This window comes from Adelges cooleyi, unplaced genomic scaffold (genome assembly GCF_023614345.1).
Source record: "Adelges cooleyi isolate 19-005CV unplaced genomic scaffold, UGA_ACOO_1.1 ACOO_flye_CR_arks_rails_tigmint_CR_PRNA_14, whole genome shotgun sequence".
In the NCBI taxonomy this organism is placed as follows: domain Eukaryota; kingdom Metazoa; phylum Arthropoda; class Insecta; order Hemiptera; family Adelgidae; genus Adelges; species Adelges cooleyi.
In genome coordinates, this window is record NW_026095795.1 from 342,578 (window position 1) to 486,756 (window position 144,179).

A 144,179-nucleotide genomic window follows, 5' to 3' on the forward strand; every position below is an offset into this window, starting at 1 on the left:
AAAATTTAAGAAAATATTCCAAAAAGGTTTTTTTTCTTATTATGATCATCATATGACTCGGCTGAAAAATGGCTGATTTTTTCCGTTTCGCTTTTTCGGTTATGTGCCAGAGCTAAGACATGAAAATGTCAAAAATTAATTACATTTCTAATGTAAACCTTCTATATGATATATATTGAGTGTTTATATTTTTTTTTTTTATATTAGCTAAAAATAATTATAACACGGTCTCCTGGTAATTATAATTGTGTTTATTTTTGTCTTAAGCTTAACGATTAAGAATAACGCATTCGATAAACGAGTAAAGTTATGTAATGCACCCAACTTGAAGTTATGGCGGTAAGACCGCAGGCCGAATTGATAGGCGCGCTGAGCGTCGAGTCGGATCTGGTGAGCTTCGCCGTGTTCTCGACGACTACCGGCCAGGAAGTGGCCACTTCGTCGAAACGGCTGCCGATGCTCACGACGGGGTCGTCGTCGTCGGACTGTCGACAGCCGGCGGCCGCGTGGCAACCGGGCTGGGTGGAACAGGAGCCCGCCAAGGTGTGGGCGGCCGTCAACGAGGTCGTGGCCAACGTGTCCAACGAGATGTGCCGCAGCGGACTGCCGGTGACGTACATCAAAGCGTTGGGCGTCACCAACGAACCGGGCACCGTGCTGGCGTGGGACGCCGAAACGGGCGGCGTGCTGTGCAACGCCGTGCACCGGACGGACGCCAGAGCGGCCGACGGGCCGGACGCCGCGGTCGAGTGGCTGACGCGGCACTCGGAACCGGTGAAGCGCGCGGGCCACAAATGCCGGTTCGGCACGTGGGACACGTGGACGCTGTGGATGCTCACTTCCGGGCAGGTGTACACGACGGACGTGACAAACGCCTCGCAGACCCGTCTGATGGCCTTGCCCGGCCCCGAGTGGGACGAGTCCGTTTGCCGGGACCGCAACATCTGTGTGGCATCGTTGCCGCCAATTCGCGCGCCGTCGCCGTCCACGTTGTACGCCGTCGTCACCGTCGGCGAATTGATCGGCCTGTCCGTGTATTCGGTGATGAGCCGGCCGAACGCGGTGCTCTGCGGGCACGGCTGCGACTCGGCCGGCCAAGCGAGCGTCACCATGGACGAACGGGGCGTGACGGTGATGTGCGTCACGGGCCGCAGTCCGGTAACGTCGTCCGCCCTGACCGCGGTGGTGGCCTGCGTTACGGCGGACCACAAGGCCAACTCCGCCATGCTGTACGCGCTGCAAGCCACGTCTCAGGTCAACATGGCCGTGGCCAGTCTGGTGAGCAACTTGGCGTTGTTCAAGTCGACGGCCGAGTGCATGAACGTCTATTGTACGGCCGGCCCCAGCACGCCGGCGTACATGGCCACGGAAGAGGGCGTGTCGTCCGCTCCGTACGGCCGCGCAGACGCCGGCGGCATAATGTGCGGCATCACCGGCGACACGAGCAAAGAGCACTTGGCGCGCGCCGCCGTCGACTCCATGTGCTTCACCGTGGCCGACGCGTTCAACGCGTCCCAGAGCGACTCGCGCAAATCCGTCCACACGGCGTTCATGGACGGCTCGTATTCCGAGTACGACGACGTGTTGCAACAGCAGGCCGACGTGTGCGGCATTCGGGTGATCAAGAATCACCGCAGAGACATGGCCGTCTACGGCGTGGCCGTGGCCGCGGGCCTCGCGGTCAACATCAAGTTCGGCAATCACCGCTGCGACCCAGACGTGTACGACCCAAAGTCCAGCGCCGAGCAGCGGGCGCAATGGCAGAAGCAATGGGGCAAATGCGTGCAGCGGAGTTACGGCTGGAACAGGATTGGCGGCAGGCTGACCGACGATTTTAGTTAAAGTTAAGTCACAACAAGTACAACAAGTACTGGACATGTATTTGAATAGAACAGTGTACATACTATTATATTAAATGCTACACTATTTTTTTTTATTTGAAAAAAATCCAAGTACAGTCCAAAACCATCACAGTATAATTATTTTTATATTAAAACTTTTAGACTTAAAAATTTCACTGGAACGAGCAAAGTAATCTATAGAAAAAAATCACAATGTCTATACTTTTTGCATTTGTGCCACTCAGTAGACAACTGTTTTTGCATAAAATAACGCACATCGCAGCCATTGTTTGCTTAAAGCAAATGAAAATTGAATGTCTATAGTAATACAACCAATAGGTATTGAATCATCAATTTAAAATTTTACTAAATAGAAAATACGTCGTCAAAAATGAAATATAATACGATTTTTCTTAAACTATTTTTATTAGACAATTTATCATAAGGATTATCAAATCATTGTATAGAAACATGTTTTGTACAGCAAGGGTTTATTTACTTGACTATTCATCTGTGTTAATAATCTGACTATTTGACTCTTATACAAAAGATTAGGAAAAGTAAATAAGCCAGGGTTGATGAGTACCATTATATTTATTAAACCATTGAAATCATTAAATCCAATATTTATTTTTTTATAGTACATCATAAAACATTACACGACAAAAAATAACGAATTTTATTGAATTTGTAAAAATGATAATATTTATATAAAGGAAAAAAAAATCATTTGTAACTAATAAAATACACAATCCAGACGATTGCACGTCGAATTTAAATTTACCACGTTTGTTAGTCGTCCGGTATCTCAAGTTGGGTCAAATGGTTGTTGATGTAATTCATGTAAGTATGTAACCTCTCTACGTAAAACAAGTAGATACCGTTTGGATGGCGGTCAGCGACGAACTCGTTTCTTATTGCCGTTAGATCGAAAACTTGGAAGTTGGGTTGGCATGTCGACAGCAAAAACGCACTTAGGGCTCCGGCAAGTTCGTTGGCCAATTGGTGGATATTCTCACCTCCTAGGTTTGGATACCCGTAGAGTCCATTAGACGCTATGCGCATCAGTCCCATTAAAAATATGTCGACCGACGCGAGTTGTCGGTAAAATCGATTTTCAAAAATATCGTCATCGATTACGGAATCTACGTACGCCAACGCGTCCATCAGTGTTTCGATGACATTACTGCCATTTCCGACGGCTTCCCCGAGTCGGTCCAAACAATCGCCTGCGTATCGGTTATTGTTGCGATGCATTGTGTGACATTCGTCGGTCGCTACGAGCGCCATCGAAAGGAACCAATTCAATTTCACGCCGTAAGCGCATCCCATCATTGGCGAGACCATTCGCAGCCTATCCGCCGGACCGAGTGTAGAATCCATACACCATATTCTACATAGTGGCATCCGGTTGTTTACATTGCCGAACTCATTGAACCACATCCATTGCCAGTGTCGTGGTTGTTGAACGCGACCGAGCAAAAGTTCTAACGTGTCTGCGCACACGTCGGTATTGTCGCGTAAGCATGCCAAAAAAATGGAAATGCCAAACTTGATCGACGCAATACTCTTCATGTTAAAACTTTTGTACTATGTATGAAAAATCAAAATGTCTATATATTTTTGGTTTGTGCCACGAAGTAGACAAGTGTTTTCGGCGTAAACGGACTGACGCGAATTGCACGCATTGTTTGCTTAGAGCACCGTCAATTTTCATAATTACAAATCTGAATAAAAAAAGTGACGAGGACGTATTAAATTTAATTTTTTTCTTCCACAATTATTATTATTATAAACAAATTGTCTAGTAGTATTGGGTCGGTACAAAGTGTTGACAGAGCATTTAGAATCGGGTGGGTTACTGGCCTAATGGAATTTAACTGTAACTAAAAGTGTCAAACGCTATTTGAAATAAATATTTCAATGCCACTCTAAAAAAAAATTGTAGCGCCAAAATTTAGCGTTGAAAGTAGCACCATTGAGTATATATTGTATAATATTGTACAATGTATAAGAGTATATGTCGTTTATTAAATTTTAAGTCATTTCGTTTCTATATTATAATGTTATAAGAAACTCTCACTTCTTAGCACAAGCTTTTAGCTTTTTAGAAGTGAGTCAATATAATTTATTCGTATTTTGTACTATATTACTTTTTTGTTGTACCGAAAATTTTATATTGGCAAAATAAACTTATTATTATTATTTATACTCAACGGTAGCACTCTGCAGTTATAAGAAAATTAACTGAATAATTTTAATTGAAAAGTACCGGTAGCGTTACCGTACAACGAGAAAACTTATATTTAATCTATGGTACTCATCGAACGTGTCTTATTTACTTTTCCTAATACTTTTTATGAATAAAATGATTAAATCTTCATTGATATAACTCTTTTTTTGTTGCATTGAACATAGAAGAACATATGCCGTCGTTTTTTTTAACTTTCCTATTACAATTGTTTTTTACGAGTACTTCCCCCCCCCCCCCATTTATAACTAAACATTTCTACTTCAGTATTTGACTATTTGCCTTTTTATATAGTTTGATATAGTGAAAAACACGCTTTTCTAAAAAAAAAATAGTAAAAAGTGAATTAAAAAGTAAAAAATAATTTTTTCACAAGAACAATTTACCAATCAATTGCAGCATATTTTATTTAAAATGTCAATTAATTTGAAAACAACCGAAAATTAACTACAATTTTAAATAATGTTAAACATCTTTTGACTAAAAAGAAAAGTCTAAATTCGTTGAGTGACCCCCACATTTGACCCTGCGTAGGGCGACCTGGATGTCCGAGTCCCAATATGATTACAGGATATTGTACTGTCATCCACGATGAGTGTCTGTGCCAAGTTTTAGCCCTCTACGACATCGGGGAGTGGGTTAAATTAATTTTGCAAGATTTGAAAAATACCCGTAAAAACATACAACGAACGTGGCTAAGAGTCGAATAGTCAGATTATTAAAACAATCGAATAGACAATCAATTTTCACACGCACTAAGCAAACAATGGCTACGCTGTGAGTGAGTTGTTTTATGCGAAAACACTTGTCTACTGCGTGGCACGAACGCAAAGGACATTCCGATTTTCAATATAGACAACGTGTGTCGGTTCGAGTGAAATTTTGAACTCTAAAAGTTTCAGTATGCAAAAAATCGCATCGATTAAATTTGCTATTTAGTTTATTTTGCCAATATAAAATTTTCGGTACAACAAAAAAGTAATGTAGTACAAAATAAGAATAAATTATATTGACTCACTTCTAAAAAGCTAAAAGCTTGTGCTAAGAAGTGAGAGTTTCTTATAACAGTATAATATAGAAACGAAATGACTTAAAATTTAATAAACAACATATAGTCTTATACATTGTACAATATTATACAATATATACTCAATGGTGCTACTTTCAACGCTAAATTTTGGCGCTACAATTTTTTTTTAGAGTGGCATTGAAATATTTATTTAAAATAGCGTTTGACACTTTTAGTTGCAGTTAAATTCCATTAGGCCAGTAACCCACCCGATTCTAAATGCTCTGTTAACACTTTGTACCGACCCAATACTACTAGACAATTTGTTTATAATAATAATAATTGTGGAAGAAAAAAATTAAATTTAATACGTCCTCGTCACTTTTTTTATTCAGATTTGTAATTATGAAAATTGACGGCGCTCTAAGCAAACAATGCGTGCAATTCGCGTCGGTTAGTTTACGCCGAAAACACTTGTCTACTTCGTGGCACAAACCAAAAATATATAGACATTTCGATTTTTCATACATAGTACAAAAGTTTCAACATGAAGAGTATTGCATCGATTAAGTTTGAAGACGTCCACCAATTGGGCAACGAACTGGCTGGAATCTCAAGAGATTTTTTGCTCTCCACGTGTCGACCGGACTACCAGTTTTTCGATCAAACCGCCATAAGGAATCAGTTTGTCCAGGTACGCTATCAAAATGGTATCTACTTGTTCTACGCGGAGAGATTACATTCGTATATTAATTTCATCAACAATCACTTGACCCAACTTCATCTACCTCAAAACTAACAACGAGCTAATGCAGTCTGCCGGAAATATAGTCCATGAAAATCCATGTACAATTCGTATTCGTTGTGTAATTTAGTAACTACAAATGTTCATTGCCTTTATACAAATAGTATCATGTTTATAAATTCATTCATCTTTATCATGTTAATGTTCTATGAGATACTATAAAAAAATAAATTTTGCATTTAACGATATCAATGGTTTAATTATTGTAATACTAAAATAGGCAACATTCTGTATTTCTTTGTACACCAAACAAATCTTTCAAATTTCATACCAACATCAAACCTAACCGTATAACTTTAGATTCTTCACACAAAACCTATTTACTTATTGTGTAAAGAAACTGTGCAGACTGTAAATATTCTTTAATTTAATTGTGTTTACTGAAAACCTTTCATTACTAGGTTTACCGATTAATGGACAGTATGAAAAAATAATTAGCAAGGTTTGTTAAATAATAAATAATTTATATTAAAAAATAATTAAGAAGTAATACAAGTTGTCTCATTAGTCATTCACCAATCGTTATGATCATAGCGATTAGAGGTATATACATATTCTCTTGCCTGGACTATATTTTATAATTGCTGAATTTTGTATTTGTAAGCTACATAAGCCATTTAGGCTGTTTGCAACTTTAAACACTTTTACACCAATCCGGTTTCGACATCATCAGGTATTTTTTTATTCAGGGTTTATTCAAATTAAATAAATATTGACATAATACACAAGTAATATGATATTTTTAATATTTCAATGATTAATATTATTTTGATAATTATTATAACAAAGGCCAAATATAAATAATTAATAAGTAGGTACCTATATATTGATTTTATTAACTAACAGATAAACGATGATAAAAGCTTAATGAATTTATAGAAAATCTATTGACAGACTAGGCAACACCAACCAATGAACATAATTATATAACTTATTAGTTATAGTTAATATTTGAGTTAACCGAAACCGATGAAAAATAAAATAAAACGAACCCCTTTACCAATATGATTAGGTAATTATCCGAACAACCTTATCCATAATATATGTAAAGAACTATAACCCAGAATCCTGCTTCAATAATTGGTTATGTTCTCGCTTCTATTTTAACGTAGCACCCGTCGACAAATTTTTGTGTCATCCCTATGGTTAAACGAAGATTTTCAGGTTTGGGACATTTATCCGACGGAGAAAACCGATAAGATAAGACCTGACCAACGTTGAGATGATAGTTTTGATTTGAAGCATTGCATATTTGATACCAGGGCAATTTCTGTAACCAGCACTAAAAGGAAGAAACGAATACGGATGGCGACCGCGACATGTCTTCTGGCAAGAAATTGTCCGGATTGAACATTTTTGGTTCCGGATAGAATTCCGCATTCAAGTGTAACAGATGAGTGAAAACTACAAGCGTTGACCCTGTAGATATTTTGAAAAATTACTTAACTTAGTAATAGTTTTAGGCACCAAATGTGGCAATCTATCAAACGAATTTGTCTACTGCCGTACCTGCAGGGACTTAAATATCCTCCAATCATTGTTTCTTTTTCAACGCTTCTTGCATACACAGGAACAACCGTGTAAAGTCTCAGAGTTTCTTTGATTACACGTTCCAAGTAAACCATTTTTTGTAAATCCTCATAGGTAGGTGGTCTGTCCGGATCGCCAGAAGAAAATATTGTCAATAACTCTTCCAACACCTATTTATTGGCAAGAAATAAAAAATATATAACTTTTTCGTTACCACGAATATCTATAATATTTAATTTTTTATTTATAAAACCAAATACAAGTTATAGTTTACTTTATTTTGTACGTCCTGATGATGAGCCAACATAAATATTGTACATGCGTTCGTCAGAGATGTTGTGTCTTGACCCGCTAAAACCATATTTTTTGACCAATTATTATCAAATTTTATCCATACCATACAATCAATTTGACTAATCACAGATTTTATGATAAAAAAAAATGGTAACTTGTTATAAGTATATAATCTGAGTCTTAACATTTTAAAAGGTCCCCTATAATATACATGCCACCAATCCGTTCCAATTAAAATATTTAAAAAAACACGTACCGACTACAACAGTCATTATTTCATCCTGTATTTGCTTAAATGTCATCTGATTTCCATTTTCGAGTAGTATCTCAATTAAAGATTTAGATTTAAGACCAATACACTCTTTGTTATGTTCTCCTTGACTGTTTATATTATTTTTCAATTCTGTAATTATTTTCGTTCCTATATCTTCAATAAAATTATACATTTCACTTTGAATAATGTCCTGTTTGCGTTTAAACGTCGACAACTTGAACAGACTGTTGTTCATAAACCACGGGTGTGTTACACGGTATGTCCAAATCCAAAAATTTATATTTGTATTACAACACATACAAGCTCTAAAACACTATCGGCAAAGGATACTTTAGTTATAAAGTATGCCTTGGAACAGTGATAATTCGTTTACACTGCAGATCTAGATTAATGGGGATCAAAGGGGACCATGGCCCTAGCCTTAGTTTCAAGGGGCCCAAGAACTGCCAAAATAACATTTTTTTTTTGAAAAATTCTGAAAGAAAAATTCCTGAACATAACATCAATATTAGATTATAGTAAGTACAGCGAAGAGGAATGAAGAATTTCAAAAAAATGTTTCTTGGTGGTACTAATCATACTTTTATAAACGGCACCAGATATTCTCGAGATCAGCACACAATGTTGTCTAGAAGCTATGAATAATCTATTTGAGCCTCCCAAGAAGCAAATGCCCAAGAAATTACCTGGCTCCGGATTTACAAAATTTTTTTTCAGGCCGGGTTTAATGTAATGGCGTTAATAAACAATAAATGCACAGCTTATTTCACATTCATTTGAATTGATTTCCCTTTTCTCGTACAATAGTTCACCCAAGAATTTTGCTTCCTCGTAAAGTATTGGCACAAACGATTTAAGCATCGAATATTTTAACCCCGCAGTTACCAATTTCCTATAAGTATCAGCACAAATTAAAATTGTATTAGATATAATAATATATCATTAGGTAATTTTGAAGGTAAAATGATAATAATTGGCGAAAAATTGAATTCCTATTATTAAAAAGCCAAATTTTCATTATTGTTTTGAATGTGTTACACCTTGTTGATGCTATATTTCTTCTTTCCAAATATGATTTTTTGGTTTTTATATAGTTATAGATTACATATAAATATTATATAAAATTCACCTGTTCTTTTTCCATTCCTGAAAATTCCTGTTTGGAAATATTCCATTGCCCCCAACTGATTCGTTTATCACCTTATAATGTTTAGCTTTGTTAAACAGATCAGGATTGTTAAGAGCCACTTCTATATCTTCAGGGTTGTTAAGAAATATGTATAAGTCGTTTAAAATCCAAAATTTGATTAAGGTATTTTCGTATCTATACCACAAAGACAACAAACTAATTATTGTTGCTCTCAAATTACATGACATTCAGTACACCAAAAGAGCAATGAAATTTTATATTAGATATACGTGGATACAGCGTAATTACTTTCTACACAATTTCAAAACATTCGTCAATATTTTTTCAGCTCCTCCAAGTAAAACAGGTAACAAACCCACGAAAAAGGTTCCATCTGAACCTGGTATCCGCTTTGCCAATGATGTCTTTCTGCGGTTTACTATTTTATAATATAGAACTAATAAAAATAATGTTACCGCTATAAGTATAACAACAATGTTATTTAGGCTTGTATCGCCCATTGTGCCTGACATCTGAAAATATCGTGTCCATAAATTAGAATTATTATTTATCATGATTCCTGGTATTATTTTTGTTAAATGTAGTGCTATATTTAGTGCTATAAAAAAAAAATTATATATACACACAACTTTGTTAGCCTTAATATGCTATTTTTCTAATAAAATCTAATACGTGTTTGATTTTTTTTAATTTTGTCTTACCGTTTGGTAAGAACATACCAAACTTTTAAGACTTATTATTACTTTAAAATCAGTTTTTATCAATGGTTTAGTTTACTTTAGTTTAGTTTTTTTAATTTAACCAATACAAAGGGTTTTAAAAATGTACATGGTTTTTTTTTTTGCTTATACCTCTAGTCATAATAATTGAAATGTCGAGTTAAGAATTTGTTTACCTGCTGAAACGAAACCATTTCGTTTGATTGTATTTCCTATAAGACAAAAACTTAAAATACTCTTTGGAGATATACACAACGACTAATTCGAATTTTCGATTATTTTTAACATTAACATTTTTATGCCATAAACAATCCCACGATTTTTTAGAACAATCAATTAATGTTTTAACTTTGAATAGGTGTTATTTATATTTAAGTTCCCATACATTAGCTATGTAAAACTCACATTTTTTTATTTTAATTAAACAAAAACATTAGGTATATATTATTATAATATTAAAAATAATATTATCGCTACAAGTCAGCGGTTCCCAGTGATAACTTTAAATAATGTATTAATATATCTAATTATAACTAAAATCTACCGTTGCATATTCAACAAGGTCGTCAAACGTTTTCATTGAAAACAATACTTAATACAGAAATACAGAAATATACTATATAAATGACGATACTAGCTGAGTTTAAATCAACAATTTTTTTTTTATAGTTCCTGATAAAACTAGTTATTGATATAATAACAAAAAAACATTTGTAATTACACGGCCAGTACTACATTGGTTCTATTGTACAGGCATGCAAATATTGTAAACTTAATCAATGCAATCATTTTCAATTATGAATCTTTTATGCTTAACAATTTTACTCGATCGAACAACCGTAGTCTTCGTACAATATCCGACTAACTATATATTAATGATTTGTACCACAAAACAGACAAGTGTTCTCCACTTAAACTGGTTGACGCACGTTGCACGTATTGTGTTTGCATAGAGCATATTATGATATTTTAATGTCTGTGTTAATATAATAAAAAAAAATATTAAAACGTCAAGTCGTATGATTAATCTGAAGTAAATCTAACAAGTACGTCGTTCGCACATGTAATGTAATATGGTTTTTCTATATATATATATATATATGTATTTTGCAATCGCTATAGGAATCTTTTGAATATTCATCCAACAAAATATATGACATTTTTAATAAAGTTGAAGTATACAGATGACGTTTATGTGTACCAAAAGAAAAATGCACGCTGACAAAGGTTTTAAAACAAAAACCGCATAAGAAAAGCTAGTATAGTTGCGAAAGAGCTATATTGGGTCGGGAAAGTCATAGATGTAAATTTAACATTACATCTGAAAATGATCAAATCACTCTCAAATAAACACTTCGATACGAATGTGTAACGACACGAGTACAAAAATTCTTGAAAAAATTGTAATGAAAATAATGTGTTGAAAATGTATTTTTAGTATTACGTCCCTTTTCCGTTCAGTTTGATAAAAACCCAAAAAAGTACATATTTTTCAACTTATGGAGTATTCTTTAGACATACCGCATAATACTGCCGTCAGACTTTCACCAACCAACAAAAACAATTTAATAAAACCTTTCCACTAGAAGACCGTAATTCAGTGTTCGTTTTATGCCGGAGGGGATTTTCAGAAATTGTACTAGAGCTTAAGTGTAAAAAGTTGGGTTCAAATTTTGAATGGAATGTCTTCCAGCGCGTTATTGATTATTTTATACAGCTTCCAAATTAAAATTCTTTATGTAAAAAGTGATTTAAAACAAACCAATGAAAAGAGGTAATTTGGTGTAGGGAAATCAATTGGATTCTTTGAAAAGTTTTTATTTGGGTTGGCACAACCCCGTAATTGGTCATCATACGTCCCGATTGGTCCAAGCGTTGCTTTGTCAACAAGTTAAATAAAGTTTAGATTTAAGATCAGGTGTACTGTGTAGGTGTAAACTTGAATTTAATTAACTTTTAATAGATCCTAAGTGAATCTATTAAATCTATTAAGCGACAACTCTAAGAATAAGATATGTTGGTAAGAAAAACATTTTATCTTAATATTAATAATTTTAGATATGTTTCTGGGTTTAAACGAAAATAAGACATATGTGTTATATTTTCTTTATATGGCCAACAAATAATGATCGTGGATAGGATTTTTCAACACCTATGCACTGTTGTTCATAATTAAACCATTAACATTATGGAATTCAAACCATTATTGAGGCTATTAGTCATCGGTCCAATCCAAGTTCATCTTTTATTTTGGAAAACGTTTACCGTCGTTTCAAACCATACATTTTTAACATTGCAAAGTTCATGTTGGCTGTTGTTACTGTGTTGATTATTCGCACGGTGTGTTAATTAAACGCTAATAAAATTCAATGCGACAGCGTCTAGTTGTGTCGATACAGATAAAATGATTAAAATTTGAATAATTATTGGAGTTAAAAAACGTTTGTAGAAACACAGTAAATAATAGCACGTTTGATTTTTATCAAATTTATTAAACCGTTGAAAACATAACATCCAAAAATAATTTTTTATATTACCTCATAAGACATTAACATGACAAAAACGAACGATACCGAGTATACGAAGGAATTGAACATTTATAATTACCAAAATACAACAACCGAGAGTACGTTGTGCAAACATTGCCGTGGACTATGTGACTGCAAGACCGAGCGAGCCGTTCGTCAGTTACGCGGTAGCTGAAGTTGGGCCAAGTGATTTTCGATGTAGTCCATGTAATAATGCAATCTGCCCACATAAAACTGGTAGACGAGATCCGGATGACGGCGATGCGCATTCCTCGTTGCCGGCAGGTCGAAAAATTCGTAGTCGGGTCGACACGTCGAGAGCAGGAATTGTCTTGACCGTACGGCGAGATCGTTAACGGTTTGGGCAACGTGCTCGCCACTTGCCACATAAGGATACCCGCGAAACGAATCGTTCACCAGAGGGGCGATTTCCGCCAAAAAAAAGCCAAGCGGCACCAGTTGATTGTAAAACGGATTGTCCTCGACGTCGTCACCGATCACAGAATCGACGTACTGCAACGCGGTCTTCAGTTTCCGTACAACAACACCGCCGTGGCCGATGGCTCTGCCAAGTCTGTCCGCACAATCGGCCCCGAAGGCGGTCCGGCGCCACTGCATTGTGTGGCATTCCTCCATTGTGACAAACGTCAACAAGAGGAACCAATTGAATTTCACGCCGTAAGCGCATCCCATCATCGGAGACACCATCCGCAGCCTGTCTACAACACCGAGTCCGGAATCCACACCCCACATCGCACTTATATGCAACCGATTATGCACCCGGCCGAACTCGCTGAACCACATCCATCGCCAATTTTGTGCATGTTGAACGTGAACGAGCAAATCTTCCGGAGATTCCGGACGGTCGGGACAGACGACGTTGGGTCCGTTGTACAGGCATGTCAAAAAAATGACAATTATCATTCGACTCGATGCGATTTTTTTCATCTCGAGACTCGACGATTTCACTCGAACGAACAGAGGCGACCGCCTATGGAAAATCACAACGTCTAAATTATATATTTTGCATTTGAGCCACGCATTGCCACAACGGTTTTCCGTTTAAACTCAAACAGACGCACGCCGCACGCGTTGTTTGCTCGAAGCAAATGGAAATGTTTTGTCTACATTAATATATAGATACGATAAGTCATCACGTTATACGATTATTATTCCTCTCAAAGACAAATACAAAAAAATCCACTTTTGCTGGGTCGGCACAAAGACGGCGACGGAGAGCATACAGGATGTCCCACAAAGATAAGACAAATTGAATAACTTTTGTTCTAGTTAATATTTTTTAATTAATCTATACTCATTTACGCTGTAAGCACCACGATTTTTAATGCACTTGTCTATTTTGTCTCGTATGTCTTTTAACGACTTAGATCTATTTTAAACGAAAATCAAATTAAAACAGTATACAAGGCATTAGTAGAATCAATACGGACTTATGGCATAATTGCATGGGATGCAGAAAATAAAAGTAATCTAAATAAATTACAAATTTTACAAAATAATATCCTAAGAGTAATCTTAAAAAAAACCCGTGATTTTCATGTCAGTAACTTGTATGAGGAAATAGATGTACTAACAGTAAAAGAACTTTATTACAAAACAACAGTTACCTTCTTGGTAAAAAACAATCTAGTTAAACCTATTTCCCATTTCCCATCACCCCAAATGTACATAAATCCGCCTCTCAATCTTCTTTTCTATATACTGGTCCAACTATTCATAATAACCTACCTTACGAATTACGTGATTATGAAAATCATTATATATTTAAACTAAATTTAACAAATTGGCTATTACAACATGCTGCTGGTTATACTTTTTCTATATTGTAAATTTCATACATCAATTACTCTTTTCCGTTATAATGGTATGTGCTAATCATAGCACATATTTATACTTAAGATAAATATTTTTTTATCTTAATTTAAGAAATGTATTTAATAAAACTTGTAATTTGCTATAGTCAAGGCTCATGGGCCTCCACACGAGCTTGCTCAGTGAGGCCCATTATACAATTTATTATGTTATACCTATGTAATATTTTACTTTTTTAAATAATTTTTTTTTTAAGATGGCCATTTTATTTAAAATAATTTTTAAAAAATAAATTGGTGTAAACAATTTGTATTTTTATTCATCCATTTAAAAGTCATATGAATTTGAAAGTAATGAAAACTTGAAAATTTTAGTTTATACACAGCAACGTCGTCGAATGAAATGGCCATCTTGAAGAGAAAAAAATAGTTTTAAAAAAGTTAAATAGTTAAGTGCAATCACAATCGTGGTGCTTATAGCGCAAATAAGTATAAATTAAAAAAAAAACGAATCTTGAAAATATTCACTGTAACAAAAACTATTTAATTTGTCTTGTATTTGTGGGGCACCTTGAATAGATACTGCAGAGTTACTGGTGTGCAAGTATTAATATAATACTGTTGGTGTTAACTCTGTTTCTTTAATGATATGTTAATATAAACCATGTTTTAAACCAACACTCTCTCTCTCTCTCTCTCTCTCTCTCAGAGTTATTGCATGTCTCAAACTGGTCTTTTAGTGTGTTCCTTGGAAGTGTGGTAGTGTAGTCACCAACAATTTTAGTGTTTTTTTTAAAGAATATTTCTGAGTTATATTTATCATATAAATGGTCAACAAGAAATAAAAAATGTGGAGGCCTGTGACATATTTTGACGGTAGTGTAGTTATGGGAGAGACCAGAGACCTTGCCAATGGGTCAACATTGCACGTTTAACTGAGTATGGATTTTATTAGGTCGGCTTTTGTTGATTAAAAATACAACAAAGCAAGTGATACAATTATGACTTATTATGTATAATATGGCGAGTTGAATAAAACAATTATAATATAACATCCGTTTCCTACCACAGTTTTTACCATACATGGTAAACTAACTAATGTAAAAAAAATATATAAATTTGAACTTATAGTCTTATACAAAAAAATAATAAATAATAATTATTATTATTGATGTGCACATAATGTTATCGAGAGGCATGTACTACACATTATATATAAATATTTTTTTTAATGTAAAAAATTACCGTCTGCTGCGAGAGAAACATTTTTTTTCAATAAAATTGTTTTTCAAATAGTAATAATAATAAGAAAACAACAACAGCAATATAATATTTTTCACGTCTTATGTTTTTGTCCATATGTCTCTTTTGATTTTCAACAGCAAAAACGACACCAACGAAAACACGGCTATCCACGACAAAATGGATACGAATCCCAAGTATACCGAAGGGTGGTTCATGCTCAACCCTTTGCCTGTTAGTGACCTTAGTGATTCCGTGGACAGCGTCAAGGGCAAGTAGTAACTGACGTTCCGGAGAAAATAATGGATGCCCTCGGTTGGCCATATCAATCCTATGGTAAAATTAATATTAGCTCATTAGCGTTCATCACACAGTTATCATTAAAATATGTGAATTGTCATTAAAAATGGGTAGTTTTAAAGGATAGTGGTTTGTAAAAGTAGGCGATTTGGCTGGCCGACCAAATAGGGGTCATCAAACCCATAAAATAGGTATGGGTTTGACGGATAAAAAAAAAAAGAGTAACCAAAAATAAATTACATATTCCCTCAATAAGCAGTGCTGGACATTATCTAAACTGTTTCATCTGGAGAAGTTGTAGGAAATACAACTTAGCGAACGTTATCTTAACTCATTCGGATATAAAATTATGAACATGCATCTATTTAGGCGAAATAAATGTACATACATAAAGGAAAAAAACTTATTTAGATGTCTCATGCATGATACACATTTCACTGAATATTGTACCATGTTGGTAAGTGTATTGTTAGTTATAAACTTAGTAGGTGATCATACAATAGGGCTTTAATGTTTCCTCACAATATTTCTTTTTTTAATTCTAGACTACAATGTTGAGATTTGTTTTTTGGTCTACTTACTCATTATCAAATGTGTACTTACCGCATAAGAATTTCAACAAGAAATTTGTACCAATTCCCAAAAATGCCGCTTCCGTCATGGTTTTGCACAGAATAGCTTCGAAAAATCCTGTGATCAGTCAATGAAACGAATTAAAAGATAATCATTTTTTAAGCTTAAAGTTATATTACTATCGGTAGAGCGTTAGAATGAAATTCAGAATCAAGAGTCTCACAAAATGTATACTAAAACTTAAAATATGGACAAGCGAAGTTGACTTAAGTCGAAGAAATACAATTAAATTTGTAGAATGATAACCTAGGGTTTTATTTTTTTTAACTTATTTTGTTTTAATTTATACTTCAACCTAGTTAAATGCACACAGCGATGCGCATAAATGTAAGTCAATTGTATGTTAATTATGGAAAATGTTTTCTATCTGCCTCTAAAATTTAGGAATCTTTAAAATAACTCAAATTACATGATATCTATCAAATTGTGTGTGTTTATGGTGATTAATTGGTAAAAAAAAAAATAGTGAAAACTAGGTACATTAATAAAGTAGTAGCGATTGTATCATGTACAAGTTGTGGCTTGTTCAGTCATAAAGTTCGACTGGCACTAAATTGCTATTTTTTTTTAAACATTATAACTTTGAGGAAAATAGTTAGTTTTTTTTTTAAATTTTACCGAAACACATGCCGCCGGCCCCAATGAGCGTTAATAGTAAAAATGCTGGAAACAAATCTCCGACAAATGGATTTTGGAAGAACCAAAACATAACGATCATCACCAGTGAAGTTTGAATGATTATGAACACCACTTGAACGGTAACGTGAGCCAAAGCAATTTCAATAAAATTCATTCCTAAAAAAAGAAAAATGTTATTTATACCCAAAACAGTATTGCGATCAACCATCCAACTACAATTGATTATTTTAACTATATAGTGAGAATAATAATTAAAAACTCCCACTCGTTTTGCAGTACCTTTACCTATATGTTTTGTAAAAAAAAAAAGGTTTGATGTAACTTATTAAACGATAATTTAATAACTGAGAACTGAGATAGTGGTATAGTGTGAAGAAGATGGGATGGGATAAGGTATTAATGGGAGTATATGATAGTAACAATTGGGTATTCATAATTCCTGGACATCTATTCTGATGAGATACAGGAAATTAGCTGATTGGTAATAAGAGATAATCGAAAAGAGACTAGTGAACCTAAAGGACGTTAAAATGCTCAAGCCGATATTGCTTATGACACATTGGCCATTGGGTTTATAAAAAAATAAAAATTATAAGCTTATTAAAGACTAATATAAATGAAATATATATAGAACACTATATAAAACCAAAACAAGTATTGAAAAAAGTCTCTAAAAACCCCCAAAAAAAACATATTCAACTATTAGAATGGTCGGTGGAAAATTCACCATTTCAAACACTTTGAATCGTGCCTAATAAATTGTTGAGTTATAGGAAATTATTTTTGAAAAATTTTAGTTATACAAAACTTAAGTAATGGTCATACCAGCGAGAACGACTCGATCAATGACACCTCCCTCTTTTTCCGACAAAATCGAAGCTCCGGTATAAATTGCTGGCAAGTAAAAAGCGCATCTAAAACAAAATAATAGTTCATTTTAGACCAATTAAATAATTTGGATTTCATAGAAACCGTTACAACATATTATGTACTCACAGTGCTATAATGGCTGGTGCTGCATAGTGTATGAAACTTGGATTTTTCGTACCGTACACTGGATCTTGCATCTTTGAAATAAAAAAAAAAAAAATGGTAAACATAAATCTAGCTTATACCTAGTTAAATATGTTATTTTTTAACAAAAATCGTTTTGTTTCAATAAAAAATTCTCGTTACAAATTAAGCAAACGCTACTTCGTGGTCGATGAACATACCTGAATGGGCGAGTCACCGACTCTTTTGGAAATGCCACAATTCATCAATATGTTTTCAACGACATCGTCGTAGCTATTTAAAATGTCCCTCCGAATCATTTCAGCAATGTATTTGTCTGCAAAAAGTAAATTAAAAAACCTCAGTGACCAGTGTCTTCGCAGGAGCTGTTATAATAATACTTGGTTTGTTTTGAAATTTGCTTTGTATGCACATTTTTTTTTAATAACATGTAATTTATAGTTAGCCTATAGATAAGATGTTAGATTTCATACTAGCAGAGTCTATCCAAGCGTCGACAGTGGACGACATTAGAGTGTCGTTGGTAGCCTCCACTCCTGTATTGAATTTGGTTGCGAGACTGCCACTGAAATTTGACGAAAAGTGAATGAATCCCCACACCTTGTTCTCATTTACCGCTGCGTGGCCTTCTTCAATGTTAGAAAACTTGACCTAAACACACATCAAAGGTGAAAACGATGTAGACGAATTCATCGTTTTTCTCAAACTGTTTGATGTTGTCGATGACGGTTTACCAGTTGAAAAGTTTTTTCCTTGAGTTTGTCCAACACCAGACAACTGACGGCCATGCCGCCGTCCAAGAAGCAGTTGGTAGGCGTTCTCGTTATGTTCGCGCATTCCTCGAAGTCGTTGGAAACCTCTTCGTTTAAAACGCCCAAAGACAGTTCTTTGGGATCGTGTCCACAGGTGATGTTGAAAATGGCCGTCTGTATGATGGGCAGGCATATCAGGAACAACGCGAAACTAGACGATAATAATAAATACCGCGCATGTTAATAAAAGTATGAAGAAAAAAAAAATGGGCACAACCTCCGCAGGAACATGGATATGTCTTAATATAAAAGTATAGGACCCTGGTACTTTTTGGTACTCACTAATATCGAATGTTTCCATCTCTAATCTCTTACCTCACCTCTACCATCCGGTTACACCATCTAAGCGCCCGACTGGACCATCTCTTAACTCTAATCTCTTATCTATCCCACTACCCACCTCCAGCATCCAGCTTGACCATCCGATTGACCCCCAGCTCAATAACATATCCATGTTAACTATATTGAAAAAATAAATCCCAATCGATACTAACGGTATGTTTCGCCTCAGCAGGAAAACGTTTTTGAACAACTGCGCTTTGAAACGGCCGAAGGTAAACAGCTTGTTGTTGAACAGCGGCGGAGGAGGCAAATCTCTTGCATAGGAAAACCTTCTGGCCGGCTAAAAAATGCAACCGTAAATCGTCAGTAAAATTCACAAGTACAGTCAAGTGACATAGTATATTTGTATGAGTTTTAGGCAAAATAAGTCAATGGTTATGTTGGCACAGTAAAGTCAAATTAAATTTTCAAATAGGTTATTCAACTTAAAAGCTAAAGTATTAGCTTTACAGATTAAATCTAGGTAATTTAAAAAAAAAAAAAATTTGTAATTTATCATCTGTAATCTTTTAAAAATATATATATTTTGTTTATTATTATTATTATATATTTGAACATTTGACCACTGCATGGTAATTATCGTGAAAAAGTAATGTGTTCTGCAAAATTACCATTCATGTATTCTGTACTACTGATGCTAATGATCTATAGTCAATACCTATTTAAATAAGATGGGTAGATTTCACTTTACTACCGGCATACAAACTACAGCAGCTCACTTGAGTGGTAGCAGTCTATTTTGTACAGACCAAATGGCTTGGATACTACAGTTAAATAACTTACTTGTTTCACTGGAATTTTAAAACTGTTCGTCTTCTCCACGTGATTCTGGCAGATTTTCAAAAAAGCTTCTTCCAAGTACGAACAATTGCACGAAGTCAACAGCTCCGTAGGTGTCGCTTCGGACAGCAACGTTCCTTTTCTCATAAGACCTATCTGAAACCATATCACAAAACATAACACTGTAGAAAAATGTCTGGGCGGCGTTTTGGTGAAATATAATTTCAAATGTTATCGAAAATAAATAGTTATTCAAATACTGAACTGGTTTAACGAGAAAGCGATTTTTCTAAACCTTTTTTTTACCACCCAAGAAACGGGAATTTATTTATCAGGAAAAAGCAATTTAAAAATATTCCTTGACAAAGAGGAAGAAAGTTAAAGAGTATCCACACTTAATGCATCTATCAATACATGGATATGCCCGGCAATCTAGTCTCTCTAATATCTTATCTCTAATCTACTATCTTTATTAAGTCACCTCCATAATCCTCATCCGTAATTCCTTAATACTCCTCCATAATCCATAATGATGTCAGCACTGTGACACAAAACGTGACGGACAAATTATCAAAATGACCCCCAATCATTATAAGACATATCAAATGGATATTATCCGTGTCAAAAAGAAGAGGGGGAATTATTTTTTGGTATATATTATAGTAATAATAATATGCGCTCCATATTTGAACGAGAGTGAAATGTATTATTGATTTAAAAATCGCCAAAATATTAAATTTTTTTTTTTTAATTTAAAATAAAAAAAATTTGATACATTTTTAAAACAAACCGTCAATTTACACAATGTTTTTTTTAATGTGGAAGATTGGAGAAAATAATTGATGTTTTTCTTTAACGATCAAATTTTACAATATAAGGATATATAAGGATGTATAAGGATGTATAAGGATATAGAAGGATATAAGACTATAAAAGGATATATTTTCGTTTGCTTTTTTTGGTAACGCTGTAAAAACTGTCGATTTGTCCGGCTGTGTGCCAAAGTAAAGAAATAAAAATGTCAAAAATCTAGTAAATCTGTTGTAAAGATAAACATTATGACTTTAAAAAGTCATAATTTCCAAAATAAATTCCAACTTTACAAATACTGAAACGCTTCTAAAATAAAAAAAAAACAAATAATGCATTCAAATATATGTACATATGTTAATAGAAACATGGTAACAAGACACGAGAAGGGATATTTTAAACTATAAAAAATAAGTAATAAGGTAATTATTGTGAAAATAAATATATTATAAGACTAATGAAGTCATACACATATATACTACAGTAATTATATGCAATGATATACCCAACCACTAGTAAACACAAACGACGTGACGTGAACCGTTAACAAAGCTTGTAGTACAAAAAATTACACCTCGACTGTTTTTGCAGGTAAAGTGTACGATTAAGCAGGATGCATAACGATGACGAAGGTATTCTATTAAATTAGAGAGTTCAAAAACTAGTTAGAAAAAGTGGTTTTTTGGAAGTGATTGATAAAACAACATGTATAGCGAAAAAAAAAGTGTTGATGGACAAAAATTACTAATATTAATTGAAACGAAAATCGCTTGTTCATGTTTTACAATATCATTGTTTTGAACTTACCATGTTCGCTTGTTTAGCTTCTTCTATGTAATGCGTTGTGATTATCACAGTTTTCCCCTCTTTTGACGTCAACTCTAACAGCAATTCCCAGATACTTAAAAAAAAAAAAAAATTTCAAAAATAGTAAATACAAGTTTTGGCATCCCGTCGTGTGACCGCCAAGTCAACAGGTGTAATGCGGTTAACTGGTCATCGTAAAAGGCTTTTAGTTTTAAGCTTGGCAACGCTTTAATATTTTGAGTTAGTAAACTGAGTTAAATTGTTATAAAATATAAGTGTAACTTATAAAAGGTAAACATTTTTATCGTAAACCACTCAACATCTTATTGGGTCTAATTAATAACTGTTTTTTTCATAGTGATTTTTTGTAATGTAACCTTAATTTTTCACAATTTTTCCACCCCTCTGTCCAAACTAATTATTTTTATATCAACTTTCGAATCTTAAATTGGTAACGCATACATTAACTTTTTTAAATCGAGAATAATGCGCTGAAAATGTTGACTTTGAAGATGCATAAATAGGCATTTTAAACTCACTTAGCACTAACTAATGTTTCCAGTGGTACATAGGACAGTTCGAATGCTTACCTTTGACTAATTAAAGGGTCCAAACCGACCGTCGGTTCGTCCAAAATTAATAGTTTGGGGTCGTGCAACATGGCCACAGCTAACGATACTCTTCTCTGTTGTCCGCCGCTGCAAGATCACATTAAAACGATTGTTGTTAACTGATTGCGTTATACTTATCTCGGATGTCGGCCAACATGCGACACCTACCTCAGGTCGTTCAGGATGAGTTTGTAAGAAGGCAACTTCAAAAGGTTCTTGAGCTCTTGCGCTCTCTTCTCGATGACTTTGTTGGACAAATCGAATATATAACCGTAGTAGATGAACGTTTCCCTGACCGACAGTTCGCCGTGTAAGGCCAATTCCTAATCACAACCGCCATTGAAATAGTCAGTCGAATAGAATTTTTAGAAATTCCACGTCGGCGGTACTCACTTGGGGCATGTACCCGATGTCTCCGATGTGTTTGCCTTTGAGTTTGATTGTACCGGAATCCAAATGAATTCTTCCCACTATGCAACTCAACAATGTCGTTTTTCCACATCCGCTGGGCCCCAGTAAACCGTAACTGAATGAAAAACATATTATAATAAAAAATGTATTGATCTTTAAAGACGCACTGCCTCGTAGACGTGCCTCGTTAAGATATAAAATAATACAAACATTTTAAATAGTATTTTATGGTACACATGGAACAGGTATTAATCTTCAAAGTAGGTATACAATATTGTATAAGTATGTTTATTTGTATTAATTATGAAAAAATGTATTTAGGACATATTTTCTTAAAAGGAAAACAAGTTAAAAATATACATGCGTTTAAAATAACAAATACCTATTAAAATATATTATCTAATTATTTATTATTTTTATAAAATTTCAAGTATTTTATTATTAGGGCAATGTATCTATTAGGATACATGCGATTTTATACTTAAATAACTAAATAAGTGATTGACTTTATTTCAATATTAATCAAAAATTTAGACATGCATGATCTGATTCCAACAGCTGAATTAAATATATTTCGGGTTTAAACTGTAAATCAAATGTGTTGAAAATAAGTCAAATGATATGATAGCTGATGAAATGGTTTTTTTAAAACGATATAACAAAATAATATATATCAATAACCATAACGATCTCTCCAAAGAACATAACAAATAAAAACAGTCCATATAATATGTTTTATATTTTCACTGGAATATTTATTTAAATTTTGTGTATCTATAAAGATAAGTTAAGGGTTGTGATTGTAACCTAAATTTATCTATATGTAAATTAACTAAAATACTAAGAAAAAATGTGTTTTTTATGACTTCGAAGGTGGTTTAAAAAAAAAAAAACTACGCATGCCGGAGAAAGTATGAAGTGTAAAAACGATTGGAATTCAGCGAAAAAAATCCAATAAATTACAGATGTGTATTGGTTCTTGTTCTATAATAGTGTATACACAATATTGACGTTGCTATTAATAATATTTTTTTTGAAAACGTGTCAAAACGTTTAAAAGCATTCACATTTCTAACTAAACCAACTGGGAATTCGCTTCATATCTGTTCATAATAATTTAAAAACGTGCCAAAGAGTTATTTCATAATAGCTATTATTTTCATACAAACGTGAAATACTATTTATAAATTATTATTAATATGTTATGGTGCACAATATGTAATACTATAAATCATAGATAATAATATTTATACTTATTATGTAATTATTATGAGTTGCCGGCTTATTTTTCAAAACTATCAATACAGTGCAGTGTTTGGAAACCGTGTGCCAAACTATGAATTATTTCATAAGTTCGATATGACCTTCGTTCGCATGGTAAAATTATTATGTAAAACGCAGATGAGATGCAGTTGCATTCGTTTGATCTATCAAAAAATTATAAACCCGTGCAATTAATGCTGCTTCTGCAAAAAAAAAAATATAAAAACAACGACTACCGGTGTAGTTTTATCTGTTTAACAACGCAGCCTCGGTTAAAAATAGAATCTTTTGAAATTTTCTTTAAATTTGTCCTTAAACGATTCAAGGAAATGCATAGATAATTATCTCGCCATCAATGTTGTTTTTTTATGACAAATGGTCATAAAAAAAAAAATCCTAAACAACTTGTTGTTATGTGTTTTAATATGGTTTTGCCCACCAACATCAAGTTATTCAAATGAGCAAAGCCTAATGCCTAAAATGCTTGGTATGTTTGCTGTTGTTTGTTTGTGTCTCATAGAAAATGGATAATAGTCCAGCTTTTATAAAAACAAATAAAACATTGATGAAAATGAATAAATTACAATAAAACGCATATTATATTCCATGTATAATCTGGAAATGTAAAAATAAATAATATTGTTATTACTGTATCATTTTACGTTATTATGTTAGTCACATTATATTACATAACAACATATTCGTTTAGTTTTATTCTACCTTTTTTTTTTTCTATACAAATAACTATCATATTAGTTAAAAACGCTTTATAAGAGGATTAGAATGAGAGCTTAACATGTTTAAAATTAAAAAATATAATACTGAATTTGGAAAAAGAGATCCTGTTAATTTAAGTATAAATGTATGTATGCTATATGATATTTCTATAAATCATCTGGTCGGTATAAATATATTAATTTTAAGACAAACCGTCTATGTGATTAAAAATCTGACCGGTAGGCTGACATTATTATTATTGTATTAATTAAGTAAATTACTATTAATTAGATAATAAATTGTATTTCGTTAAATTAACATGTGAGTTTGTTAATATTTTAGTTTATGAATGTCACTAGATATTTTAATCACTTTTTTTTTTTTTTTGATAGCTTCTTTTGAAACTTGAACGGTAACGCATACATTTCATTAACATTTCAACCTAACCTAACTATTTAAATTGAGAATAATGTACCAAAAATGTCGATTAGTTGATAACCAATTTTGAACAACTACTATTTTTAAAGTTATAAGAGTTTAAATGTTAGGATGGGAGGTGAAGTGTGGTTGGGAAATGCGCACGGATAAAAATAATACTACACTCTACCTTTCCTACTGCCCTAAACTTGAAACTTCCATAACTTCAAAAATGGTTACTCAAAACTCGTTATCGACTAGTCGAAATTTTTAGTACATTATTTTTAATTAAAAGAAGTTAACGAAATGTATTTGTTACCATTTTCAGATTCAAAAATTGCTATCAAAAGTTGGGAGAGGGTGAAAAGAAAAACATTTTTTGAAAAATTGAGATAATTTATAAAAACATTATGGAAACAAAAATTAAATGTCTTATTAAACAGATTGAGGATTGAGTGGTGCACGGTAAAACGATCACCCTGTATAATAAAATATTTAATTTTGAGATATTCAAATTTTCTGATAAAACAAGTGGTTTACATCAGATTTATCAAATGAATGAAACTATTTTTTGGGATACCCGTTGGCCGTCGATTAACTCTCAAATAGCGACCTAGAAATTTACTGCAGTCATTGTGTAATTTCCTTCTTTTTTTTAAGGGGTTTTCTTTAATCATAACATTTGTTGTAACCCCACTCAGACCTAAAGTCCTTTACCTAAAGGTAGGAAAAAACAATTTCCAACACTTCTAGGGAAAATAAGTAATTCAATTTTTGGGCGTTTTCCTCGACTTTCAAGGTCAAAGGATACAATTTTTATTAATCTTTGGCACAGTAAAGTTAGCTCTTCTAGCTATATTTTAACTGTGAAATAAAAATGTACCGTTTAAGAAAAAGTTTATACGTGTAGAGTCTGAAATAAACAAAAAAAAGTAGATGGTAAAATATTAACAAATAGTGAAAAAGTGTTAATTTAAGGAACAAGGTGTGTTTTTATTTTTATAACACACTTTTGATAATGTCAATAACATTTCATGTGTTCATCACTTGGTATTTCGAGGCTGTACAACAGCCTACAACAATTTTTTTTAGTATTGTTTTTTTTGTCGCCATTTATTAATTAACAACAACGAAAATCTAAGACAAATATCCTCATCCATACAATCACTTACCTACAGGCTAAGAGATTTAAAATTTGCTATCAAAAAAAAACATTGTATTCGAACTTTATGAAAAAAATAATTAAATTTCTTATTAAACCCTACGAGTGGTCCACGATAAAATTATCACTTGAAATAATTGAAATTTTATAGATTTTTTTGTCTTTTTGGGAGACCCTTTAGGTTATGTAATTTTACAATGAAAAAATAGTTCGGTTCTGATAACTCACCGCCTTCACGTCATGCCTCGAGGGGGTTGAACATTTCAAAATCGGGTAGTCTTACGGGTTTTTGGAAAAAAAGGGGGAAACCATTGTTTCGCGGTAGATTTAATGATCTATCACAGAGGCAGCAATGTGACATTTTACCGCTAAACGCAATAGTTTTTTTTACTCACACTCGAAAAACCGCAAAAACTACCCTAGGAGGGGGTGACTTGGCTGAACCGAATTCTACCCAAGCGATTTGATCTTGGTGATCAACAAAATGGCGGCGTAACCCATTAACATTTTTTAACGTTCATAAACAAGAACCGCCCTAATATATATATATATATATATTGTTAAATATATAGACCCGGGATACAGGATACAGGCGTGCAAGCGGGGGGCACTACTTACATTTTCCCGTCGGGCACCGTTAGGTTGAGGTCTTTGAGGACGGCCATTTGGTTGTACTGTTTGTAAGCACCCCGCACGACCACGGCCGAAGAGGGTCTGGGCACGACCGCCGCCCGCTGCTGAGGGGCTTGCGGGTCGGCGGACGGTGCGCCGTCCGTGGCCGCAGCCGACGGCCGGCTGTCCGACAGCGCCGTGTTCTTGTTGTGCGTTAGCAGCATGCCGTTAACCGTCGGAGCGATTGACAAAATCGTTTTTCCAAGCTGAGCCAAACAGCGAAACTACATGCGCGCGTATAATCGGTCGACAACGAAACTGTATGGAAAGTTTAACACACAAAAACCGACGGCGACGACGATTTTATTTCGTTTTTTTTTTTTTTTTACTATTAATATTATATTACCGTGCGGCGCGGGTAGTGTTACTGAATACACACTGACCGTGCGGTGCACGCCGACCTGTCGATGAACGCGCGATATACGCGCACTCCCCGAGGTAAGGATGCGCGGCGGTCCGAGGTGGCGGCGGCGGCGGCCGTGGAGCTAGTAGCGGCGTCCCCGACTCCAACGTGTTTTGCGTTTTTAATCGCTCGTTACTGCGTTCGAACCCCACACGGTTTTATAATTGATATTTCCGATTGTCTTATTATTCACAGTGGTCCTGTGCCATAAAAAAAAATTTAAAACGAAAAACACAACATCCTTCGCCGTATGGTACGGCCAATCGTCGAATTTTTGCACGCGTCACTGCCTTAATGCAAACAGTCGTGCCCTACCGTCCGATCCGGCCGACGTACTATGTTTTGTCCTTCGTTATAACTATTATTATTATTACCAGTATATACAGGGTGACCCGTCTCCGATGGGGAGACACTGCCGGAAAATATGATGAAACCTATTTTAGTAAACAATTTCGGCCGGTTGGACAAAACGGGGATATTTTGTTTTTCTCGGTTGGCCGCACTGTCGCTATCAAGTGTTTTTTGTCGATCAGTCCGTTTTCGACAAGCGCGCGAGTACAGTCGGAGCGAAAAAAAGTCCATACACTACATTAAACTTTTATCGAATAAATAGGTAATAAAAAAAAATAGCCTACATAGTCGCAACCGGGGGCGATGCTAAGTAGTCTACTTAGCATCCCAAGACTCAAAATTAGCACTTCCAAAAATTCAACACCCCAATTCTTGATATGTATGCATACAATTTTAACGATGTTCATACACCGTTGAAATTTGTGATTTTCGAATGTTTTTGTTTTCAAATGTTTTATATTATAACTAATAGTTTGAAAATTGAAGGTGAGAATTATGATTAGTCAGGTATACATGGTTTTAGCACCCTCTAAAATGTATGTCTAGTTGCGCCTATGTTATCCTGATGTATTCTTTTATCATTTTATATATCCTGCAACTTATACCTGCATGAAGTGCGGATACTCTTAACTTTATTTTCAGAATGACCCCCAGCCATAAGACATATGCATGTCAAAAAAAATTGGTTACAATTTTTATTATCAAAACTTCTAACGACCATGCTGAGGTTTTAATTTTTTGGACAACGGGTTTGTTATGATTATAATAACATGTATACAGTTATTATCCCTTATGATAACTAAGGAAGTAAAAAATTTAATTTGAAATTTTCGTTTGAAATTTTAATTTTCGAATAATTTCACATATGACTTTGTAAAGATTTGAATTTAACATCAATATTCGTTCGGTTTTTTAAGTTTTTTTTTAAATCAGTAGCTCAGCACAATCCTATTTAATAATAATATTAACCCCCCCCCCCAATTATTATTATATGGATAAGCCACTCTTTACCAACTTGCTTTGAGATAGGTAACAGTACACAAGCGGTACCTATTCAATTACAGTGACGGCTACTAGTCTTATAGAAATAACGAAAGAATATTGACAACAGTTTGGAGAAAAATTAAAATCTTTACAAAGTCATAGCAAACGAACAGATAAGTGAAAATTCAAAAGTCAAACGCTAAAATTGTTTTTTAACCTTTTTGTCTACATATTCATGGAACTAAAAAAAATATATCCCTATTAAGAAAAACCAAGTTCATACTTGGGAATAATTCAGTACCATTTATATTCTTAATTACTTTATTTAATGTATTATTAATAAGCCCATATCATCTTAGATTGTAATTTTCGTTTGATTTTACCTGTCAAATGTATTAATATGTATTTTTGGAAAAACTGTGTCCAATTGGCAGCTCAAATGATGAGCAGTCAACGTTATACTATTTCAATAAAGTTGTTTGCAAATCTATAAATTATTAAAAAATATAGTAAAATATGTACCTACGAGTGTAGGAAAAAAATACAAGAAGCAACCAAATATTGGAGAGCAAATGTCATCACAATCAAATGCTTCGATGCGGATTTCTGGGTATATTTATTAGCAGTCTAATTGTTTTAACATATAAATGTTTATGCGAGTATGATATTAGTACATTACGATGTATACAAGGTGTAGAAAAAGAAAAAAATACAGAAAACAATGATTAGTTTGGTGGAATACGAGCAGTGAGTTGCATGAGGATTTACACTGTATTGGCATAATTCAAAATGATTGCTAGTTAAAGTTTAAAGTTGAAAAGTTGTCAATTTTAGTGAAAAGCGAAGAAGTGCTTTCTTAAACTTTTGACCTCTAATTTACCAGCTAATCCAAATCTCTAAAAACCAGCTAGTCTTAGGAAATTAACAATATTTTGAACTTACAATATTAATAACTGAGTTTGTATCTTATAACGAATAAGAGTGCAGAGTTAATAATATTCATATAGACCAGTGATCTCATCAGGTCTAATATGCCCCAAATTGAATGGATTTTCTTTTCTCCAACTAAAGACAATTGAACATATATATATATATGTATATATATATACACATTCATATAAATAAATCTGAACGGGTACACTGTCATTTATGGTAGTTGATTATTTAAACTGGTATTGGACAATTTTACAACGATCAGTTTTAAATAGTATATTTTATACAGCGTGCGAAACTCAAAGCCTGTCTGTAATACTAAATGTATTAACAATAAAAATAATTATTCATCAATATTAATATTATTAAACCCGTTGTTTTAGTAGAAGGTTTGATACAACATAATGATCATTCCTTTGGGACACCAGTTGACTGTTGATTCACTCCAATCTATAAATTGGCCAAGGTAAAAGTGTACTTATGTAACGGCTATTTATTGTAATCTATTTATCTAGCAATTTGTTTTGTTTTTTGTTTTTGATGTAAATGTAACTACAAATCTCAAGGTAAACTGCATATTGATTAACTAGGTACTTAATAATTAATAATAATAAATTATTTTATTACCAATTTATTTCATAAATAACTAATATTAATGATATTCTAATTGAAAATATTCGATAAAGTCAAATAATCATGTTTCGAATTAAATTATGATTCTCTATAGTAGATTTTAGGACTATCATAAATTTATCATTTTAAATTGATGTATTATGTTTTCGTGTCGTTGCAGTTAATAGTCGAATAGACACATTCATGTGTCGCGACCTACATAGAGTTAATAGTTTCGAGAAAACTAAATTGTCAAAATAGTTTATTCGATTATTACAGCTGATGTACATTTTTTTTTTCGACCTTATAATAATTGTTTTAGCGGTACAATAATTCCAACCCTAGACACCCATTTTTGTCAGACACTTAATATATCAAAATATTCAACTAAACACAGACTCGACACAAACCGTCTATCGCGCTGTAAAAATCAATATATATGTATATTTTTTTTTTTACCAAATTAACAACAATATTACAATGTAATCGTTCTGTATTTCGGTCAAGTTCACACGAGTCTGTACGACGACTGCGGTGCGCCACCCGTGTCTTCTGTGATTTTCCACCCAAGTTCATATTAAATTGGCACACAATTTGAACTTGTCGCATCATTGTGACCAAATTATTCCATTTAATCCTGTTTGCTATTCTAGTGTTGTCTTGTCGACGAGGCCGGCCAACGTTCTATTGTGCTCTGGCCGTTGTCTTTGTGAGAGATGATCGTCGAGAATACAAATAATGAATAATAATATTATGATAAAACACACGGTAAATAGATCCTACCTACCGGCAGACAGACTGCGGGCCAGAGCGCGCCGACCTTGGAGCGTTAAACATTGTTATTATTATTATTATTGTTATTATATTATGTATAGTTTCGATGCGTAGCCGAGAACAGGTATTGTTTTTAATGTTAATAGTACGTTTTTATAATTATTTTTTATTTGACATTTGTATCATTAAAAATACACTGCCGAGTCGAGCCAATTGGATACGTGTGTCTTCAAAGACGCACAACCTATTTAGTTGAAAAAAAAAACAATAAAACAATTTTAAATAGTATTTTATGATTCACGCGTAGAGTAGGTATAATTAATCTTTATATAAAGATATATATATATATATATAAGTATGTTTATTTGTATTCACTATGAGAAATTGTTTTTAGGACATTTCTTAAAAAGAAAATATCAAGTTAAAAATGCACCTGCGTTTAAAAAATAGGTATTTTTTAATAAATACCTATTAGAACAAAACAATTGAAATATATCTAATTATTTATTATTTTTAAAAAATTTCAAATATTTTACTATTGGCGCAATGTATCTTTTGGGATACATGCGATTTTATACTTAAATAACTAAATAAGCGATTGGCTTTATTTTAATATTAATAAATTATTTTGGACATAATTGCGATCTGATTCCAACAGATAAATTACTAATATTTAGGTTTTAAACTGTAAATAAAATGTCTTCAAGAAAAAAAATGATATAATAGCTGATAAAATAGTTTTTGAAACAAAATAATGCTGCTTGAAATTCTGTAAAATGTTATCAATAACCTTAATGATCTCTCAGAAGAACATAAGAAATAAAAATAGTCTATATAATATATTTTATATTTTCACTGGAATATTTATTTCAATTTTGTGTATCTTTACAAAGTTACCAATAATCGTTGACAACCCAATATTATAATAATTTATTTTTATACACGGTGACTTATTAAGGATAACGCACTAGTTTTCTCTTAAAAAAAAAAAAAATGAAATTTTCCATTTAAAAAAAAATTTCACCTTTATTTTTTTACATATAAGGGATGAAATTAAAAATGTAGTATAATAAGTAGACGATTAAACCATTATACATTTTTTCTAAGAAAATTAATGTCATCGTGTTTGTGTTATGTGCAAATAGAAATCTTGTCGGGCGTGTACATTTTTTATTTTTGCCACACGTGCCGTGCTCGAAGAATATATCATAATATAATATAATTATATGTTGATAATTGTTTTTTATAAAATAAATATTTGCATAATATTACACGTGTTTTCAGTGAAACATGTTATTTGCGTTCAAACTTAATTAATTAAGTCGTCACAACATTTTTTTATATTATTGTACAAATTACTGAGAAACCAGTTATTAATAATGTACATTATACAGCTATACATTCCAAACACAATTATTGAAACACATATTTTCTCCTACGTACTTATAGATGTTAGACTGATTATTTCACTTGATACTATATAATTTTTATGTGAAATTATGATTTTAGGTCTAACTAACGCTACTATTTGGTTAGATAAAAGCGCTGAACCGTGGTTAGAGTTTACTTAAATAGATATTAATTTTTTTATACAAGATGGGAAACTAGTAGCTGATACAATGCTTCAATATTTTTTTATTTTTTCCATGTGGAGCTGATATGTGTCTAAAAAATATTCAATACAGATTAGGAATGCATTTCATAGTGAATTTAGGAAGTTTAATTTTTGTTACGTTTATTAAAAAAAACATTGAAATCATTACATCCAAAAGTTAATTTTCACAGTACATTATCAAACGTTAACATGACGAAAATAAATGTATTTTATTGAAATTATAAGCACGACACTATTTATGTACATAAGAAAATAAACATTTTGTAATTACTTAAAAATACGACCAACACTATTGTACATTAAATTTAAATGAACATTAGTGTTTCTCCGAGACAAAATGAGCTGTCTGTAGAATTTTTTTATTTACCACTTACTTTCACTACACTACAGCGATATCGGATTTTTATAATAATGGTATTATATTATGTACAATTGTATGTGCAAATTTTTTGTATAGACTGTTATATAAATTTCTTACATCAGAATAAAATTATAGTTGCTCAAATTAGTGGCTGCATATCACGTCATATCAGTTCACCATCTTGATGGTTTTTTATTTTAATTAATTTAAATGTTTTTTTATTATGTATTCTTTTTAAATATAACATTTTTGTGGTCTAAAACCTAATATCTAATTTTGGAAAACAAAAGGCCAGCACAGTGGGGTTCAAGCATATAAGATAGATTAACTCTTAAAGAAAATTTATTTATTTTTTTAAAAAGTGGGCATGACCTCCGCTGCAAGCAAGTACATGGAAATATGGATATGTCTTAATAAACAAGTAATAGGACCCCCCTACTTTTTGGTACTTTCTAGTATCTAATAATTTATCTCTAATCACTTATCTCCTGTCTCTTATCTCTAATCTCTTATACCCCTATTTAATTTTAATATTAATAACTTTAGGTATTTTTAAGCGTTTGAATGAAAATAAAACAAATGTAATTTATTTTCTATAGAGCCAACAAAAGATGGTTTTGTGGTCATCGCACCGATTGGGATAGGTTTATCCTAGATTCATAGATCTTAATAGAATATCAAATATTTATTGACGGTAAAGGATCTTGATGCAGAGTAAATAAGACACGTTCGATTTTTTTTACATTTATTAAACCATCGAAATCATTAAATCTAACAATTATTTTCATAAAACATTAAGATAGCAAAAAATTGTAATTACTTAAATACACGACCAAGACTATTACACATCCATTTTCGTTATCTATGTATGTTTCGGTACGACTTAATGAGCTGTTAGTCGTCAAGCAGCTGAAGTTCGGTCAAGTGGTTGTTGATGTAGTCGATGTAAGAATGTAATCTCTCAAGATAAAACAAGTAGATACCATTTGGACGACGTGCGGCGACAAACTGATTCCGTATTGTCGTTAGATTAAAAGCTCGGTAGTCGGGTCGACAAGTTGCCAGCAAAAATTCATCCGAGCTTCGAGAAAGTGTATTGACCCAATGGTGGATATTCGTGTCACTCAGGTTGGGATACCAGTCGAGCCCGTTCGACACCTTGGGGACGAGTCGCATGAAAAAAATTTCAATGCGCACCAGTTGTTGGTAAAATTGATTTTCACTGATATCGTCGTGGATGACAAAATCGATATACTCCAACGTGTTCATCAATATTGCCATAACGCTGTTACATTTTTTAATAGCTTCACTAAGTTTGTGCACACAATCGCCTGCGAATCGGTTGTCGTTCGTTTGCATTGCGTGACATTCGTCCATAGCTGCAAGCGCCATCGAAAGGAACCAATTGAATTTCACGCCGTAAGCGCATCCCATCATTGGCGAGACCATTCGCAGCCTATCCACCGGACCGAGTGTAGGGTCCATACACCATATTCTGCATAGTGGCATCCGATTGTCTACACTGCCGAACTCGTCGAACCACGACCATTGCCAATGCCGTACTTGTTGAACGCGAACGAGCAAATCGCTCGGAGATTCTGGCGGATTTCCACATACTTGGGATGAGAATGCCAAAACAATAGGAATTATTAACTTAATCATTGCAACGTTTCTCGTCTTAAAACTTTTAGACTTAACAAGTGTACTCGAACGAACAAACGCAGTCTATACAAAAATAAAAATGTCTATATATGTCTGTTTTGTCGCGTAAGCATGCCACAAAAATCGAAATTGCCAACTTAATCAATACGATTTTTTTCATCCTGAATCATTTAGACCCGAGAATTTTATGCAAACCAAAATAAAATTTTTATGAAAAAATCAGAATGTTTAATATTTTGTTCGACGAAGCAGACAACTGTTTTCGCATAAACCGACTGACGAACAATGCACCCATTGTTTGCCTTGAGCATATGCAAAATAAGTGTCTATATTAACGCAATACAGGTGATTCATTATGGGTAAGACACTATAGTTTTTCTCCGAAAATATTAATATTTCGAATTTTATTTTTTTTTAGATTGCCAGTGTCGTGGCTGTTGAGCGCGACCGAGCAAAAGTTCTAACGTGTCTGCGCACACGTCGGTTTTGTCGTGTAAGCATAGCGCAACAATGGAAATTCCGAACTCAATCAATGCGGTTGATTTCATATTAAAACTTTTACACTTGACAATTTTACTCGGACGAACTGTAGTGTTACCGTAGTCAACATGAAAAATCAGAACGTCTGTATATTTTCGATTTGTGCCACGTAGTAGCCAAATGTTTTTCGGATTAACGAACTGACGCACAATGCATCCATTGTGTTTGCTTTGTGCAAGTGCAAATCTATATCTTTTTATTAGGTCGGTAAATTATCCGAGTGTATTTTTTGAAAAGTTTTAACGAAAAGTAACAGGCGCCTTATTCAAACGTGCAATTTATTACGGTTTCCCACAGCTTTCCGAAAAAGTATTAGAAAAATGTTCAAATTTTGGGCAACACAAAATAAAAGTTAGAAATTTCATTAAAAGATTTAAAAACATTTTTAGATAATAAACTCTCCTTGATGACTTTCTGTTAGGGGGAAAAAAATCGATAATTTTTTTTAGAAAGCTGAAATTATTTTACATACGATAATGGTTTTTTTTTTTTTTTATGGCCGAAGATACTACAAAAAAAGGTATAAAGAAAAAAAATCCTAGTTATTTTCTTTGCTCCAAAAATAAAACATTGAATGATGGATATGTATTAGCATTATAAAATACTTTTTACGACCATTGCTGAAATAATCGAAAAAATAAAAATAAAAAACGTTGAGAATATTTTTTTTATTGTAACTGACATGCAGTGTAATTTTCAAAAAATTGGCGGAGGGTCGGTACAAACCTTTGTTCATACTTGGCGTTTTCAACCATATATTACAAATTTCAGTATGATGCTTTTACATTTTGAACTTATGTAGGCTTGTCCCATGATATATACATTTCACATTGTGGTCATCACACCGATTGAGAATAGGGTTTTTTTTTTAAATCTATGTATAATCATCCTATGTAAGATAATTCTAAAGTTCAAAGAAGAATTTATGACACAAAGTAAAGACAGTGAATAAAAACGTTGGGTTTTTATTACATTTATTAAACATTTGAAACCATTAAATCTAACAGTTATTCTCATAATACCTCATAAAACAATAACATGACAAAAATCAATGAATACTTTTGAAATTAAATATACACGATAATAGCTGTTATATAAAGAAAATAAACATTTTTAAACACATTTTACCACGACAAAGACTGTTGTACATTAATTATGATTAACATTAATGTTTTCTATAAGACACAGCGAGCTGTTTGTTAATCATCGAGTATCTCAAGTTGGGTCAAGTGATTATTGATGTAATCGATGTAAGAATGCAATCGCTTCCACATAAAACAAATAGATACCATTTGGATAACGTGCGGCGACATAGTCATTCCTTATTACCGTTAGATCAAAAACTTGGTAGTCGGGTCGACATGTCGAGAGCCAAAGTTCTCCTGAGACTTCAGCAAGTTCATTAGCCAATGGAAGGATATCTTCGTCTATTAAGTTAGGGTACCAGTTATAAAGTGCGTCAAAAAAAAAAGAAAATGCACCACCACTTGATTGTAAAATTGATTTTCAAATTGATGCCAAAAAAATTGTAATTATAAACGGAATCAATGCTGTTCTTTTCATATTGAAACTTGTAGACTTCACAATTTTACTTGGACAAACAATTATTTTTGTAGTCAATATGAAAAATCAAAATGTCTATATATTTTCGATTTGTGCCACGTAGTAGACAACCGGTTTGGGCAAAAACTAACTAACGCACATTGCATGTATTGTTTGTTTTGAGCATATGAAAATGTATTGCCTATATTGATATAATAAACTATTAAAACGTCAAGTTTTATAGTTAAATAGTAATAAATACGCCTTTCAGACAAGACAGTTAAAATCATTTCTCTCAAATACATAAAAAAAAGTCCAGTACAGTATGGTCCGAGTATAATGGGGACGGAAAGGTCACAAGTTTACAGGAATTATTACAACTGAAAGTGATAAAATCATTATCAAATGAACGCTTCGAAGTAGTTAGTATTTTCAAACTAGTAAAGTTAAAACCAAGCACAGCGTTTAGAGTTTAGCATCGAATCATTTATTATTAAGTGGTTTTATAATTTTTATTAATATTAAAGCCTATAGACCTGTGATCCCTTTATGCCTCGACCCCACTATACTGGCTAACTTGGATTAAATCACTTGGATTGAAAATTGATAAAAAAAATATTCAAAATGATTCAGAAATTCAAAGATAACTTAAATCAATATAAATCAAAAATAAAATCTTTGTTGACGGTTAAGTATCTTTCCGACACAAAGTAAAAACCGTAAATAAGAAATGTTCGGTTTTCATTACTTTTTATTAACCATTAAAATCATTAAATCAAACAATTGTACCTCATAAAACATTAACATGGCAAAAATTGATGAATTTAGCAGAAATTATAAAAACGATACTATTTATATCAATAAAAAAAAAATAAGCATTTGCAATTACTTAACTACACGACCAAGAATATTGTACATCTCTTTTCATTACCTGTATTTCGGTATGAACAAATGAGATGTTTGTTAGTCATCGAGAATCTCGAGTTGAGTCAAGTGGTCATTGATGTAATCGATGTAAGAATGTAACCGCTGTACATAAAACAAATAGATACCATTTGGATAACGTGCGGCGACAAACCGATTCCTTATTGCCGTTAGATCGAAAACTTGGTAGTCGGGTCGACATGTCGGGAGCCAAAGTTCTCCTGAGACTTCAGCAAGTTCATTAGCCAATTGGTGAATATCCACGCCTCTTAGATTGGGATACCAGTGAAGTCCGTTCGATACATTGGGAATTAGTCTCGCGAAAAACATTTCAATCGGCACCAGTTGTTGGTAGAATTGATTTTGATTGGTATCGTCGTGGATTGCAGAATCGACGTAACGCAATGCGGTCTTGGTTTTTTTTTTATAGCAATACTACCTTTTTTAAAAACCTGTCCAACTTTGTCAGTACAATCACGTGCGAATTCGTTGTCATTTCGTTGCATTGCGTGACATTCGTCCATAGCTGCAAGCGACAATACGACCATCCAATTCGATTTAACGCCGTAAGCACATCCCATCATTGGAGAGACCATCCGCAGCCTATCCACTACATCAGGTGTAGGATCCATACACCATATCCCACTCAAAGGCATCCCCGATTACGTCCATTGCCGAACTCATCGAACCACATTCGGTGCCAGTATTGTACTCGTTGAATACGATCGAGCAAATCGCTCAAAAATTCTGGCGGATTTGCACATATTTTGGATAAACTTGCCAAAACAATGGGGATTATTAACTTAATCATTGCAACGTTTTTCATCTTAACATTTTTTACACTTCACAATTTGAGACTTAAATAATTTTACTCGCACAAACAAACGCAGTCCGTATGAAAAATTACAACATAAATTTTCGATTTGTTCCGCCAAGTATACAACTTTTTACGCATGAAACGTATCTGTCGCACATTGCACCTGCTGTTTGCTTTGATCATATGAAAATGTATTGCCTATTTTAATATAATAAATTATTAAGACGTCAACTTTTTTAATTTAAAATTACTAAAAAAAAGTAAGAAATACGGTTTTCAAACATGAAAGTTAATATGCTCTACTAATTTTTTGTTTACTTCTCATAGTTGTTAGGACAAGTACTTGTATTATAATATGATATAATATTTAGAATAGATCAAAGTTCAAATAAAATTAAAAAAAAATAAAACGTTGTGTAATATAAGTATTTTAACGGGTAGTACAGCAGCAGCCACGATCGACGTGGTAAACAAAAACTTAAGAAAATATCAATGTAGGCAACAAAAATACATGTCATGGATAATATGCTCTACTAGTTTTTATTTCTTAGTGAACACTGCCATTACAATATTTTTTTTTCTTCTGGCAGTCGGATAGGGTTTTTTAACACCTATGTATGGTTATTTAGAAGTTCAAAGATGACTTAAATCATTATATATACAAAATCAAATCGTTATTAAGGGTAAAGGATCTCAGTGACAAGAAATAAACACAGTAAAAAAGAAACAGGTTTAATTTGTATTATATTTATTAAACCAATGAAATCACTAAATTTAAAAATTGCTTTTTTATAGTACCTCATAAAACATAAAATGGCAAAAATTAATGCATTATAATTTAAATTAAAAAAAAATTGCATTTGTAATTATTTAATTATACGACCAAGAGTGTTTTACATCTATAAATTATTAAAAAGTTGTATAATCAATACATTTTATAAAAAGTAACAAGCTCATACGTATAAAATTAAAAAATGGTTTTCTCAAAGCATTTTTATTACACAATTATTTAGTAGTGCTTGGTCGGTGTTGACGGAGCAAGTAGGAAAGGATTACTGGTCTACAGGAATTATTATAACTGATAGTTATAAATACTATTTAAAATAAATGATGCTTTAATGACACTATGTAGACGGTAGAAATATAATACCACATTATTGTCATTACAGACCATTGTATTAACAACAACTATAAAGCCAGTACAGAGGGCTCGGGGCGTAGGTAGTATTATAACTGAAAGTGATAAAATTACATTTAAATAAACACTTCAATGAGAATCTGTAGGTCGATAAAATCATTGTACCGAATGACAATTATGTGTTTAAATATTAATTTTTAGTATTAGGGTGAATACGAATAGGGTTGATCGTCTGTCTGTAAAAACGTATCGTCATAGTTACCAATATATCGTAATTAACAACATTATGAAACTATTTTTATTTGACTGTTGATTCACTCACACATAGCAGCCTGGAAATTGACTACGGTCAAAGTGTAATTTTCTCCCTTTTTTCGAGCTTTTCCTAAAGTTCAATACAGACAATTGTACTTGTTATAGCTCCTTTCTAGATCTACCTTTGGTCTAATTTTCACTCTTGAATCTCTAAGACTTTGCTAGAAAAAGTGAAATAAAGTGATAATGTCTATCCCTTCCAGGAAAAAGGGTTAATGATCATTTTAGATTGGATGCTGAGCAGCGGTGCTATTGGTTTTACAACGATGCTGGTATTGTTTGTGCTTGTAGCTCTTTTAGTACTGTGCCAATTCTTCCTAGTAGCAACGCTATAAACCACATTTCTTATCTCCCTTACCTCCCTATTTCCACTATGCTTTGATCCCATTATGTCTCGACCCCACTGTACTGGCCTACTCGGATAAAATCACTTTAAAAAAAAACGCTTCGATGCTTTGAATTCTAAACACTGTACCTCGCTTTAATACTTTCTTACCAAGCTGGATTGGACTGTGCTTAGTTTGGACTGTACTGGTATGAACATGTGACGACTACATAATATGGAATGTTATGGAAACTTCCGTGATGGATAGGCAATATAAAACACACACGTGCGAGAACATTCCATGTACAGGTCGGGGGCATTAACTAGATAATTCTAGATACACCGGTGACAGTATAAAAAACCTAACCTAACCGTTCATTGGTGTATCTCACTTAATGTAAATATTAAATGTAAATAATTTAGTAGTTTCTTTGTAACTAAAGTGTTACTGTATTCCATTTTCATTTCTAATTTAATGAAGCGTTTTGACTTTATTTTTATAATCACCAAAACACTAAAAACACACTAACCACTGATTCGCTTTCAGTTGTAATGATTCCAGTAAATCTGTGACCTCCCTGATCCCACTATGCCCTCATCCCAATGTACTGTTTTTTTTTTTTCGTTTGTCAATGTTTATTGGTATTACTATGTTTAAAGAAAATTCCCTACAAATTTAGAACTATTTTGACTATTATTAAAATAAGATAAAGTATCGTAGCTTTAAGTTGAAAAATGTGGACATTTCTTAGATGTTTTTTAGGCTCAATAAAGTACCTTTTAGGTAAGATTTCTGGTCTATAGAGTGGCTACACGCAGACATTGGTACAGTGGTTTAAAAGATATCGTGCAGCCACAAAAATAAACAAAATCACATCATTGTAAAATCAATACCTTCTCAGCTCCAAATCAAAGCTAATATCAAATAATTTCAATCATAAACATTGTAATAAAGGCCTTGTGTCTGACTTGCCTTCACAAGTATTGATAATTAAAAGGGCTTTTTAAATTATTACTCATTGTTATTCTTTTGTGCTATTGGATTATTTTGAATATAGACACAGTGGCAACTATTTCATTTTGCTATTTCTTTTTTCTAAATGTGTAGGTAAAGTTTTATGTTAGGGTGGGAAGTAAAATTATTGCAAAGATGTTCATCGGACTTTGCTATTGGGATAGAAAATTATTTTTATTTAAGCATGACTTTTGTGGATTTCCATAATGAACCGTCTTCCGTATCCAAGTATTTATATTTTGCATTAAATAGTTCATACATATGTAAGCGAATTCATTATTTAATAATGTTTGCTAGCTTATTAAATATTTCTTTGTTAGAAGGCAGTCTTAGTCTTGACCAACGGAAACGGGCTCTGCGATTTTTGATAATTAATGGTTCCCTATTCAGTAGTTGCTGTACTTAAATACTTCATCATAGAAGTCTATATATTATAGAATCAAATCATTGTTGAAGAGAAAGACTCTTTGTGACCCAGCTAATAAGAAAGGTTCTGTTTTTATTATATTCGTAAAACCATAAAATCATTAAATTCCAACAAATATATTTTTATTGTACCATCGATTCGACAAAAATTAATGAATTTTATTGAAATTATAAACTCGATACTAATTATAAAAAATAAACTAAGCCTTTGTTATTACTTAAATACACCACCAAGAATATTGTACATCTATTTCTGTTTGTTATTCGTCGAGAATCTCAAGTTGGGTCAAGTGATTGTTGATGTAATCGACGTAAGAATGCAGTCTCTCTACATACAACAAGTAGATACCATTTGATGATGGCGTTCGGCGACAAACTCATTCCTCATTGCGGATAGATCGAAAAATTCGTAGTCAGGTCGGCACGTCAAGAGCAAAAATTCTCTGGTGATATCAACAACTTCGTTAACCAACGGGTGGATATCCTCGCCTCCTAAGTTTGGATACCCGTAAAGTCCGTTGAACACTATCGGGGTGATTCCGTGGAAAAAAAAACAGAGCAGCACCAGTTGATTATAAAATCGATTTCTCTCGATATCGCTTTGCGTGCAGAATCGATGTGCTCCAACGCGGTCATCAATTTGTCTATGACAATGCTACCTTTTCAACAGCTATCTCCCAAGTTTGCCCGTACAATCACGTGCGAATCCGTGGTTGTTCGTTTGCATTGTGTGACACTCGTCCATAGCTGCGAGCGTCGACGAGACCATCCAATTGAATTTCACGCCGTAAGCGCATCCCAACATCGGAGAGACCATCCGCAGCCTATCCACTACATCAAGTGTAGGATCCATACACCATATCCTACATAGAGGCATCCGATTATTTACACTGCCGAACTCATCGAACCACATCCATTGCCAATGCCGTACTTGTTGAACGCGAACGAGCAAATCGCTCGGAGATTCTGGCGGATTTCCACATACTTGGGATGAGAATGCCAAAACAATAGGAATTATTAACTTAATCATTGCAACGTTTCTCGTCTTAAAACTTTTAGACTTAACAAGTGTACTCGAACGAACAAACGCAGTCTATACAAAAAATAAAAATGTCTATATATGTCTGTTTTGTCGCGTAAGCATGCCGCAAAAATCGAAATTGCCAACTTAATCGATACGATTTTTTTCATCCTGAATCATTTAGACCCGAGAATTTTATGCAAACCAAAAAAAAATTTTATGAAAAAATCAGAATGTTTAATATTTTGTTCGACGAAGCAGACAACTGTTTTCGCATAAACCGACTGACGAACAATGCACCCATTGTTTGCCTTGAGCATATGCAAAATAAGTGTCTATATTAACGCAATACAGGGTGATTCATTATGGGTAAGACACTATAGTTTTTCTCCGAAAATATTAATATTTCGAATTTTATTTTTTTTAGATACACTTTGTACTATATTTTTCAACACTTTGAACATTTTTATCTCCCGTCTTTGTACGATAAAAAGGGCTCAAGTTCACTTTTTCGAATGACAACGTATGTTTTTAATTCCATAAATTTGTAGGCAAAAAATTTAAAAATACCTATGTTATCGTTTGAATTTTTAATTTGCATCCATTTGTATGTTAGCTATGACTTTGTAAAGATATTACATTTTCTCCTAAATATTGTCGTATTTCTTCGGTGTCCCAAAGACCGGTAGTCCGTAAAATTCTTATTTATGCTCGCATTGTCCGATAGGCGAGTACACCGATAACCAAACACAACAAAATGTTTTGTGATAATGGTTGACCAGTGGATCTTATCTAATAAATTATTATTTTATGCGATGACTGGTGTAATAAAACTACTTGTCTTTGTTGATCCGAATGAAAATATACATAGACAAAAATTTAAGTCTTAACAAAGTCATAACAAGCAAACAAATGGATAAAAATTAAAAATTCAAATAATAACATTTTTTTTTAAATTTGTTTCTATATATTTATGGAATTTAAAACATATATTGCATTTTGAATAAGTGATGTCCTACCCTTTTTCTTTTTGTATAAGGGTTGGAGATACTAATTTTTACAGTATTAAAAAATGTAGTGCAATGTGTACCTAAAAGTATAGGAATTTTTTTTTTTTTTAATGTTCTTATTTTCCGAAAAATTAGTGTCTTACCCGAAATGAATCAACCTGTAAATTATTAAAAACGTCAATTTTTATGATTAAAAATCCGACTTAAAAGTAACGAGTACAAACGTATGAAATGTAATATGTTTTACCCAAAGCAATTTTATTACACAATTATTTAGTAGCGCTAGGTCGGCACAAAGCGTTGATAAACGCTATTAAAGCTGAATGCTTCAATACCACTTTTTATGGATTTTGCCGTTGCCATTTTATTATTAACTATTGGCGCAACTTTTGTACTGGGATGGTTTGTGCACAGTGTCTGATTTTAACTTTTGTGTTTGTTTATAGGCTCAACCATTTATGGGCCTTTTTGGGCAATGCGCCAATTTTTTATCAGTATTTCAACAATCAAATAAATAGTTTATTATAGTTGGTAAACGCAAAATAATATAATATTAGTACACAAAAACAATACAATTCACCATAAAAAGCTCCTTAGATTTTCATGCAAATTCTAAAGTACATGTCTTGTAATAATAATTTTCTTATTTTTGTTTTTGTATAAACATTAATATAAAGCGAACAAACGACTTGGTTAATAGGTAATAGCTTAAGAAAGAGTTAACTGTACAAAGTGGAATACACTGCACAGTTAACTGATGAAAATACACACACAGGCTTAACCATGAACTAATATATTTATTCATTTGTAGTATTTCCCAGATAAAAAAAAATATAAAGAAACATAAAGACAAACAACAACAACAAGAAACAATTCACTTTGCTTAGATTTTTTTTATAAGCAAAATATAAATAATTTTTACATATTTAATTCGAATTATTTTACTTCTATACTATTACTATACTATTTTACTGCGCCTTCTACGTCTCAGCCTCTGTTTATTTTCTGAGTCAAGATTTTTAAACCTCTTCGTAAAATCTATTTTCAAAGCCCTCAGTATGGTAAGTTATTGTGTCTTTTTTGTTTTTATATTACTGTTTTTTTGCTGTTATTCATTTATAATATTATAATTTGGTATCCGACATTATTAAGTGTAATAAGCTTTATTTTCGTAAATTTATTGAAATTTATTCGTAAAATGTAAATAAAAAATTAATTCAAAAACCGACTGAAACTATTTTTCTCTCGGTGATGGCCACGGGAAGAATAATTGCCGGGAAGGTCACAAAAATAATAAGTTATGGGGAAAAAAAATAAGAGAAAAGGGTGAATAAATGAATTACCAAATTATACGATGTGCGGTTTTATTCAATTTTATCACTTTAATTTATAATAATTCTTGTAGACCTGTGACCTCTCCGTTTCCTCATTGCTTTGATTACATTATGCCAATACTCTACTGTACTAGTCCTCTCGGATAAAATCACTTTCAAATTAACGCTTTGATGCTCATTTGTAAATGCAGAACCTTCATTTAAAACTTTCTAACTTTGCTGGTTTATACTGTGCTTGGTTTGGACTGTACTGGCTTGAAAATACTAACTACCGATTTGCATCGAAGCGTTTTTTCGAAAGTGATTTTATCACTTTCAGATTTAAAAATGCCTGTAAACCTGTGACCTCCCCATCACCACTATGCCCAACCCAACTATGCTCCGTCCAAAACGTAGTGGACCAAATAACACATATACAATGTCTTGTTAAATTTTGTTGGAAATATTACTAACGTTTATAGCCACTAGCGGTCGGCTGTTGCCTGTTACTTAACAATAACCTTTTATGGAGATTTTAAAAATGTGTTTTTTAATAATAGTATAGGAGCAGTATCAAAGTGTTAAATGTTCACGAGATTTGATCTAGTCATAAAATAAAGTACTACCATTCATGACTTTTAAAGACTGTTAAAATATATTTAACTTGAACACAGTAATAAAATACTGAAATATTTTATACTAAATTAGAGCTACAAGTTGATAAACTAAAAAATTAAAATTAGCACGAAGCAGATTATCTAATATTAGACAATTTAAACAATCAAGCGTGAATCTCTTTAAATGAATAACAGTATAACAATATGCAAAACATAAGTTTTACTTTAAAAAAATTGTGTAACAAAAAATACATTTTGAGGCGGTATACTGCATAATATTATGATACCAATCATTGGGCCCTAACCTAATCTAACACGGACAGACGTTACCAACTGATGGTTTTTAGTGTCTGTTCGTTTCTCCCATCTGGTACACCGGGTTTTTAGTTAAAAAAAACAAAAAATTGAACTTTGTGTAAACTTAAAGTCAAAAGTGTTACTTGAGCACAAAACTTAATAGTATCATTCTGCATAGATCTACATAAAATTGTTTTAATGATTTGATAACAATTTTTTTTAAGATTTTAAGTGTTTTTTTGTTAAAATATACGCAATCTGCGAAAACACAGTTTTCCGGCAATTAAAAAAAAACTGTAGTGCCGAATTTTTTTTCCGTTTAACAAGTTATGGATGCATATGAGTTCCAACTACTGGCAAATTTTCAACCCAAAGGTCTTAAAATTACGGCTAAAAACCCCGAAAAACAAAAAAACTTGTACCCCCCCTAGGGGGATGGGCATTGGGTTGAATTTAAATTTGATACAACTGACGTGCGCGGGCATACCAAATAAATATTTCTTATAAATTTCAACTCGATCCGACTCTTTTTCTCGAAGCTATAGCCAGTAAAAGTTCTAACTTAAAAACTCGTACGTTTTTTTTTTTGTTTTTTCAACTTTTGTCAGTGAAGAATCAAACTTTTTCAACTTTTACCCCCCCCAAAGTACCAACTAGATGAAAATTGCGATTCATAGAGTTGCTATTCGAAAAAATTGGTCCGGTATTAAAGAAGTTACAGTGTATACAGATAAAAAAAAAACACACATCAGAGTAAAACAGAGCTAAAATACACTATAACTTACCGTACCGAAGGCTTTGAAAATAGACGAGTTAGAATAGAACTTGACTTTGAAAATAGACAGACGAAGGCTGAGGTGTAGAAGGCGCAGTATGGTAGTGTAGTAATTGCGAAACAAAATATAATTGGAATTAAATAAGTGTAAATTATTTATATTTTACATAAAAAAAAAAAAATAATTTTTAGTAAAAAAAAAATTATTAATGTTTATTGTTATTAAGCAAGGCTTCCTAGTTCCCATCGCGGGTGGTTTTAATATAATACCGTAATTAATAATAATATTGCCATTGTTAGTTTGTCTATACATTCGAATTTTTTCATTTTAAATCCGGAAAAAACTAAAAATTAATATTTATTAGTCTGTATCACAATTGGTTGAGCCTCTGTGTCTGTTTTCATCAGTTATGTAGCGAGCACTGTGCAGTATTCCACTTTATACAGTACAACTCTTTCTTAAGCTAACTTAAGCTTAACTTAGTAGTTTATTCACGTTATGTTAATGTCAATACAAAAAGAAACATCAATGAAATTATAATCGTAAGACATGTACTAGAATTTGTTTAAAAAACACTGGGATTTTTTATTTCTTTGCTGTGTAAATATAGTAGAAAATCCTGTAAGTATTTATTATATCTTAATGAAAATGTTGTGTTCGCATTGCTGTTAATTTTTTTTTAACTCACTCACTTAACAAAATTAATAACTTTTTATGTTTATAGCCATCAATACCATAAATATACTAGGTACATTAAAGTTACAGAACTATATAGTTGAATACTGTATAATATAGATAGGTATTATTTTATTGTTTAGTGTTAAGTAGCAATCGAATTGTATAAATATTTTTTTTTCACGACCAAATCGTTTGAAAAATTTCTATAAAAAAAAATAATACTTAAATTGCAAATTTTAACTTTGTTCACAAGAATTATTTGACGTCGTACGTAGGTGTATTACATAATATGTAAATACTTGCAGTTAATAATGCAGTTATTTCAATTTGCACGCGCGACCATTATCGAAATTAATATTAATCATAACTGTAAACAGTAATCAAGGTGGTTTTTGGCGGTACTTACAGCCTCAACTCGGTCGATTCGGTTTAAAATGACTTTGGAGAAAATTGCAAGCTCTCGACAGCCACCAACGGTTTTCGTTCGTTGTGTGGTCCACGGTGTTATTAGTTTTGCATATGTGTACACATTTTACACAGGCGTAGCAGTAGACTTTTCTGTCATCAATTTGCCGACAATCAACAAACTTGAAATATATATGAAATACATGCTCACACTATGGACACTGGTATGTATTTTTAAATTAACCCATTTATTTTTATTGCTTACCCAAAAAATTCTACTATTAATTTTTTTTTTTTGACTTGTTTATTTTTCCAATTTTGCAACACACCGTTTAATTATGTCCGTTCATAAACAGTGAACTCCTCTTCATTGTTCATTGCTTATTTAAAAGATTCTCTCTAAAATACAAACAAAAAAAAAAACGGTAAAGGAGATTATTTGATGGACTGTCTATTAACTGTACCTTTTGAGATTTGACATTTTGTGAGTAACTTTCCACGCACAACCTTAAAATGTCTATTCGTTTAATTAGTTTTAACATGTTTGGCCCTTCCAAAGTTAAGGCTTTTGTGTTTCAGGCTGTTACTCGATTGATGTGCATGAAATAAATGAACTAAACAATTTTGGATTGAACAGAAAATCATACTTTTTGATTTCGCCTGCTCTAAAAGAGTAGATGGCCATAATTTCTCAAAACTTTAAACCTGCCAAGCCCTAAGTATCAATTGGATACTAAAGTACAAATTTTACTTATGTGCTATTGTTCTCTAAAAATTACAGGACTCTTTGCGGCTCAATTTTGAATATCTTGTCTTTGCCATTTATTTTTTATATGTATTTGCAACAAACTTAATGAAAAAATAATTTGTCCCTGTTTTTTCGATAAAGCACTCACTCGATACTTTATTTTCTTCATTAAATATATATTCTATTTTGCATACTAATTGCTTATGATATATTTTTTTCAGTTTATGGTAACGGGATTTTTCATCATAACTACATTATTGGATTTCTTCGAAATATTACCACAACCAGCGTTCATTAAAAAATTACTCTACAAATGTCGAGAGATAATTAATTTACTGTTCATGTCTATCGTATTGCCGATAGCAATGGTAAATATTTTAACAACTATTATTATACCAATCATTACAATAATTAATGGGCACGGCGAATAAAGAAAAAATGTATCAAATATTGTCAATAATAAGATTGCAATACTTCATTGGTTGATGCTTTAATCAAATGTGAGAAATTCGTAAAAAATGCGATGACTATAGAAATGTTTAGTGAAAATAATAAACGTTAAAATTATGTATCAACACAAATGTTTATTGACAACAAAAAAAACAGAAAATTTATATTATAATATTTAGAAAAATAAATTTTGAAATACCGAATTTAATAAATTCTAAGCTCATACATAAAAACTTTTTTAGAACAGCCTTTTGCATGAACACCCCTAAAATAAGCACTAACTCGATAAACATTGCACAGATGTGCAATTTACACATATTGGAAACAAGAGATTCATAAATTTTATGTTAGAGGACATTAAAGTATATTTTTAAATATAATCTAATGGTATGAAATTAATATTTACCGAGCTTAGTTTTTAATATAATGAGCTTCCTTTTTCGTAATCTATTATTTCACCCTAAAGAGTAAAAGTTAATTGTTGATATCTTATATTTTAATAATTAGTTTCGAATTGTTTTAATCAGATAAATACTTATTTTACTTATCCTTGATTAATACTGAGGAATAATACTAACGATATAAGATGATACAACATTTATCAACTTAAAAATCTCATAAACTGTACAACATATATACATTATAACGTTTACACAGTGTTAATAGCATACAAATGTACAAACATTTTAGCTTTCAGCAAGTCTGTGGACCAGAAATCGTATTTAAAAGGTATTCTATTGAACTAAATATAATAAAAATTTTCTATTAAATAATTGAAAAAAAAGCAAGTCACTTCCAAATTTGTGTGGGACAGTCTTTAGACGTAGCAAAACAAATATACGGTGAAAAACAAGGGAAATAACGCTAACCCTTACTATAAGATGTAATGAAAACATTTTCTTTATTTAGGTCTTTGAACTTTGCCTCTGAAAACATGTACAATTTTCACAAAAATCTGTGTTCAAGCTTTATTTTTTTTCATGAACCCCCCCCCCCCCAAAGGGTAATAACTACACTCAGGCCTTAATAAATTTCTAGTTTGAGATGTGTTTGGAATTACCAGACATATGTGGTATGTGGGAAACGGTTTCAAAATAATGTTGACGCTGCTAATTGGTAACACATGTAATGAATTATTAGGAAAGATAGACAATGTCTGACAATCAACCCTAATCTAACCCACACTAATATTAAAATTATAACATTAAGCTCATTATTACCTTTGAAACGTTTTTATCGATATTTAATGATTACACCATCATTGCAGATGAGCGATTTTGTCACTTTCGGTTTTAATAATGTGTTTGCCCCCACTACGACCTCTTTGTGCTGGTTTTAGTATTAGTGTTTCACATTATTTGATCTAATTTGTTTAACCTTGAATAAGCTGCACTAAAAAAAAAAAAAAAAAACAATAATAATATAGATTTTAATTTATATTGTAACGTAGTTTTTTTAGTTTTTTAATTAAAATTAATTTACATACATAATTTTTACTTAAAAACTTATTATGTAACTAACCGAGTAGATAATACAGTAAAGAAATTTTAAATTACAATCAGCATTGAAGCTAACAAAGTAACCCAATATAACTATATTCTATTAGTAAACAATGATATATCCATTGGTAAAATGGTAGAATTACATGTTTTAAAACACCTATGTATAGTATAAATATTTCAATATATCATATTATAATATAATAAATTATTTATTTTAAACCAGCGGTCGTTTAAAACCTATCTGATTTCCTCTAACGACCAATTTTAAATATTTTTATAAATTTATATAATATCATTACATGTTTGTTACAGTGTGTAAGTTCTGGATTTTGGTCGGCTTGGATGTTAAACAGCAAAAATATCTACCCAGAAGAAATGAATAACTATGTTCCAGCTTGGATAAATCACATGGCTCACACTATGCCGATCTTTATTTGTTTATTTGAACTATTATTTAGTTTCCATAAAACTCCAAAATTAAAACATAGTCTTGTGTGTCTGTTGTCATTTAATACAATGTACATGCTAACGTAAGTGCTTAAACGATTAAGTAAAAATACACATTTTTTTTCGACTAGAAGAAAATTTTTAATTTTATATCTTAAGATAACAGTATTTCGGCTACACGGAACAGTTTTAATTTTCAAAATATCTAAATCTACTAAATAGATATAGAGCTTGACTGTCACTCACCAGACAACCATGTCATAAAAATAATCACATTCTGCTACACTTATACAGGGTGTTCCAGCATGAAAGGTAAGTAATAGGCGATTGGACATCTGGGACACCCCCAAATAAGCCCCCCGTTTTATTTTTCGATAAGTCAAAAATGAAGGTTTCGACAGTTAAGTAAAAAAATAATGACCTAAAAAACAAAAAATTATTCCCTGTTATTCAGTGCAAAAAGCTCACCTTAAAAGAGGGGTCACATCATTTTCAGTCCCTTTCGGCCCCTAACTCAAAAAATGATAAGAGAAAAATGATTAGAGACCAGAAATAAATGATAAGTGATAAAAGATAAATGCTAAGACATAATTGATAAGAGATAAAAGAAAAGAAATAATTGGTAAGAGATAAATTATGAGAGATAAGTGCTAAATGATAAGAGTTTGGAGATAAATAATTAGAAACAAGAGATAAGAAATAAGATTATAGTGATAAGAGATAAATGGTTAGAGACTAGAGGTAAGAAAAAAAATGATAAGATAAGTGATAAGAGAAGAGTTAGGGGCCGAAAGGGACTGAAAATGATGTGACCCCTCTTTTAAGGTGAGCTTTTTGCACAGAATAACAGGGAATAGTTTTTTTTTTGAAGTCATTATTTTTTTAATTAACTGTCGATATCTTCAATTTTTGACTTACCGAAAAAATGAAAACGGGGGGCTTATTTGGGGGTGTCCCAGATGTCCAATCACCTATTACTAACCTTTCATGCTGGAACACCCTGTATAATGTGAAATAAGTTCTCTGACAATATTATCCCACTGTATCTTGTGTATGTTTAACATCATAATATGCCAAAGATCAGTCTAGAGAAAACCTAATAATATGTATATTGTGATACCATTGTAATATTTTAACTAAACTTGTTTAGGCTGCTTAATACATTCAAATTTTCTTTGAAATTTAATTTGAATTAACACTTTTTTATACAGGTTAGTCACATTACGAATTCGAGATGGGAGATGGATTTATTTTATAATCGATATATATGTCAATACAATATTCAAAGTTATTATAATGTTCTCCTTCCTTAGTTACATTATTCCTGTGATGTATTTAATTGGCTGTCGTAAACTTAATAACAACTATTGGGGTAAGTGGAAAAAAATTGCATTCTTGGTCACATTAATATGTGATCACGTTACACAGTAATGATTTGAATATTTATCCATTTTCAGGTATTAAAAACCCTTCAGAAACCGTCAGTAAAAAGTAGCTAACGTGAAACTAAAACAGAAAGCAATAATGAATTCTAAGAAACGTTTTATGGTGAATTGTATTGATTTGTAATATTTTAATTTGCGGTTTTTGTATTTGGATTATTAATAAAGTTTGATGACAAAAATACTTATCATATTTTTTTCAAACAATAAGGAAATTACATGTTATCATTACAATTATTAATATTATTCATTTTTATGTTATAATTTTGAGTTTTTTTTTTAATGTACTAATATTATATCTACTATTGTATTATTTTGTATTTATAAACTATAATAATACATTTATTTAGTCGTTGAACAACTGGTCAAAAATGTGTGCATTGTTCAAAAAGGCCCTTAAATGATTATGGGTGTTTGAACAAACACAAAATTTAAAAATCAGCATTGACACTATACATAAACCAGCCCAGTACAAAAGTTGCACTAATAGTATAAATTGACCATCTTAAAGATAATATTTTTTGAGTTGATTAATCCGTTTGAAAGCGAATTCTAAATTTATGGACATTTTTGCTTACAGAGAATTAGAGTTTAGAGATTACTTCGTTAATTATACTTCTGTAACAATAATCAGTTTCTGATATTCCACATTAATTTCATTGTGTATACTTAGTGTAATAACGCTAATCCACTATTGTCCTGGAAACGTGGATGGGTGGTATTATTTTTAACCGCAAGCACTTTCCATACTAAATTTTAAAGTCTTATTTGAACGACAGTTGATAACATTTCTAATGTTTCATACAACATCTTTGACCACAATGTACAACAAAAGGATTATTTATTCATTTTTTGGTCAGACTGACCTGAGATTATTAACTTTTTTCGATTAAAATGATCACCCTGTACTTTTATACCAACTACTGTAGTATTGTATTTCAGCCGTCTGCACTTTCAGTAACCCTCCCGACCTCCCTACATGCCCCGTCGACACTTTGTGCCGACCCAGCACTGCTAAATAAATTTCTAGCAACAACAGGTTGAGGAAAAACACATTACATTGCATACCAACTCGACGTTTTTCAATAATTTATTGTACCGATATAGACACCGAATTTGAATAATACGCTCAAAGCAAACAATCGGTGCGACGTCGGTCGGTTAGTTTGTGCAAAAAAAAACAATTGTCTACCGTTCTAATATCTTACACGTGCTGCGTTTGTTCGTTCGAGTAAAATTTTGTAAAAGTCTAAAAGTTTTAAGCCGAGAAACGTTGCAATGATTAAGTTAATAATTCCTATTGTTTTGGCGTTCTCATCCCAAGTGTGTGGAAATCCGCCAGAATCTCCGAGCGATTTGCTCGACCGTGTTCAACAGGTAAAACATTGGCACCGCATGTGGTTCGATGAGTTCGGCACGCAAGTAATCGGATGCTTTTAAGTAGAATATGGTCTATAAATCCTAAAGAACATGCAATAGACGGACTGCGAATGATGTCTCCGTTGATGGGTTGCGCTTATGGCGTGAAATTGAATTCGATTATCTTATTGACGGTCGCATCGATGGACGAATGCCACTCAATGCGGCAAAACGACGACGCCTTCGCCGGAGATTGTACGACCAAACTCGGTGATGCTATTCAAAAAAGTAGTGTTGTTATTAAAAAAATAATGACCGCGTTGGAGTACTTGGATTCTGTGATCCGCGACGGTATCGAGGAAGATCAATTTCACCAAAAACTGGGGCTGTGTCATTTATTTTTCTGCGGAATGGAGCCCAAAGTGCGCAACGGACTTGACACGTACCCTGTACTTGGAGGCGAGAATATCCACCTGTTGGTCGCTGATCTTGCTGAACAATTAGAAGGGTTTTTAGTTGACAATTGCCTACCTGACTTCACAGTGTCCCATCTGTTCGATCTGACGGCAATAAGTAATGAGTTGGACGCCGAACGTCACGCAAATGGTATCTACTTGTTGTACGTAGAGAAATTACATTCTTACATTGAGTACATCGACAAGCACTTCACCCAACTTCAGCTACCCTAGAGCCAACAAGCAGCCGATTCAGTCTTGCAGTAGCATAGTCAATGGAAATTGACGTACAATTTGTCTTATCTGTGTGTATTTTAGTAATTACAAAAATTTACTGTCTTAACATAAATAGTGTCATGTTTATAATTTCAATAAAATTCATTCATTTCTGCCATAAAAGCGTGTTATCTGTTTTACACAATTATAAAACCAAATTGTTAATAATTCATTTTTCTGATAAAAAAAAAAAGTATATTTCTATGACTTGTACAAACAAGCTATGATGTCGATTTTTTTTTTTAGCTTTCAACTTAGCTACAAAAAACAATATCGGCCAGTGAAATTGTTTTAAATTATTTCTAATTTAAAAAGTTTGTATAATTTATTATATGTATTTATTAATATATGCGTTCAGTTGAAGGTGCTAGAAAACTAAATCTACTGTAAAAATGTGGCATCAACTAAAATGTCTCCAAAGAAAATAAGTGTCTTATGTTAACGGTAAAAAGGATCATCCTGTATATTTGTTCAGCCCGGTTTTGGTGGGCTTTGACGATAACATTGGTGTTTTTAAGTTTTTTGGTTTTCATTACATATGTGGGCTCTTGCCATACATAGTAACAACAGTTTAAAATCAATTTTCCACTATAGGTGTTGCGAATATTACAATGTAGTTTTTAGAATTTTTTTATTTACTACTTACTTTCGCTACAATACAGCGATATCGGATTTTTATAATAATGGTATTATAATATGTACAATTGTATGTGCAAATTTTTTGTATAGACTTTTATAGAAATTTCTTACATCAGAATAAAATTATAGTTGCCCAAATTAGTGGCTGCATATCACGTCATATCAGTTCACCATCTTGATGGTTTTTTATTTTAATTAATTTAAATGTTTTTTATTATGTATTCTTTTTAAATATAACATTTTTGTGGTCTAAAACCTAATATCTAATTTTGGAAAACAAAAGGCCAGCACAGTGGGGTTCAAGCATATAAGTTAGATTAACTCTTAAAGAAAATTTATTTATTTTTTTAAAAAGTGGGCATGACCTCCGCTGCAAGCAAGTACATGGAAATATGGATATGTCTTAATAAACAAGTAATAGGACCCCCCTACTTTTTGGTACTTTCTAGCATCTAATAATTTATCTCTAATCACTTATCTCCTATCTCTTATCTCTAATCTCTTATACCCCTATTTAATTTTAATATTAATAACTTTAGGTATTTTTAAGCGTTTAAATGAAAATAAAACAAATGTAATTTATTTTCTATAGAGCCAACAAAAGATGGTTTTGTGGTCATCGCACCGATTGGGATAGGTTTATCCTAGATTCATAGAACTTGGTTATTCAGAAATTCAAAGAAGACTCAGACCATTGTAAATAGAATATCAAATACTTATTGACGGTAAAGGATCTTTGCAGAGTAAATAAGAAACGTTCGATTTTTATTACATTTATTAAACCGTCGAAATCATTAAATCTAACAATTATTTTCATAGTACCTGATAAAACATTGTGATAACAAAAAATTGTAATTACTCAAATACACGACCAAGACTATTATATCTATCCATTTTCGTTATCTATGTATGTTTCGGTACGACTTAATGAGCTGTTAGTCGTCAAGTAACTGAAGTTGGGTCAAGTGATCGTTGATGTAATCCATGTAAGAATGTAACTTCTCAACGTACAACAAGTAGATACCATTTGCGTGACGTTCGGCGACAAATTCATTATTACTTATTGCCGTAAGATCGAACAACGGGTAGTCAGGTCGACATGTCGAGATCAAAAATTCTCCTACGTTTCCAGCAAGATCATTAAACAACGGTTGGATGTTTACGCCTCCAAAGTTGGGGTACCCGTGAGGAAGTCCGTCAAAAAAACAATAAAGCAGCATGAGTTTATGGTAAAATCGATTTTCTCCAATATTGTCGTGGATTACGGAATTGATGTACCGCAATGCGGTTTTCAATTTTCCTATAACAATCCTACATTTTTTAATAGTTTTTCCTACTTCGTCCGTACAATCCCTTGCGAAAATGTTATTGTGTCGTCGCATTGTTTGACATTCACCAATTGCTGCGCCCGTCAATAAGACTATCCAATTCAATTTCACGCCGTAAGCGCATCCCAACAGTGGAGAGACCATCCGCAGTCTATCTACTGGATCAATTCCGCGATCCATACACCATATTCTGTTCAAAGGCATCCGATTACTTGCGATGCCGAACTCATCGAACCACATGCCGTCCCAATGCTGTACTTGTTGAACGCGGTCGAGCAAATCACTAGGAGATTCAAACGGATCTGCGCATACATTGGATAAGAATGTCAAAACGTAGGGAATTATCAACCTAATCGTTGCAACGTTTTTCATCTTAAGACTTAACAAGAGTACCCGAACGAACAAACTGTAGTCTATATAAAAAATCATAATGTCTATTCTATATTTTCGATTTGCGCCACGTAGTAGAAATCGGTTTTTCGCATAAATCGTCTGACGAACCCGTTGTTTGCTTTGAGTGTACGCAAATTTAGTGTATATACATTATATACGTATAATTTATTATGCTAACTTTTTAAATTAGAGATAAATTAAAACAATTTGACTGGCCGGTAATATTTTTTTTAGTTAAGTTTAAAGCTAAAAAATAAAATTGATATTATAACTCGTTTGTGCAAGTCATAGAAATATATATATTTTTTTTTCCACAGAAAAATGCGTTATTGGGAATTTGTTTTTATATTTGTGTAGAACAGCCAACACGCTTTGATGACAAAAACTAATGAATAATTTTATTGAAACTATAAACACGACACTATTTATATAAATACAATAAATATTTGTAACTACTAAAATACACGTCTAGGGCTATTTTACATAAATTTCCATTAGCTATGCTACTGCAAGACTGAATCGGCTGCTTATTAGCTCTTGGGCAGCCGAAGTTGGGTCAAGTGCTTGTCGATGTACTTAATGTAAGAGTGTAATTTCTCTACGTACAACAGGTAGATACCATTTGCGTGACGTTCGGCAACAAACTCATTCCTCGTTGCCGATAGATCGAAAAATTGGTAGACGGGTCGACACGTCGAGAGCAAAAATTCTGTTGAAATTTCAGCAAGTTCATCGATCAACGGGTGGATGTCCTCGCCTCCAAAAACAGGGTACCCGTACAGTCCGTTGAGCACTATGGGGGCTAGTCCGTCGAAAAAAAAATAAAGCAGCCCCAGTTGTCGGTAAAATCGATCTCCCTCGATACCGTCGCGGATCACAGAATCCAAGTACTCCAACGCGGTCATTATTTTTTTAATAACAACACTACATTTTTTAATAGCATCACCAAGTTTTTCCGTACAATCGCCGGCGAAGGCGTCGTCGTTTTGCCGCATTGAGTGGCATTCGTCCATCGATGCGACCGTCAATAAGATAGTCCAATTCAATTTCACGCCATAAGCGCAACCCATCATCGGAGACAGCATTCGCAGTCCGTCTATTGCATGTTCTTTAGGATTTATAGACCATATTCTACTTAAAAGCATCCGATTCCTTGCGATGCCGAACTCATCGAACCACATGCGGTGCCAATGTTGTACTTGTTGAACACGATCGAGCAAATCGCTCGGAGATTCTGGCGGATTTCCGCATACTTGGGATGAGAATGCCAAAACAATAGGAATTATTAACTTAATCATTGCAACGTTTCTCGTCTTACGACTTTTAGACTTAACAAGTGTACTCGAACGAACAAACGCAGTCTATACAAAAAATAAAAATGTCTATATCATTTTCGATTTGCGCCACGTAGTAGAAAACTGTTTTTCGCATAAACTGACTGATGCACATTGCACTTACATTGTTTGCTTAGAGCGTATGAAAATCTAGTGTCCATGTCAATACGATCAATTTATTATTAAAACGTCAAATTTTATAATTAAAAAAGTCTGTACAGTGTGACGGGGTATAGTGCATTTCGGGGAAGAGGATAAAATCACTTACAAACAAACGCTTTGATGATAACTTGCAATCAATGCACCTCACTCCAATAATTTCTTGCTGTGCTGGTTTATTCTGTTCTTGGTTGGATCTGTTCTGGTTTGAACATACAACCACTGAACTTGTACCAAGTACTTGTCTGTACAAGTCATAGAAATATTATTTTCAACATTGAAGTTAAATGTATGTAAGTCAACGCTTCGACATGATCTTTTTATGGCATCGTCTGAACTGGAACAATTAGATCTATTTTAGTCGATAACATTTTATTAGACTAGCTGTGATAAGAATTTAACTTGTATACTGTTTCAACTGGTCAGGCTAATTCTCCTTAAAATATGTACTTAAACGGTTGGGTGTATGCATTTGTGCATGTAATTGCTATGCACAAAAAATTGCATCCGAAATTATGACCAGTTCCTAAGGATTCGGGTGGTAAAATATCAACAAACTCGGTCATAAGTGATTTTAAATCAAATTCCGAATAATGCATTTTTTTGTGAAAAAAAAATATTTCTATGACTTGTACAAACAAGTTATAATATAAATTTTATTTTTTAGCTAAAAAAAAATTATACAAGCCAGTCAGATTGTTTTAATTTATTTCTAATTAAAAAAGTTAACAGAGTATATTATATGTATATAATGTATGCGTTCCAAGCAACCACTTAAGAATATTACTCTTCGTTATTCTTTCATTCTACTGGTTTATTTTGAATAGATAAGGTGGAACAGTATGAATACACTGTATGAACCAGCCCAGCAATCGCACACCTAACCTTAAGTACATTTCTTTGGGAAAATAAGCCTAACCAGTTGAAAAAGTATACAAGTTAAATTCTCATCACAGATGGTCTAATAAAATGTTATTGAAAAATGTCATACTTTCACCAAAATAGATCCAATTGTTACAGTTCAGACGATGCCATAACAAGATCATGTCGAATCGTTGACTTACATTTTACTTCAATGTTGAAAATAATGATGCTGCGGTTATATAAACTAAATACTTGGTTATATAAATAATATTTTATAAAGTTTTTTTTCAACACTTGAATTAGAAATTTTGTACCTCAAATTGGCAATAACATTTAGTTTAAATGTCATATTTGATGTACCATGATGAATCATTACTGCATTTTTTCAGGAACTCATACGTGTATTATTATGTTTTTTTTTTTTTTTATTAATCGCAACATGAAAATATGTGATTTGTATTTATTTCTTATTTTTATACATCTGCGCGGAACGAGTTGGGGGGGAGGGGGTTCTATGTACACTATAATAATATTGATGTAAAAAACAAAAAAATAGTAGGTAAGTATTAAAAATTCATAATATTCTAAAAAGTCGAAAATTAGGTAAACATAGAAAAATAAAAATAAAATATATAACATACGATGACGTTTTCTTTGAAAATTAAAAGTATTATAAATAAAAATATTTTCGAATATATATATATTATTAAACAACTATAAATATAAATAAAAAAAAATTTTAATATATTATATACACATTACACACATTCAAAAAAGAGCGGTCCTCCTTATCGGTTATCCTTATCTCCTTATCAATGGCGTCTTGGCGGCGGCTTGACCGGCTGTTTCTTTTGCCGTTCCAGGCACAACGGTATGTGCCTGGTGGCGGCGTTGTCGTTGAACTTGCGACCGCAGTGCGGGCAGGGCGTCAGGTCCGAAGTGTCCAGCGGAGGCGGAGGCGGAAGGTCTGACAGTTTACCGCCCTTGGCCAAGTGCTGTTGAGCCATCCTGGCGTTTCTTATGTTGGCCACGAACTCCTCGTGTTTCTGTCTCCAGCTGGTCTTCTTGTGCGCAGGCGCAGGCGGCGGCGGCGATGCCTGGGAAGCACACGGGGAAAACCCATTATTAAAACATACAATCCGGTTAGGTTTGGTTAGGTTAGGTTAGGTCTTGGATATGTCTTTGGACTTGCAAGTCGATACCAGGGTATTGATCACACAAGGTTAGATAGTTAGGTCGGCGAGAGGAGAGGAGATGAGGAGAAGAAAGCGATGATAAGAGAAAGCCAGAATCAGTGATAAGAGATTAGCGATATTCGGGCAGCTGATAAGAGTCGCGTCGTTTAAATAATTACTAATAAGTCAAACCTCATCTGCCAGGTCATCGTGACATCTCAGATATAGACAATAACTAGATTGTCGACTAGATAGTATGTTGGCAATAAAGTTTAGTGAAGCAAATTTTCCGCCATCTTGGCTGTGGGCTCAGGAAATTTTATCAATGTTTTATTATACATATGTTTACCAAAATGGCCGTTTGTTCGCTGTTATCACAAGTGGGCAATCTAGTTTATTAGCTGTGTCGTGACACAGTATTTTTAGTACATTATTCTCATTTTGAAAAATTAATAAAAAATGTATGCGTTACCGTTTAAGTTTCAAAAGATGCTATCAAAACAAAAACTAAGCTGGTAGGGAGAAAAACAAAAACAATTGTGAAAATTGAGATCACATTGTATAAATATATTATGAAGAAAAAAAATCTAAATTTCTTATTAAACCCTAGGTATGAGATATTGACTGGTTCACCGATAAAATGATCACTCTGTATATCTCGCTCCTCTCTCCTTTTACTTTCTATTGTCACGACACAGATTATAATTTATATTGCCCACTTGTGATAACAGCAAACAAACGGTCATCTTGGTCACAGGATTTGTATGTATAGATATTATATATATACAAACATTTTTGGTAAACATATGTATAACAAAACATTGATAAAATTCCCTGAGCCCATAACCAAAATGGTGGAAAATTTGCTTAGCTAAACTTTATTGCCAACATACTATCTAGTCGACAATCTAGTTATTATCTAATCTGAGAGTGTCACGATGACCTGACAGATAAGGTTAAACTAATAGTAAATATTTATACGACACGATGCTTATGAGCTGCCCCAATATCGCTGATCTCTTATCTCTGATCTTCTCTTTCTCTTATCATCACTTTTGTGTCCTCTCCTCTCACCGACCTAACAATCTAACCTTCTGTTGTCGCAATGACAATAGTTCCAGATAGACCCCCAGCCGAAAAACATATCCGTTATAACAGTAATACATATTGCTAGACAACCTGTTGAGTAGACAACCTGCAACCTACCATTAAGTAATACGATGTGTCAAAAAGATTATTTCTACTTGGCAAAAAAACAATGATAAACACTCTAATATACCTAGTACTTTTCTAGGATAGCGGTAGAACATAATAATAATATGCTAAATACCTACATTATTATGTTTAGAAAATAAAGTATCTGCTAAGAATGCCCATAGTTTTGAAAATCGCCACAAACTTAGATTACTTAGGTTACTTGTTAACTTGATAAGACTCCTCAAAGTGAGAAAACTAGGTTTTTCTATCTATACACTTTTATTCGACACCACATTTTTCTACAAAAAACAAAAGAATGGTTTATTAAAATTTACAGCAAAACTAATATTTCCTTAATAATAATTAACAAAGTGTAAGGATAAGTTTACTTTTTGTAATATAATCCTACTATAACTGTTCTGTATTGTGTTTTTCATAAAAAATTGCAACGAACAGCTTAAAAATTTCACTTCAAAGTCGGGAAAAACTGCCATAAATGAGTTATTTCACAATTACTAAAAATAATTGTCATTTTTTTTTGTCAAAATTAGTAACATTGTAAATAGTTCATTGTTATTTATAATTTTTTTTTCTTTATTTGAATCTTTATAACTAACAATTAATTTTAACGATTAGCAGTATAGAAAATGGTTATGAATAAAATTGTAAATTTGGAATTTGTAATATAAAAAACTCTATTTATTTTTACATTGAGTACTATTGTCTTATACTTTTTTTAATACATTTAAAGTCGTTAACTCTGCGATAAAAATAATAATAATTATTATTATTATTATTACTTGCAGCTATTACTAAAGGCAATCATATCATATAGTTTTTTAATAAACCATTGTAATATATAATATCAATATTTTTGTTACCAGTGGTGTCTTACAAAAAATGTTAACTACCCCTTGCACTTCGCTAATTATTTAAGACAATTTTAAAAGGATTTTTTTTTATAGAAGTTTTTAATAAAATTGTATAGATAGAAAAAAAACTAAAACTCTTTATACTTATAACGAGGAGTGTGAGCGGTGAGGAGTTTTAGTATGTTAATAATTACTCCAAGATGGATAGAGTTTTTAAAACTATGGGAATTTTTTCTGTTATAGAACGAACTTTGATACTTTTTTCTGGAACTTTACTTTTTCTTTGTAACATAGTAAAACATTAACAAGTATTTCTAAACAATCAGTAAAACCATACAGTGACAAAATATTGTTTCCGAATTCAACAATAACAAAAAATGATAACACTCCAATGGTTTTATTTGATGAAATATGTAAAATTAAATACAGAACGAGCAATGACACACAACACTACCAACCCCGATGCATTGTACCTACCTACCTATGGCTAGCTGTTATTTTACATGAAATAAATATGTGACAAGGCCACATACGGTTTCTATTTTATATACCATTATTGTCACCTGCCAAAGTGACTAACGAGACAGTACACCTTGAAAAAACCATTTAATAGACATACTTTATTGTTTAACGTCAAATCGTCTTCTCGAAACTACATTGTACTTGCAAGATATACATCTACAAACCTATACAAGCAAGGTTGTCCAAATTTCAGTGATTTTTTTCCAAATAAATAATTATATTAGTTAAAAAAAGTTTCTAAGGGAATTCATACTTAAATTAGTAAAAATATTACATCATTTTTTTGGGCTGTTTTTAAAGGGTTTTTAAGTCGGTTGTCAAAATAGCAACATACATAATGTTACAGAAATTTTCCTAAACCCCAAAAAGAAATTGTCCTTAAGTTGTACTGATGTAAGACGGTAAAAGATCAGCATGTCATAATTATGATGAAATGTTGGTACAGTGTTTGATAACATGCACTATAAGGTGTTTGGTGAACAAGTATAATATGTGTACAAAAGAGCAATGTTTGAACGTAAGACATTAATATATATATATTATAAAGTTTAAGCCTGTAAAACAATGTCTTTCAATCAAGCACTGACAATGTTTATGACAACCCTGTTGAGTTTGAATTCAATCGGTCGATTCGTTTTTGAACGAACCTTAAAGTGTGTTTTGAGAAAAACACGTTTAAACATTGAACTTTCAGGTTCAATCTGCACCTGATGGCACCTAGTGTACCTAAAAAGTATGATAATTAATTAATATTCATTAATTAATATTAATTTTGGTCGAAATCACTTGAAATTTTCGGTGAGTATTTTATTTATCTTATAGTAATTTTTTTAGATCTCATTACGAACTTGGATTTTGCATAGCGCACCAAGTTTTGTTTGTAAATAGTTTGTAGGCTTTGAAAAAAACAACATTTTTTTTATTGTGCATTTTTACTAATTTTTTTTTCAAATTTAACTTTATTTATTTTACTCTTACACTTAATAAAAACAGAAAATTCAAAATTATAGCTGTTATTCATAACTTTATATAGTGCTAAAATTTTAAGACAGTTTTCTATAAACTTAATCAGAAGTACTAAATACCAAGAGATTGTGGTTTTTAAAACATTAGAGGTACTATGCAAAGTCCAAGTCTAAGAAAAAAAATACAATAAATGTATGTACTTTGGTTCTTGTTGTGCAAACCTTTCTGTGTACAAATGATTTAATCAGGATCAATATACCCATTGCCACCTTCTAATTTCGAAAATTAGCTTGACTTGTTAACAATACAAGTATTACCAATCAGACGCCAATGTAGGAATTACAAGTGGTCAATTTTTATAAGGCTATTAAAATAAATGCTAATTTCTGATGTATTGCGTTTAGTCCATGCGGTTAGGACTTAACCTAAGTAAACCTAACCCATTCGGTGTCTCCGTGATGCTAGTTTCAGTTAGTTTCAGTTAGACCTCAAGCCCAGAAAGGTTGTAAGGAGGGGTGATAAGAGATAACGGTATGATAAGAAATCCGCCATCTTTGAGGAAATTAGAACCTTATCACACGAAAATATGTTGATAACAGTTCAAAGTTAAGTAGATAACAGAGAATCACAGATGGATCCCACAAAAATGGCGGACGCCGACTTCAATTCTTATCACTAATTGGCAATCTAACTTATTATATAATAAATATCAGTGGATAAGAAACAAGAAGGGGCGATAAGAGACAAGGAATAGGCGGGTTCCATTGAACCTAATCATGATTTATATTATATTTCTCCAAGGAGAGGAGAAAGTTGTACTAGTTTTTATCTCGTGCCCTCAGTGCTCGTCTTGGCTACCGGCTAAGACGAATAGGTACGGAAGTATGTTTATAATCGTTCACCGTCTTACCTTTTTGCCCTTTGCGCCGATAACGTACGCCTTGGCGTCGGTGCCCTCCAGTCTTTGCTTTGTCATGTCGAAGACTTTTCTCTTTTTCTTTTGCGTTTGCAAACAGACAGTAATGTGTTTGTCTATCCGATCCGAGTTAAAGTCTCTATTGCAATGGGGACACCTTTCCATGCCCGGTGCGATCGGCCTGTCCGGCGGAGGTTTGGCGGGAGCGGCCGCCATTTTCGGTTTGGTCACTTTAATTGTCCTCGGCGGTGACTTTGGAGGCGATTTTACCGCGGCCCTAACCGTGGTCACGGTTATGTTCCTCTTGTTACCGTTCAGCGAGGGCAGCTTAGACGCGTCCGCGGGTTTCGCCACGGGTTTTAGAGGAGGTGCTAAGCGATTGAAACTTTTCTTTTCGCCAATTATTTTCGTGCTAATATTATCACAGTCTTTTTTGCCGTTTTGAGTTGCCAGTGCAGGTTTGTTTTCGGCTCCTCGTGTAGTGGGTGGCAAAATTTTGGACGTTGTCTTGTTCAGTGGCACCTTAAAACACATTCAAACTATAATTATAATAAACGGTGAAAATATATAATACGCGCCGGACGCGATGTGTGATAAATAAAAACAAACACAAAAAAAAAACATCTATTATAGAACAACCATGTCAGGAGACTTGATGGAAAGAAGAAGCGACCATATATTAGTAGGTATGTGGATGTTGTAAACAGTGTGATTGTAGTGTGTATAATGTATAAATATGCGACATGGGTTATTCATTATGTAGTAGCTTTGCAGCCTCGTTAAATTGTACTGTGAAGCTATGTAATTATATTTACATCAAGTATAAACTATATAGGTATCATTATTCATTGTCAAAAACGCATATTTGTTCCGTGGAAGAACTACTAGTTCTTACATTTTTCACTTGTGGTAATTCACTGGTGTTTATATCATATTACTATTATTGTCTAAAGATCAAAAAACCAAATAGCAAATGTGGTCTACAAAAGGTGCCGGGGGTACATAAATAAAGTATACAGGGTGATTTCTTCATTGTGATCCACCCAATATCTCATAAGGTTTAATTGCATTGTTTTTTTCACAGGTCAAATAATGTTTTGGAGTAGGGTAGGAACATGAAAATTTGTAAAAAAATTGTTATCACATTATATAGAAACGCTATGAAAAAAAACAAATGCAGTTATTGATTAAACCCAGTGAGATATTGAGTGGTTCACGGTAAAACCACGGATTAAATAAAACCACATAGTGCACTTCATTGGAAAACGATATATGTTCAAGAAATGATTTTTGATTGGTTTAAACTTGAGGCAGTAGTGCCGAAACGTAAACTGATAAGAATAGCTGATAACAATAATTGATAAAAGACGGTCGATGGTGATAACATTGCAGATGTCACACTGACCTGAGATTAACAAAGTGCACTATCTGGTTTTATATTTTAATCTGTGATAAAACGATCACCCGGTAGACACACACAAGAACCTACATCTATGAATATTATTGTTTTACAATGTGTTTTGTGCTCGATACACTTGTCTAGCACCTACGATGTTGTATTTCAACGGACACACAAATATCTGCATGCACAAAGCCACAATCCGCAAAAGATATATTATTATACATTGATTAACCTGCAACGTGTTTGAGCTATCGTCACTATTAGTGTTTCTATTGTCTGATGTGAATATTAACGACTTTAATTCGGGCGCAGACTGAGCGGTTTTCATCGTTCTGTTGGCCGCAAACGATTCGGACAACAAACGGCCGCCCAAGTTTGGCAGCTTCCCGAAAAGGCTAAAGATCGAATCGTCGTCGCTTTCCAAGTATATTTTCTTACCGAGCGGTTCCAGCGGATAACTTCTGTCCCGGCCCGTATTACTTCTGGTCGTTCCGTGCCGTCTTTGTGCGAATAATTCCCTGACCTAGCTTTCACACAATACACAGTATTCTTGTACACACCGAACAACAGCAACAGAATAAAAAATTCCGACAATGTACAAACCAAAATTAAAACGTATCTGTCAAGCCAAAATATTGCGTTTGACGACATGAAAACTATATTTACATCAAGAAACATTAGTCTAAAAACAAGAAAAAATCTATTCAACACATATGTACGGAGCATTACCCTATACGGGTGGGAAACCTGGACAAGAACGAAGAAGACTGGAAGCGTTTGAAATGTGGTGTTATAGGAGAATGTTGAGGGTAAGTTGGATGGACAGAATAACCAATGTACTGGAAGTACTGGAACGAATAGGCCATATTATAATGAGACACGAAGGATTGTTAAAACTGATTATAGAAGGAAAGAACCACAGGGGAACACCACAGTTAGAATACATTCAACAGACAATAAAGGACCAAGGATGTGACTCATATGTAGAAATGATAAGGAAAGCAGATAATGGAGAAGAATGGAAGATGGCTGCAAACCAATATACGGATTGAAACCATAGAGAGAGAGACAAACAAATTTGGTTTTAGTTTGTTCACTGTGTTTTAGCATTCGATCCGGAGCCGAGAAGGTATGTGGTTTTTAAAATAATGTGTTTTTATTTTTTACTTGGATATTGTTTGTCTTATGGCTGGGGGTCATTCTGAAAATTTGTCCGTCACGGTTTGTGTCACAGTGCTGACGTCATTATAAGGAGGATTATGAAGGTGACTTAACAGAGATAGTGGATTAGAGATAATAGATTGCAGGACATATCCATGTATTGATATATCTGCAAGAAGTGTGAATACTCTTAAGTTTTTTTATATATTAAACTGATATCTTTCTTTTGACGACTCTATGGATCAGACATCGTACCTAAAAGGTGTCTTATCGGTTCGGAAATTAAAAAAAATTCACTCCTTCCACTTTAAAATCGAGAAAATGTATTAAAAATTTGTTATGGAATGTTCTTTAGACATGGTACCCAACCGATAGACCATGAAACAACTATCATAAACCTATTCCCCAAAAAAATGTGGAAACTGTTTCTTTATATTGCCTTTTTATGCGAATCCCCATTCTAAGACTACCTTCATTCTAATTTCTAGATCTTAAGCCCTAGTACTACACTTTAAAAAGCTAAGGTTTATCTTCTTAAATGATAAAGAAAAATGGTTTACCCATTTTGGGGGAAAAGGTTTTAATACCATGTCTAAAGAAAACTATACAAATTTGGGACTCATTTAGCTACTTTAAGTCACTAACAACAAATAAATGTTTAGTAGAAACGCTTTTTTTATTTTGTTCTTAACGTTATTGAAAAATTACTAATTAACTGAAAATAGATTTTAAATTGTGTTTCAATCGATACACTTTGTAAATGTTATGAATTTTTCAAGTTTTTGTACAAAAACAGAACATGTAAGCGTTATAAAAGTTTGAAGCAAATAATTCAATATGAAAATAAATTATTCTTTATTTTATTACTGTACATGTTTTCAAATGTTAGCTTAATGTCGAGTTCAAGTGTCAAATTGCCACGACAATGTGTTCATATGAAGACCCCATCAAGTAGTTATTACTTTATTATTTGCTGTTTAGAGGATATTGTGTACTATTTGCAAGTGTAAAAATTAAAATTCAGCAAAATACCAAATGTAAAATATTGGTTTAAGATATCTTATACCGCTTCGCTTCTAGTATCCTCATTTAATATTCGGTTGAAAATATTACTTATAATAAAAAGTGAAAAAAAATGTGTTTACCTTTCCTTTGACGTTAAAGTCTTTTGAGAAATTTTCTCGTGGAACTGTAACATGTTTTTCCGGAATTTTGATTTGTGGTTTCTCTTTGACTTCTCTAGGCGGAGATGGCATTGCAGTTTTTTTACTCTCCGACAGATGCTTTTGTTGGAACTTACGCTAAAAAAAAAATGTATATATATGTAGGTATGTATTAATATTTGTCAATTTTTTAACATTATTTATTAAATTCAAAAAAACTATCCAAAAGGTTTTGAATTTAATAAATAATGTTATAAATTGCTTACAATAGGTCTGTGATGAGTGATGATTCATTAAGTATAAAAGTGTTTTCACCTCGGAACTCGGAAAGTGAAAACCAAGTAGAAATTAATGATGTAATGTGTAAACATTTTAAAATCAATAAATGTAAAATTTTGCTTAATTTAAAAAAAATAAATAACTCACTAAAAAGAGGTTTAAAGGACATTTTTAAATCGTCTTAGACCTTCAGTCATATTATTCCAGTCTATTTAAGCATTTCAAACGTGGCTTGTGCTGTGTTTAGTATAACAATATATAAATGTAATTTGTTCCCACCAATAATAGAGACATTTAACACGACATTAATTAGCAGCTGTCGAAATTTTTGTGCATAAATCACATCTTTAATAAATATTTGAACGTTGTGAAAACTTTTTACATTGGTTCTTTAGTCGTGAGCACCTCTGATTAAAATTAACCGCCATGCGTTCACTGTGTCTCTTGTTCCATAACTACTACCGATTATAATAACGCTTTGTATTTGTTTTTTTTAATGCATTAATTGAACAAGGATAACGAAGAAAACGCGTTGAGTTAGGTAAACAATTATCTATAGTCACTGCACATTTCAAATCTTGTATACTCCAACGTGAAAAATTACAAAAGTTAACAATAATTAGATGTAATATCATTTATTTTAATTGACTCACTTGCATTTCCAGAAGTCTGGAATTTTGACCGGCCGCAAAAGCCATTGTAGCATATAGTAAACTGAAAATAATCACATCAAAAATAATGTAATACATCATTTAACTACAGTAAGTAATATTATGGAATGGAATTTTTTCCACAAGACAATTAAATTTCATATAATAATAATAATAATATGTCGTGTTGACGTTTTGAAAATAGTTGCAAAAAAGAAATCAAAGAAAAAAACGTACAACTCCTATAAATAAAAAATATTTCAATTGGTGTCTTTTTTTTTGAAAATGTTACATTCATTAATTTTGTAGTATGATAATATGGGACATGGTAAAAATAATCATTTAGTATGCATGACCCATTTTCCGTGTCTACCTACCACTACTTATGTATATTAAAAAAAAAAACTTGTACACCGAAGACACCCACTTATACTTACTTATATAGATATTAACCTTCACATTAGGTTTTTCAAACCAATGCTCGTTTTACCTTTTATTCACTACTGGTGAACGAGAAAGGGTTCTTCAAAAAAAACGAACAATTGAACGGTGTCAGTCGATATAGTCGATATATAGGTGTGTAAAAACTGGGTGAACCCAAAATGTTTACATTGATTAAAATATTACCAATACGTCATAACTCTTGTACCTACTCCTAATAAATATTAAAAAAAACATACTTAATTCCTACACCTTTTGGACAACAGTGGTAAGTTTGAGCTCAAGTCAAATGTCAATAAGTTAGCTAATAGTGTTTTTTAATAACACATGTTATTGTGAAATCAAATGGCATTTTTCATTTATGTTTTAGGTTTTTCAAAAACTTTTCATTTACCTACTTATTATATGAGTTAAAATCATAAAAAAATTATAATTTTCACAATTTTGTCTCTTTATGTGAAATTGTGTATGTGACGATTCTTTTGCATATTACATTAAAAACTAATAAAGTTATTATTTAATTACAATTAAAGTATTATACGTTTTATCTTAAAATTTGGTCAGATACATTTTTGGTTTGGTGTTTATAATAAACGGATCCAAATTTTCGAGAAAAAAACAATTTAATAAAACAGTTGTGTCGATTTCACATACAAATTTAATAGATTTTCATTTTAAATTAGGTATTTCGAACATTCGCCATAACATATACTGAACGTTTCTGTACAATCATAATATTAAAAGTCATCTCTAAATATTGCACTTAAAATAATACTTTTTTTGGCCTGAAAATCGAATATAATCGAATTAAACGACGGTTTTATTTAAACCAATTTTTTTAGCAAACATAATATATTATATAAAAACTACTATTGCTGTGGTATACAATTCGAACAACCCTCTAAATACAGTGATGATATTATTTTCTAATATTTTATGGACTACAATTATTATTATTATCGTTCTACCTATGTAGTTATTATGAAGTAAACGTTGACCACACACCTGGTTTAAAGGCTAATGTGCTATAGCCAAGTGTTTCCCATACAGGTATATTATTACTAAAATTAAATTAAATGAAAATTTGTTAATAATTTCAAAGTGGCGGATCCAAGACATTCGAATTTGGAAAACAAAATAATTATAATAATAATACCATACAACATTGCCCACGCCACGTTATACCACTAAATGAGTCACTACGACGCTTGTGATGTATTATTATTATTATAATATTAAATTAAACCTAATTTATTATTTGTTCACATTATCATGTATTATGCATTTATCTGCGTTACAGGTGTAGGTTTAACCGGTGTATTTTATGTATAATAATAATGTTAGTATTATGTTGAATCGTATCCACCGGAGACAAAAAAAAAAAAATAATAACAATCAAGTATTATATAATATTCGCCTTAGACAATATTAATATCTTGTAACTAATTTATGTGCAGATGTACAATATTAAACGTTATTTTTATTACCGGAATAATAGTGTAGGTTAAACAAAAACAAAAACAAAATATAATAACATTAGTATTGCATCTGATATGTTTTATTAAAGTTTTTTTTTTTCCTGAGAACAAGTTTAAATTCTGCATTCTCATGGCAACCACCGTTGTAGATACACTTTCACATACGTGACCCATCGTGGCTTTTTCAATAAAAAGGTTCAACAACCCTTTTGAGTGATTAATATTGTAAGTATTTCAACCCTTATGTACGTCATAATCGCAAAACACATAACACCGCATACATAAGAAAAGCCTACACAAAATAAAAAAAAACACCACAATCCAAACCCTATTAAACTTTTTTTTTTATTAAGGTTTATATTATTTTATCATCGTCGATTATTCGAAATGGCAAGAAAAATGTCAATTGGATGGATATCACTTTTAATTTATATCTAACAGAGTTTTAATTAAAACACAATATGCTATATTGCGTTGTAGTTGTTTGATAGGTGTTAATGCTTGTTAAGTATTTGATGGTGCCTTTTAATTGTATAAAATATGTCTTCTATTTGGTATTTTTTTTTTTTTATAAAACTTAACGGCAATTGTGGTTGTAATTTTTGTTATAGTGTTGCAATAAGCCCGATTGCTGGTAAAGTGTTAAAATTAATTTTTTAAACCTTATAGATAACCTTAAGATGTGATTATGAGTTAAATTAATAAATTAACAAATCATTTCAGCTTTACTTGGACCTAACACCTATTGACTTGGCTTGTTCTCAAACAATATAAGCATTATAAATTCGATAACTAACAGAAACTTCTTCTTGTACATAAACAAGTTAATTAGGCTTGTTGAGGGAAGATTAAACGGGCTTGGGTTACTAAAACCTTTAAAACTTAAAATTAGTACTGTCCAAAAGAGTTAATTTTTTAGATAATATTACAATTTTTGAAAATTACCAAATGTTTAACAATCTCCCAAATTCCCGCCAATGAAGAGAACAAATCTATATAAACTTTTTATATATTAGGTAACGACATTGTATTGGCACAAATTCCATTGTATTCACTAATTCGATTAAAATATTAGACGTTTATGTTATTTTTTCAATTTTATTTAATTAAATCTACTTGTACGATTTACAAGTGGCATTGCCTCCAACAGGTCATTAACAACCACTAGAAAAATAATTAATTATTTTCATTAACAGTTATTGAACATTTAGAAGCGGGTAGGACTTTAGTACATCCTATTCTACCGTGTTTCTTACTAAATTTATACATATTAAAAAAAGGCTGATACTTAGATGAACCTGCTATTAAACATCTTTTTACATTTTTTTTCCCCCACTCGTTTTTTATATAAAGAAAATACCTATCTAAAACAACAACGAGGCTCGACTTCGACTATGGCTTGTTTAAAAAAAAAACAGTAGCTTAATTTAAACAATTTAAGTATCACAAATAATGGCTTAACGATGACGGTGGTCTGTAGAGGCATGTACAAAATTAACGGCTGTAATAATTGTTGCAATACCACTTAAGACCTTGTAAGTACTCACTGTTTTCATGTGTCAACTTAGACATTAAGCCCGTCGTTAAACGATAACCGGTCATCCTACGCAGAGGAGTCATGGCGGTCACCTATGACCATATTACTGATGACAGATAGACCGAGTGGACGGGTCGTTGTATTTTAAAGTTAATTATTATATTGGGCAATTGTCCGGAAGAAGAATAACATTTTAAAAAAAAAAAAAACCCTAGCTACCGCATTGGCTTATGCGACAAGCGTTTTTTTAGTGCACACGCGAAATGCACGACCGTCGAATCGATCGGAATCGAACCAACTGCCTAATACAAATAGGGTTATACTCTGTACATAATAAATTATTATATTTGTATACACACGAGCATAGTTTATTCGTGTTACTAAGGCGTTTTGGGCGTACAACATGAACACACACATGTCCACACAATTTGGGAATGACCGACTTAACCCGCCGAATTACCAAGATAATATTCTGTCGAATTTAAGATCGCCACCGGCAAACACCATGTCCCGTGTTTACCTTGACTAGAATACAAGTTCAACCCTTTAAGACAATGATAATGTGTGGCGACAATGCAAACCGTACTGTTCTCAGCCAATAGTACATTCATTTGCTTTGATCATTGGAAATAGTACTCATGTTTTGACTGTAGTTTTTCCGAAACATTCGATTTTCATTTTATATTATAATATTATTTAAACTGAATAAGTTGAATATTTCGATTGAGCTAAAGTAAAAACACTTTGTTTATTAAAATGTATTCTGGAAAAAAATATTTGAAAAGCGAGTAACTTCCAAATCTATAATATTTAATATCTATTAAATATTATCTATTTTAATTTTTTAGTATTTTTTTAGAGCTCTATCGACTTTTGAAACTTTAATATTTACTCGATTTTTTATATTAGAAATAATTTGCTAAACATTTTTCACTGGTTAGCTTGATGACCAGTTATGAATAATTACCTTAAACATATTTTAAAAGCTAGGACGTGAGATGGAGTGCGATTGAGTAACTCTTAAAATATAACCTTGAATAACTTTTTAATTAATTATTCAAGACTGGTTTTTCGGCAAATTATTCTTAATTTAAAAAGTTAGTAAAATGCATAAAGTGTTAAGACACAAGGAAAAAAGAAGTATTTTAAAATATATATATAAAAAATATTGACTAACTATTAACTAAAGAAGTATTAAACAAATAATCTTCTTCAACTTGATTAATATTTTTGGTAAATGATATAGCTCACAAAGAACTTTACATTAAATCACATTTTTTTTTATTAGTAAAACATTTATCTGTAAAAATAAGTCATTGTGGTGAAGTTTACATAAGTTTGACCACCTTGTATGATAATGTTATAATTATGTATACACTTATTACATAATTTATGTTATTTTACAATACTAAACCAATAACTAAATATTCATTCATTTTTTTTTTGTATTTTCCAGAGCTCTATAACATTTTAAAACTTAAATGGAAATATATAATATGTTTAATTAGCTTTTTAAAGCAGAAATCATTTTTAGAAAATGTTAACTGGTCGATTATTAATTGTGTATAATTAATTTAAAGTTTAAAACTTAATTTAACTTTAAAACTTTGTACGTCCCGTAATTTAAGTTCCAAAGTGTTTAGAACTATAAAATTTACAAAAACATTTAAAAAATGAATATTATTTTCTATTGTATTTATGTAACATTGATTAAACTGCCACCAAAACGAAAACCTACAAAATTACATTTGTTTTCAGAAGAATTAGTTAAATGATGAGTGTTAAACGGATCACCCTGTACAATGTACAAACAATATAATAATATTTAAACGCCGACATACATTTTTCATTATTTTCTGAGATAAGATTTGGTATAATATATTTTATATATTAATACCGTCGAAAACCAATTACAACCGAAGTTTTAAATTATGTATGTATACATATATTACACTGTACACGGAACCTTGCTATGATTTATAGGTATAAACTTCATTAGAAAGTGTTTTCAAATATTTTAATAATATGTTAGAAGATTAATAAACTTTGTACAATGTGTTTTTACCACCCACTCGTTGGGAGGTACTTTTAATTTGTTTTTTTTTTTTAATATGATATTACCATTGAGTATATATTCTACATACAATATATACTCAATGATATTACCCATTTATTAATACTTAATTAATAACTAAACATTTTTTTTTAAATATATACACCTAGTAAAATACACATGGATTCAATAATATTTCTCTTTTATCGAGTTTAACTTTTTTTTTTAAAGTATTTATTATTTAAGTTTTAGATACATAGGTATGTATTACATCAATATATATATATATTTATGTAATTTTGTTACATAAGTGAATTATGTACATAATTTGTTTTCTGGCAAACTCTCATAAGCAATAATTACATTCCAATAAATTGTATCAAACCAAAGTGTGTTTTAACAAAAAAATTCATATTAAAATAAAATGTTTTATAATAGCATCAGTTATGATAACAGGTTTGATCAGGTGACAAAAATGATATAGCTACTCTAACTGTGTTGGTAGGTATAGGCTATAGTACTAGATCAATACGAATGGATTTTATGGTTAATTTTTTAAACCACTAATTGCTTTAGCTTTTGTACTTGCTCTGTCGCAAAAAAAGCAGAATCCACCGTGCTTTAAACCCTAAAGCCTAGGCCCTAGCCTCTAAAAATACACCTACCTGAAATATACACCTTTTGTGGGACTTAATGTTTGAAAATGACTAGACAACGATTAAGGTGGTTATAAAATGTAGTCTAAACGATATAAGCTAATAATAATAGTGGAATTTCTTTTTCTTGGAATAACAGTGAAAAGTTTGAGCTCAAGTCAAATGTTAACAAGTTAGCTGACAGTGTTTTCTATGGGTATGGTTATTGTGAAATCAAATGGCAATTTTTATTTATAGTTTAGGTTTATTAAGACTTTTCATGTACTCATTATGAGTTATAATAAAAATAAAAAATAAATTATAATTGTTACAATTTTGTCTCTTTATGTTCAATGTTGTGTATGTGACAACTATTATACATATTACATATTATTAACAAATTAAAAATAAATTAAAACAAAAAAGAGCCACAACTAAAATGGAATGTCATAAATTTTAAACTGTAGATTTAACGCTTATAAATTTAAATCATTGGTTAGGTAATCGTTGATGTTTTTCACAGAAACTATAGATAGTAATTTGTGTAATAATTTGTACATAATCAGACCGTCACGAATAAACCCTCTACACCATATTTTTTTTTTCAATATATATTTTTTTAGGTAGTCTTTTTCCATTTTTTTTTTTTTTTATAATTTAGTAGGAAAAATGATCGACAATAACACCGTTTATATATGTATTTTTAGGAATCACGATATTATACCTATATTTATTTATTGATAGCGATCAGTGGAATCATTGTCCGTGACAATGCGTTATGTGTGTGCATTTATAAAACAGTTAATGATTATTCTGGTAAATTATTATTATTATTTTTTTTTTTGCATTTCCCGAATTTTAAGCATATTTTCAAGTTTTTTTTTTTTTGTAGCATGTTTGAACGCATTTATTTTTTCAAGTCATACTTAATTATACAATTGTTACAATTTCAATAGGTACGACGGTTACAATATGTTATGTTATAACACACGTTGATTAGATACAATTAAACTGTTATTTTAGTTTAAATTTTACAATATTTTACCTCGATATTATGATATATAGTTGACAATAGATTGTTTCATTTGCGTGGTATCGATTTACAAGATATGAATAATTTAAGAAGTTTGCTTATAAGGTCAAAAAAAATCGTTAAACCGATTGGTTTTTGGAGAGGAGGAGGGTGGACTCGTTAACTTAGTCGTTTGAACTACTTACAAATTACTAAATACAAGTACGTTAATTTGTAATGTGTGTGTCGACACAAAGTGTTGGGAAATTGATGATTCGGTGTTATTTGTTTTTGTTTATTTCTGGTTAATATTACACTTACAAAAAAAAAAAAAAAGTGGTGCACATAAATTTGTCTTGGATTTTTTTTAGCCATGAATTTGTGAGCATATAAAATAAAAAGAAAATATATCCATTGGGAACACTTGGAAAACGTTTACACCGGCAAATGATTTTTCAAAGTGATGCAAAATATACAATATAACAAGAATTATCGCTTTACTCTCTTACCTCTTGGCCGCCAATCAAAACGAGCACCAAAATTGATAAAAAATATTGTTATGATAACATAATTTACAAATTTTCGAACGAAACACTTTTAGAAATGTTGTAATTTACACTAATCGAATAAAAAAAAAAAAAAAAAACTGTTAAAATTTGATTTTAAATTACAATTTTGACAACCGGGTTACCTACTACATTGACATGACAACGGAAAATAATGGCCAACACAATAATCTGATACCAAAGTAAAGCTCGGATGTTTATGAGACATTATCAGCAAACTTATATTTGTATATTTGACATTTTTCAGAGCATATTCTATTTGCCAATAACGTTTGTTTCTAGATTTTGTGGCATATCATTGGTATGAATATAAGAATAATTAATAAAAAAAAAAAATGTAGCATTTTATCATAATATATTTTATGATAAAAATACATTGTCCAAAATGTCCAAAATAATGGTCATTGTTTTTTTTTTTTTTAATTTCAAAAAACACCATCGAAATAATTATTATTGTAACGCAATGTTGTCCCGATAGATATAAAATAACTTTTAATTAAACACTGTGTAAAATGCATTTGTGGTCAATATAGCGTCCGAGCTTTACTGAAAAACTTGAGTATATTTTAGAAAAATATTATCGTTAGGCCGGTTAAGTAGGTATACTCACCGGTAATCTTATGGCATTGGAAGAAGAACAAAATAAGTTTCTTGTCGATGGTGGTTTTTTGACGAATTGCACGAAACGACCGACTGTCTTGTGTGTGTGTGTGAGTGTAGATTGTAGATTGTTTAATGTCATAAAAATAAAATGGTAAATACTAGCGAGACCCACGTGGGCAGCGCTTCGATAATCGTCCGGTCGCTTTGGGCCGGTGTGGGAGAACTGGAGGTTGTTAGTCAGGTACCACATGATATTCCAAAACCATATAGTAATATAGCGATTATTGTACTGTACGGCTTGTCCCTACTACCATACACTACTATTAATAATAATACTACTACTACTACTACTACTACTATCACAACTACTGGTAAGTGTGTACACAGTTACTACCCAAGATCACATATCGTACACTATACAGAGTGATCGAAGCTAGAGAAGGTGAAAATAGATACATTGCAATTTTCTAGTACTACTTTTTTAAAAAATATTTTCTAGTTATTTTTTTGAACAACAGACGGCTTATTCGATTTACAACGCGGTTAACGAATATTAGTTGGTACAAACGATAGAGATGACTAACATATTGTTCTCTACGCGTTCAATAGAAGACAAACGATTTAAATAAATATAATAAGAATAAAAATTTAATGCTATACAATAGGTAAAGATGTATTGTTTAAAAAATTCTACATCAGAGAGAGTTAAGAAACAAAACTTACTCCAAGATCTTTAATTATTTAGGCGGATCGAAACAAAGATTAAGTATAATTATTCGTATCAAAAGACATGCCATTTGATGTACCTACACCAATAACTATTCAAATCTTTCTGTAAAAGTCCATCACCTAGTACATTATCAATACATTTAAATATTTTTGCTTCATCAGCGGTTAAAAATAGCTATCAAAACTGATTTTCGATCAATCAACATTTTTAGCGTAGTATTCTTAATCTAAAAAGTTAATTGAATATGTTAACAGAGCTCTGAAAAAATAATTTGAATATTTTTTAATATTGTGAAATAATATATTAAATAAAAATGTCACAAAAAGAAAAACTAAAAAATTGCATTTATTTTAACAAAGACAATGTGTGTCTTGTGTTAAATAGATCACCCTGTACAGAGCGATCCATTAAAGTGAGATCCTAATTTTTTTTTTTTTTTGAGATAATTAAAATTAATTGATTTTTATTGATTAATAACTACAACCAATTGAAAACAGAGAATTTAAGGATTTCTGAAACCAGTCATACAATAAACGTTTTTTAATTGTTTTATAACATTCCTTAAATAACTATTGTAATTTTTATTACAATTAATTATGATTTTTAATATTTTTAGTAGAGCGTATTCGTTTGTATTAATTAGGTACATAATTATTTATAAAAAAAAATAATGGAAATTATGAGAAACTTATGTGAACTGGAAAAGTTTAAAACTAAAGTTTTCAATTTCAGAGTAAAGTATTGAAAATAAATGATATTTTTTTTTTGTTTTTAAATTTGTATAACAATAATATATTTTGTTGTAAGATTTTATATGAAGAACAACAAAAGTGTAATTTAAAAATCATAAAAATATAATTTACTTTAAGTACTTAATTTATATTTTTAAAAAAAAAAGTATTATTATTTTAGCGCCGTTTTTTTTGTTTTTTTTAAAAATGTTTGTTATTATCTTATTTTGCACTACTGTAAAATTACTTAACTGCATTCACATATTATCAAAAGCTTTATACATTTTTGAAACTTAATTTGGGAATTCGTTTGGAGTTTTTTTTTTTTTTTTGTAAACATATTGTGTGTATGTTGTAAACTTAAGTCGAGAATAACATACTGAAAATTGTTGATTAATCGATTTTGTAAAATGTATAATATTTGTAAAAACTAACTAATTTTTTTCTTCTTTCTTTTACATTTCAAATTGCAATTATTTCAAGAGCAAACACGTTTTTCCGCGTTAAATTGATCGCCCTGTATGTACCCTGTACAGCACAATATTATGGTGGTACGAATATACATTGGTATTGTTGTGTTTAAGAAAAAAAATCAAGAGAGAGAGAGAGAGAGGAAAACATGCTATATGTAGGTATATAGGTAGTAGGTACCAGCTAGGTATCAACAACACACAGAACCCATACCATAAATGGACAACCGAAGGATTGAACGCGATACAAGTTTTATTACTTCCCGAATAAGTTTTTTTTTTTTTGCAAATCATCATTTCGGTACAAAATAATATTATAGCAGTCCTTATTGTGCACCGCACTCGAACCGCAAACGCTTCCACGCGGATCTGTAAACGGTAAAAAATGTTAAATATAAATAGAAAATAATTACTGCAGACAACACACTGTATAATCATTGGCAGAGATCAGGAGGAGGAGAGGGGGCTTGGGATTCTAAAAACCTTAAAAAAAAAAAAATCATAAAACTTAAAATTAGCGGTAGATTTATTTTCATCCCGACAAATCTCCGACTGAAAAATAAATTTTGGTATTTGGAAAAGCTCTAATTTTAAGTTTTAAGGTTTTTAGTAACCAAAGCCCTCCCTCCCCCCCCCCACCCTCTTGATCTTTTAGTATTGGGGTGGATATGGTCAAAATAATTAATGTTATTTCCCACAATATATCAAAATACATTAACGTTATGATTTTTCAAATACCTGTTGAGACAGTTGCTTCACAGTCGTGCATAGCGACTTGGAAAATATAATCTAATACAGTCAAAACCCACCCTTTTTTTTTTTGTAGGGGTTTCCTTAATAGTAATAAAAATGTTTAAACATAGATTTATGAAAAAAAAAAATAGTTGTATATACTGTAACCCCACTTTAGATCAACATTCAGTTAGATTTTAAGAGAAGAATTTATTAAAAGTAATAGTTTAAAATTTAAACTATTGACTGGGTCGATATAAATACATATAATATCTATCTAATAGATAACATATTATCTGACTTAGTTAAAGCTACACATATGTTAAGTATGTACTCTAAATCTTAATCATCGACCAGTAATAATTGCTGTACTCGCTCACACAATAAAATGATATAATTACAAATTGTTTTTATCATATATTCTTACCCACAACCCTATTTAAATATAAGCAGGTATACGTGTGCATATTTTTAAAACGAATTTTACATAAGCAAAATGAATTTCCACATTAAACCGAAAATTATAAATTTTAACGTACACTTTTTTTGAACATAATATTTTACAATTGGGTAACTGTAATGACCACAGTTAGCTTGAAAGGGTTAATTTAAATAACACTAACGATGCAATACGGCCAATATAAGCTTAACAACTAAGCACACTATTTTTAGCCGTGACTTATGAGCAAGTACCGTCTTATGGATGTGTTTATAGATAATAATATGTAGGTACGCAACAATGGGATAAGTACACTGTTGGAGATTACTATATATGGAGTTTACAAAAAGCGAGTGGGAGCAAGTAGAGTGGAACGCATAAGAGGCCACGCGCAGAAGAGGCGAATAATTTACTGTAATTATTTCATTTTGAATTCAGATTTTTGCAAACGTTTCGTTTTAAACAGTAATTTCTGGAGAAATTACATTGAGCTGGGCTAGGTGGGTATGTAATTGTGTACTTAAACCCGATTAAGTCAGTTTGCTTGATTACGTTTTTAGCCGTTTGGTCTGAAGAGTAAAAGTGGCCAGTGGGCGCTATAGTAGTGTGTCTTATACTTATTATTATTATCATGATTCATCATTATTAAGGAAGTAGGTAGTTATTGAAAGTGTACGCCATATAGAGACATACCTACTATACGGGTACATTTGATTAAATCGATATACCGTGATTGTAGGATAGGCTATTTGTTTTCACACGAATTGCGGTTTATCAAAATTATTACTTTACTACTACTACAATACTAACAGCTGCTAACACTTTGCATTTTAAAGAAACAACCCGTGTGGAAAAACGAATCTACCTACTTGATAATTTATTAAATGATAAACCACATAAAAAAAAAAAATCCATAACCTAACAACTCATACATAATATATCAAAAACATAATTTATTATATTCGTTTACTGTAAAATCATAATGTATAATGATTATATTTACATGAATTTAGGTTAGCTGTACAAATAGTACACTCTTTTTACTTTAATAGCTCAGATTTTGATGATTTTTTTTTTTTGTACATACTAAATAAGGCATTGTTTATGAGATATGGTTTTTACTAAAAATTGTCAAACAAATAAGAACGAGAACGAGCTAATCGCATTCGACCTTGAAATATTTTGTATAATTAATGCCTAACAATGTTTTTCATTGCAACGGACAAAATAGACTTTCCCCTAAAAATTTAGATTTTATGATTTTTTTTTAAATAGCAATTTAAATATATTATTATTATGTCTAAATTTATTTTTATACATTTTGACTATAGAGTGAATTTTATACAATTTTTTTTTTTGTAGTTTTTTACATAATATGAACAAAAATACTACTCAAGACAGATTTTGTTCTGGAAATTAAAATGTTTTAATTAAATATAAAAATATTATTTTATTTTAAAATAAGAGGATTAAACATGTTTTATTTTGTAACAATATTAAAATACCTAGAAGTTTGACAATAAGACTATTTTATATTTTAAAGTTTATAGTTAATACAATAATAGATAGGGCTTCGATGGTGTGGCCTAAAGGCATATATTTTAATGTACCTATTCAGTATGTATACTATATAACTGTACCTATTATATAGTTAATATGAATAAGTTTTATTAAGATTATACAATTTACAGATAAATAAATTTACTTTCATAAATATATAATGATGATTTTTACAAACTCTGATGAAAATTGTAATAAAATGTTTTAAAATCGGATACTAAGTTACTAAAAGAAATTCGTGGATCTCGAAAAAATATTTTACTTTTTTATTGTGTTAAAATTAAAAATACAATTAAAATTACATTTTGATCATGAAGGGAGCATGTTATTTTTTTTAATTTAAATATTATGTTTTTATATTATAAAATTTCAAATGTTATTAAAGTTAAACCAGGTATGTAGGAAGCATAATAATAAAGTTTTGTACTTGGTATTTTTACCTTTAGAAATTTATTTTAAATATAATAATATATACACTTTTCAATAATCATACATTGGAATATTTCTTATATTTCCAATGCATTAAGTTTCATTAGTATTTTCATCATAAAGACACACACACACACCTAATAAGTTGGCATTATAATGAAATTTGAATTTCAAATCATCGGTTTTTATAGTTTATAATAGAAACAGAAATACCTACTAGAGTAATCAGATAAAAAAAAAACAATTTATACAGACGGAGACGACCTATGGGATATGGCATAGGCTAGAATAGTATGTACACATTCGCCAAGTTTTAAAATGTACTTGCTACTTACTTTTGGATTTTTATATCTGTTCACCATAGCTATTATAGAATGTCAATAAAACTATTTCGTCATAAGCAGCGTATAACCTATCGAACGACCGTCGGCTGATAAAATTGAAGTCATTGTTATCAGCTGTTATCTCAACAACTTGGTGTAACTGATAAGAAAAATGATAACAGCAGCTGCTTTCCCCCCCCCCCGGATTAGGAGGCTGTTTCTTTAACGATAAAATATAATAATATAATATTCTCTCTCTTTCCCTGCGCAGTTACCGTTCGTGTTGATAACTATATCAACATGTAGATGCAGTGAGTGTGTGTGTTTTTTTTTATACCGTCAATTACTATATTTAAATAGAAATTAACCACTACGATGCGCCTACGAGCAGCTTTAGAAGGGCGATGACACTCGGCTCGGTTGCTGTGCTGGATGTGTGTGCGTTCGTTTGTGATGTGAGACGATTGTTCACCGTTGTGGGCGTTGTACTGGTGTTGCCGAACAACCGTCAGAATGGATACGAACTGCAATGCCAAGGAATTGGGCTCGTTTCCAAACAGAAGGTACGGAAAACGCAAACAACAATACCTATAATTTACCACTTGGAAATCAAACAGATCGCCACCGAAATCCGTGTTCGAAAATTGTAAATTTATGATTTTGGTGTGTCTATCTGAATTCAGATTAAAAAAAAAAAATACTCTCCTCGCTGATAATAGTCTTGCCATTAGCTTTTTGATTATTCGATATTGTTTACGATGACCACACGAGCACGAGTACTTGCTATATCATAGCTTGTACACTAAACAAATAACCATCATAGTGAACTCATACTTTAAGCTTGTTAATATTATCAAACCAAAATGCATACATCATTATAGAAATTCAACGTAAAAACAATAGGACTGTTCAAAACACAGTTTTCCTTAAGGAGGCCCCAAATAAGGCTTCTCGTGTTTAAACTTGGCACTTTAAAATTAATCTGTTTAAAGATAAAAGAGACAGCGGTTCATTTACCCATGTGTAGCTTGTAGAGGGACTAAATTAATGGCCTCAAATCTTTATTTTATAACCATGAAACATATAAAACGTTGCTGATTTTTTTTTCCAATTTATCAATAAGGGCCAACTGGTTAGAATTCCATGTTAGTTATCGAACAAGCTGGATTCAAACTAGGTATCTCTTTGTTTTCCTTGTGGCCGACAAAATAAATAGAAGCCTAAAATAAACACGTAAGACTTCACATGTATTACAGTTCTTATATCCGAGGCTTCGTCATTAAAACGGTAATTTTTTTTGACATAGTAAAATGTCCAAAATTTAAATACTCGTAGGTTTTGGTTGTTACAGCCTTAACGATTTATTATTATTTGATTTATGATTTCTAGTTTTATTTTGTTAATAATTTATTTGTTTTGTGTGTAGGAAGCCACAAAATTCCGATGGCGGCACTACCTTGAACAGCACATCTACTACCCAATTTGACTGTAAGTGAACGAATCCTCGTAAATCATTTTGCCTACATATTTGGTTTTGTAGTTGTTCAATTATTTACTAAATTTAAAACAAGAAGCAAACATCAGGAAAATAACTCATGACATTTAATATCTAATTATATGAAATTTGACATTATCTATTAGATAGTAAATAATGTGAGATGCTCATAATTTGTAGAAAATAAATAGAAAACTGTTTGCTATTAAATGTTTATTTTTATTAAATTTATAAACAAATATTAAAATAGATTTTTTTTTAAAGGTCCCATTTTCGATATTACATCTAGTAGTTGTAATAGTTACCTAGCAAAAATATAAGATTTAAAAAACTACCTTGTTAATTTTTTTTTTTTAAAAGCTTAACGTTATTGAGTAAAATAAATATTATTCCGATGACAAATAAAATTAAAAGACAATTTTTTTGCTCGGTCTTATTAAACGAACATAATGTGTTTTAGACTCTGTACCTGAAAAAGTGTCTTCCGTAAAATACAATCGAGCTACTACGATGAAAGAATACGAAGAACAGCTGGAAGCGTTAAGAACTGAAAATTACAACTTGCGGTTGAGAATTTACAATATGGACGAAAAGATTAACGACGAAAAAAATTGTACAAAAAAGAGCCACTCTACGACAAAAGTGGTAAGCGCACTCTAATCGATAATAATCCGAGCTTTTTAATAGTACGTGTTGTTTTTATTTTTCCAGAGTTTTGACGATCAGCAGTGTGAGTCGTCGGATCTCAACGATAGTCACTCCGAAAATGACAAAGATTTGAACTGCTTAGAATTTAATGTGAAAGAAAATAAATGTTGCAATGTCAACATAAGAGCTTTCAAAACGATACAAGAGCTGTTGAAAGTGAACAAAAGAATAATGAAAATAAACTGCCAGCTCAAAAAACAGCTCGAAACCAAACTCGCGTCGAATAAAACCCAAGTCGACTCTCTGGACAACTCCAGTAGTTGCAAGTGCGATGGGTCGTCTACACATAGTTCTAAAAAAGTAATACATTTTTTTTTTTTTTTTTAAATTTCTTATAATTTTTCTATTGTGGTTTTAACGTCGACTACTGTTTGTTTGCTTTAGGACACTACTGGCAAAATGTGTACCGAAATATCGGATCTGCAAACGGAGTTGAATGAAAAGCGATTGGAGATAACCCAATTGCAGTCGCAGTTGGATTCGTTAAAACTACTCGAGTCCGAGGAAATCCTATCGTTGCGCTCAAAACTCGTGCTGAAAGACACAGAAATAAACAAGCTTAATCAACAAGTGAAAAAACTGCACTACAATCTCCAGGAACTAGTCAACACAGAGTTGTGGGAAAAGAACAAGGAAATCTCCAAGTTGATATTGAAAGAAGCCGAACGAAAACAGTTGGTCGATTCGGCTAGTAAAAATGTGGTCGCACCTACGCCGTCCGTTGGCGAAGGTCAGTGTAAAATGATTTATGACGCTATCGAAAACGGCGACGGTCAACAGTTGATGTCGTACACGGAAGTCAATCAGCTCATCGAGAAGATTGGCAACTTGTCGACGATACTTCAAACCAACGACGACACGTGCGCGACCAACGGTTACGAACAATTGCGAAATCGTTGCGCACAAGCCTCGGAAGAGCTGGAAGCGTTGAAGTGGAAACAAAAAGAAACGGCCAAGTTGTGTGCAAATCTGTCGACTCATCTCGACGAGCTGTCTGTGTTTTTGGACGTGGTCGGTACAAATTTTTCCGAATCCAAAAGCTTGAAAAACGAAATACACAGGATGGTCAAGCGCAATCAGCAAATTTCCAAAACCCTGGTCGAACTGTGTTTCAAGGGCGGCTCGTCCGGCGTTGGCCACAACGTGCCCGTCCTTCCGGACTATTCGGAGATCAACTTTTTCAGCTGCGACGAAATGTCCCCGTCCGAGGAAGTGGCCAGGAGCGCCGAGCGAACGACGAGCATTTTTGGCAAACACTTTGGCACCGATTCAATAGAGACACGACAACACGACAGTTCCCAAGACGAGCTGAGACGTAGCGAAATTTGCGGGGTCGCAAAAGGAAAAATTGCCGATGAACCCAACGGATCCGATAACTGGTCAGAACCCGATAAGCACGTATCGTCGGCTCGCATTGGATTGGCCTGCACGTTTCCAGTACTTCACACCGAAAGCGATTCGTCGGTGGACAATCCCAAAGAAATTAAACACAGTAATTAGAAAAATACTAAAATCATTTTTTTTTTTTAAATAGCTTTTCTGATAACTACTTATTAAATGCTCTTTTTATTTATTTTTTTAGAACGTCAAAGAAAATTGTCGAACAACAACCGAGTGTCAATAAAGGTGATGTAACTCAAATTTACTAAATGAAATCATTTAACCATGCGGGATTAATAAAAATAACTGAAATCATATAATTTAATTGTATGCAATTTATAATTTGAGTAAATGTCACATAAAGCGATACCGGCAATGTCGATAATTACAATAAAATAAGTAAAACTTAAATTTATGTTATTATAGAGTGAATATTATTAAAGTAACGTATCTGAAGTATTTTATTTTAAATTATTCACTATTTTGGTACCCGTTGACAAAATTCAACTCAAAGTTGTTCAGACACCAAGTGTGAGAGAGTGATTTTCAGTAATAGAAAAATGTATCGTTGACATTAGTATTTTTTTTTAATTTTTTTTTTATTGCATTTAAACTACCAAGAAGAATTCCATAGATTCCATCGTGTCTGGACGTTTTGGATTGACTATTGGAACTTCTCCAATTATACCATCGGCAAAGCCGTCCAAATAAATAACACACATTTAGCGTCGTCGTCGATTAAATATCATTGGAACAACTCGGGCCCTTTTTTTTTTTCTTAAAGGCTTCACAGTTAAAATGTCTCTTTTACTGCACTCATTGATTGCGTTGTGCATGTTTAAGTGAATTTTGGAAAGTCTGGTGAAAAAAAACACAAAATTATAATACTTAAAAATATTCCTATAGTAAAGGAGTACCACACTTATAAAATTAAAATAAAGAAAAAGTCTCCACCCCTTCTGGAGAAAAGTGCTTATGATAGTTTTATGGTTTGTCAATGCTTTGGTCGATAGTACTTTAACTTAATACTATTCCATAGAAATTTGGAACTGATACGATTATTTAAAATAAAATTTTAGTTTGAAGTTGAAAAACATGAAAAAAAATGTAGGGTTTTTCTAGATTTTGAAGTGAAAATGTTGGTACAATAAAGTATCTTTTAGGTACAATTATTTCTGACACACAAGTGCAATTTTGTGCAAAAAGTACACTTGTTGATGCCAATAGATAGAAAATCGAACGGTGTTTATTTTTTGTAAAAGCTTTAAATTCTCAAATTTATTTTCGTTATGATATTTACATTTACAACGACAACCTTGTAGTACATTTTTATTTAGAGTAAAAATTAAATTTTCTCTCCAGAACAATTTCAATGGCGTTACTTTTAACAAGCGTGCATTGACTGAGCCGTCTATGTATGAAATGAATACAATTTTAGTCCAGGTGGTTTTGAAGTGATTTTCAAATCATTTCTACCGACGGCCGTTGGAATATTTTTAACAATTAAAACGAATACAGCGTTGTGCGTTTCCATTATGATTATTTGCAATATTTCTGTTGTAGATCACAAAAGAAGAGTACAAAAAACTGAAATCTGCCTTGCAGTTTTTCACCAAGTATTCTCGGATGTTGTTCGAAAACAGTGCTTACGAGAGGGACATGGAAAAACTGGTGCTGGTCAACTCATATCTGAGAGAAATCAACGAAAAGAACATGGCCAAAATACAGCGTTTGACCGGTCAGATGAAATCGAACGTGCCGGCAAACTGTGGACAAGACTTATCGGCGACCGGTGGAGACGATGCGGTGGAACGGTTGAAAGCCGACAACCGTCTTGTGTGTGCTCAACTGCAGCGGTCCAAAGAAGTGATCGGCGGGATGCAACGGCAGTTGGACGTTTGCCGGGCCGCCGAAAGTGAACTGGTGCGGTTCAAGGAGACTTACTGCGCAGAGCTCGGCGCCAAATTGGAAGCCGAGGTGCAGAACAAGTTTGATATTTTCTGCAGGAACTATGAGATCCTGTGCTGTCTGGTGGAGAAGACCGTGATGAAAATCACCAAGATGGAGGAAGCCGTGAAACGGCTGTCGGCCAACTGCGACGGTGTGGCTAGGCTCGAGGGCGGTGACGGTGACCCGAACGGCGGTGACGTTGCCGGCCAATTGGAACACCGGTTGAACAGCGTTACCCAAATGCTGGAATCGGCACGCTGTGACAAACAGGAAGCCGACGGTCATGTGTCGTATCTGAACGACGTGATCACGTGCAAGTCCAAGCTGATCGAAGCCTATCAGGAGCAGAAGAAAACGCTCGAGAGCAACTTGGCCGAACTGCAGACCGAGCTGAGCGACACGGCCGTAGCGCTGAGCATGCGTGAACGGGAAAACAAGGAGCTGTATTTGATTTTGCTGGAGTACGAAAAGGACAAGGGGAGGGCCGACGCCGAAGCGGTGTCGCATGCCGAACAGATGGACCGCGTCAGGGAGGACCACCGGCTGGAGATGCTCAAGCTCACCGAACAGATGTACGAGTACCGCAAAGAGGAAGAGGGCACGTTCACGGTGCACATGAACGTTCTGGACGAGATACCCAAGCAGATCGAGCTGCTCAAGCTCAACAAGCAGAAGTGGCAGGAGATGTTCGAGAAGTCGGAGAACGACAAGAACCACTTCAAGAGCATGTTGGAGCTGATACTGAACCTGAACGAGTCGAAGACGCAATGCTTTGTCGACGGCCAGACGGCCAACCGAAAAGAAACGACCGATCAAGCGTTGTTTTAACGGAATACCCGTGTCCGGTCCAAACATTTCATTTAACTAACATGTTTTTTTTTTTTTGGTTTTACAATCGACCGGGTTTCAACCGTTTTAATTCTAATCTTGTCAATTGTTTAGGTGATATTATTATTTTTAACGTACATTTTTTTGTAACACTACTAATTTGATAGTATATCGTCGAAATCGTCGCGAACAATCTACTCTAAACCAAACCCAACGGACAAACAAAATAATCGATCATTGATTTTTGTGTTTTTCATTATACATTTTGTTGTTGTTCTCTTTTTTTTAGCAACAAGCATTTTATTTTTATGTGTGTGTGTGTGATTGTTTTATTACCTAATTAGACTGTATTGTGCCATAATTGTTTAGTATTTAGTAACAATAGTAGGACTATGACGACGAAACATGACAATTTTTTTGTTTAATTTATTTATTTTTATACAAGCAACTCGATGCCAAAGAAACGTGCCAAATTTTTTAACGAAAAATAACTTTTTTTTTTTAACTGTACACTACCTACCATTTTTATAATAACCAAACCATTTATTATCATTTATATATATATATTTTTTTTTTTTTTGTTACTTACATTTTAATTTTTTAATTGTGTTATTCGTGTGTTGTGTTTTTAGCTAATTTATTATTAATAATTGTTTTACGTTATTAACACGATTAAAAATATATAATAATTATATATATATATATTGATTTGTTTTAAATACATATTTTGTATTAGCCTAGCCGTCGTACCCGTACCGCTGTGATATCTTACGATCACTTGAATATTACAGTTGACCATAGTTTAAAACTAAATATTATTTTTATCATCAGATAACTTCTAACTGATAGGCCAAAGTAAGACTAGTTTAACTGTAATATCAAGTCGAGTTAGAGCTGAGAATCAATGCTCTCTCAGTGAGTTGCTGTCCTTAAAGATAAAAGTAATTTAGGCTCTCCTCTTGACTTCATTATTGTCTAACCCATGTTCTGTTACTGAAGTTAGATTAGATTAGGTATAGTTATTACTTTTGGTAATATGTTAACACTAAACACAACTCCTCATAGATTCCCAATTAAATTTGTCATTTCGGTGACTTGTGGCCCAAATGTTTAATAAATTGTTTTGGCACCATCGAATGGATACCTAAAGGAAATCTCCCATTTTTTCACTCTATAATACATCACCTAAACTGTATCTGTAACTTTTTCGTGTTATGAAGAACCTGTGACAATTGTATTAACACAATACTTGGGTAAAGCATAGTAATAAAATAAGTAAAGTGAAACTTCTTGTATGATATAATATTCCTCAACGCCCAACTTAAGGAAAATAAAATAAAACTGATTATTTCCTATACAATTTACATTGGAATAATAATTTAATTCCTGTTATAATTAAATAAATTAAGTCTCAATAGAATATTATCATTTACATGCTGATAATATGAGTCTATTTTTCAGCTACTAAATGACTATCTCGGTTTATTTTTGGAATTTTATCCTTTTTCCATTCACCTGTTCAATTATGATTACATATTGTACAAGTGAATTAAAACGTGCTGACTGTAATTTAATTGAAACGTGACAATGTAGGGTTATTTATTATACAGTAACTGATATAATGTTTTTAATCGACTATTGAGACATTTTAAATTACTGTTGAGATACATAAAAAAAAAATAAAATTACCAAAAGCGAGTACCTTATTTAATTAACGATGTCGAAACGTGACAAACTGAAGGTTACACAAGGACAGTAAAATTATTTTTAAAAAAAGGCTCCAAGTTGATGTCCACGAAGACTACTGACTACATCAAATCTACATGACAACTGATCCGTTTGATATTCCATAGCCCACTTTGTCTTGAAAATGGAATCGTATATAAAAATATAATAGCATATATATATTATTATCGTTGCAATAAATATAGACAAAAAAATCAATATAACTTCATCCTCGCAAAACATGATTGGATAGGCTGCTACACGTGTTGTATTTACCGACTAACAAGATATTTATCGATTTCGTTTTATTACAATCGCATTCGAATTAAGATTATGGGCCGCGGTAATAATGGTTTTTCCAATAAAACGATTATTTCAAAATTATCACCGGGCAGGCTGCCTATAAATAAACGAACATCACTCCTCAGGTATCCGATTAGTGTGTAGACCGATCTCTATACCTGATAGGCGTAAATCTCCTATTCGACAAAGGGGTTAAATGATATAGATTAGTGTTCATTTTTTTATTTATTTTTTATCTATTTTTTTTTTTTTGCAAGTACAACGTTTACAATGTGGAGACAATTGTTTTGTTTAATGGTAACCGTCACGGTGGCCGCCGCGGCGTCACCCGAAAACACAAAAGCCCGTTTACCCTCAGAAGACACAACGGTGAGAAACGATACAAATCCAGCGTGGCGTTAAGTGAAATAATTAATTCGGACATTTTCAATGTTATGCTAATCGAATCGACGATACTTTTAGGTACAGGGCGGCAATTTGTTCCGAACTAAAATGGCGTCGTTGGCCGAAAAGTACAAGCCCGCGTTACAATACATCAGGCAAATCGTTTCTCGCTTATTTTCCGGCCATCGGCCACAGCCAGTGGCACGGTTAAACTCGAACGACACACGATCCTGTCCACCGTGCAGTAAGTGCATACCTATCGTAGCTGTTATTGATTTTTATATAAATACTAATCCAATCAAAAAGTTGCTCGTCAGAGACTTTTAGAGTACAAACGGGGGACGTTATAAAAATTGTAAAAAATAGGTCCAACATTCAAAATGGCTGACTTACGGTCAAAAACGTGTTTTTTTTTAAACGGAAACCATGTATTTTTTTGTTAACCAACGAAATGTTCTTATCAAAACTAACAACTTTTGTAGAAAAATGTTTCGGTAAAACCCATAATTTGTAAATTAAGTATTTTTTGTTTTGTTATTTTATTTTGATGCATATGGTAACCTTGTCATGTGTAGTAACCTTGGTATGTGTGGTAAACATGGTTTTTGTCTTTGTGATACACAGAAAAGAGGATAACCTTATCGGTAAAGATAATGATAAACATACCACGGTTGCCACACATATCATGGTTACCACACAAACCAAGGTTACCACGCATACCAAGATTACCACACAACCAAGTTACCACGCATACCAAGGTTACTATAAATAGTAACTTAATAGAGGGGAAGTCATGTGTGAAAACAGTTCCCCCTCATTGGTTCTGTATTTAAAAAAAAAAAAAAATAACAAAACTAAAAATGGCCAAAGATACTTAATTTACAAATTATGGGTTTTACCGAAAACATTTTCTACGAAAGTTGTTTTGATAAGAACATTTCTTTGGTTAACAAAAAATACATGGTTTCCATTTAAAAAAAAACCGTTTTTGACCGTTAGTCAGCCATTTTGAATTTTGGACCCTATTTTTTTTTTTTTTATAACGTCCCCCTTTGTACTCTAAAAGTCTCTAATAAGCAACTTTTTGATTGGATTAGTATTTTTAGAGAAAAATCTATTAGTATTTTAAAATTGGACACCCTGTATATGATTACCAGTGTCGGTCTGGCCAAATAACATTGAACTATTGTTCAATTTATTTCTGTGAACAAAAAAAAGGAAATTTCCTGATTTATTATAAATTTAACAGCTGAACAATTACACAGATTAAAGATAGTATGTACAAAGTAAAATAATAATGGAAAAAATATATATATACATACAAAAATTACACGTTGTTAAAATAGCTTTACTTACAATTAGATATGAAACCCAGCATCAAAGATGAATTTGAGGATGGATTGGACGATAGGAGCAGAGCGAGAGTTAGGGACATTAATACCCAAAGAGGATAGGAGGTTAAAAAGGATGTCTCTATGGGGAGATGGAGTGGAACAATGAAAAAGGAGATGAGAAAAATCACGAATGGCTGGTAAATCATGCAAGGTACAATGAGGAGAGGAGTTCAAAGAGATATTATTTTAATCTTAATATTGAAATATTGTTGACGTGTGATGTAATACAGATTTAGGTATTACCTCTATGGCCTATTAGTTTATACATTTTCGTTTTCCAAAATATGTTCTACACACATATAAGTAAGAGCTGTAAAAATGTCAGAATTTTTGGTTCATGTGATAAAAAGTGTTAGGCTCTTCAATACAGCACTTTTCAATAAAACGACAAGTATAGTATGATGTATGAGAATAAAAAAAAAAAAAGTTTTGAAATGTTGACCTTAAGTCGGTAAAAAAATTGAATGAAATTCATAAAAATGTTGAATTTGTGTTTCAATTTTTAAGTACTTAAATATTTGAGAAAAAAAAATTGTTCAAGTATATTATGAAAAAGAACACTTCAATTAAAATTGTTCAGTGAAATTTCCATTACGATATCGTAATTAGTCGTTAAGTAACGTGATCGTGAACAAATTTTCGGAATATAGCATTGCCCAAGTCCAAAAAAAATTGTTTAAAAAATGTTTTCTTCACTTTTCTGATTTCATGGAACTATCTGCATAGAATATGTAAATTTGAGGCATTTCAAAAATCCACTCGCACACACGTCCGGTGTGGATTTCTCAGTTTCATTGCTCCAAATTATTTTTATTCTATTATATTATCATGTTTATTTCGTATCGTGATGGTTTTTGTAAAAAAAGTCTATGTCGCGTATCATTTTTGCATGATTAATTTTATACAGTCAATAAAGTCGGAAGTATTCATTTGGTGTTTGGGTTTTTTCTAGTCAATCGGAACACAATTGTGTGCGCGGTGTGTGTTACCATCGCCAAATGTCTCGGTCCGTTTGATCAATGTTCTTGATTTGTAATTTTAGGTTGTGGGCGCATGGGTCTCGACGACAGGATAGCCGGAGGAACGCAAGTGGAATACGCTCATAAATATCCTTGGATGGGTTTGCTGTTGCTGAAGGGCGACTTTCTTTGCGGCGCTTCGTTAATCAACGACAAATACGTACTGACTGCGGCCCATTGTGTAAGGTGAATTTTTTTGGTCAGACCTATTGTCGACACATGAAAAAACCACCACCTCCTCGTCTCCGCTCAAATACAATGTCTCTAACATTGCGACTTAACTTTTCGAGTTTTGATTTGCAGTTCTTCGCGAGCGAGCGATTACAAAGTACAGCTCTCGGTACACCATCGCGACACGGACGTCTTCGAGGAATACAATGTAAATGAAATAATAAGGCACGAACGATTCGTCGACGACGGTGGATTTTCCAACGACATAGCCCTTTTTCGGTTGGACACCGACGGTGTAAAAACGATGAACGGAAACGTTCGTCCGGTTTGCATGCCGGAAAAAGGTATTGGCAATATCCGACTGTAGGTTTGCAATCGAACGACAGTCCGCTTGGATTGGTATTAAATAAAACCTTGTTTGTCGCTGCTGCTTCGTAGACAACAGTTATGCCAACTCGGTAGCAGTGTCCGCCGGATGGGGAGTGATGGAATTCGGTGATCGATATTTTCCGGATGTCTTGCGCGAAGCCCAACTACAAGTGCTCAGCAACGACGAGTGTCGGCCGTATTTTTACAGATTGATAAACCTCACCGAGAGCATGGTGTGCGCAGGACTGGAGCACCAGGGCAAAACCACATGCAGAGTGAGTATAATAGCTGTTATATATATATATATTTCAACACTTAGGTTTTTTCTAGACTTGTCGGATGACGTTTGATCGCGGTCGAGGTGTCGTTTTACACAAGGCAACTTCTGACGCTTTATACCGTTCTGGCGGCAAGACCCAATTGGGAGGGTGGGGCGAAGGGTTGTCGTTGTCATTTTCTAGACTACTTTTTCACACCTAAGTGTCAAACGAATACAAAATATAAACACTGCATTAGTAGTCTTATAATGAAAAAAAATATACATATTTCGGTTTGTTTTGGCAAGTGGAGCAGCAAGTTATATTCGTTGAATTGCAATTACTGTAGTGAATTTAAACAAAACGATTTTACGGTAGGTGTCATTTTAAAGGGTAAATGTTGAAGATGACTTTTACAAGTCAAATTTTAACCTAAATATTTAATTCATCCAGTGAGTATAGAACAAAAATAGTGTACCTAGTGAAAACTGGTTTGTAACGGAATAAGTAATTTTCGTGTTATTCGCTTTTTAAATTATGTACAAACTATGTGGATGGAAATAGTATTCTAGCGTTCTATCGCCTCATAGAGAACATTAAACTAAATTTTATCATTTATTGGACATTTTTTTTTTTTTTTAGCTAAAATCAATAGAAAAAAATGTTGTGCAGGCGTTAAAAGGCAAATTTTCGATTAAGCTAGATCAATTCGATTTATAGTTAGAAAGACAAATTAAAAAAAAATGAATTATACACACTTCTACAGCAGGGGCTTTGAATCTTTGCCTGGTGGGGGGGGGATGAGGGGCAATATTTTTTGGTACATAAACATACTCAGACTATAATATAAAACCCTTTAAGACCGCCCATGTCAGCACGAGTAGTTCAGGCGTGGAAATGCATTTTTCCACCAACAGTTAACATTAAAAATAAAATTGTATGCGCAGGGCGACAGTGGCGGGCCTTTGACAGTGGCTAACGGTTCAGTTCATCATCTTGTCGGTAAGATCACACAGATAATTGCGTTTTGACAATAATAGAGTGTTGTCGGTTATTTTCAATTTGTCGACACCATTGTAATGTGCATTTTTAGGTATCGCCTCTTTCGGTAAAGACGGGTGCCAAAGACCTCCGTCGGTGTACACTAGAGTTTCCGAGTACTTGGATTGGATAGATGCAAACACAAAGGACGCCTGTCCGTGTCCCAAATAGTTAGACCGACAATCAGACGGGAATTGATTAAAATCACAACTTTTGTAAAAAAAAAAAAAAATCAGCCGTTTAAATTTCTATTCAAATACAAAGAAATTCTTTAGTTTTTTTTTTTTACCAAACCGTACAATTTTATAAACACTTATGAACACGGTGCACAGCAAAGCCAACATTTTGAAATACACAATTTAGTAAAGTACATTTTTTAATAAAAATATTTTATCTCACATTGACCGCTCTGTATGAACAAACAGAAATTTCAACAATTTAATCATTGTTATGGCGATATTGTGTTCAAAATCGCAAAAGTTGTTACCCCCCAAAAAAAAGTAATCACTAATCATTAAACAACAATATAATGTAAAAATATATTTCAGAAACCTATCAGTTGAATGTTTATCGATTGATTGGGGATTTGTATAGTTAACACGAGAGAAACGATAAGTCCTAACAATAAAACTATTTATGAATTGGCATTCTTCAAAAAATGAGCATCGAATAAGGAAATTGCTAAATACCTACCTAGCCTAAATGGCTGTCTCGGTTTATTTTTGGAATTTTTTCCTTTTTCCATTTACCTGTTCAATTATGATTACATATTGTACAAGTGAATTAAAACATGCTGACTGTAATTTAATTTAAACGTGACTATGTACAGTTATATCTACAGTAACTGATATAATGTTTTAATCGACTATTGAGTCATTTTAAATTACTGTTAAGATACATTAAAAAAAATTAAATTACCAAAAGCAAGTACCTTATAAATTAATGATGTCGAAACGTGACAAACTGAAGGTTACACAAGGACAGTAAAATTATTTTAAAAAAAAGGCTCCAAGTTAATATCCATAAAGACTACTGACTACATCAAATCTACATAACAACTGATCCATTTGATATTCCATATCCCTCTTTGTCTTGAAAATGGAATCGTATACAAAATAATAGCATATATTATTATTGATGCAATAAATAGACAAAAATAATATAACTTCATCCTTGCAAAACATGATTGGATAGGCTACACGTGTTGTATACTAATTAACAAGATATTTATCGATTTCGTTTTATTACAATTGCATTCGAATTAAGATTATGGGCCGCAGTAATAATTGTTTTTCCACTTAAGGTAACCTAAATTATCTTAAACGAGGTTAAAAAAATTATTTCAAAATTATTACCGTAGGCTGCCTATAAATAAAAGAAGATTACTCTTAAGGTATCCAATTAGTGTGTAGACCAATCTATACCTGATAGGTGTAAATCTCCTACTTGACAAAGGGGTTAGATGATAAATTAGTAGCTTTTTTTTTTGTAGTACAACGTTTAAAAAAAATGTTATAATTAAAATTGGATAAATATGATATCTAAAACTAAACTAGATATTGAAGTACACGAAAAGAGTAAAACTAACGGTCATCTTTCTGATTTATTTTTTGGGGAAAAATTTTAATAATCGGCTTAGAAACTTACTTATAAAATTGAACAAACTGACATACCTATACTGCTCTACATCACACATAGCAGTATCAAATCGATTCAGATACGTCTCATTAATAAAACAGTACCAATATTTTAATTATACTTGTTCAATTTTGTGTTTTCAAATATATGTATCAAAGAAGATACACTGCCAGAAGATCTTGCTTCTGTTAATATTAAAAACTGCTGGATATTCTTTAATAGGAACAATCAATAATTCAGTGTTGAATGTCAACGTGCATCACATTTATCTTATAGATATCCGTGGTATACATATATTTTTAATATCTAAAACCATCTATGGCATCCCATGATATTTTGTTTAATAGACTAACATGCAACAGAATTGTATCAATTTGTCTAAAAAGTTTTTTTTTTACCAAGCATATAATATATTAGTATCATAACGTTGACACAAAAGATTGGTATTTTCAAATTAGGTAAGCACTAAGATTTATTTAGGTATTTTACTTTGTCTTTTTCTTGGCAAAACAAGAAGAAACTGTTGTCTAAAACAATTACAGGTATGTCATGCAAAATATATCCTCAATTTATATATATATATATTACATTATATGAAATCAATAAAAAAAAACCTATAAATATTAACATAAGTATGTTAAGTATGACAATCGAGAAGTAAAAAAAATAATACTCATTTTCTCGAAAAATATGAATATTTAGGCAATCGTTTTTTTTTTCTATACTATTGTACATAGGTACATAATATTATTTCACTATACATTTCAATACTTTATTGTTCTATGACTTTGCAAAAATATTACATTTCCGAAAACCAGTAGCCGTCACGGTGTAAGTGTAGAAAACGAATGTCTTACATCAGACGGGTCACCCTGTATAGATTTCATTGTCGTTCTGTTATATAGAGTCTGAGTTCACCCGAAGATCATGGAAAAACTGATGCTGGTCAACTCTTACCTGAGAGAAATAAACGAAACGAACACGGTGAAAATTCAGCGTTTAGTCTTTCAGATAAACGACATGAAATCTCACGCTGGAGACTCGAAGCAGCCCGGGGAAAACCTGGATCGGATGAAACCACAGTCGGACAGGTGCCTTGCCGTGGAAAGAGACCCGATGTGCTCCGAAGAGACTTGCTGCAAAGAGCTCAAAACCAAATGGGACGCTGAGGTGCAGCACATGTTCGACGTTTTCTGCGGCCACTACGAGAACCTGAGTTCTCTGGTGGAGCAGACCGTGATGAAAGTCACCGAGCTGGAGGAAGCCGTGCAAGAGCTGTCGGTCAAAAGCCAATTGCCGGAAGCTCAAAGGCTCCTGCTTGAGAGCAAACCGACCGAATTGGAAGCCCAACTGCAGGCCACGACGAAGGTGCTGAACACGCGAGAGAGGGAAAACGGAGAGCTGCGTTTGATTTTGCTGGAATACCAAAAGGACAAGGAAAGGATCGGGGAGGATCACCGGCTCGGGATGGTTCGAAGGCTTGAAGACGGCCAAGAAGACAACGGCGTCGCAGCAGCAACGCCAAGCAAGTCCAAGCCGATCGAGACTTACCAGGAGCTGGAGCAAACGGTGGATAGCAGAGTGGCCGAATTGGAAGCCCGACTGCAGGCCACGACGGAGGCTTTGCTGGAAAACGAAAAAGACAAGGAGATGATTTACTGCGAGGTGGTTTTTTATGCCGACCAGCTGACCCGCATCAAGGAGCACCACAGTGTGGAGATATCTGAGCTCACCGATCAGCTACAGCGGTACAGGAAACGGGAAGAAGACCGTATTTTGCAGACGGATCTCGACAAACGGGATGACGACAATTATTGCTCATCGTGACTGCGATGTCTGGACATTTTCCCCCGAATTCTTTCAAATTTCACTAAAAAAACCACAGGAAATTTGACGGTTTTAATAAAACCAAAAAAAAGAGCACAGGTTTTACTTTTTGTGTAGTCCGACACACGTCAATAGACCACTACGTTTCCATAAGTAAACTCAATTGTCACCAACTATTTTTAATAGCTAAAAAAAAAAACACCACAAGTTGTGTTTTACAAGTCAATTTTTCATTTTGACCTCGTAAATCTGTACCTAATGTATAAAATGTACAAATTTTGTATTTATTAAATATAATTGTTTTTGAAAATCATACATACATGTATTTATTTCACTAGTCACTAGTGTTCTATTCAACCGCAATTTAAGATTACTTTTGAACGACAGGCGTAGGCGATTGACAATATATTGCAAAACTAATTTGGATTACATATTTTGATATAATGAAGTCCATAACCTGTTGCTCGAATATAATTACACTACACTTATATGCATACGCCATGTGCTCCAATTTTACAGTCTATTCGGTCGAATTGCAAAATTATAAGCAAATCACGTTGGACAGTGATAATTAATTAATTTAAAAAAATATATAATAAATATTAGAGGCGAACATTTTTTTTACACATGGCTGTAGATAAAACTAGAAAATATATTCTAACTTTTGTTCTAGTGAATATTTTTAAGATTTATTTTTTAAAATTAATTTAGTCTCATTTGCGCTATAAGCTAAACTGTTTTACTTCTTTAAATTATTTTGTTTTAAATACAAGATGCCATTTTATTGAGAATAATTTTCTGAGAATTTTGACCGGTCCACAACTAGTTTTGGACAATTACTTTAAAGTTATTCAGGTTTAAGGTGTAGGAAAATTCTCAGCATATTATTCTCAATAAAATGGCTCGAATTAATAAAAAAAAAAATGTAACAAATAAAAAAAAAAATTTTTAAAAATTGCCAAGTGCAATAAAAAACGTTGTTTCTTTTTGCGCAAATTAGTATACATTAATTTTAAAAAATAAATCTTAAAAATATTCACTAGAACAAAATTGTTTTGTTAAAGTTTTGATATTTTTAACAATAGGACTTTTACCTATGAAAATTGCCTATACCCAACTCCTTAATAAATAGCAGTACGACGTCCCCTTAAGGGGATCGCATGCGGTTGGTTTTTAAGGAGTTTTGTATAGGCAATATTTAGGAAAAAAGTGGTTTTAATAAATTTCAATAACGTCAATTAATTTACCGGTTAATTTGTATAAGCTTAATGGTATTATTTTTAATTTAAATTATTTTGTCTATGAGTAAAAACCATTTTAGGTAATATAACATAAATTTTTTGTTCCATCGCACAGGCTAAACCGGTATAAGCAATCGGCTGATCCGATAAGTAATCTGAAAACGGATTTGAATTCGTCATGAAGTTTACTTATTATCGGTCAGGGTACTTTTTCGATATCTTATCCCTACTACGTATAAGACACGTTTGAACATTATATAAAATTTCAAATTTTAAAATCAAAACCGACCGCGTGCAGTCCCCATAAAAGGGCGTCGCACCGCTCATTTTTAAGGAGTAAAGTATAGGCAATTTTCTTACAAAATCTTAATTTAAAAGTTAAACTGTGATGTGTAATTATTAGTTCGATAATTAAGACTCTATTTTGGTAGTTGGTTTATTTTTTGGACTATCACAGCATCCTTGAAAGCGGTTTAGAAATGTTTTTTCATCTCTACTTGTTTAAGCAAGACTGCAAATAACTCGCTTGATTTTGGATCTAGAGTAAAAGCACCCGTTGTAAAATTAAAAGAGAACAATATTCCGGAGGGCAAGACGGTGCGTTTTTTCCCATTATTCTAGCGCTCAACGCATAGTTTAGAAATGACGACTATTTGAACACTGTTTCAATCACTGTAACTTTGGAAAAAATGAATTCGGGTGCTTTTACTGTAACGCCAAAATTAAGAGCGTTTTTTTTTCGGTCTGCTTAAACACGTTTTTACCACTGAAAAAACCGACCGCGTGCTATCCCCTTTTTAAGAAAAACAAATACTTCTCACTAACCACTTGGCCGCCTTGGTCTTTCACCGGTTCGCCGATGGGCGGGCGCCGCCGCCGCCGGTGGGAAAAGAAAACGACAGTCGCTTCTCACATCGGTTTTTCGGTCGTTTAATGAGAAAGACAGACAGACAGCTGCTGCGGGCGGAGTGGGGTCGGCGTCGAGAGAAATATATATATAATTATTTCTCACTTTCCGTCCTGTCCGTTTCCGCAGTTCCGTCGCTTCGTCCGACGCCACCGGTTAGCAGCACAACGAACACACTCGGCGCACACGTTTACCTGAGAAAATTTTTCAAACAAAAACTTAATAATATTAATTTTTTTTTTTTTCTAAAGAAAATTTCGAAAAAACGTAGTTTTTTTTTTTTTTTTTGCAATCGATCTACTCAAACACTACCTATTTGTTTTTCTCTATTTTTTAACGTTTTCACATTAAACTATTACGTTCGACGGTCGCGGACGGGATCACCCGAAAGCAGCCGAAAAAAAAAACAATGAAAACGGCCGTCGTCAGACGGCGCCGCCGGCTATCGTTTACTACGCCGGTGACGCTGTCCTTTGCCGTCGTCGTCGCGGCCGTCGCCGCTTGTCGCGTCGGCGGAGCTTTCGGCATCACCACCACCAAACTGCTGCAGTCCGCCATCGGGCATCACCATCAAAACGACAGTGGCGATACTCACCAGGTAATTGGCCCGTTCGGAATCACCTAAAACGATGCGCTTTTATGCACTTGAAAATATTATGCACTCGGTATTTTCAAAAAATACGCGTTTACCAAAATAATATGTAAATATGTGCAAATGTAACTTTTTTTTCATATACAGATATATACATATATATATATATATATATATATATTTCATACTATATTACATAAAAAATATTACTTAAAAAACCTAAAAAATATATTCAAAAATATGCATTTGTATAGGTAGCTTGTTTTTTCATACAAGTATATATTTCACCCTTTGGCCAAAACGCTATTTTAAAATCATAATTCATAACATAATAATGTAACTCTTAAAAAAAAAATACCATTAAAAAATGTCCCATAAGGTAAACGAGACAAAATTCTCAAAAAAAAAAAATGATATTATATTTTTAATAAAATTATTTGCTTGTTATAAATATTAAATGTCGATTTAAATACAATTAAAAAAAACCCTTAAACAATAATAATTTATACACTTGAAAAACCTTTTAGACGTGCACTTGAAATTATAAAATAACATGAAAAATTATGTGATGTCTCAAAACACAACTTTATTTCTGTCTTTTTTTAATACACCGTTCAAGAAAAAAACCTAAATTAGTATGTCTTTTTGCGCTTAAGAACGCACTTTTTTTCATCCAAATAATCCATACACGAGTCGAAATGTCCTTTTTGAAACATAATTCAAAATATTACATTTTAGCTCTACACTTGAAAAAAATCCATTATTAAGTGTGTAATAAAGAAACACTAATAAGAATTACTGTCACGCAGTTGGTTTTGGTTAATATTCAATGAAATAATACATTTTATTACTTAAGGTACACTAAAAAACAAAAATAATTTTACTTAAAACTTCTATACTATCCTCATAGAGTAATAAATCCGAGAGGTTCTCTTTGGTTAATGTCTAGAAACTTAAAAAGTTCTTCCACAAGTAGAAATGTTTTAAAAACCACTTAAAAGTCCAACTTTGTTATGAATTTAATGGCAAAACCATTTTACTAGCAATTTTTAAGTACTTGCCATCGATCGATATTATTAGTCAGAAATATTGAATTTAAAATACTTAACTTTTGGAGAGGAGGTATTGTAAAATAGGATACATTTTCTTTTCTAGGTTTATATAAGGGGTTAAATTTATATTTTCTGATAATATGGTATAACATTAATATGTGTTAGATCAAAAATATATGAAAATGTAGAAAACTTGTTTCATTATCCACAAAAAAAAAAAATTGTATTTTTAAGGATTTAAGCGGTGCTCGAGTAAAACGTATCAAGTCCAAAAATTATACACCTAAATGGTTTTGAATACTTAATCTGCATATGCGAAAATTGCTTTGTAAAATAATAGTTTTATTGCTATTCATTTTGGACCTTCCACTCGAGCACCGCAGAATTAACCTAGTCAGTAGAAGTGCACAAAACAAATTTATGAACCGCAAACTCATATTAATAATATAACATAATGTGAATCACACATAAACTTCTGTTTTATATTTTTTGAATGGCAAAACAAAATGAGGTCCGTCTATGAAATTTATGAACCGTGCCAATCTTAAAAGATTTCAGTAGCAGCTAATTACAACGTTTTTTTTCTTAATAATTAAACGAAAAAGGATATAAACATAAGAAAATATTTATATTATGGTGATAATGTTTACCTGGTAAGAACAAAATAGAAACTGTCGGGTCAATGTATTTGCATCATAAACACACAATGGGTAGGTAGAAAATTGTAGGCAATTTTTTTTTATTGCAATATAAAATTATCCATCATTATCCGTGTGTATATATTTTATTATATCTGTGTAAATATTACTAAACATTATATTATTATGGACAAATATGCGGTTATGACAAATAAACCAAAATCTGAAACAAATTGATCTCGTTTCGGTCTATTATTATTATTATTATTATTATATTTTATCGCAGAATAAACTATGCAAATGTGGCAGCACATTTGATTATTATTATACATTAGCCGTTAATAATAATAATATTTGTGAATGTCTTCGAAATTGGCGTTGACAATAAAAAAAAAACCGGATATGCGCACACACATACAATACAATACAATATTAATTTTGTACACAAACAAATTATTTATATTATCACGTTATACACACACTTAAGATGCAATCAAATAAATTACAATATAATATAATATCCACTTGTTTTTGATTTGTCTAGTCGATTGCATAAAACGAAAAACTTTCATTTTTTTTCGTTTGTGCATAAGAAAGTGTTATGATATATTTTTAAAAAAACACACACATTTTCTAAGTCTAATCAGCTTATCTCGACGTTTTTGAGTTATTCCACATGTTGAATAACTATTTGAAATCTGCACTTCTCCAGACAAGGTCAAGAAGTTGTTGACCAAAATTAGAAAACGACCGACTATACTCAAAAAATATTTCATAATCTTTACCTGTGTTTATCAAATCGTTGTAATACTTAATTTCAGTAGAATATATTAAAATGGAGATATGTCTAATTTGTGATACAAATTATTATACTATTTTTACTGTTAACCTACTATTTGCATAAGTATATTTTTTATTAAAAATAAAAACTAACTTACCTTTGTGGATTACAGATTTACACGAAGTTTTTGACTTTTAACGGAAAATATTTAATTTTAAAAATGTTATCATATTAATTCTTATCATACCGTTAATTGATAACAAAATAAATCACTGGATTTTCATGGAATAAACAATAAACCGTGTCTTATCAATTACTTAGGTAGTTAAATATCACACTTAGTAATTCTATTACTTAACTTAAGTTTTACTTGAGTAAATATTGAGCCCTTAGGGCTTAGGGTCCGTGACCATTGTTATATTTATTTAAATTGGACATAATATTTGTACATAATATGTGTGAAAAAAAAATTACCAGCTGTAAACCTCTTTATAAAATAAAAAACAATTTTAAAAAACCAGTACAATCTATTAGCTAATTTAATTTGTCCTCAACCCAGATGTTTAATATTATGTTGAGTGTCCAACAAGTCCAAATAATTAATTGCACATGAATCGTTGCAGAAATGATTAATAATTGATAGTTTCTATACTGGCATATCCAGTTCCATGATAATTACCTAAGAGCAAACAAGTCGATACCAATGTGTACGCCAATAATAATAATAATAATAATATAGATTTTGATGAGCTTCTGACGCTTCAATTTCTATTTAGAAAATTAACTGACATGAAGACAGGTAATTATTACTATGACCGTTTAAAGTTTCCAATAGTTGTCTAACAATCTGACCGCAACACTAATAATTGTAAAAGTAAATCAATTATTACTGTCATTATTAAAGCCTAGAGTAGTCACGATTTTGAAATATTTCAACCAGATTTACTTACCTTTTTTTTTTTCTAGGTCTATTTTTTATACTAAGATAATGCTAGAAGAAAAAAAAAATGTCACGTTTTATCCATTACCGGTGCATAATATTTTTAATACCTATTAATAGTGTATGATTGACATTCTCTTGGAGGACCGTAATAAAAAACCGTACTGTCTTTTACATAATAAATATTTTTAACAAACACAAATCAATAATAATACAATATACCGAGTTGAGTTGTTTTTGCAGCGATTTAAATTTCCCATTGTCCATATTTTGTATTATAATTGCTGTATTTTGATCTTGAACAATTACCCTTAAGCAAACTGACCATTTAAATACTATTTTTTTTTTTTTACTGATTATTAAGTATAATTTTTCATCATTGCATAAAATAAATAATTGATTGATTTAATAATCATTGCAGTTTTGTAGTTTTTACACTTCGTTTTATTATATTTTAAAATATTAGACAATTTTTATCTTTTTAATTTTTTTCCAAAGCTCTAATAAGTTTTAATTTTCAAAACTGAAATAGTAACGTATAGAGTTCAATCGCCTTTTTTAATTAAAAATAATTTACTGAATGACTTTTTTATAGCTGTTAATAAGAGTTTAATATCCAAAACTGCGTTTTTTTGACCGGACAAAATGTTCAGTCAATTTTTTTTTTAAATTTAAAATTGTGATTGAATGTAAACGTTACCGTTTGAGTTTCAAAATTTGATAAGCCTTCAAAATGAAAACTACAACGTTGCAAATAGGTATTTTTAAGTGTAAAAAATGAGTGACCTAACCCAACGTGTAACGTAACCGACTTGTTTATTTTTGAAATAAACTGTATAATAAATTGTTTGGAATTGCCAAAATAACATGTGAGATCTCAGATCCGATAATTAGTCGACCGTTTTTTTTTTTAATTGCCCACATTGTGTTTGGCATATAATTTTCGACAATACTATATTATATTCGAATACTAATTGCGTTAATTGTGAAACTCACACGGGCCAATTAAAACGGGTTTAATTATGTTTATTTTTATCAGAAAATCTCTAAAATATGCAGTTTTCTCTGAGACCTCCCATTTAGATCCCACGTTACGTGGTAAACGTGTTTTACTTTGTAACGTTTCGGAATAAATTATCACATATTTTAATAGTGTTTTGTCATCATCTAATAAAATGCGTAACACAGAAGTCGGACACGCTCATTTGTATTCAATGTTGGTTTTCGAATAGAGCAATAAAATTATAATAAAAAAAAAAAAAATGTTAAAAAACTTGATCCACGTTGCGCAGATTATCTTGTTGTTACAAAAAATATTACACTGTACAAAATATGTAGGTGTTAATATATTTAAATAGAGGTTTTTTTGGATATATAACTAGAATATGTTGTATATTATTTTATTTACATTAGACTTTAACCTAATTTCTACTAATTCTAGTAACACACTATAATATTATGTGTACAATATTTTACAAGTGGACACACACATACACATCATACATTTCCCAAGTCACTCTAAGTCTAATAAACAAACGTTGAAAACATAATATTTACCTGGAATAATTCAAACAGTTAAAATCTTATAATAAATTGTTATGTTGGATATTAAATTTCATACATATTGATATATATATATATATTTAGACGTTTAATATCAAAAAAGAGGTTTTTATTTGACTGCTATTTAGAATAATATTTCTTTTCCATAAATTGAATACAGTTTGTTATCATAATATTATTATGATAACATATTTGATAACAGTATTATTCGTATAATGATAACAATTTAGTATGATAAGGATTTTGTGATAAACGTTTTTTTTAGTTTACATAAGTCTTTTGTTGACCGAATAACTGTAAAATTAGAATAACTCCACTTATGGTTCTTTTTTAGCGTTTTCTAACACTCGGCTTACAAACAATTTTCTTTGTGCAGTAGGTAATGAGTAAAAATTATTATGAAGTAAGCAAAGTGGCAAGCTGCAGTGTGGCCAACACGACGGAATTACATTTTTCTGGTACATACTTTTAAATTGTTTGCAACCATGCAATGCAAGACATGAGACTTATTAGTTGTAATATTATGAATTTTGAGTTTTTCTTATGATTTGGACTATAACAATCTATAAAAACGGTATTTATTTAATGTGGTCAACCTGTCGCTCGCCTTCTCGATTACTTCTTTGCCAAGTACAGCTGGGCATTATAAGAATATTATGATGTTACAGATCTATTATGTGCATTGTTTTTACTCTTCTACGGTTCTGCTCTTAATGATCCGTAACTCGGTCGTCAGAGGATTAGTGTCGAGCGAAACAATAATTTTCTCGTGTAACCTAAACAACCTAACCGGTGGAATATGGCGTTCAAAAGTGATATTTCTGAAAAACCTTAAGTACAAAATTCTCGGCGCAATCAGATTAGAACCTATATCCTGTATCCGGGGCGAGCGTTAACACATCACGCCTACCTATCCAGTGTGTAGCTGGTATTATTGCTATTGCCATTGCCATTGACGATTTCCGGTGGTGTTAAAAACGAAAGTATTATTATTCAGACCAAAGAGGATTTTCCGAGATTTCTCGGTTAGGACAATGCAAAAGCGTTTTTTTTTTCCCATCGCAAACTGATTTAACGACGACCGGTCGCCGCGGGATTCCCCGGACTTCCGCACAATAATACAATAATAATTACCTTTTTGGTGTGTGTAATACGTTTATAGCTATGTTTTAATAAAAAACTAAAAAACCACTCATTATGTACATATAGGGTCGATGGTAGGTAATGGTCAATTTGCGCGTGCGAAACCGACGGATTTTTTATTGTTCAACGACGATGGAAGTAATAGTAAAAAAATATAATAACAATAGTACAAAGAGCCTTAGTTCATAACTTTAGACTTTCAGTTAGGTTAGGTAAGGTTTGGTTAGTTTTGGTTAGTTTTGGTTAGGTTTGGTTAGGTTAGGTTTTAGCATGACGCGATTCGTATATTATAAATTTGTGTCTGTGCATAAGCTTACCCGCCTTTTGACTAATTTTCACCTATACGGTCCCTTAATTGGTGCTAAAAATAGAAAACCAAAAAAATTTCAGGCTATTTTCGTATAAGTGCACACCAAATAAATATTCCTTATGAGTTTCAACTCGATCCGATCGTTTTTTATGAATGAAACAAGTCGTCTCCAATTATAGCAAGTCAAAGTTGAAAATCCAAAAGTGTTTGTATGGTTCAACTTTTTCTAACTTTTCTCTCCCTCCCCAAATCTAAAATAGATAAAATGTATGATCCATAGTTGCTGGAAGAACTCTGTCCAGTATTAAATTAGTTACAGACAGATAAAATAAAAGTGAAACCAATAGCTTTGAAGCTAAAAACGAAATAATGCCTCGTTAATCGCACGACACCGTCCTCGTCCAGATAAATAATTAGCAATGTGGTTTCGCAAATTCGTATTGTCTATGTCAACTAAAAAAGTAAAATTGAATGACTTTGTTTGTGGCAACATAACGATAGTGGTAAACCGAACACTTTCTGGATTGTAGTAATGCCAAAAGGATAACGAGAGACGCCATTAGCGAGCGCTTGTTAAATTACCCGTGGTTTGGATATTCAATTGAAGCGAAGAAGATGTTTATCTATTTTACATCATTGGTCATTTGCAACCGAATTCGAGCAATAATTCTTTGTAACATAATTGTTTTCTCTTTATCAGCTCGTGCGAATCGGTTAGGTGATGTCTCCAAAACATAACATGTTTTTTATTTGCAGAAATGCAGCTGTCAAAACGATAAAAAAATATTATTAATAATGTACCAAGTAAGCGTTGGAAAAGTCAGCATCGTTCAAATACCTGCTAACGGTGTTGAATTTATCCAAACCCCATCATTGTGGATCATTGCTAAGACCTGGTCAGACGGACCGACTCCTTTGTAAAATTACTCAAGATCCTGTCTTCGATGTTCTTCTTGTCTTCATTAATTTGATTGGTTTGTCGCAGTCCTCTGTGTTTCCCTTTTGTAACTCATCAATTTCTCTAAAGACCTTGTATCCATCACAGTTTGTTTCGTCCTTAGCCATTTTGCACCCACTAAGGAGGGTTACCATCTTGGCTTGCAAAAGATTGAGAAGTTGCAGACCTTCTCCTGTTCCTTTAAGCGCCTCTTACCACCACAATCGAGAATTACTCTGTGCCATTCCTTAAATGGGCCAAAGACAAGATGTTGTCATCTTAGGACATCTGTCCCCGGATAACCGCAGCTGTAATTTGAGTTTTATATCATCGGTTCGAGACGTTTATCGTTATTAAATTGGGCGAAACCAGTTGAACAACGATAATCTCCAAACAAATAACAAATCATATCCAGGTATTCCGGATGGATTAGCGCGTTGCCGCTTTGTGGTTAACAATATATATACATATAAAATTTCATTAGTGATTATTTTCCAAAAACGGAAAACATCTTCGCACATAAACCAACTTCGTGACATAAGTGAGCGCAAGCGTGATTTTTTATTTCTTTTTCTTCTACTTCTTCTACATCTGTTTTAATCAGACGAGGCACGACTCGTGCAAAAACCGACGTAACGTTTAGCAGGTAATATCATTAATCAAACCGGCGATGATGTGTGCACCGCTAAAAGCAAAAGTACACCACAACGACTGTTGCACGACATAATCGTTTTTTTTTTTTTATTTCGAATTTATACAAATATTATTATTATTATTATTGTAAAACGACAGTATGAAAGTATGCTTGCACCGTCGCCTCCTCTGGTCCCATACACCTCTATACGTATATAAAAATTAATTCTCCGCATCATCAATTTAAAAAAAAAAAAAAAATCCGTGAGAACTATTATAGACCGGTGTGTACCAGTGCCGTTGTTGCAGCAATACCATCGTTTTGCCCGTAGAAAGTGGTTTTTTTCCATTTTGTATATTTTTTTGTACACCGTACACCTGTATGTACGTTTTCCCGCTAAATTCTCCGGCGCAGCATTGACATTGAGAATCCCGTATATACACATACACATTATTATACCTACCTACCTACCTACCTACCTACCTATGCCCAACTATATTCCACTGTTGAACGGTCGGCATTACTTTCCTTTTCCACATACCCGTGAACGCGCGTACGTTTATTATAATTTATAATACACACGTGTTTATTATGTAGTTAACACCGTGTCCTCCGCACACACATGCTTTAAGCTCTATATAACATATAGAGTACATAATATTCCATTTATGTACTTACCGCCTGTGAATTGCGCATTGACATTCGACAAAGGTTGCGATTTTCAGTCGGACCACGGCCATAAAATAATTCACAGATAGTATATAAAATAAACTAGATTGCCAACTAGTGATGAGAATTGAAGTCGGCCATTTTGGCGGGATTCGTTATAAACAGTGATAACAGTTGTAAACGTGTGATAAGGGTTTGATTCCCACAAAGATGGCGGAAAGCGGTCACTTCAATTAGCATGTACACTTGGCAATCTTGTTTATTATGTTTATCTGTGCTATTATCTTAAACCGTGGCGTTAAGTAACATAAAACTATAACGCAAGTAGGGTGGCCGTAATTAATTACAAATTACCGTATAAAAATTGTTTTTTCCTCAAGTGGCTACACTGAAAATGGCCACCCTTGTGTCCAACCTGTATCTCCAGTTTATCCAATAGCCTCTCGTTTGGCAGAACTGGTGTAAATAAAATATATGCAAGTTCTTTAAGTGACCAAAACTTTAAAACTATGTACAATAACAGTCGATTGTGTAATTGAACAGGTAATTTTAAAAAAAAATATTACTCTAAACGTTGATAACTTAATTACTTACTTCAAAAATTAAACTTATTCTGCGCTTTCGCCTAATTTTTAATCTATTTTTAGGATCCGGTATTCAGAAATTCCTATTTTTAGATAGTCTACCTTTCACTATCATTAAACCAATATAAAACCAACTTGGGTTACGTTTATTTTTGTAGTTCTGCTTAGACATACAGAATAAAACACATCAATTTAAATTGGTTTAATCAGAGTTGGCGTTATACAGCCCAAGATGTTATTATACAATATAATGTCAGAAAAATCTTAACCACATCAATTGCACATAAGGCGTCAGTCTTAAATCATAAATAAACTGAATACCTTATTGTTATCTGTGGAATAAACATACCTAGCTAAATATACATTATAGTTTTCTTGCTTGTGACTTTAATATAAATGACCTGGTTAAGAAACTGGACAATTACTCCAAATTCAAATGTTACACAATAACCTAATTAACTAGGCCTAACCTAGTTAACAATTTATTTATTATCTGTGAAATAAAGTGAGCAGAGCCTGTTTTTTTTGTTTGTTGGGCAATTAAAATACTACGATTAGCAGCTATGTTAAATGTCAAACTATGTAAATACCTTCTCCGTTGCTTCCATAACTCGATTCGAATGGAAACTAGACTATAGATTGTTAAAAAAAAAAATAGCTGAATACAGTAAAAACCAGCGCAGTAAGAAATTACCAAAGAGTACAAACAGTATAGGTGGTATATTCGCATCCTAAAAATGTCCAAAAAAAACTTAACGGGATAACTTTTAAACGGTTGTCCGTGAAATCTGTTTTTCAATCTTTCAACCGAATTCGTTTACTATTGGATATGTCCTGCCTCCTGAACACTGTTCAACTATAAGGTTTTGTAATAATAATTGCTGCTAAAAAATCAAACAAATCTTGGCTATAGGTACATATTGAAATCGACGGTTTTCCAGCAGTGATTTTTTTTGTTTTTAGTTCTAAATTTAAAATCCTATTATACGCCACGGCTCATAAAAGTCCAGTGTCGGTAAACACAAACGCTATTGAATCAAAAATATTCGCTGTAGGTACACACACTTGTTGAATGATGTTACATTCAACAAGTGGGCGGGTGACCGCGTTACACTTTTCCCATCTCGTCCATTTATCTCGATGGAGAGCTGTGTGTGTGTGTGTGTGTGTGCATTGGCCGTTTACATTGGCACGACATATACCTATACACACATGAAAAAAAGTACCTATACCATAATAATATAATATATGTATTATACGGTAAAGAGCTGTGTATATAATATGCATCGTCCCATTGTTTGTCCGTTTAGTTTTTACACTTACATAGGACAACAACAATATGTGTATAATACAAACACCGCAGCAATTTCCCATGTTAAACCTATCGTGTAAATACATTAGTTTTGCTGCATGTTGTATTACACCTAGTGTTTGGTCGGGGCATCTCCTACAAGACACCACGCTCGGAGTGTAAAAATATTATTATAGTCTATGCAGAAAGTGAAACAACATATTATCGCGACGGTGACAAAGGTATTATAATAATAGTGATAAATACTAGGTGAATGTATTTTATTATACTTTTTTTTTATATATACATTTTATTATACTGGCGAATAACGATGACTGCGGTGAAAAAAATATACATTTTTATCAGCTATGCTTCCTATTTTTTTTTTTTTTTTTGTGTATATATTGTAATTATTTTTAAACATTATTGTTTCGAAGGAGAACGAAATCTTCCTTTGAAAAAATACATTTATTGATTTTTTGCCTAATGTAGATACCTAAATGTGTACCTTCACACAATAGGTCGACCGTTATGATAATAATAATATGACAATTTTGATGAACACAAAATTGAGAAATCGCTTTGATTATTATTACTATGTACGCGCCACGTTTGATTTTCATTTCAATATTATTATAATAACAGCCATACTTACGCCTATGCCTAATTGGAAGCATAACAGTGTATAATACAATATGATTATTCATTTCACGCCCCGACGTTCACCGAATAGATTAATTTAAATAATCACATTATACATAATTGAGTTGTATGATTGGCTTTTGAATAACTTATTAGACGGCACGGTAGCCAGCAATTTGTTGGGTCCAGGAAGAAGGCATTGGACACCACAAAGATGATATTGCCTCAAGCTCGGAGACAAAATTTGAATACCAAGAGCTTATTTTGTAACTAAAAAATAAATACAACAATAGAAATCAGTTCAAATCTCGCCAAAGCCATTTTTTTTTATATTAGTCAAATTTCAATTAAGAACGGTTTAAACGTGTATTGATTTTTTTTTCGTGGAACACGTTTAAATCATTTTAAGAATGTTAAAAAGTGTAATCTAATGTTTTGCATCGACTTTACAGTTATTTTATAAATATCAATTTACTTAAAGGTATATGATAGACATGATCAAACAAATTTTAAGTACTAAATATAATTGTTTAAAAAAAAGCAACTCTGACCGAATAATTTATATGGATTTTTATAAACAATTTTCAAACGAGTACTTAAAAGTGTACAAAAGAAAAAAGAAAAAGAAGCTATTACATGTTTAGGAGATTACATCAACCCAAGTCCTGACCTAACACTATTTTGGATTAACGCCAATGTAATTAGTATCGATGTCTCGTTGTTTTTTTACTCTTGATGGCCATAATTATTATTTTTTTTTAAAAGATATCATAACAAAAAAATATATATAACAGTTTCAACTGTTTCCGGATAACGTCCGACGATATTATCAGGTAATGACAATAATAATAATAATAATAACAGTATTTCTTGTAAATAATTATTTGGTTTATTTACCATCTTCATCAACAACTTGCATCATCGCATCGCCTCGTGTGATTTTTCGCCTATTTTAAAACAATCCACTGTGTTATACAACAGCTGCTGTAATTTCGTTTGCAGTTTTTCTGTTCATAGTAGTCTAAAGGACAGCTAAAACACAGTAATGCCGGTGTATATTAGAGAGGCATCACATCACAAGTACTTGGTCCATGTTATTCCAAATGTGTAATTAACCCGTTCTGGTTTATCTTTGAAATGTTGTAAAATTTCCTTTTTTTTTTTTTTACAACTGAAACAATTATTGATGACACAACAGTTACAGGTCGCCCTATTAATAGTATATAGTAACGGTTAGGTTACATGATTTAATAGCAACATACCAAAGAAGAACATACATTTTCAATACTAAAGTCTTTGAATTTGTTTTTCTGGATATTCGTTAATCTAGAAGAGTTTGTGATGAAAAGAAAGATTCAACAGAAATTCAAAGGTCAATTCTTTGATTTTAAAACCAGTTTGAAAAATGGATTTTCAACACTCCAAAGCTAATATGCTAAACAATTTTTAAAGATTAGAAATTAGCAGTTGAGAAAATTAAAGAGAAAACAAGGAGAATAAATTGAGATGATTAATGGAATATTGAAACAAGAAAGAAATTTAAAATATAGCAAAACGGGTAACTAACAGTTTTGTAGACGGATTTCGAAGTAGAGGTAGGTTAGGTTTGGTTAGGTTTGGTTAGGTTGGTTAGGTTTGGTTAAGTTAAGTTAGGTTAGGTTAGGTTAGGTTAGGTTAATTTGTATGTGTATTAAAGTTTGTATTTTAAAATGCGAGTCTACTCCATGAAGGGGGAAACAGGATTTAAAAAAAAGATGTGCAATTGTAATGTATCAATAAACGATGCTTACCGAGAAGGACAAAACAGAGTAAAGCACAAACAGTTCCCTACTCGGATTGGGCGATTCAATAATAATAATAATAATATAAAAAATAGGTTAGGTTAAATCAAACAAGCAATGTGTGGTATAGAGTTGATAGCCAAGGGGGTTCTTAACAATCCCCCCCCCCCGATATTTTCTGGTTTGTTTTTTTTTTTCAAAAAAAAAGGGGGCTTTGACACAAACGTCGTTTTGGATTTCACTTTGGAACCGACTTTCGTTTTTCAATTTATCCACAACGCGGACGTTGAAATATGTTATTCATGAAAGTTTCTCTCGGAAGTCATTATATTAATAGAAGTCTCGGAAAGAGTATTGCTTACAATAATAATAATTGCTTAATTATATTTATATTCGGCCGCTTCCACCGATATTTACCTATTTGCATAATTACTAACGGTGAAGAGCCGGTGCTATTTTTCTACGAACGCCGAGTTTGTTTTTTTGTGTTAATTATGAAAATGTACTGCTGTTAATCATAATGCAAGTAGGTGTAGAGGTTTCTTGGCGAAGGATCTAGGCAAGTATAATCTCCTATAATTTATTTATACAGCGCTTGTATGTATAATACACATACGCATATGTCAACCGATGATAATATTATTTTCAATGTGACTTTTAAATGGGTATTAATAATATTAGCGTTAATTAATACAAGCGAGACGCCTAGTTTTTGCAGTAAAAAAATAATAGTAAACACCGCTGCGGATGAGTCTTTGGCAAGCTAATCTATTTATATGTATATATATATACATAGCGTACATGGCAATATAATGTAGGATGGATAGATATACTTATATAGGTAGGTTATACCTGCATAATATATGGTATACGAATTCCGGCCTCCGGGCTCCAATTAAATGGACGGTTTTTCTGATGGGTAAACTCAATTTGTTCGTCGACGACTTTAATAATATGAGAGAAAGAGAAAGTGCTGGGGCAGCTATACCGTTTTAAGTCGACACCAATAGGAATCAATAAAGTCCGGGTCTGCAAGTGAACTGCAAGTTGAACTGAAAACCCTTAAAATATACACACAATATATGGCATTTGTCTACACATTTATATACTTGAGTCGAGGCGCCTTTATTTAAAAAATAAACATAATTCATAATATTATAATTTGGCTCAATACTATTTTCAAAAAATAAAAATAAATAATCTAACCTAACCTAACCTAACTTTTTTTTTTCGTTTAAATTGCCCAGTCCGAGGAGGGAATTAAACCTAACCTAACCTAACCAAACCTAACCTAAACCTAACCAAACCTAACCAAACCTAACCAAACCTAACCTAACCTAACACCATTACAGTATATCTAATAAACAAACACTTATTAAACCAATAGGAATTACTGCACACAGTTTGTTTGGTTAAAAATTATATGTTTAATTGTTTTGAGTAATTTTATACGATCGAACAATATTATAATGATAATATTATGAAACATAATATTATATAAAAAAGTTAAAATAGTTTTTATGCATTCCCTGCAAACCTAACCAAACCGCACTCGAATAACAAATAACTGCTGATTTTTTTAGGTATTATTCATTTGGCGGTAGAAAGTATGAATGAGCGAAAAACAGCTTTAGCACAGTAATAGATAATATTTTTAATACTATTTAGATAGTTTTAGCGGGAGACATTACAAAAGAAGTGTCAATGGTTAAATAAAAATAATTAAGTTTGAGTTATATATAAAACAAATTTGATTAAAAATAAATAATTACAATTTCATAGATTTTTTTTTAAACATATTTAATTTATGTTATCTAACAATATTATTCTAAAATTACTACATATTTACCTTTTTTTAGTATCTTTCAGAGCACTATCGGCTGATGAAACCTAAATGGGAACTTACAACTTATAAACTTTTTGCATTAAGAATAATTTGCTGAAAATATTGACTGGTCGTCGACCAATTTTTGGATGATTAATAACTTTAAAAGCAATTATGCAAAACTGGTTATCGACCAATCAACATTTTATAGTAAATTATACTACTTTAAAAATGTTGATTAAATATGTGCTCTGGAAAAAAAAGATAAATATGTAGTAGTTTTATTATATTGTAAAATAACATAAATAAAAATGCTTTTAAAAAGAAAGACTATAAAATTGTAATAATTATAATTTTTATAATCCGAGAAAATGAGTGTCTTGAGTTAAATTTTGTATTATTTAAATTCATTTTAATTGATCAAATTAAATGATTTGAAACAAGACTAGGTTAACATATACCTACAATTATTGTACTTGAACTGTTGAAATGTCCAAATTATTGTGTTTATTTTATAGAATTTTAACCAATCCACTTATTTGTATACAGTTGTACTTATTGGTTTTAATTAGTGTTGCTGAATATAATTAACGATAGTATATTATTAGTAGTATTGTACTACAAATATACTAAATAGTATTATGTAGTTTTTTACTCATGCATAGAATTGGTCAAGTATTATATTGTACAACATGTACCTATATATAATTTGTATTATTATTATTTGACCGTCTTGTGTTGTGTAAGTTTAACAATGTCATTGATCACATAAATCTTCCAAAGATTAATGTCTCTCATAAATTATCAATTTTATTTACAGTTGAACTCTATTAAAACAGACAAGGTATAATAAAGTGGATTATTAAGTTAATTTCCATTTAGAACATAACAACACTATGAGGATAGTATAAAGGTTTTAAGTAAAAATTATTTTTTTTTTTAGTGTTCCTTAAGTAATAAAATGTATTTTTTCATTGGATTTTAACCAAACAAACTGCGTGACAGTAATTCTTATTATAGTGTTATTAATTAGTGTTTCTTTATTACATATTTTATAATGGATTTTTTTTTTTTTTACATAATATGGTGAATGCATATTTTTTAGGTTATTTAAGTACATTAGTTATTAATATATATATATATATATTTTTTTTTTTTGGTTGCGCGCAACCGCTTTTGAGAATTGGATTACAAGTTGTAATACTATTTTTTTTCCCTGAAATTTCGTCTGGTTTTCTAAATGCAGCACAGTTGTCGTTGGCGACTGATATTTTCTCTTCAAATATGCAACAATCGATCATGATCGGCCGTCAATGGTCGATGAATGACTTTCATGAGAACAAAATACACATAAACGACTGATGCGAACCGTATCCAGACTATGTCAACGATTTTTGTATCTTCTATATCAGTCTCCACTATCGCTTACGGTTATTGTTGCCATTTTAATAGGTTTCATATTATTATAGTGCGTTCGGTCTAGAAACCTTATGGATTCGAATGTATTGAAGTTTGCTCTTCGTGAAGTTTTAAGACACACGACTTGAGTCCCCTCGTTTATTGAACATGGCCTGATTAAGACGTTTTCAACCACAAGACAGAATATCTTTGTAGTCCCATTGCCATACATATTAAATAAATAACTCTCCGTTTACTTTTACTAGGAGCCAATTGAATGACAATAACAATAACCGTTTTCTTTTTACATTAATGTTTAATTTTTACCGACACTTAACTTATCCCATCTCGAAATTCAACCCCAATACATTTTAAAAGCTCAAAGCAACTCCAAAAAGTAACAAAATGACCTGTATATTTCAACCATGCCTAAACCTAACTGATCTTTTATCAACTGTTAACTATTTTCTTATCACTTATACTTTATCAGCTGTCTCGTATCACCATCCATAATCAGCTGTTTTTATCATTGTGTTCTTATCAATAATCCTTTATCAGATGATCTTATCAGCATACGAGACGCTAATTATTGAATGACCAGCGGCCCAAAATCATGGCAATGTTAATAAAAATAAGGCTTGCTAGTGGGAAATATAATTTAAACTCGTTTAAAAAGTTCATCTTAGAGCAACATTTTGATATGGCCCACTTCACCACTGAGGAGAACCTCATACCGGTGAAAGTGGAATACTATTGACAAAGCTTTAAAATAATAAAAATAGCAATTGGTAGAAAATATAAATATAAATTGGATTGGATTAGATAGATTCACATGTACACCAAATGAAACCAATGTGTTAATGTTTGAATAATATCTTTTTGGGATGCTCACAACTTGCATCTTGGGGCCATATGCATGTTCTTAAAGATTCTGCCCATCTTGCCTAATGAATAGTGTATTGCTCCTCTCAGACATTACAATATGAACTTCATGAAATCAATTTTTTTTTTTTTTGATTTGCTACTGTTATTGATTTACAGACCGTTCCAAAACGAACACAATAAGTGCTATCCGTATATTGCATTCGTTTTACGGTTTATACTTTCACGAGTATTATGTATAGATGTGAATATACATTTTCTGTTTTCAATAAAAAACATACCGGAAATTTTTGTCGACACGCCACGTAGATTCGTCACTTCCATCTTGTGATTTCTTCTTGACCGGTCGAACTCTTCATGGACGTTTCTGTATTATTATTATTTAATCGCCGTGGAATCAAATTTTTTACAATAGAATGCAAAAAAAAAAAATCAATATGTTTACCTGTTTCCCACGCCATAACGGTATTCGACAAAAGATCAGGTCTTCGCGTCTGTCCAAATGGCCAAATTTTATTACTTTGTTACATAACAAGATCATTTTTTTTTCAACTTTATTTTATCACTTACTCTTTCTCACTACTTTTCTCTCCAACCCAACCTTATGCTTTTTTTAAGCTTATCAAGTAAAAAAAAACAATAATTTAGAGTACATAATATTGTGTTGAAACGTTTTCAATATTCTAAACGACAATATTATAATATTTTTTTGTACCGATAACTAAAGGTAAGGTAATCTGTGACCTAACCTAAGTTTTTATAATTATTAGTATTTATTTAATCACAAATAGTCAGAAGAATTGGCAATAAGAAAATTATTAACATCCATTTCTTACATTAAATACAATTTTTAATTTAACATGTGTAGAAAACTATTTTATACAGTTGGTACTCCTGCACGGTAGGTTGGTACAGTGACCGAGACAAGCATCAAATACATAATATTACAGTTTTTGGTGTACTTAACACGTGCAACAGGCCTTCCTGTTGCACTGAAGATTCAATCATTCTAATTCAGTTTTTAAACTTTAAAACTAATTTTTTAACATACTAAACTGAGAATTGTTATTTATTAAATGTATAGAAAATATTATAGTATTTCATGAATATCTCAAGTAAAATGTAATCCCTCTAAACAATTTTGTCTAGGTAGGTATTAATAACAATCATTTAGTAGAAAATTATTATTATTTTAACCGATTTCCCCGTTGGTGATGATTTATTACCGAACGTTTCTATATTTTAGACAGCACTTATAATATGTATAATATAGACAGGTTTTTTTTTTGTCTATACTTAATACTCCTCACGACTGATCGTGTGTACCTGATATAATAACAATGTTCGATGCATGTCCATTTCTGAATGGTACGCTTGCATGTGATTAGAAAACGTCCATCCAATAGTGTATAATTGTTATTATATTGTAATTTAAGAATATTATTTGGTATTTTTGGTGTTGCATTAATGACGTGCACGGGATATTTGAAAGTAAAAGAAGGAAATTGGGCACTAAACCGTTTCCATAGATTGTACAAGAGAACTGTATAATTATTAACAACTTTGTCTTGCTACACAACTTGACTGTACTTAACCATATATTATTAAAAATAGCTTTTGCTTTAATCCATTTGAATCTATCCTCAATGGTCTTCATGCACATTTATTATGATCACCTGTGGGTCTTTACCTCACACAGGGTCCGCCCAAATTAGGAGTTTGATACATTTGGTGCACTCGTTCTGTGTTCTTCTCCTGTATACTTTATCTTCTGAATTTGGACCATATATCCGTCAAAGTATTATTCTCTCCAATATGTGTACGTTAAAAATGGTAGCAGACAATTCCAATACAGTCTATAAAAATACCAAGACTCCAAGTGAACACCAGGATCACCATCAGGTCTAAATGGGGAATGTAGAGACTTAAAAATGTGCAAAAAAATCAACCCTGCGGTGCGTGACATGATTCGTTGATAGAACTTCTTATGATATAATCCACCTTACAGTTATCTACCAACTTATCGTATGAAATAACATTGTCGCCTATTTAAGCACTACTCTTAATATAAATAAATAATGAACGATTTCTGGCGGTGTTAGGTGCACTCCAAGTGTATTAGGAGTCCTATTTCAATCCTGACTAACAGGACTTTCCGCAAAAGGGCTAGTACCACAGATTAGATAAAACCAGAATAGTACAAAATATATTCGTGAACCAGATGGTGCTCGAGTAGTTTTTTACCTTTTGATCAGAAGTTTTGACAGTTTTTTTCGAGGAATAATAACTCTTGTTGGCCACATCAAAGTATATCCAATTTATTTTTTGTGTGTGATCAACCCTAAGGTTAGTTTTGCAGTTTCCCATAGTTTCTCCACTCATCTCTATTACCTGCTAGCCTCTCTTCCATTCCTTGTAATTTTCTAAACCTGCATCGGATATCATCTTTTTAATGTAAGATTCTTGGTTGTCCTCGATCTCTTTTGCTATTTATCTTTCCTTCTATTATAATTTAAAGAACTTCTTCTTCGTGTCTCAGGACATGACCAATCCTATTCTATCTTCTTTCTTTAGCAGTTCAGCTTTTTTTTAGCAGTTTCCTTACACTTATGCTCATGATTTTAGAGCACAGTAGGTTTCTATTGTTCGTGAATGCTGTTTTTGCTTGAGCCATCTTTGATTCCATGGTAGATTTTCCATCTTGGTTAATTATACAACCAAGATTACTGAAGCTGTCCACTTGGTCGAGTGTGTGGTTATCAATATTAATTTCTAATCTATGAATTCTACATAATATCCAATATCTCAACCAATATGTATATTTTTTTCCAGGACCGCCACGTGCAATTTGTCGTCAGTCCCGTGGCATCGTCCCGCGAACACAACGTCGGCCCGTCTTTATCGCCAGCACAACAAAAACATATACTGGAAGACATCCGGAATCGTCAGCAAGAAGACGTCGACAACAATGCCGGAAGTAAGGAAGACTCGAGCGCGGAACAGTCTTCGTACGAGAACGCCGTTACCGTCGATCATTCCAGGCAAAGGTCTATGTCGTACGTGACGACCGGTGCGAGCAACGTGCACCACCAACACGGGATAGCCGACTTACCCAGATACCAACAACACGAGTCCCTCATCAACAACAACAACAACAACAACTATTACCCCACGAACAGGAACGGCGGACCCGACACCGTCGGACTGCTTTCGCCGCCTCCGCCTCCTCCGCCTCCTGCTTTCCAAGCACTTCCGCCGACGCCAGACTATTCGGCCAACAGGCGGCGCATCGCCAGCGGAGGAAACAATCAAAAGTATCAACAACAACAACAACAGTACCAACAACAACAACTTCCCAGCCTCCAAGCGCTGCCTCCGCCGTCCGATTTGAACGGTCACGCCGGACACTACATACAGCCCAAGCAGGAAGCCAACGACAATTTCTTCTACAGACCCGACGCAACTCACAACGTCGGCCAAGACGTTTATCAAAGCGCTGCGCCGTCGCCGTCGACAGTAGCCAATCAATATCCGTATTTCGGCGGCAACCAGCCGTCGCCGTCGCCGCCGCCGCCCACTGTGTTCCCGTTCAAACCGTCGCCGGCGCTCGACCCGGAACCGCCGCGGGAACCGAGCAACGACGACAGCGAAATCGAACAGCAGATACGCCAACAGCTGCAGTCGAGCGTGCCGACCTCGTCGTCCGGGTCCGTGTCGTCGTCGGCCATCAACAACCTGTTGAAAAAGCATAATCCAAACACCCGGTTCACGATTCTGAACGCCCCGGACGACTTCAACATGGCCAACCTGTCGGCGCTGCCCGGCCTGCCGGCCGACCTGTTGGCCGGGTCGTCGGGCCAAAGCGAATTCGTCCAGGTGGGCGCCAACGGGCAGCAGCTCATCCAGTTGCCGCCGGGAATCGACGTGTCCAGCATACCGGGTCTGAGCAACGCCATAAAGAGCATATCGGCGGGCGCCGACGGCAAGACGTCCAACACGGCCGCCGTGAAGACCGTCGTGATCCGACAAAAGCCGACGCCGAGCAACTCCACGGCCACGACCACCACGACGACGACAACGGCGAAACCGCCCAGCGTCGTTCTGGAAGAGCTCACCCGGAACGTGCTGCCTCCCGGCGCCGACTACCAGGTGATCCGGCACGATCCCGAAATGGGTCTCCTGGAACAAGTGCAACTGGACGCCCAGAACAAGTTCGGCTCGGCGCCCGGCTCGGCGCCGTCGTCCAACAAGAAGGTGACTTTCGTGATCCTGGAAGAGCGGCCGGACGGCACGGTCCGCGTGCAAGGCGTACGAGACAACAGCGGAGGCAGTAGCGGCGGTGTCTCGGGATCCGCCGGTGTCGCAGGCGACAGCTCGGCGTCGGCTTCGTCGTCCACGTCGTCCGAGTTGAACACGATCATCGACAAGCTCAACAGGGGCGAGCTCAAGTTGCCGCCCAGCAGCATTTCGAACAGCCCGAAAAAGTCTACCGCGAGCAAGTTCCCGGCCATCCTAAAGCCGGCGTCGACCACCGCGACAAAGGCAGCCGCCACTTCGACCACACTGGCTCCCGTGCCGACGCCGCTTTTGGTGGACCGGTTCAACGACCACGACACCTACGCTCAGTTGAGGCCGTCGTCCGTGTACAAGGGAACGACGTCGTCCCAATCGGGATCCACCTCGATCAATCACCAGATCAACACCGGCAAGAAGAAACCCTCAGACTATTTTGGCGAATACTCGGACGACTTGGACTTTGTGAAACCTTCGGCAGGCGATCCGGACAAACGGCAACCGAACAGCGACGTTTTCTTGCCGACCGCCATCACCGCGGTCAACTCGGCCACCACTGCCGGCAAACCCCAGCACTACACGCCCACCAGCACGTCCAGGCCCAGCACGGTGTCCTGGAGTAAACCGTTGGGCAACATCAAGAACACCGTCAACTCGTTCCCGTCGCTGGACATCTTCAAACAGACTTCCAATTCGCACGAACCGCCGTTCGCGCTCGACGACAGTTTCGGCGGCTACAAACAAAACGACGAAGCCGACGGATTCCAAACGGAGACCAACAACAACGCCGGCCAGCCGTCGTTCACGTCTCAACAGTCTTCTCTTTATCCTTCGACGCTCAGCAGTGTCTTGAAGAACAGAGGATTCTACGCCATGGCCAAGTTTCTCAGACAGTCTGGCTTGGACTCGATCCTGAACGACACCATGGGTATGGACAGTTGGACATATTTTAACTTATCAATTTATAATAGTGAACCAAACATAAACGATTTAAAGGAGCATTTAATTTGTTTACTCCCAGACTGAAAACAGATTCAGTTGTCACTGGCTTTCATCGTTTTTAGCTTTGGTTAACCTAACTTTTTTTAAATAAATATGTTATCGTGTTGGACACAATCAATTTTATATCGCCATTTTCGCATCACACTTTCAGTAAGACATAAGAGATAAGTGATAAGAAATAAATGATAAGAGATAACATATCCATGATTCAATTGTTTTCCGTGGAGCTGAGAAAATAACTAAGTTTTTTTATACATCGACTATTGAGGGGGAACTATTGATCACATAACTATCCTTAGGTTAACCTAACTACACTTGAATAACGTTCCTTATACCGCAAATAATCTCTAATCTCTCGGTCCTAGAAAATTTTCGCGTGGCCACTTTGGTGGTATAAAATAATTTATATTAACACACTTTCAGCACATAATAACATTGTGGCACTAAAAGCGTACGATTCATTTAATCTAAAGAAATATCTCGTTTTCCAAAGCGAAAACAGTACTTAAATACAATTTTGAAATCATTTTCTAAACGTTTGATTACAACACAGCAGGCACTAGATAATAGTATGCTATTTTTGTTTTTTGTAGGACCTTTTACCATATTCGTGCCTACAGACAAAGCATTCCGTTCACTGTTAGTACAATTGGGCGGACCCGACAAAGCGGACGAAAAATTTAGAGAGAACCCGCGACTGTTGATCGGGGTAAGCGATTAACGGCTTTGATGAAATTAATAGATGTACAATGATAATAGTCAATTGTTTGATTGTTTGTTTATTTTGCAGCTCCTTTTGCACCACGTCATACCCGGAGCTTTCTCTTTGAAATCGCTGCAAGACGAAATGACCGGCGTCAGCTTGGCCGGCACTCAACTTCGAGTCAACACTTACACCACACAAGACGTGGAATGGAACGACATAAAGGTGCGGATAATAATAACCGTTTTTTGACATTTTATTCGAGCATAACCCTAACCACAATACACCATACGCCTTATCATAGCCATAACTCAAGCCCCAACAAAACCATAGCAACGTTCCTGAGAAAATGATCTTGCTTTTCAAACAGTTCCCAGGACTCTAGGACCTATATTTTAGAAATTATGTCCATTAAAGTGATTTTTTTATCCACATGGCTATCTGAAAAGTCTAAAACTCAACCTGTTCTGGCAAAACGTGTTTACCAAATTCACATATAAACTGCATGGCGACTCACCTGTGAAGATTCTGCAACGTTTTTAGGAGCAATATTTTAGAAATATGAGGGGTTCTGTGAAATTGTTGACCGAGGCCTAAAACTGAAATTTCAATATGATAGCAATACTTCTTGATATAAAAACAATTAGCTACAACTTAACTCTGACACCAACCGTAACACAGGTAACCCTAACTATAACCACACCTAACCACGACATAACTCCATCCCTGCTCTAACCCTGACCACGATCCTAACCCCAACCCTAACCATAACTTTATCTTCCGATTGAATATATTTTTGATATTTACAAAAAATGTTCATACTTGACAGGTGATCACCATTAACGGGGCACGCGTTTTGGACGACAAAAAAGACATTATCATCAACTATCCACCTTCCGGGTCGACCGCTTCATCCCACGGCGCATACAGCATGGCACACGCTATAGACAGGGTGCTGTTCCCCTTGCCGGTGGGCGACTTGTTACAAACTTTACAGTCGGACCGGGACCAGAGGTACATGGAGTTCCTGAAACTGGTCCGGTACTCCGGCATGGCTTCGGTGTTATCAGGTAAGAACAAAACAATTAGTTACCTATCTTGTTAAGTAAGACGGCTGTTCACCATGAGCTGCTATTGAAATGTATGCATTGATTATCACTTTTAGGGTCCAAAACTCACACGTTGTTCGCTCCTATCAACCGAGCATTTTTGGGCAACAGCAACGCGTCCAGACTGTTGGAACGGATCGAATCCTCTTCGGCGCCACAAGACCAGGAAGAAGAATCCGTAGCCGACGAAGCAAAGGCTTTGGTCATGAGGCACATGGTACCCAACGCGGCACTGTACACGGCTGGCATGAAGTTCTATCAAGTCAAAGAGAGTCTACAGAAAAACTCGGCAACGCCTTCGGTTCAGCTGACGATTTACAAAGACGCGGGTGAGTACATTGTGCACAAACCAAACAAAACCGGATAGTGCAATCTAAAAAAAAATGTAAACAAACTTTAATAACCTCAGTGTTGGCAAAAAATTAAAAAAAATAATACTCCTGTTTTACAGTGTAGCTGTTATCACTTTTGTTATCACCATCAACCTTCGTTTATCAACTACCTACTTGTTATCAGCAATTCATATCAGTTTACGTTATTATTGTAAATAATGTGGTACAATATTTTCGGCACTATAATTTGGCCCTACTGCGTTCATTTTAAACCAATCAAAAATCGTCATTTGACAATCTATTGTTTGCACTGTCTGGTTTTGTGTAATCTGCGGTACAAGCTTTGGCCTTGGCTAAGACATAGGGTCATAGGCGGACTTAAGATTTTATTCTTTATACATTGAAATAATTATAGCACGGAACATCCTTTAGCCTTGGCCTCTCGGCTCCAAAAACGATACAAAATAGCGTCACGAAAGTAGCGCGAAAGTGGCACGATCTAGCGGTGTTTTTTTTTTTTAAATATGTATATTTATAAATGTGTATAAAACGTGTTGAAGCAAGTCACTAGATCTGGCACAATTATTATATAATAATAATTATATTCAGTGCATCAAATATAAACTCATTACTAACTTATTCACAGCCATACATTTTGTTTAATAGATAAATCGATTTACATTCACATTGTTTTAAGTTAACCCTGAAAGGTACGATGTACCCTATATATTAATATATGAATGGTTTTATTGAATACTATTTGATCGGAACAGCACATGTTTTATCCGGATACCAACCAGGTACATTGGCATCATTGAATCTAATTATTATTGTCTCAATTTTGTTGCACTTTAGGTAGAGTCAGGGTGAACTCGGCCAACATCATAGCGCGAAACATACCCGCCACAAACGGAGTGATACATGCCATCGACTCCTTGTTATAAGACTCTAGACTTGGGGAAAAAAAAGGTACATGTTTGTGTATTTACTCGTCATATTACCAAATTTTATAAAAAAAAAACCCCCCCTTCCAACCTCCAACAACTGTCCTTAAATCCTTAATAAAATTGTTTTTTTTATTATTATAAGTATGAATATTTATTTTTGATAATTTAATTTTTTGCTTTAAAGTGTTTTTTTATATATACATATATATATATATTAGATTATCTACCTATTATAAATTTGATTAGTAGAACAGGTTTGTTTTATACTATTGAACTTTATTACTTATTATAATAATTGTTAATAATTAATTTTATTAAATTGTTTAAACTTATTATTAAACATATCGAGTAGTTTAAAAATAGTTTTAGGTAGTATTACAAAAAAAAAAAATGTTGTATCGTTTATTACAATAAATATTATACAATTATTATTTTGGTTTTTTAGTAGTAAAACACGGTGAAAATCATTACATACAAAAACTATTCTGGTACAAAATAAAAAAAAAAATTGTAAAAAATAATGACAATAATATAAAATTGTTACAATAAATAAAAATGTATAGAAAACAAATCGTAAAAAAAGTAAATGCTGTTAGTAATTATTACTATAAAGTAAGTAATGCAATTACCATTAAGTTTATTGGTCTTAAGTAGAATACTATTTTTCCCGTATGATTAAACAAAAATGAATCATTTTCAGTTTGCACGCTATAATACTGCTATTAACATAATATTCTTTCTTCTTCCTTATTTTGGTTTCGGTCATTTAAGACAATACCGTTAAAATACGATACATTAATTAAATTAAATAAATAATTGTTGGCACAAGTTAAAATTTGTAAAAACATACAAAAATAAATCATTAAAGATTGCACAAACACACAAAAAAAAAATGAGTATTATTTGTTAATTAGTTACAATATTGTAATATTTGTTTAAAGGCAATTACCGTCAAACATATTATATAAAAAAAATGTAAGTAAGCACACAACACAAATAGAATATGTAAAATATGTTATTTCTAAAGACAACAAATATTATATAAATTATATTTATATAGAATATTTACTATGATATATATTTAAAAAAAAGAGAGATCTGAATAAATAATTAGGAAACATAAAGTTTATCGCATTTTCTTATTTTCAATAATACTGGTTAAGTATAATATAAGCTATAACTAAGGCTGTTAAGGTTGACTGGGTTTTTTTTCTATTTGACTACTCGGTTTTGGTCGTTAACGGTCGACGAAAAACCATTAACTGAACAGCCTCAATTATGCCTAAAAATACTTTAAATGGTTCAATACATATTGTTAAGCACTTGCCCAATGCAATACAAGGTTAATTAATTTTAATACCTAGTTAAGTAACGTTACTTATTATAGATTTTAATTAAATTTGGTATTAACCTTTTTGTCAGTCCTAGTTTGCAAAAAAAAAAATCCCACTTTTTATGCCAGCTACAATTTAAAACTATAGATATATATATATATATATGTTTTTAAAGACTTTTAATTAAAAAATTAAACGTACCACGACGATACTTTGGGCTATTTAAAAAAAAAAAAACCGTAGTCAGTAAAACTAAACGGCAGTTTGTAAGGGTGCCGTTACGTTTTCACCGACTCGGTCTTTTAACGTCTTGGGACTTTCACATTTCTCCGACATTACGCGCAATATCGCTCGGAACTTTTCATGACGTTGCCACATGCAACTAGCATCGGATTCAATATCGGCTGCTACGTCCAGTCTGCCGTCTACGTCGGTCGAAGTCGGTGTTTGATCGGCGTCCTCGAAACCATCGTTGGTCTGTGGCGGTTTTTGACTGGTCACGGCTTTGCTGCCCCAAAGAAACTTCAAAAGAAACTCGGTGCTGAACAAGTCCAACAGCAACTGATCGACAGACATGGAATTTGGTAACGGCGCTAAAGATTTGTTAGAAGAACACTCCCGTGGGTTGATCGCAGGCAATACGGTATTGGCGTTGCGACGGTATTCGTTAAGGGCCCGGAGATGTGACCTGGCCGCCTGCATGTGATTCAACAACGTTTGCAAACCAAAATCGCCATTGCCCGTGCTGAGTGAACCGACCGAAGTACTCAGAATGTTTTCGTCAAACGATAGCTGATGATTAAGCGTACTGGCCATTGAATTTACGGTACCTAAAAGCAAACACGGTGTTATTAAAAAAAAAAAAATTAAATAATGTTATTAGCGACAAACTCTTCATAAATTATAATTATTAAAAATTATTTTATTATTACTATGAAATATTTCATCATAGGAAATGGCAAAAAAAATGTTGAAGCCAAATGGAGATTTATTTTGCTACTTTTTCAACAAAAAAAAAAGTGACATTTTTATGTTCAGTGTTAATCAAAGATGATTATCAGTTAAGATTTTTAGATTCATGGTTACATAAATTATATTAATAAATAAACAGTTAACAAAAATACTAAAGTAAGTGTACTTACTAAATACTTTTTACACATAAAATAAAATAAAATGTATACATAGTAATTACTAGATTATACATTTTGAGTTTTACATCTTTAATTAGATAGTTAAAAAGTGAGTTATGAAATGCAAGTTCTTTTTTAGATATTATATTTAAAAAAAAAGTTGTTAAGCATTTGAAATTTAAATTCTGTATTTAATATTTTGAAGCCATTCCTTTGTTTTTTTTAATACTAATAGATAAAACTCATCAAAACCCATAATTTTAGTATAGAAAGTCGTTTTAGTTCTATTTTTCATAGCTTTGAAATATTAAAACCCTGATTTTTTGGCTTTGTAATTATTTTGGAAAACTGAAATCTTATTTTGTATAAACCTAATTATGAATTTTTGCAATAAAAAAATGGTAACATATGAATCCCGTTGATTAAAGTTGAAACCAACAAAATTACAACTGTCTGTAGAATTACAAATATTGATATAAGCATTGTACCTAATGACAATAATGTGCTTAAAAAATGTATATTTTCTATTAGGGTTTACCGTCTGTCTAAAAATCAGACCTTAAACCATAAAACTTCACCCGAAAAATGTTCAACCCTTCTCAGGGAAAAGGTTTATGATTTTTGTTTGGTTTGTCAACGTTCATCGATGCAGTACTAAGGCTTAAAGAACAATTTTTTTTTTTTAAAGAATGTCCAAAGAATAATGTCAAAAGTTTGGAACAAATTCTACTATTTAATAAAAAAAAAAAGTTTTAGCGTAATACCGTTGATTTCTTGTTCGTTGCTCCTATTGACGTTATTGTTATAAGTAGTATGGGGCTGTTGGCTTTCGAATATTCCGGTGCTGCAGACGTGAATTTTTTCATGAACCCAAAGTATGGGCATTAAGTGAGGTATAGTGGTGTTTGGAGCTTGAGGATTAGTACCGCGGTCCATGCTCAGCCACTGGGGTCGTAGTTTCGCTTCAAAGTTAAACGCCGAATCGGTGTAATTTTTCCTAAGGGCCAGCCAAAGATCGCTCAACCGTTGTATCTATAAAAATGAAAATCATTTTCATTTGACATCGGAAACAATTTAGTTGTATTCAACACTTTGGTTAGTTAATATTTTCACTTACACTGGAATCGCACAGACCCGACATGATAGAGGAAAAACCGTACAAATTGCCCAATGCAGTTTTCAAATCAATCGCTACCTGAATCCATTTGTCCAACAGTTGAGCTCTGTTTTCCAAAGTTTCACAAGTCAATATGGTGACTGCAACTAAGAACTTTACACACTCATTTCTGTAAACAGAAAAAAAAAATGTATTTTAAAATTGTTTGGCAAAATTAGTTAAGTCTCAAGGGCACACGATACCTTTCAATAAGATCCAAACGTCGACGATGGCCTGTCGGCAACAAGCACAATTCCAACGGACAACTTGTACTGGTTAAAACGGTTTTTTTTATGCTATTGTCAGTAGACGACATGGAATTCTCGTCGGCCGCTCGAATGTCTATATTTTCAGTGTACCCTTGCGACGCTTCTTTCTCGTTACCAAATAACGTGATCGATAAGTCCACGTAGGTTATGTGATTGGCCAAAACTCTCGAACACGTCTGTTGTATCATCCAATGTACTCCTTCAAGAGCCGTTCCGTCCAAGGGTTTATTACCTTCCAAAGTGGATGGCAACAACAAAGTTTGAAAATTGTCTAAATCGGCAAACAACGATTTACAATCGGTACGAGATCCGTCCGACGTTGTATACACATTTTTCTTTACCGATCCGTCATTTTGAAACGATAAATCCAAACTAAACTTTTGTCCACTCATTGCGGGTAATGGATGTTTTATCATTACACCGCCGCCAAAGTTGATTGGAGTTTGTTGCTTTTTTAAAGTGCCGTTATTGCCATCGTTTTCTCCTTGACTCGACAGTCCGTCAGTCGACGGTAACTCATTGTTCGTACTTGTAACTGGATAATTTTTATATATATTTGAAATGTTGCTATTGGACGACACAACAGAACTGGCAGTAATATAACTAGCTGATAGATTTTTGTGGTTAGGCAATTTATCGTTTGAAATATTTTGTTTGGTTGCGATCTTTGCTGATCTAGGCATTGTACTGCTAGAACTACTTACATTCGGGCTAATTGAGGATAATCTTGACGATATTTTACCACTTCCAGTGCGTGGTAATGAATTAGTTGAGCAAACCAATGACGAAATTCCTGCACGTAAAGATCCTTTTTCTAGAGAGTGTTTCCTTATGTTGTTTCTCATTTGTTGTTGTATATTTTGTACAGCTTGCTTTGCCGGTATTTTCGGAGGTGTAATATTTCGAGCACTACCGGAAGTGGTTGTTGGAAACTTATTGTGTAAAATATCTTCTAAAGACGACGAGAAAAACAGCGAATCGCTTTTACCCACAACTCGAAAATTGTCGTTGCTACTACTGGTATTTTCGTTCACCTCCATCATCGTCAATGGATATTTTCGGTTACAAGGAGTTCGAATGCGCACCAACGATCCACACGAAATCGGTTGACCACTGCCCACATAAAACGTTATTAAATCAGGTACTGTATCGAAAGAATCTTGCTCGAATCGATATTGAACACGTTTGTAGACAGAATCAGCTTCCAGGACAACCTGAAAATAGTTGAAAATGTGTAAACATCACAAAATTGACGAAAGCTTTAGTACATTTCAAGTTTAAATAACTTAAATAAAATTTAGCTTACGCCATTAACAATGTTATTACCTTATTAATGACAAAATGTAAAACTTGATGATTGAAGTTGGAAGACGCAATATTTAAAGTTTCACTAACATTAGGTCCCAAATTTTTTTTTAATACGAGGCACGATAACACGTAATTTGATGGTTGCGTAGAACAATCTCTGACTAAAAAGTAGCTTCCAAGACTAGAATTTGTAGATTCAATTGTATCACAATCACTATGGTTTGTTTTGTTTGCATATTGTTCATATTCTTCTACGAGCAGCTCTTCAGCCTTCGATCTTGTAATACCGCCATGATACCAAGCATGAGAACGTAAATCTCTCGCATCTAAGCTCATCTCCCACTCTAAAGTTTTTTTAAGTAATAATCTGTCCATTTCACTTTGCATTCGGTCGTCGTCGCCTGTGCCTCTGGCAATATACCTTTGTTGAACCGACATTGCACGAGTCTCTGCAAAATAAAGATAACAATTAAATAGGAGTCTGATTTTTTTTTTTTTTTTATAAACTAAGTATGTTTATTACCTATTTATTTTCATAAAACAACAATATACTCATTGCACGGCTGTAGTTGTAAATTGCTGTATAAATTATTGGAATACAATCTAAGTTACAGTAACATATCAAAAATCGACGGTTTACGGTTATCTATATAAATATTATATTAGGTATAATGTAGCTACTTAAATTTAAATATTACTACATATTAACTATCCTACCTAGAAGTAAAAATGTTTTAGAATACAACAACAATTAATAATTATTGTAAATAAAACTTTATCATCATAAGCAGCTCTTATCTCTCATTTGCATTTGTTGTTTAAGTAAAAAAAACTAAAATGAGGAATGGAGGTAAATATATGCTTTTCTTCCATGCCCAGTTAGGTTATTCCTCCATGGCCTATATGGAGGCAAAATCCATAGACCTTAATAATTATTTTTCATTGGATGGCCAAAAAAATAAACAGGTATGCCGGTATGTATGCAAGCGAAATTTTTACAAAATGGCTGTTGGCGTTCTCCCGTAAGAAACACACGGCCGCCCGAGAAGCGCGGCAGCCATTTTGCGTTTACAACAAACTGCCGACTTACCTGTTAACTTTGTCACGTTTCTTCGTGGGTCGACGAATCGACATTGACCAACAATCAACAAAATGTATTCAAAAGATGTGTTTTTTGACACTTAAAAAGAAGAAGTGGAAACAGAAATTAAGTATTATACGTACTTTTAAAATTATGCAAAAATGTAATTTACAATGTACTTTTTAGTATAATAACCGTGAAAAATTGACATAATATTATTTAAACATTTATTTTTAATTGATTTGTTTATTTAACCGTGAATGTTTTGGTAAAGTCCAAGAAGTCTTTATTACTTTTTTAGTTATGAGTCAATAATAAAAAAAATAGTCTTATAACATGCGAAATACTACTTGATTTCTTGATATTATGCATAAATTTACTGATTATTATAACTTTAAAAAACAATTTTTTTTTTATAGGTAAATAAATTAAATGACCAAAAACGATAGTATAATTAAAATGTCTTTAAAATACTTGTATAAACACAATACCAATTGGTAAGGTTGACTTATTGTGACAACACATCATCTTTTAATTACATTGAGTGAAAAAATATCCTTTAAGAGTACCAATAGTTTTCCTCCTATTTATGTCAATCTAAAACTCTAAAACTAGGATAGCTAAATTTCGATTAAAAAACAGCGAAAATTAAGTATTTGCTTATAACTGTAAAAGTTATGATATTCAATTTCTCTTTTCATCATAACTTCAAGTGTCAAATAATTCATCCTAAAGCATCAAATGTTACATAGTATACGTATTTTAATAATAACAAATAAAAAAATCGTCTGGTAATTAATCTGCATATATGAGTAACCTAACCTATTTTCAAAACCGATTTGGTACCAACTAGTTAATATTGTTATTATAATTTTAATGTTTTGTGTTGAAATAAATTACCTAAACTCATTATTTTACCGCCTATAAAATTTAACTTATTACCTTCAATCGGATTTGGCGGTAAATTGATCTCTTAAACTGATTATGTAGACGTTTAAACTTTAATTTCAAAATGTATTATCTACGTTTTAACAACATTGCAGTTTTATATTATATTATAAAATTATACAACAAATGTATAATAATTTAACATTAAAGTTAGAAAACCATATTTAATTTAATAAACGAAGTTCAATTATGGCTTTTGATACATTATTCTCATTTTAAAAGTTAATGAAATGTATGCGTTACCTTTTATGTTACAAAAGTAGCTATCAAAAAAACTAAGTTGGGAGGGGGTAAAAAAATTGTGAAAAATTGAGATCATAAATCATTATTGTAAAAAAACTCAATGAAAAAAAAAATTGTCTTATCAAACCTTATGAGATATTGAGTGGTACACTATAAAATGATCATCTTATATATGTTTAACAGCTATGAAAGAGGGACTTAATATTATTCACAAACATTTATACAGTACCATTGAGTATATTGTATACAATGTCTACTCGATGATGGTACATAGTGAAGTTTGCTCATTCTTTTATTATTATTATTGTTGTAATTTTTGTAAGCTTAACTATTAAGCTATTGTAACTAATTTTGTTTGATATATTATGTACAATGTCGTTTGGGCAACCCTAAAACCGGACAGTTTGCCTTTTGTAAGTTGTAACTTGTATCTCTCTATAATATTAATTTAATATTCAAATTTTAATTATTTCAAGTTTGTATAGATAAGTGATAACATAATCTTCCAATCGACCTCCGCCCTGGCAATGCGCTTGGACGGTGTGAACAGTGTAGCCAACGGTACAATAATTCTTGTACAATGTTTACAGCTTGATCGACCGTTAAAAAACGGACACAAATCATAACGCCTTGTATATTGATAAAAGAAAAATTGCTAAGAAAATATACAGCCGTCTCCGGCGTTTGTGTTCAGTGTAAAGGCGGTAAATCGTTTCCGTTCTATTGTTTGGTTAAGACGTGAGGCGTACACGCGAATACAATATTATTATTATTATTCGAATCGAGCAGTCGGTGTGTGTAATTTATCGGTGCCCGCTTTAATGTAAAACATTTAACTCGAACCGTTAACATTGTTTCAAGGCTATCGTCGACCGTTTGTAATAATAATTAATATTATTTTGCACGCTCAACAACAATTATAAGTAGTTTTTGTTGTTTGTAAATCGAACCGAAAAAATACCAATTTCCAAATGGACGAGTTCATAGAGGTAAAATCAATTTTTGTCGTTTCGCAGTTGTAATGCAGTGGTTTACCTATTTTTTTTTTTCACCCCTCAGAGAATGAAGTCTCGGACCAACGCCAGGCAGGAGCTTCTGCAATCGCTCAAAGTCAAAAATCAAGAATCGGAAATGTCTGTCGACGAACCCGAACCGGAACCTGAATCGGAAACTGATTGCGTTGTTACTAAATCACTATTGAGAGATCGCACCAAAACTATCCTCAATCGCCTTGGAGCACTTCATTCGGGTAACTTGTTTACATTGTCTTTACGATTCCCGAACGAGTTTCACAGTCTCGTTAAGTATGAACTAAAATTAATTTCGCTGCTCGGAAAATATGTACCTGTCATTATCATGTCCGAATGTAGGCTATAACTCGATTGCATACACGATAATTGAATAGCCCGTAAAGTTATACCGAAAACAATCTAATTTACCAATGTACAGTGCTGAAAACGCTCCCTATAAATTACTAGATGGGTTCAAATTTTCATTGTGGCGTAGGATCGTTTGATTTTTTAGACATTATGAAGATTTATTTATTAAAATGAAAACATTTCAATTTATGTACTAAATGTAGCAGCTCAATGGGTTGATTTTTGATATTAAGCTATTTTAAAATAGTCAATTATACTTAATTATACCAAGAATCTGTTTGTAACTAATGATAGTAAAAAAGCACAACAGATTTTTGTAATTAAATATTTTTTGCCAAATTACCAAAATTTAGGTGACAATTATCAACTTTTGAATAACACTTTTTTTTTAAAGTATCAAAAATAAATGATATATTTAAATACATTTCCATTTTTGTATAATCATTTCTCATGCTTAAAATTGCTTGTTTTAATACTGTATTTGAACAAGCGTAGGTAATTTTAAATAATGCATGAATACAATTATCTTTGAAATGATCCTTTTATTTACTAACTACATTATGATTTGTAAATACAATATGTCGGGGAAAAAAAATTGCGCTATATCACTAACTGATATGTTTTTTCTGTGATAGAAGTTAGGTAAATATATTTAATAAAATAATTAAAATTGGTGAATATTGTTGTTGATTAATTAAAAGTGTTTTGTCCATATTAGATACAGATCAACTAAATCTGTCATCTCCTGTTCATGCAGTCCACGATATTGTACTAGGCAATGAGCAAGAAAACAGGAATAATGATAATCAAGAACTCAAGCAAACCAGTTGCAAACTGAAGAAACTTTCGCAATTGGTTAGTAAGGTTAATGAATGGCAAGAAAATGACATTCAAACTTTCCAGACAAACAGCAAGGATAAAAAAGATATTCTACCGGTTTGTACTTATTATAATGAAATTTTCTATTTAACAATGGAATACACTTTTATTATTTCATTATGTTTAGGAAAAAACTACCGTGTCTGCAGCCAGTTGTATTTCATCCCCAGTAAAAAATAAAACCAATGACAAAAAAACTGATGCCAGAACAAAAACTAAATGCACGGTAACGTTTGCGCCCACGGTTTCTTCAATACAAATTGAAAAACGTCCCATTATGTCTTCTCCTAAAAAAATAACGCCGGTTTTACCTAAACCCGCATCACTCAATACCACGGCAAACTTTAAATCTACTTCGAGTCCTAAAAAAGTCGACGGTCCTTGGCAACTTTCTGTGGCTGAACGTAAAGAAATGTTTGAAAAGCAAATTTCTAATGGTGGGTTGGCTGCTCCAGCTCCTGTAACGACGTACAAACCCCAAGTCAAAGATCACCAGCAAGATGTGAAAACAAAAACTTTGAACATAGAAGCTAATAAATGCGCTAAACCGCGTGTAGACGATAAGCCACAAGTAAAAAATGTCATTTTAAAACGAACCAACTTTAACAATCCAAGTTGTGTTACGAAGGCGGACAGTGACACGAAACATTTGCCGAGAACAGAGTTCACTTGCACAGGCCACGAACAGTTCAACCAACAAGAAGTTCATACACCACGGACAATTGACGACCATCCAAAAGTATGCAGTCCTGCAAAAACGCCACCGTCATCAGGTAAAAAATATATTGTATTTACGATTAATGTATTTTTCTAAATAGATATAAAAATACAGTAACATAAATTTTCAATGTCGTATTTATATTTGTAAAAATGTTTATCTTTTGTTTTGTTTTTTTTTTTTACATATTTTCCTGACAATAGCTTACACTAGGAGTAGTAGTGCGGTTTCGTTATTGAACGATGTTAAGATCGTTATAGCCACGCCTCCAAAACCCGGTTGCTTATACCCAAACATATCTTTTGGCTCGGATGAAAATGATCTGGACAACCAATCGGAAGAAGAACCCATGAGTACCGACGTAGCAGAAAAATATTGTAACACGAATGATATTTCTCCAATTGTATCTGGCGATGCAAATAACGATAATATCAGCAACCGACCAAAAAAAGTAAACTATACATTTAAAAATAATTGTTTACAGCTATTGTTTTTAAGATCAAGTGGTGTGATTGTTCATAAATGTAGATTTTTCTCAATCATTTATTTCATTTCAGTACGTCTTGTACATTTATTGAATTAATAATGCCTATACTTTTTTAGAGACATATCAGCGCCATATTAAATAATACGGATGGGTCGAGTACTTCAAGTTTGGCAACAATAAATGGAGATGATGAAGAGCATGATGATTATTTGGCCGACAATGCTGACGTAAAACGTACCAAAAATAACGATACGCAGGATGTATTGAATTATTCTTCCATAACAGATTTTGTAAGTTATCAAAACTAGTTTTAAAAAAAACTAGTTTAAAATTAATAAATAAATTATTATTGTTATATTCAATAAGGACTCGCCGATTATTGGTCTCCGTTCGGTTGCAAATACTAGTGTATTGGGAAGTCCACTTCATTCTTCGAGCTTTACCTATATTAATCATACTAAAAACGAAGAAATTCAAATACCGACTGGTGGTGCTCCCTCTTTAGTCCATACAGTTAGTACATACCGAAAACAACAGCAACAACAATTGAAAGTTAGTATAGGCATTTGATTTTATTAGTGTAACAACCGTTAGTTTAATTTTTTACCTTAACATATTTATTTATGTTATTATTTTAGCCATCGGCTATGGTTATTAGACGTACAGCGGCTACAAAAGATCATTTTAAAGAGTCCGATGAAGAAAATATCGACGAGCACGATAAAGAGTCCGATGACGAGGATGAACTCGACCGTGTGGTCGAAAGAGTACACGAGCTGGAAGCTCAGGTAACGATAGTTCATTTCTACAACAATTTTACACCATTCTAACAAATTGTATTGTATGTGGTTTTATCAGATACCTGTTCAAGAGGCAAGGATAGCACAGGCAACTCAAGCGCTTAATTTGTGTCAAGCAACAACTGAGTTTGCTGGTTCTTCTGAACAAGTGGAAGCCGAACGTGTCTTGTTACTTGCAGGTATAGTATTTGAAAATTTTTAAAGTATATTAGTATTTATAATTGAGTTTTTATCGACTAGGATTGAAACGCAACGCCTGTCTAATGGAAGCACAACGTTTGCGTGTTGAAAAAACGCTATTGCCGAAAGGGCAAGGATCCAAATCACACATATTGAAATCATCGTCGTCTGTTACTTCATCACTCCTCATAAAGGACTTGTCCATACCAATACGTTGGGATTACATTCGGAATATTTCTATAAGAGGTTTGTTAAATCCAGACATTCTCAAAAATTAGTTAAATATCTTTTTTTGTATTTTAATTTATTTCAGTTGCAAAGCATTATTCAGTATAACTTTATTTTTAAATTTGTAATTTTTTCCCCCTTTTACAGAAGACAAGAGATGTCATTTTGTGTGTGCGGTACAGTGTAGCGGAGTTTCCGCGGCTACTGCACAAGTCATAGCCACAAAGAGCGTTGAAGCTTCTTATACAGGCAACGGTAATCGTTGTGGCAACAATTCCGGTACATCTGGTATTCCCGTCGGATACATAGAGTTCCCTGAGGAATTGCGTGTGGATTTAGGGAATGTCGATGAAAAAGAAGTCGATCAAGACTTTAAGTGCACTGTGGAAGTTTATGGCCTGGTGGTTGATCATAATAAAAACAACAGTTCTGATAAATTCGGGGCTTCGTCGTCTTCACATCATTCACATACAGTATGTTTCTCAAATATGAACACAGACGAATATTGTGTTTGTGTACAAATTAAAAACTTTTACTCGTTTCCTAAACAGCGTGGTGACAGCAAGTTTTGGTTTACTCCGACTAAACACAGCAAAAAGAAAAACTCGGCATTCCACGGTGGAAATATCGAATCGCCGGGCGGACCTGCCGCCGTACGGTCAACGTCCTTCCAACTGTTAGGGTATTTTGTATTTTCCAAACGAGAACTGCGTAGGACACAGTTTACTCTCAGCAAAGTATGTACAAATACGATCTACTCGCAAACGGTGCAATTGTCGTTACATTTATTTGAAACTTATTTACAGGTGCAATATGACGGTCCGTTGTCGGAAGGTGTTGTTCGCGTTAAGTTGGAATTGGAAGACAACGAAGACTCCAATGAAGACACTATATTGGAAAGTTTGACTCATGAGGGATTTTTGACCATGTTCAATGACGTCAGCGGTTTGGGCGCGTGGTATAGGCGATGGTTCAAATTGCGCAACGGTCTTCTGTCGTATTGGAAATATCCCGATCACGCCGACGACGAAACAAAAGTAAAACATAATTTGAGATGAGATGTTTTTTGCTAACAACGCGTACTTAAACGATAGTTAAATTTATCGAATATTCCAGATACCTATCGACACTATAGACCTCGGTCAATGTATCACACAACAAATCGGTCCGTGCAACGTAGAACTGTGTGCCAGGCCAAACACTTTGCTTTTGGAATGCACTCGGCCGTTGTGTAAAAACGATGGCAATTGTGATTCGTTAATAACACGCACAGACCCTCGTACGGGTCAAACGACAATCAGGTAAGAAAATTAAAAAAAATGTACAGTATGATTTAGGTTTTCAAACACTGAACACGTTTGTCGTGAGTTGACCATACAAATATCTTGCGTTATAATTATTGGGTTTTTTTTTTTTTTTTTTTAGAAATTTATTGTCGGCAGACACTAAACAAGAACGTCAAGAGTGGTGTGACAAAATAAATTCTACTTTGACGGTTTTGAACCGACGACAACAACGATTGCAAAAAAAAACTGAAAGAAATCGTAAAAAATAATCGCAGTTTATATATATATATATTTATTACGTATACTATATTTTATAATTTATATTACTACTAAATTATATATATATATATATAAATACGCATAATTTGATATTTTTTACATAATTTTATAAGATTTTAATTTTTAACTATTAACATTAATATATATATTTTTTTTTTACGTGTGTTGAAGTATCAAACGAATGTTATTAACTGAGTACATCCATTTTAAATATCTTAATTTACTTACTTTATCTTTTACTTTTGAGTTTATATTTTGCTATTATTATTACTTATTATTTTTGATACGTTAACTAATAGTTTGTATGTACAAATAATTTATATGTTATATTTAAGAATAGAAATATTTAGCGATACTAAACAATTTGAATATCTAATTTTTTTTTACCAAATACATTTTTTTTATAACAATACTAATTAATATAGTTAAACAGAATTTTTTTTTCATTGACTTCCATAGTTTATTTGCTAGAACTGTAGAAACACTATGTTGCCTTTGTTTTAGATAAAAAAAAAACTGGGTTAACGCATGAAATATTTTTATATTAACGAGTTAAATTGAGCGATCACATAATAACTTGGAATAACAAAAACAAAAGTATAAAATATTTTATGTACACCGTAAAATAATTTGCTAATTGACTAAAATTGTACACTGAACACAAAATAAATTATAATTTACAGCGCCGAACCGACCTGGACCGTACGATATCTGATTTCACTAGCGCCTGAACAAGTTATAAACAAAAAAGTCCAAAGGTTAGTATAATACTTCATTAGGTTTCAACGTATCCAAAGGCTTTACGCGTATCATATTAAATAGATACGACTGTTCGGTATTGTCCACTTGAATTTCTTCTTTACTGTTTACAACCTGAAAAAATATATCAAATAGTACAGTATTTGAGCGTTGCCGTTTGGTTTCAACAATTTGATCAGTCTTACTTCTTGTAAACTAACTAAAGGTTCGCACACTCCATTTTTTTGTAATATTTCCTCTTTATGTCTGACTATATGAAGCATATATATGTCTTTTCGTATCGTTTTAAATTTGCACATATCGCAGCTGTACATGAAACCGTCGTCTAGTCCTGGAAAAAATAAATGCAAAATATATAGACAACAATGTAGTATTCAGATTTCCTGGCAAAAGCAAAGTTTAGCTCCAAACGATTTTCTGATTTTTTTTTTAAACTGAAAACAGTAGTTGAGTGTAAATTTGTTAAATTTACATTTCTCAAAAAAATACATTTATTTAAAAAACAAAAAGGGGTTGTTGGACACTTAGAAAGGCGACAAATACAGAAATTGAAAAGTGTACTTATTTTTAAAATTAAAATAAAAAATTTCATACTTAAACGTTGTGAAAATTTGGCTCAAACATTTGTTTTTTTAATCTATTCGTATTTAAATTGGAATGTTTTTAGCGAGGTCAAAAGTTACTTGTCTTGGTTTCTTTTAAAAAAAATAGTTTTATAATTAATTTACCAATACTACCTACTTTTGTCAGGATGGGATTAATAAGTAATTAAATTAAATGTAAGTAAAACTTACATAATATATACGAGTTAAACAAGTTTTGAATCTTACCACTGTCATATTATTTTATCAACAAAAAAAAAAATGTATTTCAAATTACAATAGTTGGGTTATAAAATTATGCATAATATCAAGGAAGTAAGTATTAATACAATTTTTTTTTTTTAATGAGTCATAAGTGAAAAAGTTATTAAGAAGATAAGTTACTTCTGCCTTAACCAATTAGATTTTTGCTTTTTTACTTAAAAGTAAAATATATGATACCCAATTTCTGTTTTTGTCATATTTACAAGTGCCAAACATTTTATAATTTGCTTAGTTAAATGTCAAAATTTGACAAAGTAAATAAGTTATTGTTTGTTGCTTTAAAATTAAGTCTGACCGACAAACCTGATGTTTGAAGGTAGGAGAAATGTTTAAAAAAAATACCTTGGGAGCTAAGCTGCATCGTAACGTTACAAAGGACGATACGTAAGAGTAGCCGCTATATTTTGTATAAACGTCCAACGTCTCACACATTAGCTGCACACAGGCTTAAGTTTTGTTGTACATTTTTACTCAAAGACGTTAATCACATTTGGCACAATACCTGGATGTTTGGTGTTCAAATGTTTCTTGTACGAGGTGGCTTGAATACAAGAGTAACTACAGTGTGGACACGTGTAGTTCTTCTGGCCCGTGTGTCTCATTTTGTGTTTCCTCAAGGTGTTATGATCCGCCGTACAAAATCCACATTCGTCGCATTTGAACGGCTTCTCGCCGGTGTGCGATCGCATGTGTAACCTCAGCGAACTGGCAACGGCCGTTTTATAACCGCAGACGTCACAGGAAAACGGTCGAGCTTTGTTGTGTATACTACTTATGTGCTGGTGTAGCAGGCTTTTGGACGAGAACGTTTGAGAACAATGTAAACACGTCAAATCTGTCCTCAACGGTTTGTCGCTTTTAGTATGTATTATCTGAACAGAACAAGAATGCGTATCGTACAAATAAAATACATAAAAATTATGAACATTTTATAAAAATTATGATTTTCCTAGGTTTTTGTTTTTATACAAACTGTTTAAAAAACCTGATTTTACTTACTTTGTGGT

The 144,179-nt window shown here is 32.8% G+C and overlaps 10 protein-coding genes and 1 long non-coding RNA gene across 13 annotated transcripts in view; 6 read left to right on the forward strand and 5 right to left on the reverse strand.

Annotated features, from left to right (window-relative positions):
• Positions 1 to 333: 333 nt before the first annotated feature.
• On the forward strand, positions 334 to 1,842 carry LOC126847939 (glycerol kinase-like). Its single transcript, XM_050588381.1, has one exon. The coding sequence runs from the start codon at positions 334 to 336 to the stop codon at positions 1,840 to 1,842; it is 1,509 nt and encodes a 502-aa protein (XP_050444338.1).
• A 6,960-nt stretch (positions 1,843 to 8,802) lies between these two features.
• On the reverse strand, positions 8,803 to 10,482 carry LOC126847991 (uncharacterized). The gene is made up of 3 exons (XR_007687184.1): positions 9,443 to 10,482; positions 9,134 to 9,328; positions 8,803 to 8,896 (listed from the first exon to the last, which is right to left on the reverse strand). It is a non-coding gene; the product is annotated as an uncharacterized LOC126847991 (long non-coding RNA).
• A 4,623-nt stretch (positions 10,483 to 15,105) lies between these two features.
• Positions 15,106 to 27,195, reverse strand: LOC126847948 (ABC transporter G family member 23-like). Its single transcript, XM_050588392.1, has 15 exons — positions 26,812 to 27,195; positions 22,617 to 22,749; positions 22,392 to 22,546; positions 22,203 to 22,310; positions 21,613 to 21,706; positions 19,999 to 20,151; positions 19,368 to 19,495; positions 18,796 to 19,024; positions 18,535 to 18,712; positions 18,262 to 18,377; positions 18,044 to 18,114; positions 17,873 to 17,961; positions 17,027 to 17,203; positions 16,379 to 16,465; positions 15,106 to 15,806 (listed from the first exon to the last, which is right to left on the reverse strand). The coding sequence occupies exons 1-15, from the start codon at positions 27,027 to 27,029 to the stop codon at positions 15,577 to 15,579; spliced, it is 2,166 nt and encodes a 721-aa protein (XP_050444349.1). The 5' UTR covers positions 27,030 to 27,195; the 3' UTR covers positions 15,106 to 15,576.
• Positions 27,196 to 47,021: 19,826 nt separating this feature from the next.
• LOC126847953 (androgen-dependent TFPI-regulating protein-like) lies at positions 47,022 to 52,500 on the forward strand. 3 transcript variants are annotated; one of them, XM_050588401.1, is made up of 6 exons: positions 47,022 to 47,257; positions 47,620 to 47,943; positions 48,689 to 48,835; positions 50,732 to 50,949; positions 52,078 to 52,238; positions 52,324 to 52,500. In XM_050588401.1, exons 2-6 carry the CDS (start codon positions 47,749 to 47,751, stop codon positions 52,359 to 52,361), a joined length of 759 nt encoding a protein of 252 aa, XP_050444358.1. In that variant the 5' UTR covers positions 47,022 to 47,257; positions 47,620 to 47,748; the 3' UTR covers positions 52,362 to 52,500. The 3 variants fall into 3 exon arrangements, with proteins under 3 accessions (XP_050444358.1, XP_050444356.1, XP_050444355.1); XM_050588399.1 differs by having other exon boundaries at positions 47,692 to 47,943; XM_050588398.1 differs by having other exon boundaries at positions 47,723 to 47,943.
• Positions 52,501 to 59,573: 7,073 nt separating this feature from the next.
• Positions 59,574 to 78,035, reverse strand: LOC126847972 (zinc finger C2HC domain-containing protein 1A-like). Its single transcript, XM_050588434.1, has 5 exons — positions 77,751 to 78,035; positions 69,422 to 69,482; positions 68,472 to 68,627; positions 64,758 to 65,285; positions 59,574 to 60,212 (listed from the first exon to the last, which is right to left on the reverse strand). Exons 2-5 carry the CDS (start codon positions 69,464 to 69,466, stop codon positions 59,928 to 59,930), a joined length of 1,014 nt encoding a protein of 337 aa, XP_050444391.1. The 5' UTR covers positions 69,467 to 69,482; positions 77,751 to 78,035; the 3' UTR covers positions 59,574 to 59,927.
• A 5,362-nt stretch (positions 78,036 to 83,397) lies between these two features.
• Positions 83,398 to 90,151, forward strand: LOC126847957 (centrosomin). Its single transcript, XM_050588406.1, has 7 exons — positions 83,398 to 83,720; positions 84,584 to 84,645; positions 85,113 to 85,297; positions 85,364 to 85,660; positions 85,745 to 86,852; positions 86,943 to 86,986; positions 88,304 to 90,151. Exons 1-7 carry the CDS (start codon positions 83,671 to 83,673, stop codon positions 89,516 to 89,518), a joined length of 2,961 nt encoding a protein of 986 aa, XP_050444363.1. The 5' UTR covers positions 83,398 to 83,670; the 3' UTR covers positions 89,519 to 90,151.
• Positions 90,152 to 91,808: 1,657 nt separating this feature from the next.
• Positions 91,809 to 96,364, forward strand: LOC126847940 (trypsin-1-like). The gene is made up of 7 exons (XM_050588382.1): positions 91,809 to 91,915; positions 92,009 to 92,174; positions 94,367 to 94,529; positions 94,647 to 94,858; positions 94,953 to 95,158; positions 96,088 to 96,142; positions 96,234 to 96,364. The coding sequence occupies exons 1-7, from the start codon at positions 91,817 to 91,819 to the stop codon at positions 96,350 to 96,352; spliced, it is 1,020 nt and encodes a 339-aa protein (XP_050444339.1). The 5' UTR covers positions 91,809 to 91,816; the 3' UTR covers positions 96,353 to 96,364.
• Positions 96,365 to 101,904: 5,540 nt separating this feature from the next.
• LOC126847955 (uncharacterized) lies at positions 101,905 to 128,106 on the forward strand. The gene is made up of 7 exons (XM_050588404.1): positions 101,905 to 102,392; positions 122,289 to 124,677; positions 125,345 to 125,460; positions 125,542 to 125,679; positions 126,284 to 126,524; positions 126,620 to 126,892; positions 127,751 to 128,106. Exons 1-7 carry the CDS (start codon positions 102,204 to 102,206, stop codon positions 127,837 to 127,839), a joined length of 3,435 nt encoding a protein of 1,144 aa, XP_050444361.1. The 5' UTR covers positions 101,905 to 102,203; the 3' UTR covers positions 127,840 to 128,106.
• Positions 128,107 to 128,312: 206 nt separating this feature from the next.
• Positions 128,313 to 133,779, reverse strand: LOC126847958 (breast cancer anti-estrogen resistance protein 3 homolog). The gene is made up of 6 exons (XM_050588407.1): positions 133,563 to 133,779; positions 133,058 to 133,488; positions 131,666 to 132,945; positions 131,424 to 131,592; positions 131,071 to 131,338; positions 128,313 to 130,006 (listed from the first exon to the last, which is right to left on the reverse strand). Exons 2-6 carry the CDS (start codon positions 133,475 to 133,477, stop codon positions 129,429 to 129,431), a joined length of 2,715 nt encoding a protein of 904 aa, XP_050444364.1. The 5' UTR covers positions 133,478 to 133,488; positions 133,563 to 133,779; the 3' UTR covers positions 128,313 to 129,428.
• Positions 133,780 to 135,956: 2,177 nt separating this feature from the next.
• LOC126847956 (anillin) lies at positions 135,957 to 141,584 on the forward strand. Its single transcript, XM_050588405.1, has 15 exons — positions 135,957 to 136,300; positions 136,371 to 136,560; positions 137,409 to 137,626; positions 137,697 to 138,342; positions 138,491 to 138,738; positions 138,891 to 139,064; positions 139,141 to 139,326; positions 139,413 to 139,562; positions 139,633 to 139,753; positions 139,815 to 140,000; positions 140,130 to 140,455; positions 140,534 to 140,719; positions 140,789 to 141,019; positions 141,099 to 141,283; positions 141,408 to 141,584. Exons 1-15 carry the CDS (start codon positions 136,283 to 136,285, stop codon positions 141,535 to 141,537), a joined length of 3,195 nt encoding a protein of 1,064 aa, XP_050444362.1. The 5' UTR covers positions 135,957 to 136,282; the 3' UTR covers positions 141,538 to 141,584.
• A 484-nt stretch (positions 141,585 to 142,068) lies between these two features.
• LOC126847960 (zinc finger protein 595-like) overlaps positions 142,069 to 144,179 on the reverse strand; it is a 3,980-nt gene continuing 1,869 nt past the window's right edge. Inside the window, exons 6-9 of the mRNA XM_050588410.1 lie at positions 144,172 to 144,179; positions 143,675 to 144,044; positions 142,492 to 142,637; positions 142,069 to 142,420 (exon numbers count right to left, since the gene is read on the reverse strand). The exon at positions 144,172 to 144,179 is cut by the window's right edge and continues 104 nt beyond it. Of these exons, the coding sequence (XP_050444367.1) occupies positions 142,307 to 142,420; positions 142,492 to 142,637; positions 143,675 to 144,044; positions 144,172 to 144,179 (638 nt within the window). The 3' untranslated portion in view covers positions 142,069 to 142,306. The remainder of the gene's footprint in view (positions 142,421 to 142,491; positions 142,638 to 143,674; positions 144,045 to 144,171) is intronic.

Excerpts from the sequence above, each read along its gene's own strand:
- LOC126847957 (XM_050588406.1), top strand. The coding sequence starts at position 83,671 with ATGGATACGAACTGCAATGCCAAGGAATTGGGCTCGTTTCCAAACAGA. Across the intron at positions 85,298-85,363 it reads GCCACTCTACGACAAAAGTG|AGTTTTGACGATCAGCAGTG; the intron begins GTAAGCGCACTC and ends TTATTTTTCCAG. Across the intron at positions 86,853-86,942 it reads TCCCAAAGAAATTAAACACA|AACGTCAAAGAAAATTGTCG; the intron begins GTAATTAGAAAA and ends TTATTTTTTTAG.
- LOC126847956 (XM_050588405.1), top strand. Across the intron at positions 136,561-137,408 it reads CCTTGGAGCACTTCATTCGG|ATACAGATCAACTAAATCTG; the intron begins GTAACTTGTTTA and ends TGTCCATATTAG. Across the intron at positions 139,754-139,814 it reads ACGTGTCTTGTTACTTGCAG|GATTGAAACGCAACGCCTGT; the intron begins GTATAGTATTTG and ends TTTATCGACTAG.
- LOC126847955 (XM_050588404.1), top strand. The coding sequence starts at position 102,204 with ATGAAAACGGCCGTCGTCAGACGGCGCCGCCGGCTATCGTTTACTACG. Across the intron at positions 102,393-122,288 it reads ACAGTGGCGATACTCACCAG|GACCGCCACGTGCAATTTGT; the intron begins GTAATTGGCCCG and ends ATTTTTTTCCAG. Across the intron at positions 124,678-125,344 it reads GATCCTGAACGACACCATGG|GACCTTTTACCATATTCGTG; the intron begins GTATGGACAGTT and ends TGTTTTTTGTAG.
- LOC126847958 (XM_050588407.1), bottom strand. The coding sequence starts at position 133,477 with ATGTCGGTTCAACAAAGGTATATTGCCAGAGGCACAGGCGACGACGAC. Across the intron at positions 131,593-131,665 it reads CGTTTGGATCTTATTGAAAG|AAATGAGTGTGTAAAGTTCT; the intron begins GTATCGTGTGCC and ends TTCTGTTTACAG. Across the intron at positions 130,007-131,070 it reads CAACGAACAAGAAATCAACG|GTACCGTAAATTCAATGGCC; the intron begins GTATTACGCTAA and ends GTTTGCTTTTAG.
- LOC126847948 (XM_050588392.1), bottom strand. The coding sequence starts at position 27,029 with ATGCTGCTAACGCACAACAAGAACACGGCGCTGTCGGACAGCCGGCCG. Across the intron at positions 18,713-18,795 it reads AGGAAAAAACTTTTCAACTG|GTCAAGTTTTCTAACATTGA; the intron begins GTAAACCGTCAT and ends ATGTGTGTTTAG. Across the intron at positions 18,378-18,534 it reads CGCTTGGATAGACTCTGCTA|ACAAATACATTGCTGAAATG; the intron begins GTATGAAATCTA and ends TACTTTTTGCAG.
- LOC126847972 (XM_050588434.1), bottom strand. The coding sequence starts at position 69,466 with ATGGCTTTTGCGGCCGGTCAAAATTCCAGACTTCTGGAAATGCAA. Across the intron at positions 65,286-68,471 it reads ACTTTAACGTCAAAGGAAAG|GTGCCACTGAACAAGACAAC; the intron begins GTAAACACATTT and ends ATGTGTTTTAAG. Across the intron at positions 60,213-64,757 it reads TCGGCGCAAAGGGCAAAAAG|GCATCGCCGCCGCCGCCTGC; the intron begins GTAAGACGGTGA and ends TGTGCTTCCCAG.
- LOC126847939 (XM_050588381.1), top strand. The coding sequence starts at position 334 with ATGGCGGTAAGACCGCAGGCCGAATTGATAGGCGCGCTGAGCGTCGAG.
- LOC126847953 (XM_050588401.1), top strand. The coding sequence starts at position 47,749 with ATGACTTTGGAGAAAATTGCAAGCTCTCGACAGCCACCAACGGTTTTC. Across the intron at positions 47,944-48,688 it reads TGCTCACACTATGGACACTG|TTTATGGTAACGGGATTTTT; the intron begins GTATGTATTTTT and ends TATTTTTTTCAG. Across the intron at positions 48,836-50,731 it reads TCGTATTGCCGATAGCAATG|TGTGTAAGTTCTGGATTTTG; the intron begins GTAAATATTTTA and ends TGTTTGTTACAG.
- LOC126847940 (XM_050588382.1), top strand. The coding sequence starts at position 91,817 with ATGTGGAGACAATTGTTTTGTTTAATGGTAACCGTCACGGTGGCCGCC. Across the intron at positions 92,175-94,366 it reads ACGATCCTGTCCACCGTGCA|GTTGTGGGCGCATGGGTCTC; the intron begins GTAAGTGCATAC and ends TTGTAATTTTAG. Across the intron at positions 94,859-94,952 it reads GGTTTGCATGCCGGAAAAAG|ACAACAGTTATGCCAACTCG; the intron begins GTATTGGCAATA and ends GCTGCTTCGTAG.